Raw genomic sequence first — 144,179 nt, 5'->3', positions numbered from 1 at the left:
TATTACTTTTCCCTCTGTCCTAAATAAAATTTTATTAAATAAAATCTCCAGCAATACATACCACTTAAATGGTCAGTGACTACTACCTATGATTTGACATAAAGAAAGGTCCAACCCTTAACTATAGTCCAGTCCAGTGTGGAAACCTGAATTCCACACAAGTAACTGTTTAACATTTCTTCATCCTCAAACTCAGACTTGTAAGCCTAGGAGCCTATGGTGGGAGGAGAGAGCCCAGTACCTTCCTCTCTCTCCCCTTCCCTTCCCTTCCCCTCTGCTGCTCAGGCTGCTCATAGAGCCTATTGTGGGAGGAGAGAGCCCAGTACCTTCCTCTCTCTCCCCTTCCCTTCCCTTCCCCTCTGCTGCTCAGGCTGCTCATAGAGCCCAGATCACGTGATAATGGAAAAATGAACACAGGCTTATGCGTGAGGTGCAATTGCATCGTGGTGTTGGTATGCTCTGGACTTGGTGAGCGTTGAAAGTAGACTTGTCTTTCGGTGGGATATTCCTAAAGGTTCTTCAGAGATTCTTTCTGGGGTCTTTCAGCTACTGTTCTTTGAAGCAGGCCTTTAGACCTCAGATCCTCTCTCTCTTGACAGAGTTATATTTCCCCTCAGGGTGGTCATCCTGATCAAGATCCTTTGTACAATAACACAAGTAAAGCATGTTTTTAGACCTAGTGCTTGGGAATCCATTCATTTGCTGTGCCACTTTTAAAAAATATAGCTCACTTTGTTCAGTGTGTGATAACATTCACGATGTCTCCTGAAGTCCAAAAGTCAAATCAAGTTCTCAGAGTTTTTTGCATTTTTCCCCTGAAAGTCCCCTTGTCAGTTGACTAAGTTAAAGAAGAAATGTCCTCTTCTGTTCCCCCATGGATGGTGATGGATGAGTTAAGTACCAGTTCCTCAACATAAACACACTCTCTATTGCTCTCGTCCATCCTTTGTTTTCTATAACAGGCAATGCACTAATCTGCAGAATAGATTTTGGGCATTCCACCACAAGTCTTGAATGAATGGTCTAGCAATTGCTTTTAGAATGGTGACAGTGAAGGAATGTTTGAGTTTGGGGAAAAGTTTTATAACCATTGTTTTCTTCTTTAAAAGGGGAGTATAGATATTATATAAAATATGTTTCTGGAACATATTTTGGAAGCTATAAAGTGATCTACATTTATTATCATTATCTATAGACATAAATCCTGTGGGTATAAACTCCTGCAATCTTCTTGTGACGAGCACACATGGGCCCAGGAATTTTATGCATTCTCCTCACCTTCCTGGTTTCTGTAGATAATCATTCTTCAGGCAATGAGATGGAATTACCCATGATTTAAGATCTTTCCAAAGTGATCCCCGATAATGACACTTGCATTCCTTTAGCTTGGAAAGTTCAAAGCAACAGGGATACAGACCCCTACACAACTCTTGCATATGTGGATGGAGAAATTCCACAGGCCAGTAACACATCTTTGCAGGTTGAATTATGGAGAGGAGGTGAGTAAAAGGAAAGAATACTGTCTCAGTATTCAATAGAGGAAAAATATAGTAAATTGCATAAAACAGTGCTAGAGAGTTCTGAGCTTCTTGTATGCAATAGCACTGAAGCAACAGAAGAAGGGAATAGATTTGCTTTGTATGGAAAAATATCTTGATTCTGGGTTTGAAACTAGTAAAATTTGTATAGTTCCCAAAGGCAAAATCCTATATCCTCAAATGCTTTATAGTTAACATCTAATACTGTTAAAATTTTAAATAAAATTGAAAAGTTTAAATAAAAGTGGAAAATAAAATCAATTAAAATATTATGCTTACTGTGCAATCACAATATTTTGAAATTAAAATCTATGATTCTCCCTCCTAAAAAGTTGCTGTACAATGAATTCTTTTTTTCCCCCAAATCTGTGTCACTCAGTAACTGGCTTATGTATGAGACACTAAACACAATGATAAGGAAAGAATAATTGTTCTACATCTGATTTTCTTTGAAAATTAGGATACCTTTCAACACAAGCTATTGTCAAATTGACTGGTATATTGGGGATTTCAAAGTATAACCAATACTTTAATGTGAACGCTTTTACATATCACTCATTGGTACTTATTCAATCACTGCATTTTCTTTTCTCAAATGAAACCATGTCATATGGATTAATTTGAATTGCAGCTCATATGCAATTTTCAGAAACAGTTTATTACTACAAAGCCAATTATTGTATCTGCCTCACATATATAACTAAATATTGAAAGATGAATGCGGAATGAGAACTGACTCGGGGTGATGAACACACAATGGGATTTATAGATGATGTGATACAGAATTGTACACCTCAAATCTATGTAATTTTACTAACAATTGTCACCCCAATAAATTTAAAAAAAAAAGAATAAAGAATTTATCTTTAGAGAATAAGATGGGAATGGGTGCATTCTTTTTTAATAAAATTTAGAATTCAAACAATACCAATGCATATAATGTTTCACCTGTACCTTTGACCCCCATGCTCATCCTTGCAATAAACACTGTTATTAGTATGATATGGACATTTCTAGACTTTTTTGTGTATATAAAAATAAAGATAAGTACATACTCGTAAAAAAAGAAAAGAAGAAAAGAAAGATGAATGCAAAATTACTCATGATGTTTTAATAGACTCTGAATTTCCATCTATATTAATGCTAAAAAAAATTCAAAATACTGATTCCTGGTACAATGCAGAATATTACATATTGTTTTATTTTGCTTTGCATTAATATCACTGAATCCTTGAAAGAATGGTAAATTAGCAGTAGTTGAGAATTTAGTACTTCAGATATTTAACATTGGAAACGGTAGGATAATATTAAACAATGTAAAATATTTTATTATTTTATATTATTTTTAGATCCTTACACATTTTAATACACTAAGTGTATAACTCAGAAAAAGAGTTAAGGAAGGAAAAGTTGTATGGGTAGGGGAAAATGAAATGATCAATGGTTCATGTGGGGCCAGGAAGAGCAAGAAGTCATGACTTACCCATGGGTCTAAGGGGAAAGGGCAGGGTAGTCATTACTGGCATCCATAGAAAATAGCCTCAGGTCACAGCTGCCTGACATGAACTATTAAAATAGCCTTGCATCTTTTTGATATTCAGTAAGACTTCAATATTTTTATTCATAAAGGCTACTTTAGGATTTGTATTATGGGTTTCATTTCCAAATAAGTTATTGTTAATTCATAAGAAAGTTTCATAAAATTTTAACTGTATGGTCAATTGTTTTGTTGATTTCTTTTACTGTTCTAAGGGTTTCTCAGTTTATTTTCTTTAATTTTCTTGAATTTGTAAAATTTATTAAAACATTAAGATTTTTGTATCAGTGGCTGTTTAAACTTTATGACAGAAGAATCTCCCAGAGGGCCTGTTAAATTACAGGTTGTTTGGCTGATACAATAGGTCTCTGATAGATCCCAAGAAGTTGAATTTCTGATAAGTTTCCAGAACAGGTTGATTCTTCTGGTCTGGACACCACAGTTTGAAAATCACTGTTTTATGTGAGTATTTAATCTTCAAGTAATGAGTCTTTACTTGAGAAGTAGCTAAAACCACAATATATTATTGAAAAGTAAATTTATCTGTAAACTAAGAATAGAGGGGAACTTCCTTAACTTGGTAAAGCATATCTACCAAAAATGTACAGCTGACATCATACTTAATTGTGAGAAACTAGAAGCTTCCCTACTAAGATTAGAATAAGGCAAAGGTGTCCTTCTCATCACTCCTTTTCAACATCATACTGAAAGTCCTGACTATAGCAATGATACAAGGATATGAAATAAACGGTATAATGGTTGGGAAGGAGAAATAAAACTGTCTTTGTTCTTGGATGACATCATTATTTATGTAGAAAATCTGAAAGAACTGACAACAACAAAAACCTTACGGAACTATTAAATGATTATAGCAAGGTTGCAGGATACAAAGTTAATATACCAAAGGCATTTGTGTTACTGGGCACCAGCAATAAATAAGTGAAATTTGAAATTAAAAATACAATACCACTTATATTAACACCTCCCCCAAATGAAATACATAAGTATAAATTTCAAAACAGAATATGTACAAAGTCTTTAAGAGGAAAACTACAAAATTACTTTTAATCTAGGAAAATCAAGAACACTTAATCACTGGTAGTTTAATTTACCACATTAACAAGTTAAAGTAGCAAACTCCTACAAAACTCTGATGAATGAAATCAAAACACTAAGTAAAATGGAAAGATATTCCATGTTCATGGATAAGAAGAGCAGTATTTTCAAGATGTCAGTTCTTCCCAACTTGACTTATACATTCAATGCCATCCCTAACAAAATCCCACAAAGCAACGCTGTGGATATTAACAAACCTACGATAAAGTTTATTTGGTGAAGCAAAGGACATAGAATATCCAACGCAATAATGAAGGAAAATAGCAAAGTTGGAGGACTATCTAACATGAATCTTACTATAAAGCTAAAGTAATCAAGAGAGTGTGGTTTAGGCAAAAGAATACACAAATAAATCAATGGAATCTAATGACATCCCAGAAATAGATCCACATAAATAGAGTCAACTGATTTTGACAGAGAAGCAAAGGCAATGCAATGGAGCAAAGATAGATAATCTCGTCAACAAAGAGTATTGGAATACCTGAATATCTCTAGGCAAAAAAATAAATAAATAAATAAAAATAAAAATAATCTAGACACAGACCTTACAACCTTCACAAAATAAATAAATAAATAAATAAATAAATAAATAAATAAATAACTCAAAATGCAACACAGACTTATATGTAATATGTAAAACATAAAAGTATAAAACTCGTAGATCACATAGGAGAAAACCTAGATGACCTTGGATTTAGCAATGATCTTTTAGATACAACACCGAAGGTATAAGCCATGAAAGAAAGAATTGTTCAGCTGAGCTTTATCAAAATTAAACACTTCTGCTTTACAAAAAACATTGTCAAAAGAATGAAAAGACAAATCACAGACTGGGAGAAACATATTTTCAAAATATATATCTGATAAAGGACTAGTATCCAAAACACACTCTTAAAATTCAACAATAAGAAAACAAACAAGTTGACTCGAAAAAGGTCCAAAGACCATAAAAGACACTTCAACAAAAAGGTACTATATACATGGCAAGTAAGCATATGAAACAATGCTCCACATCATATGTCTTTAGAGAAAAGCAAATTAAAATAACAATAAGATACTGCTGCACACCTATTAGAATTGCTAAAATACAGAACACCGACAACATCAAATACTCATGAGAAGGGGAAGCAACAGAAACTTACTCATTGCAGGTGGGAATGCAAAATAGTACAGACAGTTTGGAAGGGCATTTAGCAGTTTCAAAAGTAAACATAGTCTTACCATATAATAGAGTAATAGTGCTCCTTGGAATTTACTCAAAGGAGTTGAAAATTTATATTCACACAAAAACCTGCCATGACGTTTATAGCAGCTTTATTCATAATTCCAAAACTTGGAAGTAACCAAGATGTCATTCAGTAGATAAACTCTGGTACATCCAAACAATGGGATATTATTCAACACTAAAAAGACACAAGCTATCAAGCCGTAAAAAGACATGGAGGAAACTTAATTGTATGTTACTAAGTAAGATAAGCCAATCTTAAAAGTCTACAACTTTTATGATTTCAAATATATGACATTCAGAAAAAGGCAAAACTATGGAGATGATAAAAAGATCAGGAGTTAGGGGGTAGAGAGGATTGAAAAGGCAGAGCACAGATGATGATGAATTTTAAGGCATAAAAATACTCTGTATGATATTGTAATGGTGAGTACACATCTTTACACATTTGTCCACACCCATAGAATGTAAATCACCAATATTAAACCTAATTTAAATTATGGACTTTGGCTGATAATGTTGTGTCAGTGTACAATGTTGTGTACATGACAATTTTGACAATTCATCAATTGTAACAAATGTACTACTTCTGTGGGGATGTAAATAATGAGGGAGGTTATACCTGTGTGGGGTAGGGACATACGGGAAATCTCTGTACCTTCCTCTGTTTTGCTGTGAACCTAAAACTGCTCTAAAAAATATTGTCTTTAAAATAAAAAATTAAATTAAGTGAATGGTCATGATAGCAGTATTCATGTTTTATTATTCACTATAATAGATAATTTTCTACTGTTCTAACATTTTATTATTATGTATGTTTGCAGTAAGATTCCACTGGTTTTAGTTAATCTTCCTTCTCTCTTTAGCGTACTAAAATGTTTGTTTTTGTCTCTATTAAACATAATTTTTGTAGTGGGTTTGTACTAGTGGCTTATATTAAGAGTTAAAATGTCTTATTTTTTAATTTACTAAAAGGTTTATTTTATTAAAAATACATTTATATGTAAAGATATATGTTCTGATGTTCACTGCAGCTTTATTCACAGTGGCCAAGACATGAAAACAACCAAAGTGTCCTTCAATAGATGATTGGATAAAGAAGATGTTGTATATATACACAATGGAATACTATTCTGCCATAAGAAAAGATGAAATAGTACCATTTGCAACAACATGGATGGATCTTGAGATTATTATGCTAACTAAGCAAAATAAATGAGTCTCACACAAAAAAAGTCAAGAACCATATGACTTCATTGATATGTGGGATATAAAACTGAAAGCAACAAAGAAATAAGACAAACAAATAAAGAAACAAATATTCATAGACACAGACAATAGTTTAGTGATTACCAGAGGGTAAAGGTGGAGGGAGGTGGCAGATGAGGGTAAATGGGGTCAAATATATGGTGATGGAAGGAGAACTGACTCTGGATGGTGAACACACAATGTGATAATATAGATGATGTATTACAAAATTGTACATTTGAAACTTATGCAATTTTACTAACCATTGTGACCTCAATACATTTTAGTTAAAAAAAAAAAAGAATAGATACAAATTATTTCAGAGTTTAATAAGATAATTACATTAATAGGTATTATAATGTAGAGCCATCTTTGTATTAATGGAAGCAATCTGAAGCAGCCTAACATTCTTAATATTATTCTGGTATCTGATTTATGCGAGATTCTGTGCAATCCAAAAATGTGAAGAATTTTAAATGTTACCTTACTTTAAGTTAACAAGTTAGACATATGCTACAGTTTTATATACATATGATTTCAAGCCCTGCAGTTTGAAGAAAATATTATCTCACAGAACAGCTGGTGTTTGTTCCCAGTGCCATCACAGGGAAATGTGGTGAAAGCCAGATGTCGCCTGTTCATGCCATGGGGTTTGTACCACATGAGAAGGATCCCCAAAGTAATGAAAATTTGTATTTATATGGAGATATTGTCCGATCAGCCAAGAGAGAGGAAGGAAAGAAGGGAGGAAGCAAGGGAGGAAGGAAAGAGCGAGGGAGAGAAGGAGTAAAGAAGAAGAGAGGGAGGGAGGAAGAAAGGAATAAATAATCTTTGATCTAGAATGTAAACAAATTCTCTCTAGGAGAGGAGAAGAAGTGTACTACTTTACCACCCTGAAATAAAACAAACACTGTCTCTGTATTTCTCCAGAAGTATCTACTTTAACTCCCAAGGCTTTTTGCCATTCAATTATCCTTTAATTTATCCTTCAGTTATCGCCAGTACTCTTTGTTGAGAAAGCTCAGACCATGGAGAAACGTGAAATTATTCAAGATTTATCTCCTAATAGATTCCACTGATTCTTAGGCTGTTGAATCACCATGGTTCTTTAGAGAGAATGATGAAAGATACAAATGTTTACACCAACTGTTTTTATACAATCCCAGGAGGTTCTTGAAATTCTGAAACTCACCCCAAGGTTCTAGTTTTAGAATGTCTACATTTTCCACAGTAGAAATCGAAAACATCAATGTATTGCCTACATTGTACTGAAGACAGAGATCTAAAATCCTCTATTCCTTCTGTTTTCCAAAGGATTTGCTGTTTTCCCCTAGTCTAGTGAATTATGTACCGATTCAGATTACCTGGTTTGGCATCCATGGCCTTCAACAGCATGGCTCAATTCAACTTTCCAATATAATTTCCCAGTAGAGCTGCTTTTCTAGCCATCCTAGTTCACCTTATTCTCTACTTACCTGCTTTTATTCAACTTTTTTTTATTTGTCACTTGTCACTGTTAAAATTATTCGTAATTCACATGCTAACTCACATGAAACCATCTCTAATGGCTGTAATTAAAATAATGTCATAATTTTTTGATATAAATATTGAAATGTTTGCATTCCTTCTATAAAATTTAATATACTGTCCTGAATTGCAGTTCCTTTCATGCCTCTCCCCTCTTATAAATTGAAATCCTCTTGAAGAAATGAGTCTTCTCCTACATGTAGTCATATCTTTTGAAGAGCTTAGAATGGTAATTTGGCCACAGTTAATGATTAATAAAAGTTCCTAAGGTATTATAAAAATTAGTGAGACTATACCAATGGCATGAAAATCATTTTCTCTCAAGATCTACCTTTAAAAAAAAAAAATCAGAATCATGGATCTCTGTTAAAGTCACACATCATGAGATATTGTAGAGGATGAGAACAAACTTGAATGCTAATGTTTCTACCATGTATTTATGGTTTGGGGGCAATGGGAACTATGCTGATACAATAAGCAGTGTTGGTGTAGAAAGACTACCCATTTCCATTTAAAGGCAATCTGCACCATGGTTAGTATATTTCTATACAAATGCTGAGCTTGGGCACTTTAGGAAACATTAGTTTCATTGTTTGTTACATGATGCTACCTGAAAGTTTTCCCATAGATAACCACCTAGTGGCCTAGCAGTGAATGCTAAAGTGAATACAGAACCTTGTGGCTGCTCTAATTACTGCAATCCATGAATTTGCTTTACTTAGAAATTCTAATATTTTCAATAAGTAAATCACATGTTTTGGATTTAAATAAATGCAACTGCAGTTTTATTATTTGCTTTTGTTACCCCTCTACCAGTTTATTGTATTGTTCTTTTTTACAATGTTGTCTTCTACCCATTCTTTTAGTATTTTATCTCCCTTTTTTATTTTTTTAATCTTCCACATCATTATGTCTTTATATTGGAATTTTATATCAAACCTCATTCCTTTCTATCCTAGCTCTAGATGTTTTTTGTAATTTTCCTTTTTTGGTCTCCATACCTTTCTTATTTCTACCATGTTTTCTAATGTTGATTTAGCTCTATATTGAATGCCTGACATATGCCAGAAATTTAGCTAAATGGTAAGGAATCATGAATTAAAAAAAAAAAAAAAAATGAAAGCTGCATTCCTTGTTACAGAGTAGTAGCAGTCTAATAAAGAGATCTGCTTAATAAAGTTCTAATGAAGAGATAAGATTTGGGGAAATGGAAGAAAAAGTGAGAGAGCATGTAGAAACATGCACTAATCTAGAGAAGCAGAGAAAATCTCCATAAGGAAGAAAAGTGGCATAATAATTTTACTGCAATTTTACTGTATAGATTTGGGATAATTTCAGTGTAAGACTTGGGGGAAACATTAGACAAAAATGTTAAAATTGACAGTGAAGTGGAAAATATGATGTATTCATGTTAATCAGGCATATCACCTACCACGCTAACTTGCATGGAAAAGTTCGAGAAAGAATTTCCTTGTCAAAAATACTTCAAGGATTGGTCTAGATCAGGGGTGTCCAAACTGCGCCCCGCGATCCATTTTTTATTAGCCTGCAGCAAATTCCAAAAATATATTTAGTTACTTAAATAAACCAGGTGAGGCAATACGTACTTCACCTCGAGTGAGTGGCCTGGCTGTTTGTATATTTTACCGAATATGGCCCTTGGTGAAAAATGTTGAAAAAAGTTTGGACACCCCTGGTCTAGATAATCATGATAGATCAATGGTATCACTGGCACAAATTAACACCATCTCTGAATCCATCCATTTTTGTTTTAACTTTTGTAGATTCCTCCCATTCTGACTCCAGGCTTTGCCATGAGAGTTTCAATAGGATATTTGTAAATATGATTTAAGCAGAGCCTTGAAAAAGCCCTCTGGGGACTCTGTGCTCTTGCTTGGACTTCTGCTATTGCCAGGAGACCAAGCCCAGGTTAGCTTTTTGGAAGCTGAGCAATCACGAGGCTGAGATCCTGTTCATGCTAGCAGAAGTCCTTCCAGACCAGCCAGCTCAGAGCCCATCTGCCAGCTGACCTCAACGCATGAGCAAACCCAGCAGAGATGCGTTAAGGCTGGCACAGATTAACAATACCACCTAGCCAACTTCCAATTTGTGAAAAAAATGAGAAAGAGATATTTTTTTAACCCCTAAATACTAACTAGTATTGTTTATTACACAGCATTGGGTGTACACAGCATTGGGATGACATTCGTTAGTAAAATTAGATCGGTTTCAGGTGTACATTTCTATAATACATCATCTATGTACTGCATTGTGTTCACCACTCAGAGTCAGTTCTCCTTCCATCACCATATATTTGACCTCCTTTACCCTCTCTACCACCCTTCTCTCCCCTTACTCTCTGGTAAACCACTAAACTTTTGTCTGTGTCTATAAGTTTTGTTTGTTTGTTTGTCTTGTATTTCTTTAGTTTTCTATTCCACATGTAAGTGAAGTTATATGGTTCTCAACCTTTCCTGTCTGACTTATTTTGCTGAGCATGATAACCTAAAGATCCATTCATGTTCATCTTTTCTTAAACTTAGTAATATTCCATTATGTATATATACCACAACACTTTTATTATCTATCGATGGACACTGTCATGCAGGGTGTTAGGCAGGGTCTCTAGTCCTGTTCCCCACCTAAGAATGCAGGATACGGTGAGGCCAAAAAGGAATACCCACAGAACCATAGATAGGGGAGTCATACCATTATATTCTCGCTGGCGTCTGGGTTGGAGACACAGGACGCAGGAGCCACACTATCCGCAACCTGCCGTCCACTTCTCTCTGGCAATCAACCGCACTTGCTAACTGCAATCCGCTCTTGCTAGCTCAGCCACCATCTTCTTGCTAGCCCCCATTTTCTGCTAACGTAGCCACAGCAGTTATATTAGTGGCCAATCGCTCACTGGTTACAGCTGACGGCCAACTAGCCACAGCTGATGGCCATCCAATCCCAGTTTATGGCCATTTACTACCCAAGTGAGCACATTTCCACGTGAGGCTGAGAGCCTGGAAACTGCACTCCTGGCTCTGTCCTCACAGACACTTTGGTTGTTTCCATGTCTTGGCCACCATAAATAATGCTGCAGTGGACATAAGGGTGCACATATCTTTATGGATAAATGTGTCGATACCCAGAAGAAGGATTCTGGGTCATATGATAATTGTATTCTTAAATTTTTAAGGAGCCTCCATACTGTTTTCCATAGTTGCTGTACCAATTTACATTCCCACCAGCAGTGTACAAGCATTCCTTTTTCTCCACAGCCTCTCCAACACTTATTATTACTTGTCTTATTGATGATAGATAGCCATTCTAACTTGGGGGAGATGGCATTGCATTATGGTTTTGATTTGCATTTCTCTAATAACTAGTGAAGTTGAACATTTTTTCATATATCTGTTCATTGTTTGTTTTTCTTCTTGGGAGAAGTGTCTATTCAGGTCCTCTGCCCATTTTTTAATTGTAATTTTGTTAAATTATATAAGTTCTTTATGTATTTTTGGATATTAGCCCCTTTTTGGAGGTGTTGTTTGCTGATATCTTCTCTGATTTGGTTAGTTGCCTCTTTGTTTTGTTGATGGTTTCTTTTGCCATGCAAAAGCTTTTTAGTGTGATATAGTCCCATTCATATCTTTTTTTTTCTTTTACTTCCCTTGTCTTTGATGTCAAATTCATAAAAGCGTCTCTGAACCCAAGGTCCACAAGTTTAGTACCTATGCTTCCTTCTATACAATTTATTGCTTCAGGTCTTATGTTTAGGTCTTTGATCCATTTTAAGTTGATTTTGATATAGGGTGACAGATAGCAGTCTAGTTTAATTCTTTTGCGAATGCTTTCCAATTTTCCCAGCACCATTTATAGAAGAGGCTTTCTTTTCTCCATTCTATGTTTTCAGCTCCTTTGTGGAAAATCCTCTGCCCATATACTATATGTGGGTTTATTTCTGGGTTCTCAATTCTATTCCATGGTCTGTGTGTCTATTTTTCTGCCAATACTTAAGAATAAACTTAACAAAGTATATGAAGGATCTATACACTGAAAACTATAAGACATTACTAAAAGAAATTGAAGAAGACACAAAAAAGATGGAAAGATATTCCATGTTCATAGTTTGGAAGAATCAATATAGTTAAAGTGCCCATATTACCCCAAGCAATATACATATTTAATGCATTCCCCATGAAAACCTCAATGTTACTTTTTAAAGAAATAGAAAAAATCATCTTAAGAGAAAAGAACAAGTCTGTTGCTATTATCCTCCCTTGCTTCAATTTATACTACAGAGCAACAATAATCAAAACAACATGGTACTGGCAGAAAAGCATCCATGTCTTTTTAATAAGCTTCCTTATTGAATGAATGAAATCTGGTAGTATTCTTTAACCAAGTCACCACTTACTTTTAGATGTCAGTGTCACTTAATGAGTTCTACAAAGGGCACTTAATTTAACTTCTTTTCCAATTAGAAGTATGAGTTTTTTCTTTCAGTTCATATGTTAAATATGGCCTTAATAGTCTTTAATTGGATCTCAGAATTAGAGCCTGTTAATTTTCTAAGTTTCTAGTGAATAGTCTAGGATAAGAATCATATTTTTTTCATGTTTTTAAAGGTTGTGTGTAAATGACTTTGTTTTATTATCATTTAATAACTACTTTAGACTATTCAAAATTGAAATGAAAGAACTACCTTGAAAGGCATTTGTAGGATAACGTGAACACTAGGAGTCTTTCGGGATCTCACATATTATGTGGGAATAGTTTCAGCCCTGGATAAATCAGGACATTTGATTATGAGTTAGTTTTCTGTGAGTTTCACTAGCAAGACAGTCTATTCAGATTACTGTGTTAGGTGCTCTCCCATAGCAAGGATGACCCAGGAGAGATACAATTATCTCATGTGCTTTATGTGATTCATATGAAATGCAACTCATTCTTAGTTTGAGGTCCTAGCAAAATACCACTTCCTGTTTTTGAGGGCAAAAAAGGCATAAAGAGTCATATTAAGAGACTCATAAGGTACTTGGACATCAAATAGTTCTCACAAAACAACATTTTAATGAATTAAGTGTAAATGAATGAAAAACATGTGGGTTGAATTTCCCTTGAAATACTCATGGGATTAAAAATCTAAAAAAATAAAATAAAATAAATGCTTGGCAAAGGATCATGTACATTTCCTTGAGCTCAAGACTTTTGGGGAAAAAAATAAAAAAGAAGCAAGCAAGAAAGAAAAGGAAAGCAGCCTTGATTTGGTTGATGGAATAAAAAATCAGTGCTGTACTCTTTATTTATGTATTTATTTAATTCTACAAAAGTCATATTGAAGGTACAATTATGTTTCTTGTCGGGTGCCAGATTCATTTATGTTAGACTATTTTTCAAGTACAGCAACACGTTGATTAACCATTACCTTCAAGTCATGGTTGTCTTTTTTTTTGCAAGGGCAGAAGTTACAGTCAGACGAAGAACTAAAAACTGCAGTTCAAATTAAGTTCATTAGAGCTGAGGTAAAGAAAACACAGTGCTCATTCAGTTCACTGACCAAGAGGAGCCTAAATACAAGGGAGTGAGGGGTCTGGTTAGCTAACCAATAAACAGAAGACTAGAAAAACAGAGTCATTCGAGGACCAGACGCAAGAAGATAAGGAAAGCTTGAATAAGTGGAAAAATTGTGTACTGAGCGGAAGAACTGGGATACAAGGAAATGGCTGACGGAAGAAAAATAAAAATTGCAAGGACTGAAAAATCTTGGGTGGCAGGTACAAGTGGCCAAAATGCCACAGAGGCATAGGCACTGGAAAACTTCTAGGACAGGGAAATAAGAGCAAATAAGAAAACCCAGAGCAGTATTGTGAATACAAATTTTAGTATGAGTATAAACGTGAGATTGTGGCCTTACCAACTTTCTACCAACTACTGAAGTTAGCGTGTATTAAAATACATGAATGCACTCAAGATTATGTAGTGTATGCTTTATTTTCACAGATACATTATATTCAGGTATATTGTACTCAGGATCTTGGTGGAGTAAAGAATATGAATTGAGATAGTCCAGAAGATGGCGACTCCTGACACAGAAAAATCTGTAATTTGATGAAAGAAAAAGTTGTAATTTGAAGATAGATATCACACAGTAAAAAAAGGTTGGTAGGGTCAGAATTTCTCCCACTGAGGGTACAACATGTTCTAGTTACAGGTGTTTTAGGTCAACCAAGGTAAACATTTAGCTTTTTCATACACATTTTCTCCCGACTTTTATATTAAAAAACAACTTCCTTTTGTGAATCAGAGTTAAGTCTGGTGAAACTCTTTATAAAAATGATTTTTCTTCCTGGGAAATGTTACTAATTAAAAACTTCATTGATATTATATAGGTAATATAAGTATTACCTATTGATATCACCTGTAGACCGAGACATTATTCAGATTATATAGAAAAGGTATTTGAGAAAGTTGATCTTACTATTTAACAATAGTTGTGTAAGCGTAGATTTTAGTTAAAATGTAAACATGGAAATCTTAGTAGAAACTGTACTGTAATATTTTGCCTGCCACCAGTAACAACCCTTCCCCATAAAACAATTCTAAATAGGAAAAATTGGTAAAAATCATCATCATCATCGTCATCATAAGTTAGCATATACTGTGAGAAGAATAAACTCTATTTTGCTTTTATACCTTGTTATTGAAAATAAAAGTAACAGAAAAAAAGTCAAAGTTCATACAGAAAAGAAATTTACACATGACACAAACTTGTAGAAAACTTGTTTGCCCAAGACACAATTGAAGATATTAAAAATGACATGACAAATGGAACTCGAATCTAGTCACTGAGTAATAACAGTCTCAAATACAGACTTTTCATTTTTGCTCAGAAATGTAGGATGTTCCCTATTCTTTCTTTTACATGTATTTAAGGAGATAAAAGAGAAAGCACAAGATTATTTCAGGATTTTTTCAAGACTCTACCCAGTTTCTTCAGTAGAGAGTAGTTCAGTCTCATTCATATTAGAGTGGAGTGGTGCACAGCTTCAAGGTAGTGATTTTATTTTATTTTTTTATAATCACTATCTTCAACTCTGCTGTCAATCAATCATCCTTTCTCATCCTTTAGTGATAGCTGAGCAGATTCCAAAATGTTTGACAACTTTTAATTATTGAGATATATACCCTTTAAAGTTTAAAATCAAACGCAATGTAAAAATGAACTCTTAAACCATCTGGGTCTGAACTGAGACCCAGATGTTTGCAGGAAGCTGTGCTGGGTAAGACAAGGTCTGGCTCTGCACTGTCTCTTCTGTGCTCTCTTCAGTGTGCTAGAGTGGGGAGAAACACGAGCCAAAGGATGAGTATCTTTATTTAACTGTCTGCTCTTGGGATTCTCTCTATTATTCTCACTGCTTTTGATACATCATGGGTCACTATAAGATGGCAGTTTTTCACATGTTAATGAAAGAACCCAGCTGCTGTCTGAAGCTTCAGGGCCTGTTCACGCACCTTTTAATAAAAGCTCTGGTAGAATATATAGGTTGCTTGAATTGTGACATTGGCTCCTTATATGAGGAATCACATCCCTGGGATCATGATTGTGCTATAAATTTCATGTATGCTTATATTTGTTTAAGAATATTTTCATGAGGAGATACTTAATAGTTTCTACCTCTCTTTGCCTAAATCTCTCATGCTAATATTTATATCAGCTTTTATAAACTCAGGATAATTTTCTAAATAATGTAATGAGTATTGCAGCCCAGGGAGCTATTTTACAATGTGTTCTTGTGCTCTTTTGAAATCTATTTAATTACAATGGATGACCCTGTACAGCAACAGTTTAGCAAAGTTGTCAGTGATTATGTATGCATGCACATCAATGTGTAGACATGCGTGTCTGTGTGCTGAGGGTGGAGACATGACAAAGAGAGGAAGAGTAACAAACCAAGCCAAAATCAAATGATTCAGTGTAGGCATTCCTTGTTACGACACTTTTCACTCTACCCACAATTGCTTTCTGAACAATTGTTAAATTCATTTCATATACTGGGAACAGAACCAAATCAGCTATTGTATGCAAATTCCTGATGTTTTCATCTATCATCAGGGACGGTTCAGCTGCATAGTGCATCTCACCTGACTACTAGAGTTGTTTTAGAACTTGATCCTTGTTATTTGCATGGCTTGAAGTTCTCTCTGTCACTTCCCCCCCATTTTGGATGCTGTTTTACCCAGCTGCTGATAATTAGGAAAACAAAGCAAATCCATCCCGTGGATGCTGGCCTTTACAGAAAACCAATGGAACAGAAAGCCAAAGAACACCATTCGCCTTTTTGTTTTAAACTGGGAGGCACGCTGGCTGCACTATATTCTCCTGGACTGCAAAACCACAGGAATGGATTAATATCACTAACCACAAGAGACATTTGTGTATGAATGTGGGGGAGGGCATGAGAAGAACACTAATCTATGATGTATGATCTCATATTTTGTGAAAAAATGTAAAAAGCCACATGTAGTTGAATCACTGCATTATAAATGTATCAGCCATATAAGATGAATAATATGGCGAAGGATCGAGACTGAGTCCTACTCCAGAAGTCACTATTTTTAGCTCAGGAGATTCTGTAAGTGGGGTAGAACAAAAATAAGAACTCCAAAGCAAAGCAAAACTCAACTTAATCATTAATTTACCTTACAGTGTAGTACACAGACATATGTGTGTGCTTGTAATATATTTAGAAAAAACATAGGTATATGTGCATATCTACATATATATAATTATGAAATATTTGATATTATTTCAATGATAATTAAGAACATATTAAAATGTATATTATTGTTTAAATATATAAAAATAAACTATAGGAGCAAAATTAAAAAGACATTTCCTGTATCCTAGATACTTTTAAAAGATGTAAATCAATGTTCCTTTTAGTAATTTAATATACTTGTAAAATTTCCCTTTGCTTAATGAAGTAAGGATTTCTTTTTTTGACATTCAATATAATTTTATATTAGTTTCAGGTGTACAACATAGTGGTTAAACATTTATGTAATTTATGAAGTTATCCTCCCATTTAGTCTAGTACCCACCTAGCACTATAAATGATTATTGCAATATTATTGGCTGTATTTCCTATGCTTTACATACCTGTGACTATTTTGTAACTACCAATTTGTACTTCTTATTCCCTTCACCTTTTTCACCCAGCTTCCCCAACCCCCTTTCATCTGGTAACCAGTTTGTTCTCTGTATCTATGAGTCTATTTCTGTTTTTATTTGTTTGTTTACTTTGTTCTTTAGACTTCACATACAAGTGAGATCAGATGGCATTTGTCTCTCTTTGTCTGACTTATTTCATTTAGCATAATACAGTCTGGGTCCATTCATGTTGTCACAGCTGGTAAGATTTCATTCTTCTTTATGTCTGAGTAATATTCCATTGTATATATGTACTGTATCTTCTTTATCCAATCATCTATTTATGGGCACTTAGGTTGCTTCCATGTCTTTATTATTGTAAATAGTGCTGTAGTGAACAAATGGTGCGTAGATCTTTTCAAATTAGTGTTTTGAATTTCTTTGGATAAATACCCAGAAGTGGGATTGCTGGATCATAAGGTAGTTCTATTTTTAATTTTTTGAGAAACCGCCAAACTGTTATCCATAGTGGCTGCACCAATTTGCAATCCCACCAACAGTGCACAAGGGTTCCCTTTTCTCCACATGGTTACCAGTACTTGTTGCCATTCTGACAGTGTGAGATGATTTCTCATTGTGGTTTTAATTTATATTTATTTGATGATTAGTGATACTGAGCATCTTTTCATATGTCTATTAGCCATCTGTGTACCTTGCTTGGAAAACATGTCTATTCAAGTCCTCTGTCCATTTTTGAATTGGGTTATTTGCTTTTTTGGTGCTGAGTTGTATGAGTTTTTTATACATTTTAGATATTAACCTTTTATCGGATGTATCATTGGTGAATGTTTCCTTCCATTCAGTAGGTTATCTTTTCATTTTGTTGATGGTTTCCTTTGCTGTGTAAAAATTTTTGGTTTGATGTACTCCCATATGTTTACTTTTTCTTTGGTTTCCCTTGCCCGAGGAGATATATCAGAAAAAAACACTACTAAGATCAATGTCAGAGAGTTTACTGCCTGTTTTCTTCTATGAATTTTATGGTTTCAAGTCTTACATTTAAATCTTTAATCCATTTTGAGTTTATCCTTATATATGGAGTAAGTAGGTGGTCCAGTTTTATTTATTGTATGTATCTGTTCACTTTTCCCAACACCATTTATTGAATAGACTGTTTTTACCCCATTGTATATTCTTGCCTTCTTTGTTATAGATTAAATGACCATATAAGCATTGGTTGAATTCTGGGCTTTCTATTTTATTCTATTGATCTATCTGTTTATTTTTATGCCAGTACTATGCTATTTTAATTACTATGGCCTTGCTTGATATCAGGTAGTGTGATACCTCCAATTTTGTTCTTCTTGCTCAAGATTGTTTGTCATGGCTATCTAGGTCTTTTATGGTTCCATATAAATTTTAGGATTATTTGTTTTAGTTTTGTGAAAAATCCTTTTGGTATTTTCAAAGGGATTGCATTGAATCTGTAGATTGCTTCAGGTAGTATGGATATTTTAACAAGGTTAATTCTTCCTATCCATGAGCAAGGTATATGCTTCTATTTATTTGTATCTTCCATAATACTTGCTTCTATGTCTTATAATTTTTCACGTACAGATCTTTAATTTCCTTGATAAAATTTATTCCTAGGTATTTTATATATGGTTTGATGCAATTATAAATGGGATTGTTTTCTTAGTTTCTCTTTCTTATAGCTCATTATTGGTGTATAAAAAGGCAACCAATTTCTGAATATGAATTGTTCTTCCTGCTACTTTACTGAATTCATTCAACAGGGATAATCAGTTTTCGGTGGGATCTGTGGTGATCTCTCTATATAATATCATGTCACCTGCAAATAATGATGGTTTTACTTCTTCCTTTCCAATTTGGATGCCTTTTATTTCTTTTACTATTTTTTTTTTTTTTTTTTTTCTGATTGCTGTGGCTAGGACTTCCATTACCAGGTTGAATGAAAAGTGGTGAAAGTGGACAGCCTTGTTTTGTTCCTGATCTTAAGGAAAAAAACACTTTTAGCTTTTCCCCTTTGGTTATGTTAGCAGTGGGTTTGTCATATATGGCCTTTACTATGTTAAGATATGCTTCTTCTATTCGCACTTTGCTGAGAATTTTTATCATAAATGGATGTTGGATTTTGTCAAATGCTTTTGCTGCATCTATTGATATGATCATATAGTTCTTAGCTTTCATTGTAAGTGGTATATCATATTCATTGATTTATGGATATTGAACCAAACTTGCATCCCAGGAATAAATCCCACTTGATTGTAGTGTACAATCTTTTCAATGTATTGCTGAATTCATTTTGCTATTAATTTGTTGAGGATGTTTGCATCTATGTTCATCAGGGATATTGGCCTATAATTTTCTTTTTTGGTAATGTCTTTGTCTGGTTTTGGAATAAGGGTAATGGTGGCATTGTAGAATGAACTTGAGAACCTTCCCTTCTCTTGAAATTTTTGGAATAATTTGAGAAGAATAGGTGTTGATTCTTCTTTTAATATTTGGTAAAATTCACCTTTGAAGCCATTTAGTCTAAGTGTTTTGTTTGTTGGAAGTTTTTGATTAGTGATTCAATTTAGTTAGTAGTAATCTGTGCAGATTTTCTGTTTCTCCTTCATTCAGTCTTAAAGATTTTATGTTTCTAGGAATTTATCCATTTCTTCCAGTTTCTCCAATTTGTTGGTATAATTGCTGATAGTATTTTCTTAAAACTCTTTGTACTTCTATGGTGTCCATTGTAATTTCTCCTTTTTAATTATGATTTTATTTATTTGGCTCCTCTCTCTTTTTTTCTTGATGAGTTTGGTTAAAGGTTTGTCAATTTTGTTTATCTTTTTCAAGAACCAACTCTTGATTTTGTTTATCTTTTATATTGTGTTTTTAGTCTCTATTTCACTTATTTCTGCTCTGATCTTTATTATTTCCTACCTTCTACTCACTTTAGGCTTTGTTTGTTGTTCTTTTTCTAGTTCCTTTAAGTATAAGGTTAGATTGTTTATCTGAATTTTTTTTCTGTTTCTTGAGGTAGACCTGTGTTGCTATGAATTTCCCTCTTAGACTGCTTTCTCTGTGTCCCATAGACTTGGGGTCATTGTGTTTTTGTTTTCATTTGCTTCAAGGTATCTTTTGATTTCTTCTTTGCTCTCATTGTTAACTCATTTGTTGTTTCATAGCACATTATTTATCCTCCATGTGTTTGTATGTTTTTCAGTTTTTTCTTGTAACTACTTTCTAGTTTCATACCACTATGGTCAGAAAAGATGCTTGATATGATTTCAGTCTTCTTAAACTTTTTGAGACTTGTTGTGTGGCCAAACATGTGGTCTATCTTGGAAAATGTTCCATGTGCACTTGAAAAGAATGCATATTCTGCTGCTTTGGGGTGGAATGCTGTAAAAATATCAATTAAATCCATCTGGGTTTTTTCTCATTTAAGCCCACTGTTTTCTTGTTGATTTTCTCTCTGGAAGATATTTCCATTGGTGTTAATGGGGTGTTAAAGTTCCTACTATGACTGTATTACTGTTACCCTCCCCTTTAGTGTCAGTCAATAGCTTTATATATTTAGGTGCTCCTGTTTTGGGTGTTTAGGTATTTGCTAGGGTTATAGCTTCTTGTTGGCTTGATCCCTTTATCATCATGTGATGTCCTTCTTTGTCTCTTATTATAATCTTTGTTTTGAAGGCTATTTTGTCTGATATAAGCATTGCACCTCAGCTTTTTGTTTTTGTTTTCATTCGCATGACATATATTTTTCCATCTCTTTACTTTCAGTCTATGTGTGTCTTTCGATCTTAAGTGGGTCTGTTATAGACTGTATATGTATGAGTCTTGTTTTCTTATCCATTCAGCTACCCTCTGTCTTTTGATTGGAGTATTTAATTCATTTACCTTTAAAGTGATTATTGATAGGTACATAGTTATAGCCAGATTATTATTCAGATTGATGTTGTTTCCCCTCCTCCCTTCTTCTTCTTAAAGAAGCCCCTTTAACTTTTCTTGTAATACTGGATTGGTGATGATGAATTCATTTTGCTTTTTTCTTATCTGGAAAGATCTTTATGTCTCCTTCAATTATAAGTGATAGCCTGGATGTGTAGATTAGTCTTAGTTGTAGGTCCTTGCTTTTCATTGCTTTAAATATTGCATGACAATTCCTTCTGGCCTGCAAAGTTTCTGTTGAGAAATCAGCTGACAGTCTAATGGGAGCTCCCTTGTAAGTAACTAGTTGCCTTTCTCTTGTTGCTTTTAGGATTCTCTCTGTTTTTAACGTTTGCCATTCTAATTACAATGTGTCTTGTTGTGGACCTGTTTGGGTTCATCTTGTTTGGGACTGTCTGCACTTCATGGACTTGTATGTCTGTTTTCTTTGCCAGGTTAGGGAAATTCTTTGTCATTATTTCTTCAAATAGGTTCTTGATCCCTTGGTCTTTCTCTTCTCCTGGTACTCCTATGATGTGAATGCTGTTATGCTTGATGTTGTCCCAGAGTTCCCTTAAATTAGCCTCATTTTTTTGTTTATTTATTATTTTTCTTTTTGTTGTTCCAATTGAGGGTTTCATGATACCTTGCCTTCCAAATGGCTAAATGTGATCCTCTGCTTCATCTAATCTGGTATTGATGCATTCTAGTGCATTCTTCATTTCAGTTATTGTAGTCTTTATTTCTGGCTCATTCTTTTTTATGGTTTTTATGTCTTTTTTGATGCTTGCTAGCTCTTTGATGAAGTTTTCACTAAATTTCTTGAACATCCTTATAACCAGTGTTTTGAACTCTGTATCTGAGTTGATAGGTTGCTTGCCTCCATTTCATTTAATTTTATTGTTGTGGCTTTTTTTTTTTCTCAATGTTCCTCTGTTCTTTCATATGGGACATGTTTCTTTGTTTCTTCATTTGGCTGCCTGTCTGTGTTTCTATGTATTAGATAAATCTCCTACATCTCTCAGTCTTTGCCAGGTCCTTATATAGTAGGTGTCCTGTATGGCCCTGTGACACAGTCTCTCTAATCATCAGTGCCATGTGTTCCAGGAGTGTCTCTTGTGTGTGTCCTCTTGTTGTAGTGGAGTCTTGATTGCTTTTGGCACATCAGAGGATGAGGATTGACTCTCAGATAACTGGCTATGAGGATTGATCACTCCCACAGCATATGAATAAATATATGGGAGCTGACCCCACAAAGGGAGATTTGCCCCAGAGGCTTGTATGCCTGTTGAGACTACTTGTAGGGTGCACTGATTGTGAGTCTAATCAGGTAATGCTCTGTTGTGATCTGAAGCTGGACTCTGGGTGTGTTGACCTGAGGCCTCTTGGAAGGGGCTCCCAAACAGGTCAAGGTCAGCTGCTGCCTGTGACTGGCCCAGGGCTACCTGGTAAGATCTACAAAACTATCCATGGTTAGTCATTTCCTTTGCTGTACCTGAAGGTTTGTGGGAGGGTCCATGCTGTGAACCAAGGCCAGCTGGCACCAGTACTGGGCCTGGGCAGCTTAGCAAAATGCCCAGATCAACCTGAAGCCTGATGCCACCTGCCAGCTACCCATAAGGCTCAGCTGTTGAAAGAGCCTCAGTTGCTATATGAGTTGGATGAGGTGGGGGTCCCAGCAAATTAGGAGGGTGGGGTGAGTCATGTTCAGCATGTTAATGCAGATTCAGGCTTAGTATCAGCACTGAGCCTTGGGCCTTTTGCAAAAGTTCCAGAACACACTGTGGCCAACCACCTCCTGCCTCATGCCCACAGACTGCCAAGAGTTGTCCAGAAAGATTTCAGCATGGGTTAGGGCTGTTTGCCCACCACTGAAAGCAGAGTGTGAACCAAGGTGTACTGTTTGCTGCTGAAAGAACCTCCTGAGGTGTGTCGGGTGGGGCTAGTTGTCTGGGCACCAAAAGTACCTCTGGCTATGAGAAAATTAGGTAGAGCAAGGTCCCAGGGAGTCACTGGAGTAGAGAAAGCCAAGTTCACCAGGCCAATGCAGTTTCAGATTTGGCCACATGGGAGGAGGTCTCAACACAGTAAAGATGATGTCCACCTGTCGGCTTCACAGGAGGAGGGCTCAACCCAAAGATAATGGAGTCTGTCCCTCCAGTCTTCTCCCTGATGCCACACAACTCAGTTCTTCCCTGTATGTCTCTGGCACCTCTCAAGCTTCTGTCTGTCCACTGGAGCCCAGGGTGAATGCCTGCAAGCCAGTGAGTCTGTGCACAGGCCCTTTAAGAGGATGTTGAGGGTTCCAGCAGCCTTTCATCTCACCCAGATGGGTGGAATCTCTGCTGATTTTCACAGCCAACTGTTGTGGGGACTCCTATCCTGGTACTGGTACTCTGGGCTGGGGAGCCCAGGGTGTGGCTGGGACCCCTTATTCCTCAGGGGGCCCCTCTGCTGCCAAGGTATCCCTCCCGATGCTTAAACATTACATGTGGGTATCAAGCCAACCCATTTTGTATCCACACTGCTCCTACCAGTCTCAACGTGGTCTCTTCTTTATATCCATAGTTATAGGAATTCTCTTCAGCTCGTCTTTAGATGGTTCTCCAGGTTGATTGTTCTTTAATTTAGTGGTAATCTTAATGTGGTCATGGGACGTGGCAAGCACAGCATTTACCTACTTTGCCATCTTGCCTGGAACTCCAGAGAAATTTTATAAAAACTTAAATAATTCTTTGTCTTCCCGTGGCATAGGAATAAACTAACAATGGCCACAGACCCTATGTGTTGCCTACCTCTTCGTCTTCATCACCAGCCTTTCCCCTTTTCATCTCACTGTCTAAAATATGCAAATATGCAAAACATTTTGATACTGAATAAAAACATAAACATGGGAGATAAAACATATTCACTAATATTTTTCAATGGTCTAGGATTTCAGATTTTTACTATCAGCTACCTCTCATATCTTGTTATTCTACCTGTATAAACCTAGCTACCACTGTTTATATTTTCCAAAATGAGACTAAATTTTTGAAAAATATATGTCCTTTGTATATAACACCTCCCTTCATCTTTAACCATTAAAGTCTGACCAATCTTCAGATGTGATAAAAGCAGTTTGGATATTATTGTAGTAAGTCAGGACAGTGTTACTGAGACTTGATCTAGGGTAATGGAAATTGAGATAAAAATTAAAGGATAGATTCAACAGATACTAGTATATCTTTAAAAATAAGATGTGAAGATTGATTATTTGTGAGGAAAAAAAGGGGAAATCAGGTGTTTGTGATGATTGAGCTTTCAAACCTGAGTGACTTAGAGAATGATAATGCCATGAATACAAATAGGAATATCAAAATAAGAGGTGGAGTATGGGCTACATTAGATCAGTTTGGTTATTTTAAATTTTAAGATGCCCATGAGACATCCTGGAAACATATAACATCCTGGAAATATATAACAAACTTGAATGAGAACTTTAGAACTAGTTTTAAGGGGTAACCAGCTGGAAAGCAATGGTTACAATTATGAGAAGTGGAGGCCCACTGGAAGAAACAAACCAAGGAAAGAACATTGCTGACACTTATTCTTAGTGAATAAGTGAAAAGAGGTACTTTATTCCTTGGGGACTTGAAGGTGAAACAAAGTAGACAGAGAGTATGATAGGTTAAGGGAGACTAAATGAGGTAGAAAATGCAATCCTTGCTATCTGTCATCCATTCCAAAAATTGTTTAGGATAGTGAATATTCAAGTAGCACAAGCTCAGATTCCATTATTTTATTTGGAAAAAACAAACAAACAAAAAACATCACATTCTAGCCCTGCAATAACTCCAGCCAATGTCTCCAAATGCATACTTCAACAATATAATAATCTAGCAAAAATACTTCCATCCATTATGTAAAGTAATTAAGTTCCTATTAATTAATTATTTACCATGTAATGAACTTATAAGTAGGTATGTTTGAGTACCATACAAAAGTACTGAACAATATTGGATACTGATTATATTGTACTTCTATTATGTAAGTAAGAATTGAAAATATCTAAAATATACGTCTAAATTGGATTTTTATCAAGATACATGTCACAATCATCATTTTTGCAGACAGCTCTGTTATTATTCAACCTGGTTCCCATAGAAAGAGAGAAAGATGATGAAACTCAGAATATTGATGTTAAAAAGATAATAATTGCTAATAATCGTTTGTTGCTTATTTTTCACTAAGTCTTGTCTTATTCTACATTTACTTCTTATATCAACTCCATGTCATAAGTAACACATTAGCCTTATTTTAAAGATGAGGAAACTCAGATGATTTAAGTGACGATGCTGCCCCAAGTCACATAGATCTTACATGGTAAAACCTGGATTTGAACTCTGATTCTGACATGTTCTCACTTAACCCTTCAGAAATCCTAACTATTGGAGGAGGAGAGTCCACTTTTGTTAGAGTAGTCCTGTCCTTTTAGGCCTACTTGCTGTTGTTAAATATAACAACACAAACCTGTCTCTACCTTGTTAGAAGACAATCTCTGATACAGAAGCATTAGCCTCTAAAGAATAGATTTCGTTGGAGAGGATGGTGGGAGATGGTCTTCTCTGAGGAGACTTCCCACTGGTAAGCTGGCAAATTCAGTGCCATGAAGGGGACTATTTGTAGCATTCTTCCCAAGAAGGATGTTTAATGAAGTCTATTTAAAAATATTTTTAAAGCATATGTTTAAATACTAGTTATAGGGAGTAGGTAGAAAGGACTAAAAGATAGTATAACCTGGAACATTTCTAATGTGATGAAGGCTGTGAAGAAACTCAGATTTTATTTTGAGTCCATGTGGTCGGAGAAGACCTTATAATCTGATCTGCTGTCTAATTTGTATGTGCCAACTACCCACAGATGGCAGGGAGGGTGTTTGGATCCTGATAAGTCAGTTGCTGCTGTCTGCAGTGTGGACTACCCAAGTCAAAATCAAATCTCATCTATTTCTAAAGCAAATGTTGGAGCAAGATGAAAGACCTTCTGCACCTATAAAGATCTGGGACATGACAATGTGACCCTCGAATCAGAGATATCATAAAAGAGGCCTTATACAGTAGGAGTAATATAAATAAGAGATTATGTGTTTACAATAGTTCTTTGAGGGAGAGAAATGATCCTCCTCTTGGCACTACATGAAACTGATTTTAATCACCGTAATAGGGAACATAGATAGATGCTTTGTGAAAGGAAAATTCTATAATAGAACAGTTAGGAGGAAAATTATTGTTTTTTTCTCTGTGACTAGAAGGTCTCATAAAGAGAAAAAAATAAAGTAATATAGTGTGTAGACGGTGGGTAATTACTATTTGATGAAAGAAAAGATGGGGGTGGGGAAGAAGATGCTCTAAAGAACTGTAAAATCTAACCAGTTTAACTTCCTGCAAAATTACTTCCCATTATAAAGGACCAAAATTCAAAGAGGATACAGTTTGGTCTTAGGAAACCACACAAAATAAATATCTAAAGTTCTTGAAAATTGGGTTAGCCCTATACCCCAATAAAAGCAAAACATTGAGTCAGTGTGAAAATAAATATATTTCTCACATTATTGCTTTTCTGCTTGAAATCTGGCAAAATACAATGACAGCATGTAATTACCTCAAAATATTTTGTGGGTTTAAAATGGTTTTCTTTCTTAAAAAGTAAACTTCATTGTGTCAAATGAGGATTATATATGAAATATGAAGAGATATAGCTCTAAAAATAATCCAAAATTTATTTTGATACCCAGATTCTAAATTGTTGAAGACTTGTATCATTTTTCTCTAATATGTAAGCAACTAACTTGCTACCTACTAATCTTGCCAAAAATGCAAATTTGCAAAATATTGTCTATGCTTATTAATAGGGCTATCTAGCTGAATGTGGACTTCAAAGTCCCCATAATGATTAAAAAGAGAAAAGGGTAACAAGACAAATAGAAAAGAGTATTAAATCATTGATTTAGACACGTACCCTAAAATCTACCACTTCCATATGTAATCTTGTACCAGGGCACCTGAGTCATACGTACATAGATTCTAGCATTGTCTGGGCTTTGGATATTTGAAATTTGGAGCCCAAAACAAACCTCAGAAGCAAAATTGTATCTTCAAAATATTCAAGAATTTGGTTTTGAATGAGTTAATTTCCACTGGCTTTGGCTAAAGTGGTAGAACAAGTAAAGGTCGGTATATTAAAGAGTGAAGAAATGAAACTCCTTCTGAAAAGCAATGAGCTCTACTAGGGAGGGAGCAGGGAGGGCATGAGGTTCTAATTTAGGCTATCAGAGGACAAAGGGCATTTTCAACCAAGTTTATCAATTAAAAATTTCAATTAATAAAGTCACTTAAACTAGAAGTCTTAATGGCCCATTCTAAGAGGCAAATGTTAAACACTTACTTTGAATCTTGACTGGGTGAAACATGTTTTGCAATTCAAGTAGGTTCCAGTAATCTGTTTTATTGTTTTAGGAAATTAAAAATTAATTTCAAAACATAAATTTAACAATGTTATCAAATGTTTCCAATTAACCAAGGCAGATCCCATTTTAAATATTAACCAGAAAAAAAGGAATAGAAGTATATCCTGGCTTATTGTAGAACCTATGCAATCCTATTTAGAAATGGGCATAGAGATAGATTTGTTTTGTTTTGTTTTGTTTGTTAATCAATGTCTCTTGTTGAGTTACTGTGACTCCCAGTGTGGAATTCACAATCACTGAAAGAATGCAATTTAGCAGTTTCAGTAAGAGACAGAAAATATTTGAAAATTAAAGATGAACCTCGTAGGAAACAAGTACGTAATAGTCAACAGTCTTAAGGGGAAGCTGATGCAGAGAATATCACTCACAAACCAGATCAAGTAGAAAGGAAACTATGTTGGAAGGAGTAATCAAATGAGGATCTGCAGCCATTTATAGTTATGGAACTGTCAAACATTATATTTAAACACAAGGTAGAGTTCTGCTAAGGACTATTTCACAGTTTTTACCCAGTGAAATTCATACATTTAATGCCCCTAAAGCAAAGAGCAGTTTGATAAATCTCCTTTGGGAGTATAAATTTATTGAGAGGAAGACCAAGTCTCATGCATGTTTGAATGTCTGACAACAATGGTAGTGCCTGACTTTCAATAGGGGATTTAGTTCTCTGAGAACTCTGTCTTAGGTTACTGACACTTAGCGAAAACCAGAAAGAGCACTTCAAACACACACTCACACACACACACACACACACACACACAGAGTATTTTATCAAATCAGTATTCTGAACATTTTTTTCTCAAGTTTCTTGGTCATAAACATGATCAAGGCAAATGCTGCTGCCATTTCTATACTTCTATGGTCCCCTTTCAATTTCCCCTTACTTACTTTGCTTAGCTAATTCTATTCATCCTCCGAAGCTCAGCCCAAAGCAACATTTCTTCTGTGAATCCTTGACTCTTCTGTTTAGTGTATGTTCAGTGTGACTCAAACTTTTTCCACCACATAATTGTATGAGAGTTCTTCTCTGCTCATAGAATACTTGCCTATTTTCCTATTTCCTCCATCCACCTCAAAGCCATTTGAGAACAAGACCATATCTGAGGGAACTTTCCATCTTCAGTGCTGTTCCCCATGATAGTAGCCTGTTAGATGTCCAAAACACACTCGTTGAGTAAATAAATTAGTGAAGCAGTAAATAAATACTGTTTCCCTGAAAATAAGACATAAAGAAAGAGAAAAGCTAGCAGTTCCATATATTTTGTCAAATCGAATATACACGATCAGTAGCACTTCGCTTTATACAAATGTAGTAATTTAAAACTTAACGTAGTAATTAAAACTTTTTTTTCTCTTTTAAAAACAGTGAACTATGAAATGTTCAAGACATACAAAAGCTATGGACAGTGATACAGCAAATATCCATCTACCCACTCTGTTTAATTGTTGGAAATATTTTCTTCTAACATAGTTGCATGTTTCCTGTGCTCCTCCCACGTCAGCTTCTCCAATATACACACACTATTCTGAATCTGGCAATTTTCATGTCCATGCGTTTTCTTATAATTTTATATCATGTGGTCATATTTCTCTTCAATATAAGGTAATGTTCCCTGCTGTGGTTCTCAACTTGTGACCTGCAATCCAGCAACATCAGCATCATGTAGGAGTCAGTTAGGAATGCAGATTCTCAAGACCCATCGCAAATGTACCTAACAGCAATGCTGGAACTGGAGCCCAGCACCTGTGTCACTCTGATGCCTGATGAAGTTCAAGAGCCACTGGTTTATACCAATACTTTTGAATCCAGCATCGAAGTCTATGGTCTGGCAGAAATAATACTAATATCTGGACTTATTGATTCATAATTAAAGAAAGAATGGACTACTTTGCAGCTTTTTTTTTTTTTTTTTTAGTTTTTAATTTGGAGGGTTAGTTTGTCATTTTACTATGAACAAAGTTAAACTCTTCTTAGAAAAATATTCAATCTACTCTGACTTCAATTGCAGTATAACGAACAAGCACTTAAAAATGTCTCCAAATTTGGTCATTCTAATCTTCGTTTGTATGATAATGGTAGAAAAAACAAGTCACCTTTGAATCATATCACAGATTTCTTGAAGAGATGAGGAAACAAATTTCTCTAAAGGACCTCTTTGACCAACTCTTCTCACTAGGAAAAAAAGATGAGAATCCATATTTTTATAATTTCATAATTTCGTATGCAAAGGAATGGAGCCAAGCAAGTTGCCCAGGAGTGTCGACATGTTAAATTTTGGACATGGTATAAAAAACAAAAGCACAGAAGTTCCCCAAACCCACCTTTTCTCTTGCTGGTCATGTCCTTTCTCATGTCCCTCCTAAACTAGAAACACAGAGGGATGGAATTCCCCACTTTGTGCTTAGAGGAATTATTTTTTATGACTCTCGCCCTTTGATGCTTTGCATTCTCTCTCTGGGCAGAGAATAATATGAATCAAAAGGAAGGTAACTGCCACAGTTCTCTATAATAAACTATATGTTATATATAATATATACATGTTATATGTAATATACAATATTGCATAGTACAGTATATATATTATATTATATAGTATAGTATACAATATACAATATAGTATATTATATATTATATATATATATATAATTTGTATGTATTCTATGTAGTTTACTTTGGAATGGATAAATCCTTTTTTTAAAAAGTAAGATTTATATCAATGCACATTGATGATATTACTGATACTTTTCTACACTAATGGAAATCTTGATTAAATGCTGCTGAGTCAACCACATTTTTAAGGTTGATGTATACCATTACATAGATTAAATCATTTAAAGGGACTATATCTAGACCCAAATATCTCAATGCACAATTCTATAAGGAAAATGATTGCATTCAGAACAAAACAGAAAAGACATGTATTTATTAGATTTGAGAGAATTCTGAGCAGACGTTGTTAGGCCAAAAACAAGCCTCAGGTACATCTGTCTACTCTTATGAATTCACATGGTCTTCTTTTTGGAGCATGCAGGCTGCCAAACAGCCCACTTGGATGCAAAACCCCTGCACTTTGCATACTGCTCTGAAAGAAAACCCACAGTAAGCTGAAGATCACCTGCTAACGTCTCCATCATGTTTCAAAAGTTTAGTTTGGATTTTCCAGACTGAACACAGGATCAGATAGACAAAACAAACTAGGACAACACAAAACAACATCAACAACATTTTTAGATAGATAAATTGGTAGATAGATGATAGTTGATGATAGATAGATGACGGATGATAGATGATTGATAGATAGATAGATAGATAGATAGATAGATAGATAGATAGATAGATAATGAATCTTTTCCCCAGCTAATGATGACCATATGATTTTGAAGTATTTATACTTTTGATTTTCCTGCCATCAAAAGATCCAATTGATAGTAATTAGATGAGAAAAATATAAATCCCCTTCTGCCTTGACCCATACATTTTTGTATGATTGGTTTGGTTTCCTGCCTAACTCAGGGCCAGGGTGCTAACTCTGACTGATAAATGGACCCTTGAGGAAATATGGCCACCAAGGGGGTCAAAGAGACAAAGGACTCACAGTGTGCTGAAGACCACCGGTACTGGCTTACAAAAGCTATTACATTTCTAGAAATTTTGCAAGTCGGTTGTTAAATGCATTATTAAATTATGTAAACTTAGAACTAAGTAAATTTTACTACAAAAAAGTAACGAATACAAAACATCACTTCCTAGTGTGATGTTTACTAAATATTATGTTTACTAAATATTATTTTCTATGTTCTTGAGGTTACTTGTGTCTATTATAAATATGCCACTGTACAATTCTTTTGACTTTTACATTCAATCTCATGTTGGTAGCTTGAAATTGATCATGTCAGTAATAATTACACCACAAAACTCAGCAAATAGCACTAGTCAGGGATTCTTCCCTAATACCACCTCATTCACCAGCACATCATTGCGAAGAATTAAAGCAAGGATGGATTTTCTATGGCAGCTACCCAGATTATTCCGTTTTTCATTACAATGCTCTGTCCCAGTTTAATAGATGAGGTTTCTCAGTGAGAGGTCAATGCAAGATGTAATTTTTATATTTAACTTTCATTGTTTTAAAATACCATGTAATTAAATTACTATGTAACACATAAATATGTTATCTTTCTTAAAAATAGCAAACAATTACAAATGTCCAGAAAAAAGACGCAGAAATCCCCTTAACTTTTTCTCTTCCATAAAATGTCACTTCTGTCCTCATAGGCAAACAATTAATAGCTGGATATGAATTTTTCCATATTTGTTTCAATACAGATATTTTATGAATGAAAAATAAAGGGTTTACTCAAATTCATTTTTTTAAAACACATATTAAAATTGTATTTACTTTGTGCCCTAAATTGGTGGGTTAGGTCCATTTCAAGATTAAGATAGAAAAAAGTAATAAAATATATTCAAAATGAACTGTTTCATTGTTAATGAACATTGCTTTTCTGTGTATATGTGCTTCCAAACGTTTTTAGTTTCAGCTGAACTAAACTATTCACCATGAGCTAAGTGAAATAAGTGTGGTTTCACTGGTAAATTGCTCTACTTTTGCTTAAGACCAACTATTTCATACTGTTATTTGTATTAAGAATCATGTCGTAAGGTGGGAGCTTGTTTAAACGGTCTGTTTTATATAACTACATTTTTCAAAGTCTTTATTGAAGTTATTGTATAAAAGTTAATTCATACTGACGAGGTTTCTTGGCAAAAATGGAATATGGAATAAGCAGCACAAATGCATGGAGAATGACAGACTTTTGATAACTTGACAACATTTAATAGATTCATCCTGGAGCTAATTAGTTCTCCTTAAATTCTGCTTGGTCTAGTAGCTCCTGTCGGGCAGAACGTTTTTGGCATGATGAATCAGACATCCTAGATTAGTTGATGATGATAAAATGACTTTCTGTCCTGACAGATCACTTACATTATTCCACTTGTGTACATTATGCATAATATATTTAAGAAATAAAATATGCAATGAAACGTATCCTACAGAATAAATATACTGGCAGTGAAATGTACTAACACAGAAATTTAAAGCACATCTTGTAAAATGTGGATTGCTTTGCAGAGACCATAAATTAACAATATGACATTAACACAGCATTCATCATGTGTTGGGTCAAGATTTTTAGGAGTATAGCTAATATTATCTCAAACATTTTTTCTGCAAAGTCATTATTAAATTATAATTAAAGTCATTATTAAAATAATTTCCAAAAGTTCGATCCAATTAAAAATGGTAAAATTATAATTTTGATTATTGTCCCTCTAAATCTTGCAGTTTCAGGAGCTCTGAAGGTATTGCACAATTTTAAAACAAAGAATAAGTATTGACAAGCATATAACCGACAAAAGCCAATGGCTTATCTTTACATTAGTCATAGTACAAAGCATTCAAAAACACTTGAGTAACTCAAGTTCAGTTACTGAATACAGACATACCACAATATTATCATGTATTTTATATGTGAAAATGCAACAGCATAACTTTATAGCAGATAACTTGAGAAAAAATGGTGCTGCCAGTCAGTCTGAAACTGGAAGTTCTTTCGCAAATTAATCAGGAAAAGATATTAAATTGAAAATTACTTTGATTTCTCAATGAACTGCACCAATGTGAGAGGATCCTGAGAGTACAACCTATAGTTTGGTGAAAACAGCAGGAATTTGGGATCGAAAGACTCCATTCTACTTCTCAATAATAATGTTTATGAAACTACAGTTATATCTGCAAAATATTAGCTATAACTCTGTCTAATGTGTACATGTTGTAAATAATGGAGAATAAACTTTATAACTGCATTTGAATAGCATCCTTATCTTCTCATCAAGAAGTCTTCTGATAATGCCAATTGAAATGAGCATTTTAGCCAAAAAACTCAATATGCCACTGTGTTAGACATTCTTATTCATAGTTTGAAACATTTTCACAAATAGCATTTATACACAAAACTGATATCCTTATTAAGACATCCTTTAAATTAAAAGGTTATGGTATGAGTTTATACTTATAAATTTTCTATGAGGATTGCACATATTTTTACTTACATATGAATATCAGCTTATAAAAGTTGTATTAAAGAGAAAAGGCATAGAGCAAATCTGTTTGAAAAGTGTTGCAAGAATTTTTGCTGCCTTTTCTTAGAGAACTAAGAATAAATCTGATATATAGCATCTGGTTTATTCTTAGATTTGGAAACTGGATTTTCATACAAATTGAAGTTGATTTTATTCCAAGTTTTAAACCTAATTAGACTAAATTCATAGTCTGAAATATTTAAAATAGTCCATTCAGTGATCTTAGAAACAGCTTTTGCATGCCAAATAAACACACTTGCATTAGATATCTCTACAAAAATATTAAGGTGTTTTTTTTTTTCTCAGCATAATATGGACCATATAACATTGATCCATGGCTTTTATGAACTCCTGAGTTTACCTTGCTGCAATGGATCTTATACTGGGCTTCACTTTGAAGACCACCCAGAAATTCCATCTGGTCCAAATATAATCCTCATCTCGCTAGTATGTATTCTGTGTTCTACAGCTTATACTAAATATATTCATTCACAAAGCAATACAAAACGTTCCTTTTATTTCAGTAAAAAGTGAAATATTAGTGTATCCGTTAGAAATTCATTATTATGCATGAGCATATCCCAGTCCCAATTTCCAACAAATACTCCTTACAGACAGATCTGGTGTCCTTGCCATAATATCAGTCTCAATGTTTTTATTTCAAGTGAACAGAAGTGTATGCTATTGCCATGCACATAATTTCTCTCTGCAGAATGCGATGACTTTCCTGCTATATAGCAAATGAGGTACATTGTGAAGATAGGTTGATGATGATGATAAGTTAGATAAATGATAGACAGACAGACAGACAGACAGACAGATAGATAGATGATAGAAAGATAGAATATGAATGAATGATAGATCAGCGGTGGCTGAAGATGAAGTCAGGCTTCTAATTGAGAACTTAATCTAGCTTCCTGCTGAAGAATTTCTGTGCTTTTGACTAAACCCTTCAATTGAAATCATATTGCCTCAATATTTCTAGCAACACAACAAAATACTTGAATAAAAACCAAGTCTAAGAACAGACATGAACTACAGACGTCTGAGTATACTGACCAAAATTCGAAAACATTGCAAGTTTCTGTAATCTTCCAATATGTTTTGAATAACTATAAAAGAAATAAAATTTCTCAGTCTTGACTATAAGGATACAAATTCAGAATAGAAGAATATAAATGATTGTCGTGCAGGCAGGCCTGCGAGGTCTCTACTCCCGCTCCCCATACAAGAATGCAGGATATGGTGAGGCCAAAAAGGAACACACAAGGAGCCATAGATAGGGGAGTCATACTTAGTATATTCTCGCCGGTGGCACTATACTCTCACTGGAGGCTGGATCCACACTGTCCGCAACCAGCCATCCTAACTGCAATCCGCACTTGCCAGCCCAGCCACCATCTTCTTGCTAGCCCCCATTTTCTTCTCTCTTTCTGCTAGCGTAGCCACAGCAGTTATATTGTGGCCAATGGCTCACTGGTTACAGCTGACGGCCAACTAGCCACAGCTGATGGCCATGCAATCACAGTTGGCCATTTACTACCTGAGCCAGCACCTGTCTATGTGAGGCCGAGAGCCTGGAAACTACTTTCTGGGGCTCTGCCCCCACACTCCACCCCTACAGGCTCTCGCCTCACAATCTACGCGACAAGCGTCTTCCACGAGGGGCCCTGTGCGAGGAGCCTGGGGGTGAATGCAATATCCTGGACACAGCCAGGCTCTCTGGGCACAGCCAGGGTTTCTCAGGGCACCACCAGTACTTCTGGGCACGGCCAGACTTCCTGGGCTTCTTAGGGTACCACCAGTTTTCCCGGACACAGCCAGGGTTCTCAGGGCACCACCAGTACTTCTGGGCACGGCCAGACTTCCTGGACTTCTTAGGGTACCACCTGTCTTCCCGGACACAGCCAGGGTTTCTCAGGGCGCCACCAGTACTTCTGGGCATGGCCAGACTTCCTGGACTTCTTAGGGTACCACTAGTTTCCCCGGGCACAGCTAGGATTTCTCAGGGCACTGCCACTCTCTCTGTGGGCACAGCCACACTTCCTGGACTCAGCCAGGGCTTTCAGGGCACTGCCACTCTCTGTGGGCACAGGCACACTTCCTGGACACAGCCAGGGCTCTCAGGACACTGCCATTCTCTCTGGGAACAGCCCGACTTCCTGGGCACAGCCAGGGTATCTTCAGGGCTCAGTCAGACTTCCTGGACTCAGCCAGGGCTCTCAGGGCACTGCCACTCTCTCTGTGCCTCTCAGGGTACCCTGCTGGAACAACAGCGACTCACAATCAAGGTGCTTACATATTCTCAATGGTGGCCAGTCAAGAGACAAAAGCAAATATCCCCCAGTTCCACTAACAACAGTTCCCAAACAAACAGTCAAGCAGTCCATCAAATTAGGGATAGAAGGCAATTCCCCATAGTCCATAGTCATTCACCAGGGCTGTCCTAGGGGTGAGAGATGACCTTGACCTCACCCTCATCTCCCACAAAGGACTCAGCAAGCGTTACCTCCTGGGACTACAAGTCCTGCATCCGGGCTGCCTGAGCAGGAACTTCCCCGGCCCACAGGGCTGCAACAACCTTCGCTTTCTCCGGCCTGTGCTAGTTGGGGAACTGTCCACATCTTTCCACCTCTCCACGGGGCTCCATCTCTCCAGCAGCTGCATGGCTTTTCCTGTGCTGGTGGGAGAACCATCCACGTCCTCCCACCCCTCCACGGGGGTCCAGCTCTCCGGCAGCTGCTCCTCCTGGTCTTCCTCAGACTGGGTGTTCACACACACAAACTGCTCCACCGTCCTTTGGAGAGCTTTGGCCAGCACCATACCCTGCTCGCTGCGCCATTTGTCGTGCAGGCAGGCCTGCGAGGTCTCTACTCCCGCTCCCCATACAAGAACGCAGGATATGGTGAGGCCAAAAAGGAACACACAAGGAGCCATAGATAGGGGAGTCATACTTAGTATATTCTCGCCGGTGGCACTATACTCTCACTGGAGGCTGGATCCACACTGTCCGCAACCAGCCATCCTAACTGCAATCCGCACTTGCCAGCCCAGCCACCATCTTCTTGCTAGCCCCCATTTTCTTCTCTCTTTCTGCTAGCGTAGCCACAGCAGTTATATTGTGGCCAATGGCTCACTGGTTACAGCTGACGGCCAACTAGCCACAGCTGATGGCCATGCAATCACAGTTGGCCATTTACTACCTGAGCCAGCACCTGTCTATGTGAGGCCGAGAGCCTGGAAACTACTTTCTGGGGCTCTGCCCCCACAATGATTTTTTGAAAAATTTTAATTTTTTTCTTTTTAAGTTACAGTTGACATACAATGTTTCATTGTATGAAACAGCTTCAGGTGTCCAATGTGATGATTAGACATTCATATATCTTACAAATGATCACTCTAATGAATTTAGTACCCATTTGATGCCATACATAGTTATTACAATATTATTGACATATTCTCTATGCTATACTTTACATCCCCATGACTATTTTGTAACTACCAATTTATACTTCTTAATCCCTTCCCGTTTTTCTCCCATCCTTCCACCCCTCCTCCCATCTGGCCACCATCAAAATGTTTTCTATATCTATGAGCTTGTTTCTGTTTTGTTTCTTCATTGATTTTGTCATTTACATTCCACATATCAGTGAAATCATATGGCATTTGTCTTTCTCTATCTGACGTACACCACTCAGCACAATACCCTCACAGGGGTCATGCATATTGTTGCACATGGCAAGATTTCATTCATTTTTATGGCTGAGTAATACTCCATTTTATATATGTACCACCTCCTATTTATCCATTAATCCATTGATGAACACCCAGTTTGCTGCCATATCTTGGCTAGTGTAAATAAAGCTGTAATGAACATATGGATGCACATGTCCCCTCGAAGTCGTGTTTTGGGTTTCTTTGGATATATCCTGAAGTGGGATCATTAGGTCTTTCTTTGTCTCTTGTTATTGTCTTTGTTTTAAAAACTAAAACTTTTCAAACTTTGCTTGAAATATATTTTTCCATCTCTTTAAATTTAGTCTGTATGTGTCTTTTAATCTGAAGTGAGTCTCTTGTAGGCAGCATATGTAAGGATCTTGTTTTCTTATCCCTTCAGCCACACTATGTCTTTTGATTGGAGTATTTACATTTAAAGTAACTGTTGACAGATGTAATTATTACCATTTTATTATTTATATTTTTTAATTTTTTCTTCTTCTTCAAGAAATCCCTTTAACATTTCTTGTAATAATGGTTTGGTGGTGATGAACTCCTTTAGCTTTTTCTTGTCTGGGAAACTCTTTATCTGTCTTTTGAGTCTGAATGATAGCTTTGCTGGTTTGAGTAGTATTGGTTGTAGGTCCTTGACTTTTCTCACTTTGAATATTCCATGTGCCAATCCTTTCTGGCCAGCAAAATTTCTGTTGAGAAATCAGCTGATAGTCTTATGGGAGTTCCCTGGTAGGTAACTAACTACTTTTCTCTTGCTGCTTTTAAGATTCTCCTTTTGTCTTTAAGCTTTGGCATTTTAATTATGATGTGTCTTGGTGTGGGCCTGTTTGGGTTTATCTTGTTGTGGACTCTGTGCACTTCCTTGGCTTGTATGCTTATTTCCTTCACCAGGTTAGGGAAGTTTTCCATTATTTCTCTGTGTCTTCTCCTTCTGGTACCTCTATGATGTGAATGTTTGTACACTTGATGTTGTCCCAGAGGCCTCCTAAACTATCCTCATTTGGGGATATTATTTTTTCTTTTTTGATGTTCTGATTGGGTATTTCCTGATTCCTTATTTTTAAATTGCTGATTTGATCCTCTGCTTCATTTAATCTACTGTAAATTCCCTCTAAAGTATTCTTTATTTCAGTTATTGTATTCTTTATTTCTGACTAGTTCCTTTTTATGTTTTTTATTTCCATTTTCATGTTTCCTATCTCTTTGCTAAAGTTTTCACTGAGACCACTGAACAGTGTTTTTAACTCTGAGTCGGGTTGATTGCTTGTCTAAATTTTGTTTAGTTCCTTTTATGAAGTTTTGTTTTGTTCTTTCATTTGGGACATATTTGTTTATGCCTCTATTTTGGCTGCTTCCCTGTTTTTTGTTTCAATGTATTAGGGAGAGTTGCTATGTCTCCCAGTCTTAGTAGAGTGGCCTTATGTAGTAGGTGTCTTGTGAGACCCAGTGGTGCAATATCCTTGTCCCTTAGCTGGGCGCTCCAGGTTTTTCCCTTGTGTGGGTTTTGTGTGACCTCCTGTTATAGTTGGGCCTTGTTGCTATTTGTACATCAGTGGAAAAGATTGACCCTCAGGCTAATTGTTTGTCAGGACAGGCCATAACTACAGTGGAGGAGCTGTTCTGTGAAGTTGACCTCACAGAGCAGGATTTGTTTAGGCAGGATTATGGTGACTGCCTGGTCAGCCCTATGGATGTGTCATTTATGGAGATGGTTGGGTAGTACTCTGGTGTGGTACGAAGCTGGCCACTGGGTGTGTTGCTTCTGGGGCCTCTTGGCAGGGGCTCTGTTGCAGGCTAAGGTTAGCCACTGCCTGTGCCCTGCCCCCTGCCTAGGGCCACTTGGTATTAGCTACAAAGTGATCTGCAGATGGCTGCCACTAGTACTTGGCTTGGAGGTTACTGGGAGAGGGTAAGCTGTGAACCAATGCTGGCGGCTGCTAGTGCTGGTCTTGGGGTCACTTAAGAATAGGTACAGGCGAGCACGGCCTGGTGGCTCAGGTGGTTGGAACTCCATGCTCCTAACTCTGAAGGCTGCCAGTTTGATTCCCACATGGTCCAGTGAACTGTCAACCACAAGGTTGCCAGTTTGATTCCTAGACTCCTGCAAGGGATGGTGGGCTCTGGCCCCTGCAACTAAGATTGAACACGGCACCTTGACCTGAGCTGCTGTCTGCCTCACTCAAACACAGTCTCCACTGGTTTTTCAAGCCAAAATTTATGAGGACTACTCTTCCCATCACTGGAGCCCTGGGCTGGGGAGTGTGGTGAGGTGCTGGGACTCCTTGCTCCTTACGGGGGACCTCTTCAGCCAAGACAGTGATTCTGATTTTTAAAAATATCAAAAGGCACAGAGATGAAGAAAGGTATGTATACAAGTCATCCAGAATAAGTCAATTATTGGGCTTTTAGTACTGAGTTAGCTGAGTTAAAAAACCATAAAATAAAGTACATTTTAATACACAATTATTATCTTCAACAATGGTCATAGTTTCATAAAAAGAAGTAGAAACCTCATGTATGCAGACATTTTTTTTCCTAACAAAAAATAATTTATTTTGAGAAATTGTATTGATGTTAAATTGCATAACATTATGGTCAATGACATTAAATTAATTCATTTTAACATCCTTCTGTAAAAACCAAGGACACAGCAAATTAGTGGAAAATTTAAGTCATAAATTCTAACACAGAGATCAAATTATGTATTCTTAGTAATAAGTAATTAATGGAGACCTTCTACTTTTGAAATTGTTTTGCAATTCAGAAAATGAAGTTTTGGAGAATATGACATTTCATTTAACTCCTTGCTAAATTAACTGCATATGGGCCTATGAAGACAATATTTTATATTTCCATTTAAAACAAAATCATTTTCTACAATATTAGTCCCATTAATAACATGATCAACATTGTTAATAAAAAAATGTATTGTAAGAGACTTACACAAAGACTACTTTTATGTAAAAGCCAAGGACAAAATACTCATATTTTTTTCTTAAAAAAGTGTTTTGCTCTCTTCAGACATGGGAATAATTAAGACACAAAGATATTAAAGTAAAATGCATGAAAGAAACCAATGAACATTGAGCAATGTTAAGAAGTAAGGGAAAAAATAGCTTCTTTGACCACAGACAAATCTCAACATGATTGCTGGAGACCATCTCCTTTTTAAATAGCAACCCCCTCCCCCCCGGAGGCATTGAATGTCTGAAAAGCTCCTTGGTGATACCCATGTTGATGGACCACATCACACTCTTAGTAGCAAGGGTACAGGCAACACCTAAAACAGTAATTTATGTAGATGTTACCTATTAAAAAGTCAATAAGTGTTTTTCTGTAGAAAACTTAGGAAAGAAAGGAAACTCTAAAGAAGAAAACTTTTAAAATAAAAATCCTATATTTAAATTATGAAATGATTATTCATATGTGGAGCATTTCCTTCCAGTTATTTTTGTTTGGATATAGTTGCCAAATACATACAGTTTTATATCTTACTTTGTTACTTAACAAACTATGTAAATTTTTCCCATGTAATTAATTTTTTTCCTCAAATATATTAAAGTTAATAGAAGATTCTGCCATGTAGTTATACCATAACTTATTAGTCCAGTTTCCCTACTATGAAATGTTTAGATTCTTTCTAGTATCTTATTAGTATAAGTGTTATGTGGATAAGTAAATTTCCATAATTCTGCTTATTTTCTTATGATAGGTTTCCTAGAAGATAAATTACTTATCAAAGGAAATAAACATTTTAACACTCAATTCAAGTTGCATGCAATGTACCGATCTCAGCATTATTACTTTTAAAATTGTTTACCAATTCATAAATGAAAACTAGTATATTTGATTTAGTTTATTTTATTAACATTCTTCTAAACATTTCTATTACTACTGCTCTTAGAACTCTACTCTGTCCATCAACATTTTTCCATTTATTTCAATGATTTCTTTTTTTCATTAAATTTATTGGGGTAACACTGGTTAATAAAATTATATAGGTCTCAAGTGTACAATTCTATAATACATCATATATATATATATATATATATATATATATATATATATATAAATGTGTAATACATATATATTGCATTGCATATTCACCACTCAAAGTCAAATCTCTTTCCATCACCATATATTTACCTTCTTATGTCTCCACTCTTCCTTTCCCTCTAGTAACCACTAAACTGTTGTCTGTGTCCATGAGTTTTTGTTTGTTTGTTTGTCTTGTTCATTTGTTCCTTTCAGTTTTATATCCCACAAATGAGAGAAATCATGTGGAAACAACCGAAGTATCCTATGAGGGTTAATTGGATAAAGAAGATGTGTTACATGTATACAATGGAATACTATTCGGCCATAAGAAAAGATGCAATACTGTCATTTGGAACAACCAGGATGCATCTTGAGATTATTATGCTAAGCGAAATAAATCAGACAGAAAACTCAATGATTTCTTAGAGCTCCTTTTATACTAAAGATATATTCCTTGCAAATGTTTTTATTTTTCTTTGTTTTTTAATTTTGCTAATGTTTTTGTCATATAGAAAGCTTTGTTTTCTTGCATTATTTTACATATAGAAAGTCATTGCACATTCTATACTTATTTTCTCTTAGATTATTGTGGTTTAAATATTGTGGTTGTAAATATGTAATCCAACTGTAATTTATCTTTGCATAGTTAGGATCTAATTTTTTTTTTCTAAGTAATTTTTCAATCACATTTTTTTTAGTGAAAAATGTCTGTCTCATGGATTTGATTATTTTTAAATCATACATTAAGACTTTAGAAAAATAGAAGTTGTCTATGGGCTTTCTAATGTTTTCCACAATACACCTATAAATTCCTGAGACAATAAAATACATTTAGTTATAGCTACAGGATCTGAAGATGCACTTATATTTTTTTAATTAAAGTTTATTAGGGTGACAGTGGTTAGTAAGCTTACCTGGGTTTCAGGTGTACAATTCTGTAATACATCATCTATATATCACATAGTGTATTCACCAGAGGGTGCACTTATTTTTTATTTGAACATGTTTTTCATGTGTTCATAACTTAAAAAAAACAAAACAACAAAAGTTCATCCTTTCACATTACTAGCCTTATCATGTTAAGATTAAAAATGTTCCCTCAGGATTCTGACTGGAAATATTTAAATGTTGCATTAGTTTTCTATTGCTGTGTAATTTATTACCAGAAACTTAGCGGTTCATAGTTCTGAAGGTCAGAAGTCCAGCACACTGTGGTTGGGCCGTCTGTTCAGGCTGAAGTCAAGGTGATGGCAAGCTGTGTTCTCATCTGAAGCTAGAGATCCTTTTCCAAGCTCATTTCTCTTCTTGGCAGAATCTGTTCTTTGCAGCTGTTGCACTAAAATCCTCATGTCCTAGCTGCTTGTCTACCACAAAGGTATAAATCAATCTAGGGGGAAAATGGGATACAATATTTAAGATTTTCAATTAATTGCTTAAACAAAATATTTCAATTTTCTAAAATAATATATATATACACACACACACACACACACACACACACACACACACATATATATATATATATATATATATATATATTCTACAATTCTTTTTTTTTTTTTTTTTTTTGGTACAGGTCTTATGTGTCCTATAAAGATTTACTTTTTTTATGCATTTGGTGTTTGTGTAGATATTTTCTTCTGAATTATCATTTACACAGGGAACTTCACCATTCTCTGTATTTGTTCTTGTTCTCCTAACTGAACCCATTTCATAAAGGTTTGCTTATTAGCATTATTGATGTGTTATAGTATTAATTAATTCCTTAATATTATAAATCAATTTATGTACGTTAGATACATAGTATACATTATTTACATGTTATAAAATGGACAGTTTAACTATATAGTTTATGTATTTTGACAAATGTATATACTATTTTGCCTAATACACAATAAAACTTTGCATTCATCCCCACTCTGTCACCCGCAGCACCAAAACACCACTAATTTACTATAAAATGTTGTATAAATGGAATCACACTGTACGTCCTCTTTTGTGATGGTCTTCTCCTTCTCAGCACAATGCTTATGAGATTCTTCTATGCTGTTATAAGCATCAGTACTTCATTCCTTTAAATATGGGTCATTATACTACAATCTGTTTAATAACTCTCCTGTTGATAAACATTTGGATTATTACCATTCTGGCTATTTTGCATGATGTTACCATGGACATTCTTCTTCAAATTTTTTGTGGATATATATTTACATTTCTCTTGGGTAAATATCCAGGAGTGGAATTATATGGTTGTAGGATAGGTGTATGTTTATAAGAAATGGATAAATCTTTCAAAGATAGTTACTCCACTTTATGAATTCTGATAATTAAGTTCACGAACTCATCCTAGACAAACTGCTACATAACTCATTGCTGAATATCACTACATTCACCTTCAAAGTACTACCCTTGGGAAGCTATGCACCGATGCCAGTGCCTAGTCCACCCTTCAAAGCAATTTTGGAACTCTTTTCTGGAATGGCCATCAGAGTTGTAATTACCCTTGATGTCCTGAATGTCATCTAAATGTCTTCCTTTCACTATTTCCTTTATCTTCAGGTAAAGAAAGAAGTAATTGTGGTCCAGGTCAGGCGAGTAGGGAGGGTGTCCCAATACAGTTATTTGTTTACTGGCTAAAAACTCCCTCACAGACAGTGCCGTGTGCCTGGTGCATTGTCGTGATGCAAGAGCCATGAATTGTTGGCAAAAAGCTCAGGTAGTTTTTGTCTAACTTTTTCACGCAGCCTTTTCAGCACTTCCAAATAGTAAACCTGGTTAATTGTTTGTCCAATTGGTACAAATTCATAAAGAATAATCCCTCTGATATCAAAAAAATGTTAGCAACATCGTTTTCACTCTTGATTTGGACTGATGGAACTTGTTTGGTAGTAGAACATTGGCTGATTTCCATTGCATACTTTGGTGCTTTGTTTCAGGGTCATACTGGTACACCTACGTTTCATCACCAGTGATAACATGGCCAAAACATCATCTTGCCTCTCCAAGAGATTTTGGTAAACTTTGACTCTCCTTTGCTCCTTCGGGACCATTTTTGCACACACCTTTCTCACGTCAAGATTTTCCATTAAGATTTTCCTAACTGTTTCTCTATCAATGTTTACTTGGTTTGCTATACTTCTCCCAGTCAGCCGATGATTTTGACACACAATTCGATGAATTTTTGCAATGTTTTCATCAGTTCTCCTTGTTTCTGGCCGCCCTGACCTCTCTTCATCAGTAATATGTTCTCTCCTCTCAGAAAACGTTTAATCCATTTGTACACTGTCATTTTCTTCATGGCATTATCCCCATAAACTTGGACTAACATGTCCCTGACTTCACTTCCACTCTTGCCAAGTTTAGTAAGAAATTTAATGTTTGTTCATTGCTCTAATTCAAGTTCAGACATTCTCACAATGGGACACAAAAACATGCAACAACAATAATGAACACCACTCAACAAGACACCACCACACATTGACACAAACACAGCTGTGAGACACTGATATGCGAAGCTTATGAAACCTTACTGAGCTGTTTGTACAATGCTGTCAATGTAAGCACACAGGGGCAAGTTCGTGAACTTAATTGTCAGATCTTTTATAGTCTCAGAAGCAATATATGAAATTTCACGTTGCTCCACATCCTAGATAGCACTTGGAATTGTTAATCTTCAATACATTTTCCCAGAAACATTTGCCTTAATATTATATGTTTATGGAACTTTACATATAAACTGAGGGTTAGATTTTAGTAATAGCTGAGTACGTTAAATCAAGCAGTATAAGAACGTTTCTGGTGGTGGAAGCTACTGGATCATATTCTCTTTCTTTCTTTCTTTCTTTCTTTCTTTCTTTCTTTCTTTTTTTTTTTTTGCTTTGTTTTCTTTTGTTTGTTTGTTTGTTTCTGTGATTTGTGAGATAGTTTAGAAACTTAAAAAAGAATTCTTGACAATATAAAATACAGATGGAACTTTTTAAGACTTAAACTCAAGTAAACTCTGCTGTTATCAGTCCCCAATATTAAAAAAATGCTACTATTTACATTGTTACAGAAGCCATGGCATATTTTATAATATCCCCAAACCTGTATTTATTTCAGGTCCTGATAGCTCAGCTCAGAGCCTCCTAAGGGAATCCCTGTGACCCCCTTTATTCCCATTCCCAAAGGATATTGCTAAAATGAGGGTAATTTAAACTTAATAGCTTTATACTGACATCATCTGAGAACATCTTATGGCTTTATTTTGCTAATTTTGCCAGGATAAACTTTCATTTTTCTTCCCAAACAGTCTTTCGTGATTCAGAATACAGGGTAGACTGTTGTCCAGACATGTGGTAGTCAAGGTTGATTTAAAATTTTAAAAATCCAATTGTATGTAATTATATTAAAGCTTCCCCCTACTCAAAAGACCATTTTAGTAGAATAGGGTATTTCCTTTGGCATCAGCAGATTTATTTATGTAATTGAAGACAGCAAATAACTTCCATAATCTTAACTCTTCCCCCAATTAGGTTAATAATCAAATTTGTGGTATAGGGTATGGAAAGATCACTTTCAACCTGGTCTAAAAAAACTCTGCTCTAAAATGTTTTAACATACGGAAAACAAAATGAGTGTTGATTATCTTTCAATAAAGCTAGTGCTTAATTAATGATGAAGTAACTGAAATTCCCGCTAAGCATATGCTATGTGTCTGTTTAGAATGCTATGTGTTTCTGTTTACATGTTACAATATCAGACATTGATATTTTTTTTTCATCATTTAGGTATCTGCCCCTAGAGAAATAGTCCATAGGGAAGCAATCTCCACAATCCAGATTTCCTATGGATAAAGCTTCAGGGGACTGACTCACTGTCAATCCTGACATTAAACTGTTCGCATCAAATTAGTTTCACTTAGTGGCAGCCATACATGCACAAAGTTCTGAAGACTATTAAAATTGGTTCCAGCTATCTAAGGATGTATATATTATATAGGGGAGAGATAAATATGTTAGACGATCCAGCTCAATGTTACTGGAAAATTGCATTAGCATCAAATAAATCTTAATAAGCATCAGAATGAAGTAAATAGCAAATTTATTACAAGTATCAAGTATCTCACAAACTGCTTCTTTAGCATTAGATCAATTAACTCTGTCCAGACCACCCTTGCATCTTCCAAAAATATTCTGCCAAAAGTCAAATAAGAAATGGGGCTGGTATCTTCAATGTGGAGAACTGCTAATGGGATTAGAGCTCAGAAGGCTTTCGAGGACCTTCACAGTTCAGCAGTAACTGACCACTTATCTTAAATTTCCAGGTTCACTTTTCACATCTTGTAACTCAAATGTATCACACTCGGTGATTTATTATTGTCTGAAAACTTACTTCTCCATTTCTTTGCTGATACTATTGCTTTTTCCTAATATGTAAACAATTATGAATAAATTGTGACGGCCATATGATCAATCAGTAAGTGAAATTAGACATATTAATTTTGAGAGGCTGGAAGTGTTAGACATTTTCATAGTAGAGAAATACTAAAACTAATGTGTGAAAGATGAGTAAATTTTCCTTCTAGGAGCAATCATTGAAAGAAGAGTTGAAAAGAATTTCAGAAAGTTAGATATTCTGGCCAGATAAAGAATGAATAAAGATAACTGAATTGGAAAGTTATAAAGCAAACTTCAGTAAGCGGTGGACATAGAAGCTATATTTTAAAGGTATGATGAAATTATACTGAGTGGAGAAAATTATATTTACATTGACAAGAAATAATTAAATCCAAGGAAGACAACTTTCAAATTAATACTTGATAATATTTGTAGGTTGGGAAAAAAATTGACACAGTGGTGGAGGAAAGCCCTTATAAGGAGTGAATCAAAATAGCCAAGCATTTGTGTGGCAATGACATATATGTGCTGCTTAAGGAGCGAACACTGGAAAGAAGAGAGAACCAAAAGGTAGATGAATAATAAAAAAGCGGAGGAGGGGTATGGTTAGAAAAGAGAGAAAGAAGAACCACAGATGTAACCTTTAACATACTAAATTAAAATCACTGTTTATGTGTTTCTCATTCCAGAAATGAACTTTGTCATAAATGAACCCTGGTTTAATATTCTTCTATCTCTAGCACCTGGCACATAGCAAATTTCTCAATATATGTTTATGGAATGGATCAATGGAGGTAAAATAATTCTTGTCATATGATTTCACTATTCTTAAGGATGAAGGAAATTTGCTTCTCTGGGAATAGGGGAGTTGGCAGTTGAGTGAATTTGGGACACCTGCTGAAAGGAACATAATAATGATTTAAAAAACAAAAAGGTAGTAAGGAATGATGAAAATAACACTAACTTGAACTGGATATGGTCAGCACGGTTTCGTTTATTTGTTGTTGTTGTTGTTGTTTTTTTTTAATTTTTAAATCAACAACTGCAATTTGGAGAGTAGATGTAGAAACACTAAACAGTCCATGCAATAAAGGATTGTCTCCTAAATAGTGTTGTTTCCTAAATACCAGTGCCCTGAAGACAATGTGTGGTGGATAATATGGATGCCTTTGGCTTCCTTTCTGGCAATGAAAGAAAGTTAAATCAGAAGTAGACTTTGAATTTGGAGAATAAAGTAGTAGTAGAAGTTAGAATTAAGATTTAAAAAGAACAGGCTTACTCAGGTTATGGGAGTGGGAGAGATGAAGCATGTTAAGAAGAACTACTTTTCTTGTAATTCTTCATTTTCAAGGAGAAATTTCAACATTCAAAAATTATAGAGTGAGATGAAACAGATATGTGATGATTTCAATCAAGGTTACATTTATGTTTGTAGGTAACAAATAAAACAAAGAGACGTTGGTTTTATAAGGATTGAGGGACTCTGAACCAGAGTTCTAGAAGGGTCATTCTTAGATAATCCTTCTTAAATGATCATCTACTTAGATAATCTTTGAGGTTGAAATCTGATTCTCAGACTAGAGTGGAGAGAAAAATCGTGGAGCAAGTACTCAATAGATGAAAATGTTAGGAGGATATAAGTTGGTGACTGTCATGATGGAGAGACTACCTGTTATGACAAAAATTACAAAAATTGAGAATGGTGAAATAATTGTTGTTGAAATGATGGCCATGAGTTACCGATCTCTGGCACTTCTCCTTTACTTGGGTATAAAAAAAGGGGGGGGGGTTGTCTCCATCAGAAAGGTAGTGAGAATTTTAGCTATCAGAAAAAACTCACTTTCAATTACAAAAAAGATGTGAAAGAAATTCTTGCACAAAATATGGCTAAGAAAAGGAGTCCTCATACCTACACTTTTCTAATTGAATGCATCATGTTAATCAAGATTATGTAAAACATAATCACATTGGGCATGGAATAGGTAATCAAAACATACAGTGTTAACAAATGAATAGAAATGAATATACCTCCCTAAAAATTACAGTATAGGTAATACAGTATAGTAACAGACTATGTGGAAGTTGTCATAGGTGTAAAAACTGGAAATATTTTCTCTTAAACACACTAAAATCATAGGGTTATTTTGGGCTATTAGATTTACTGGATGAAAACAGGATACTGATGAATACACAAACGTGCAAACATATGTTGAAATTTTCATTCTGTATGTCTTCAAGAGAACACATAATATAAAATAGGATACATGTTTCATTTTAACTCAGATTTCTCAATCCAGAAGAAGACACCTATTGGATTAAAAAGAGCTGTTAAAACGGATAAAACCTAATCCTTTGATATAGTGTGTGGTTATTTTTGGTAATTATTATAAACAATTTTTTTAATTCTAAAATTCATACTGATTAAGTCTCAAGTTTTTTGTTTCTTCGATATTCATCATTTACTCATCATCTTATTTCAAAAAAAAATCATGCCTAGTTTTATTGTTTGTCAATCTTTAGCATTAATGAATTGAAATATGTTTGAAAAAGGAACACATATTTCTGATAAAGTGATCCACAGTTTGTAAAAAATTTCCTATTATTAATATTTTAAAGATAGGACAACAGCTCCAGCATTAAAATATGTGGATTAATTGAATCTAGAGTGTTGAAGGAGTTTTGGATGTTAAAGAAAAGTAATATTTATAACATTTGAAGAAACAAGATGAACAAGAATGAGTAAAACTGAAGTATGAAATATAAAGGTAATATTTCTTAGAAATAAAGCAAATACAAAAAAATTGTGATAGCAAACTGATTTTAAAAATAAAAGAATTACTTTTTTTGTTCATTGAGTTCAGCTAGATCAAACATAAACCAACAAAACCCGAAATAAAGCTTTTCCAGTTGCTATGTGTTGTGTAAGCAGGCTGCTTTTGATTTTGTATTTCTGCTGGAATTCTAGCATACTAAATACTATATGATAGCCTTTCTAGCATGATTTCTGGCCAAATAAAACTAATGATTAATAAAATTTCTATTTCAGTTTTCATAGGTTTGGCTATAGTACGTTTGGACATGGAGTTCTTTGAGTTTATCCTTTTTGGAGTTCATTCACTTTCTTTAATCTGTAGAATTTGTCTTTCACCAAGTCTGGGATGTTTTCAGTCATTATTTCTTCAAATAAATTTTCAGCTTCACATTATTTTTCCTCTCATTCTGCAACTCTAGTGATTCAAATGTTAGATAGTCTTTTATTGTCTGAAGTCCCTAAGTTTCAATTTACTTTTTGTTGTCATTTTGTTTTTTTCTGTGTTCAGATTAGATCATTTCTACTAATGTAGCTTCAAAATTACTGATTCGTTTCTCTGCCATTTCCACTGTTCTATTGAGGCTATCATGTTAAATTTTTATTTTGATTATTGTGTATTTTTCAGTTCCAAAATTTTTATTTGCCTTTTTATAGCATCTATTTCTTTATTGAATTGTCTGTGTTTTCATTTTTAACTGTATACAAAATTACTATTTGAAATATTTTATGATTTCTTCTTTAAAATCCTTGTCCAATAATTCTAACATGTGTAGCGTCTTGGTGCTAAGATCCCTTGATTGTCTTTTCTCATTTGAAATGTGTCTAGTATTTGGCATGTTGAGTAACTTTGGACTTTATTTTGGAAAATTTGAGTATTATTTTATAAGACTAAGTTTCCTGGATATATCTTTTATTTAAGCTGGTGATCAACTGTTTAGGTTCAAAATGCATATTCTGGCTCACCTTTGTGGTCTATTGACCAAATATCAATTTACTTTATAAATCCCCTGCAGTGAGCCTGGTCTCCCCAACTTTTATGTTACTCAGGTGATGGGACTCTTCTCCACAGTCCCCTCAGCATGGTTAGGGAGAAGGCGAAACACCCCCTCACTACTACAGGGGAAGGGTGGAATTCAGAGTTCCATCCACATGTCCATGGAGAAAGGGCACCTCCCCACTGGGAAAGGGCAGGGATGAATAGCAGTAACCATCCACAGGTTTCACCATGTAGGTGTGCCTCCTCTTCCAGGGGTAAGGTGGATGTCAGAGTTCTGCCCAAGTCTTGTATGAGAGGAGAACTAGAAAATTTAGTCCAAAATAAAATGAATAGTTCCTGATAACACTGGAAAGGATTATCAGCCAGGACTTGTTTTACACATCCATTTCATGGTGTAATTGAAGAAAGGCAAAAATGATTTCTAATGGAAAACTCTCTGCCACTTGTGTAATATAGTGTCTGAGTTTCTGCTGTTAGCTTTACCATTTGACTTTAAGGAATTTGAAATAATTTTTTTTTAAAAGAGATTAACCTGCTTCCACCTATTATCACCCAACAGAGTACATCATCCTTAGTCAACTAAAGGATAAGTTAAGTGTTGTGTGTGTGTTTTTTTTTTTGTTTTTTTTAATCTGTTTGTTTTAGTTTATCTGAGGATGGGGGCAGGAGGATAGAGCTTAGAATATAATTCAGGTACAATCAATGTGCCATATTTGTGTAACGTGTCAGTAAGTGGAGAAATTTGAGGAAGAAATCACAATGAGGGCACAAAATAATAAGAGAGATGTTTACCAAAAATAAGTGTTACATTAGTATTCAGCTTCACCATTTGACTAGAGTTGACCTTAAAGTTAGAAAATGTCATTTCTCTAAGTAGATAGTCACAAAGGATTGAGTAAGTGATGAAAAATATGACAAAAACTAGCTATCTCTAATTCTCCAACTCCCATTTTTCCATGGGAATAAAAAATTTTAGCTTGAGAAATACTCATACAAGAATATATTTCAAGCCTCCTTCATGTCAGTGTGGCCATGCAACTAACTTAGACATATTGGGACTTAAGGCAAAGTCATGGGTTCACCTTCCTGGTAGTGTCCTTAGAGGAAAGAGAGTGCCATCCACTTCCACCTTTCCTCTTCTCAGTGGTCTCTAATAAATCCTGAAGGTTGATACAGCATCCTAGGAAGTAATAGAGTGCCACCCACTAGAGGGAACTTGGGTTCCTTTTGACTTTGCAGAACGGAGCTGTCAGATAGGTTAAACTAAAGCTATAAAAATGTCATAGCTCACTGTGCTTTCTTTCTTTTTGTATTAGTTTGGATTTGAGTTTGAGAATGAGCCTTAACCCAAACGTGAATGAATTAAATGTGATAAAGCTTTATTGTTCTCTTGTAAAATTCCAAGCAGCTATCTGACAGCTCCATTCTACAAAGTCAAAAGGAACCCAATTTCCTTCTAGTGGGTGGCACTCTATTACTTCCCAGGATGCTGTACTCACCTTCAGGATTTATTAGAGGCCACTGAGAAGAGGAAAGATAAAAGTGGATGGCACTCTCTTTCCTCTAAGGACATTACCAGGAAGGTGAACCAATGACTTTCCCTTAAATCCCAATACGTCGAAGTTAGTTGCATGGCCACACCGACATGAAGGAGGCTTGAAATAGATTCTTTAATTTGAGTATTTCTTGAGCTAAAATTTTCATTGCCATGGGAAAATGGGAATATGGATATTTAGAGATAGCTCGTTCTTGTCACATTTTTCATCACTTACTCAATCCTTCATGACCATCCACTAGAGAACTGACATTTTCTATCTTCGTGGACAATCCTAGCCAAACGGTGAAGCTGAATACTAATGTAACACTTATCTTTGGTAAACATCTCTCTATGTGCCCTCATTCTCACTTCTTCTTCCTCAAATTTCTCCACTAACCCACACACTACACAAATGTGGCACATTAATTGTACCTGAATAACATTTAAAGTTCTATCTATCGATCTAATAAAAAAGAGACACTTTCAATGTAAAATTTCCTTCTGAATATCAAGCAACTAAAAATTTCTCCATGAATAATATGAAATTTCAAAAAGCTGTAGGTATAATTTGAATAGACTGCTGGAAACATATGATTTACATGATATATTTCTCACAAATTGTCTTTAAAAGTGGCTCCAGTGATGAAGCTTATTTATTTCTTTAAAATTGTATTCATTTGTTCCCTGCTTTATTGAGTTATAATTAACATGTAACAGTGTGTCAGTTTAAGGCACATAACATAATGGTATATATTGTAAAATTATTACCACATTAAGGTTAGTTAACACACCCGTCAATTGAAGAAATTTATTGACCTAAGAGGAAAAAAAAACACCTTTCAAGTAGATTGCCGATTTTCCAATTTCTGAATTCATACAATTGTTTCTTTATTCATTTGTCCAACAAATATTTCTTGAGGCTCATCATGAGCCCAGGGATTGTGTTAGGCAAAGAAGCTGCAACAGTGAAGAAACAAATATTGTTTTCTTTCCTTCGTGGTGCTTACAACTTAACATTATAAATTAACTGGAAAGATCATTCAGCTGGAGCTTTGATAACATAAAACAACAACTATATGTGTATAATCTATAAATGAGGAATTTTATGTAAAAAAGATTAATGTAATATAAAACAGTAATACACAAATTCATGGATGCATTCAGTTATTCCAATCAAAGAAGCGTAATTTAAGGGTTTGTTATATTTCCAGGTCATCCTAAATCTTTAGGCCAAGGCATAAACCGTGTTTTAACAAAAACAGATGTCTCCCAGCACACAGGACAGTCACATCTGCTCTGTAGCTCCACATGGGAACATCTTCTCATTGCTAAGCAGCCCATGCCCAGTTCCAAGAACACATGAGCCTCTTAAAACAAAGTTAAAAACGTAGTGACTTTACTCAGCTGGCAGTGTATCTGCATTTTTCAGCAGGCTTGGATATCGGGGAGAGCTTAGTGTTCGCTTTGCAACTGACCTCTCTGAGCCAAGTTCAGAGCGGTGTGAGTTATCAAATCTGACAGTCTTTTGGCAAGTCTTTGAAGGCTCTCGGGCCAGACTCCCTTCCAAGCTCAGCTGGGATCAATTAGGATAAATAATAGTTCTTGCAATAACTAGTTCCTACCATGCTTTAAAAAAGTAATCAGTGTGCAATAATGCAATTTATGGCTTACCTGTACAATGCTATCCATTCAAAAGAAAATAAGATCAAATTGAAAGGTTAAAATGCTCTGAGTTTCAGAACAATACAGTGGGAGGGAGGGGAGAGAAGAACCAAAGAGGCCAACATTTTGAAGACTCCTTACTCTCTGCATTTATCTAAGACATGATTAAACGTATATTTAAAAATATTGTATTCCCCCAAATCTGAATTTCCCCCAAAAACAATATTTTAAAAGTCTGGTTAAAGCATATCATACACACACACATAGACACACACACACACACACACACACACACACACACACACACACACCCTACCACCACATAATCAACAATGTTTGACCACCCTCAGAAACCAAAGAGACTTGTTAGTACACACTGCAGATTTTTCCTTCTAGGACAACACTTAAACTCAGCACAGGTTACTAGTGAATAATAAGTTGTAGGTCCTAATGGAGGTTAGTGGTCAACAGCAAATAATAATTTTCTGTAGTAAGAGGAAAGCCACATTTAATAATGCTAATTTTCTGGCTTCATGTGAACCAAATTTTGTTTTTATTGGGTGTTTCTATTCACGTGGCCCAAACGTAAGGTACTGCAACTATCTCATCACTGAAATTCAAATCATTACTCTTTGCCATCAATTTTCTTTTTTGACCTTCTTAGTTGCTTCTAGAATCATGAAACGATCATGATTGTGTAGGTTTGACATTGCTCTGCCACAAAATGTAACTGCTTGTTATAGCCATAAGTTAAAACGTAGCTGTTTATTTGCCTTATAAGTGTTTTCTGCTTCACTTGGGGTCTTCACATTTTTGGCCTCACCTCCTTATATTTTTCTGAAGAAAAATTTATTGTTAATAAGAATGTTTGTGTTTTAGTAGGGGTGTTTCATTTTTCATTTTTTCACTCAAAGATAAAAGTTAGTTGAAGTCGAAAGAAATTCTTTGCATAAGTGATCAAAATGAAGTCATTTTGTTTGGTTTTTCCAGAAAGATTTTACCGATTTGTTGAGTTATAATGAAAGTCACAATGTATGAAGATTGTGGAGAAAAATGATTTAATAATGTGTACAAATACCCAAACAGGTCCATGAATGCAGCTGATGGTTGGTTCCTGCAGTTTGCTATAGTACTCATTCAGTTTCTGCTAACTGCTAAGGATACAGTCATGCTCAGTCACACTCCCTGCTCTCCCAAAGCAATCGGTTAAGCCTAGGTCAGGTAAGGGCTCTCTCCAGTTCAACCTCTAAATGTATGGACTTTGTAGAATTGAATGATACAGTGATGCCAAGTGGGACAGAGTTTTTAAGAACTATTAGTAAATGTTATTGTTTTGATGATTATTTAAACACAGTACATTTTATAGAAGGTAGTTTAAAATGAACACAGCCTATGGTTCGGGTAAGTGATACACAGAGCATTTCAATGTTGTTCACTGTAAAGATTCTGCGATGTGGCACGTGTGTGCATGTGTTTGTGTGTGTGTGCATGTATATTCTCCAGTATCTGAATCTTTGAAGATCAGAGTATTACATTACATTTTCAAATTATTTTGCAAATTATTTTGTAATTAAATTTATTTTTTATTTATTTTAAAATTATATTATATTAGTTTCCGGTGTACAACATAGTGATTAGACATTTACATAGTTTACAAAGTGATCACCAGGATAAGTCTAGTAACCATCTGTCACTGTACATAGTTATTATGATATCATTAACTATATTCCCTATCCTGTACATGTGATTTTTCCTTTTTTATGTTTTTAAGAATTTTACAAAAAAACATAGCTAACAAAATATATGTTCGTTTCAGGTGTACACCATAGTTATTCAACATTTATATAAAGAGTGGTCACCGTGGTAAGTCAAGCACCATCTGACACTGTACTATGCTAGCACAATATTACTGACTATATTCCCTACGCTGTATGTTACATCCCCATGACTTATTTGTTTCATATCTGGAAATTTGAACCTGTTATTCCCCTTCACCTTTTCCCCCCTTTTTAAAAATTTTCAATTAAAATTGACATTCAGTATTATTTTATATTAATTCCAGGTGTATAGCATAATGGTTAGACATTTATATAATTAAAGAAATGATCCCCCTAACTAGTCTAGTACCCACCTTGCACCAAACATAGTTATTACCATATCATTGACTATATTCCCTATGCTTTACTTTATATACCCATGACTATTTTGTAACTACCAGTTTGTACTACTTAATCCCTTCCCCTTTCCCCTCACTTTAACCTCCTTCCCATCTGGCAACCATCAAAATGTTTTCTGTATCTAAGACTTTGTTTCTGTTTTGTTTGTTTATTTTTTTTCTTTAGATTTCATATATAAGCAAAATTACATTGCATCTGTCTTTCTCTGTCTGACATACTCCACTCAATACAATACACTCCACGCCCATCCATGGCACCACAGATGGCAAGGACCCATTCTCTTCCCTGGCCAAGCAATATTACATTAGGACAGTTTTCAGTCATTATTTCTTCAAATAGGTTCTCAATTCCTTGTTTCTCTCTTCTCCTCCTGAAACCCCTATGACGCAAATGTTGTCATGGTTGATGTTGTCCCAGAAGTCTCTTAAACTATCTTCATTTACTTGTCTTTTATTCTTTTTTTCCTTTTCCCATTCTGCTTGGGTGTTTCCTGTTATCTTGTTTTCCCAATCATTGATTCGATCCTCTGCTTCTAGTCTGCTAGTGATTCCTTCTAGTGAATTCTTCATTTTAGTTATTGTATTATTTATTTTTGACTTGTCTTTTTTTTATGGTTTCTATGTCCTTTTTAATGCTTGCTATCTCTTTGTTGACATTCTAAGTTCCTTGTGCATCCTTATAAACACTGTTTTGAGTTTTGTATCTGGTAGATCACTTGCCTCCATTTCATTTAGTTCTATTTCTAGAGTTTTCTCTTGTTCTTTCATTTGGGCCGTTCTTCTTTATTTCCCCATTTTGGCTACCTCTCTGTTTTTGTTTCTATTACTCTGTAGATCTGCTACTCCTCTGGATGTAGCCCTATGTAATGTTGGCCCAGTGGCCTTAAGTAGTAGGTGTCTTGTGCGGCCCTGGTACATTCTCACTGGTCACCTGTGCCAGATGCTCCAGGGGTGTCCTTTGTGTGGGTTGTGTGTGCCCTGCTCTTATAGTTGAGTCTTGAGTGCTTTCGGAACATCATTTGGTGGGATTGACCCTCAGGCTGACTGCCTATGGAGTTTTGCCATGTCCACAGCTTACAGGCTGCTGTGCATAGGGCTTACCCCACTACTTGGGATTTGCCCCAGCAGACTCATATGGCTGTTGAGACCGCCCTTTGTGAGTGCCATTTGTGAGGCTGATTGGGTCGTGCTCTGCTGTCGTCTGAAGTCAACCCCCAAGTATGTTGGTTCTGGGGCTTCTTAGGAGGGGCTCTGATGCAGGCCCAGGTCACCCAGTGCCTGTGACTGGCAGCTTCTCAGAGAGTTACTAGAGTGGAGCAAGTGGAGCTCACCAGACCAATTCAGATTCATATTTGGCCATGTCTGTGGGGGGAGGGCTCAACACAAGAAAATGGCTCTGACCTGATGGCTGCATAGAAAGAGGACCTCACACAGTGAAAATGGCAACTGTCACTCCTTTCCTCACCCTGAAGCCACACTACTCAGTCACTCCCTGTATATCTTCAATGTTCCCTGAGTCACTGTCCTTCCACCAGAGCCCAGAGTAAGTGCCTGTGAGGGAATGAGTCTGTGCACAGGTCATTTAAGGGGATGTCTGAGTTTCCCGTAGCCTTCCTATCCCACTCGAATGGTCAGAATCTCCATTCAACTCTATTTTTCACAGACACATGTTGGGTTGGGCTCCTCTTCACAGCACTGGTACTCTGGGCTGAAGAGTCTGGTGTAGGGATGGGGTCAGTCATTCCTCTGGAAAAGGGGAAAGTCCATGGACAATATATTTCTCCCAGTTCTCAGCTGCCACTTGCAGGTGGGGGTCTGGCCTGTTCTAACATCCCACAGCTCCTACAAGTCTCTGTGTGGCTTCTTCTTTATATCCTTAGTTACAAAACTTCTGTTCAGCTAGATTTCAGATGGTTCTCCAGGGTGATTGTCCTATAATTTAGTTGTGATTTTAATACATTCACAGAAGGAGACAGGCACAGCGTTTACCTACTCCACCATCTCGGATCTCCTGCAAATGATTTTTTGCATTACTGACTTTTAATTGAGAAGTCAGTAAAAATATATCAAAATTGTAGTAACAGAAATTTTTTAAAGCTTAGATTGGATGCTGTTTAATTTAATGAATATTTAGTCTTAAAATATTTATTTACGTTTGAAGTAGAAGACAATAGATATAAGGCTTGATCTAGTCATACAGGTGTTAAGAATCTCAGTGATAAAATTTCAGTAGTAAAATCACAATGAAAGGACAATACAAGAGGAGTGATAGTCCAAGGTGATTGATACAGCTGACAGTTACTACAGCAGGAAGAAGAGAGAGCTGACTATGGATTGACATACTCAAAAAAGACTTTGTTGGAGAGTTATGACTTGTGCTTGCCAATGTCCGATGTGGATGTCCAGAGAAGGGAAGAGAAAACATAATAAAATGGAGCACTGAGAATCTGAACAGAATAGCAAGGGCTAAAAGATGGAGTGGTGAATATGGGCCCAGGCCAACTAAGTCACAATTAAATAATCATCTTTAAATAATCAAGAGATGACTTTAGTTACAACATTCTGTAGCAAATTTTACTTCTCCAAATATGATATTCATCAATTATATTAGCTTGTTTATCTATCCAATTTTCTTGTATTTATTTCAATAAAATCAGTTATATACTTAGGAATCGTTCCTTTGGTGACACATTGTGTTTGTTTTACACAGATTTCCTAAAAGCAAACACCTGCAGAAAGCTTCTGCAGCACAAGGCTAAGTCCAGAATTTTGCTTTAGAAATTTTACTTGTCTTTTTTGTCAGTTGGTTTGTTCAATTTTTATAAACATCACATTATTTAAAAATTAAACATATTTTTCTATCTTAGTCATGGTATTATCCACTCATATTAACTCTTGAATATTTTTTATTAATTCATCCAGTCTTTTATTTTTGTTTGGAACTTAGTATTTATCTTTCAAATTCATGTAGATTTTTATATAAGTGAATTAATTTTACATTTGTTTCAGATATTTTTTCTAGTGGTTTATCATTATAGTTTTAGTATTTTATGTCAATATATATGTCATGCAGGGCAGCCTGCGGGGTCTCTCGTCCTGCTCCCCACATAAGAACGCAGGATATGGTGAGGCCAAAAAGGAACACCCACGGAGCCATAGATGGGGGAGTCATACCACTATATTCTTGCTGGCGGCATCTGCCTTTCTGCAATCCGCTCTTGCTAGCTCACTATATTCTCGCTGGAGGCATCCGTCTCTCTGCAATCCGCTCTTGCTAGCCCAGCCACTATCTTCTTGTTAGCCCCCATTTTTCCTGCTAGTGTAGCCACGGCAGTTATATTAGTGGCCAATGGCTCACTGGTTACAGCTGATGGCCAACTAGCCACAGCTGATGGCCATCCAATCATAGTTGATGGCCATTTACTACCTGAGCCAACTCCTTTCTATGTGAGGCCGAGAGCCTGGAAACTGCTTTTTGGGGTTCTGTCCCCACAATATAAAACGGAATTTAGTAAGAGCACAGAGCTATGCTGTCATATCTTCCGTAATTTACTTTTAAGTACGTCAGAAAAAGCAGTGGGATGTACACAAGTAGAAAAGTTAACTATGAGCTACAATCTTGAGCTGTTAGATCATATTTGAATAATGGTATCTAAAATTAGCATTACAAAAATATCTAAGAAAAGCACTTAGATGCTATTAACTAAATGTACACTACTAGAAGGTTGGTATCGAACGTGGTCCCCACGAACCAGCCTCCCAGGATTTGAACTGTTGTGTAGTCATTGCCCACAAAGAATGATGAGCCGGTTCTGGAACTATACATTATAAAAGGGCTGTTCATTTCTAAATTTGAGCTCTTGGGAACCCTGAGCCACCATTGCAAGGTATCCCATTACCCACCTGGAGAAACTATGTGGAAATCCCATAAGATCGTGCAATGAGGCAGAGATGCAAAGTTGTTTAGGCATTCCGATTGAGGCTTCCATGACTTCCACCACAGGCACTATCTGACTGCAATTATGTGAGAAACCTCACATGAAACCAATAGAGAAACAAGTTAAAATAGAAACAAATATGAAAAATGCAAGCTGTCTGTGAAGACCAGTAGTATTGATAGTCAACAAGAGAAGATAATTTTGTCAACTTGATAAAGAAGTTAATTTACAAAAGAAAAAAAAAGAACTACAGGTAACATCATACTTAATGATGAAAGACTGACTTCATGCTTAAAATCAGGAAGAAAGCAATGATGTCCATTCTTACCATGTTACTCAGCACTTCCCTAAAAGAACTGGCCAGTGGAATAAGGTAAAATTCACTCAACCAATCAATTAATGAATGCGATACAAATTTATGTGCAAATGATAAGTGTGTACATAAAAGATCCTAAATAATCTACTAATTATCTCCTGCAGCTCATAAGTAAATTTAACAGGATTACAGGATACATAGTTGATATACAAATCTTGTCATTTGCTACAATATGGATGTACCTTGAGGATGTTATACTAAGTAAAATAATCCAGACACAGAAGGATCATTATACAAATACTGCATAATTCCATTTATATTAAGAATCTAGAATAGTCAAACTCATAGATGCAGAGTATAATGATGGTTCTCAGGGGCTGGGGAAAGGGGAAATGGGGAATTGTTTTTCAATCTGTATAAACTTTCTGTTATGCAAGACAAGTTCTAGAGATGTACTGTAAGCATCACTCCTATAGTTAACAATATGGTCTTGTGCATTTTAAAATACTCATAGGTCAAGAGGACAGATCTTGTATTAATTTATGAAGGTGATAGATATGGTTAGTAAGTTGATTGTGGTGTTTGTATCACAGATGTATGCATATGTCCAAACTCATCAATACACACACACACACACACACACACACACACACACACACACACAGGGTACCACAAAACTGTACACACATTTTAAAAAAGAAAAAAACTATTAAAATTGTAATACTCAATATATACCAATAACAAAAGATGAATACAGTTCATGTTTGACTTCTGCAATTACTAGAGGTGCTCAAAGTGGTTACCATCAGCATCCAGACCTTCTGATTATGGAAAACTACTGTTTTAGTATTGTTGACCAATGTGTCCACTTGTATACATTTTTGGCACCCCATTTTATATATATATATATATATATATACATATATGTGTGTATATGTATATAGAGAGACATAGATATAAAAAAAGTATGCAATTTTTTGTATATCAGTTATAACTCAATAAAGCTAAAGAAATCTAAAAATCTTCAATTGTGTTTTCTTTTGAGCAATGTCTTCTTTTTTTTTTTAATTCCACATGGTCATTATTAACAATGGAAAATTTAAAAAAGGAAACGCAGGCACGTTAATCTCACTATTTTATTTTCTATGTATGTTTCATCTTGTTTAGTTTTACTATAAATTATATTATATAGTCTGAAATTTTACTTGTGAAATAAACACAGAAAGATAATGTATAAAGAACTCATAAATTAATAATAAGAAGGCAAATAATGCAGTTTAAAAATTGGGAAAAATATTTGAATAGATATTTCACAAAGAAAATACGCAGAGGTCAATAAATAAATGTAAAGATTCACAATGTCACTGGTCATACAGAAATTAGAACTACAGTGAGATATCACTGCACAAATACCAAAGTGGCTTAAAATAAAAAGACTAACAAAATCAAGTGTTAGGGAGACTATAGAGCAATGGGAACTGTCATACAGTACTAGTGGAAATATAAAATCAACAACTACTTGGAAAAAGAAATTGTACACAATCATGCAATTAATCTTAGTTGGAAATAAAAAGGAATGGATTACTGATGCTCAAAATGACATAGATAAAGCTCAAAAATATTATGTTGAACAAAGGGAGCTAGATACAAAAAAGCAATAAAAAGCATACAAGTATATTAAATGATCCTACTTAGATGACATCTAGAACAGTCAAAACCAATCTTCAGTGGCTGAAGTGAGATAAACAGTTGTCTGGGTTAAAGAATGGGGAATCTTTATTGCAAAAGAAAACAAATGAACATTGGGAAAGATAAAAATATTTTATTTTTGATTGTGGTAATTATACTATACGTACATGTAGTAAAATACATCAAATGACACTCAACATGATGCATGTTGTATGTAAATTATACTGTAGTAAAGTTGAGTTTTTAAAAAAATCACCAAAAGATGCCATACACATACCATAAGCAAATAGAATGCCTAAATTTTTAAAAGATCAACTATAAGTCAGTAGATCATAAGTCCTTTCTGTTGGAGAGGATGTTTAGCAACTGGAAATTTTATGTATTTCTGTTGGAAGTGAAAAATGGAACATTCATTTTGAAAAACAGTTTGACAGTTTTTAATAATTAAAAATACACATACCATCCGACTCAGTAATACCATTCTGAGGCATTTACTTAAGAGAAATAAAATGCATCCAAAGTGTAAGACCTGTACAAAAATATTTATAGCATCTTTACTCATAATATTCCCAAACTGGAAACAACCAAATGTCTATCATCAGCTGAAGAAATAAACAAATTGTATATATTTCATATATTCATACAATGGAATATTACTCAACTATAAAAAGAACAAACTGGTGATACTTGCAACTGATTTGTGGATGAATCTCAAAACACTATGCTGAGAAAGAGTCAGACACAAACAAAAGCACACAAAATTAATGACATATCTAGAACAGAAAAACTAATATTTAGCAATAAAAATAATATCAAGTACACACAAAAACCTGTATACAATGTTTATAGCAGCTTTATTCATAACTGCCAAAACTTGGATGTACCCGAGATGCCCTTCCGTAGGTGGATAAATAAACTATGGTAAATAAACTGTGCAAAAAAGAAATGAGCTATGAAGCCATTAAATGACTTGGGGGAATATTAAATGCATATTACTAAATAAAAGATGCCAATCTGTAAAGTCTACAAATTGTATGATTTGAACTACATGACATTCAGGAAAACGTAAAACTATAGTGACAGTAAAAAACTTCAGTGGTTTCCAGGGGTCTGTGGGGACAGAGGAATGAATAGGTGGGGCACAGAGGATTTTTAGGGCAGTGAAACAACTATGTATGGTACAATGATGACGGGTACATCTCATTATACATTTGTCAAAACCTACAGAATGCCCAATGCCAAGAGTGAACCTAATGTAAAGTCTGGGTGATGATCAAGGTAGGTTCATCAATTTTCATCAATTGCGGCAAAAATAGCACGATGATGGGGATGTTGATAATGGAGATCAGTGCCTGTGTGAGGGCAAGAAGGATATAGCAACTATTTTGACATTATAATTTGAAGAATGGGCTCAAATTTTTAATAATCCAGAATATATATATATATATATATATGTGTATATATATATATATATATAATAAAAATTGAAGGTTAGAAAAGACTTTTTTAAGGCATAAAGTTAATTATATTAAACCAATTAATACAGTGAAATTCAAATTCTTGGTGTATTTTGCTTTAACAGAAGAGGCACTAGATAACTAGATATGAGTGAGGTTAAGTCATTGACAATTCTTAAATTCAGTCTTTTCTTGTTTCTGTGGGACCCCATGACTTTCCAGAGGTCATTCACATTTATCATCTTTATTTCCCCTTATTTCTAAATAATACTATTATTTCTCCTCTCTCTCTCTCTCTCTCTCTCTCTCTCTCCCTCTCTCTCCCTCCGTCCCTCCCTCCCTCTCCCTCCTTATTACTTCTCTGTTGGTCAACCTGGAAATTTCAGTGTAATTCCTGTATACTAGAACTGTAGGGTATCCAGTTTTGCACGTCTACATCATATTTAAATAAATTATTTTACAATGAAATCCATGAGGTTCAGTCATTTTTTAAAAAATTGAACTAGAATCTTGTGTCCTGGCCACTCTTTAACCTGATGAAATACTGACTTGGTCTTGGCAACCTTTTGTGAAGAAAATACTATTTGTGGTAATGATATTTTTCTTCAAGTTTAAATTACTAAGTAGGATGTCCCAGTGTTACTTTATCCCACTGGAATCTATTAGACTAGGAATTAATCGTGTCTTATAAAATAAAAATGCCGCCGGGTTTACAATCAATACTTTTTTACTGAATTTTGAAGAGGTCAAAAAAGGGGCAAAATGTTATTGTTAGCCCTCCTTTATCAGGAAATATGCAAAGCATAAGAGCTGGCACACTGAATAAAAGCTTTGGCAGATGACTATTAAAAGCACACTGAATATGGTAAGAGAATAGATGTTAAAAGTGCTCATCACAAACAAACAAAAATATAACCATGTGTGGTGATGGATATTACCTGAACTATCACGGTAATGATTTTGCAATAGATACAGGTATCAAATAACATGTACCAAATACAGGTGTTGTACACTTGTATCAAACACAGGTGTTGTACACCTAAAACTAGTACATGTTGTATGACAATTATGGCTTCACAATAAAAAAAATAGCACGTGAATTCAAAGGACATGGTAAGTGGAAAAATGACAAGTCAGGCTACATTACTAATACCTTCCAGAAACATTAGCCAGATAGCAATAAATAGATCCATTACTAATTCAGTGAAATGATAAGAGACACAGAGACTTTACAGGATGATTATTTATCTGAAATATCGTGTATAATTGATAATCTCCATATTAACGTGGAATAATTGTTATTAGTGTTTGATAGGTAACGTTTGACTTGCCCAAAACTGAGTCATTTCCATGGTCTGTCAGGAAAAATATATTGCAGTCCCACAAAGCTCCGTGTAAACTAATTTCAGCATTGTATTAGGTTGGTGCAAAAGTAACAGCGGTTTTTGCAATTATTTTTAACCTTTTAAACCGCGATTACTTTTGCATCAACCTAATGATTCGGTCCATCAGTTCTGTCATCTGAAAAGCACGGATCCTAAGCCTGATCGTGCCAGGGGACAGGCTAGGCAAGGTACAAATGGAGCAAAGTTTCTGTCCTGTCAGATGACTATTGGAGAGGGCAGGCTCTTCTGAAATCTGGCAGCTTAGAAGCATCACAGTCGTAAGGTCAGGACTCATCTCCCAGGGACCGACATCGTGCCTTTCCTGCCCTGCCAGACCTTGTCTGTCTGGAATAAATGAGCAACCCATGAGTCTTCCCCAGTGAATACTGCACCAACAGTGAACAGTATGTGTGTGTGGGGGGGGGGGGAGGGGGCTATTTAATTAACTTTTGCCCTGATTTGCATAGCAATGTTATTTTCCTCCATACTTTTAATTTTCAATTTATTTTACAGTGTGAAGCTTACCTTAGGATTTATTCTCCTTCCTTTCATTTCTCTTCACTTTTTCTTCTTTATATTTTTAATCTTATCGTCCATCAATTTGCAAGATTTTTAAAGGGAGAGTTAAGAAGAAATGTGAGCCAAAAAGCAAGAATAAAACAATGAAACTAAAGAGACCATAAATTTCTGTCAACAAATAGGTATTTTATTAGTTCCATGTTAGTGTTGTGTTGTCGTTGTTTTACTCTGATGTGGCCATGTTATTTCAACAGCAACATCCAACAGTGTCTGAATTTTACCAGGACTACAAAGATAGAAAGCACAGAGCATAAATACACCAGGGTGTTGAATAAATGATTTCACACATCCATGTTTGAATCTAAGTTGTTTTATAGGAAGTTACCAGATCATCTGTTTATATGGGATAAATCATTCCTATAGCTTTTATTCCATGGCTAGACCTTCACAGTACAGGGCCATTTTCAATTCTTTTATCTCTTCAGAGAAATGTAAATCCAGTGATTCTTAAAATAGTTACTGAAAGGTCAAAAATGAGTAACTTCCCTGAATAGTACTAAAAAATAATGTATAAACACACAGTGTGTAGAAGTTGTTCTTACAATAAACAAGTAATTTTGAAAAATGAATCTTAAGATCGTCAATGGAAATGCATTTACATGTTCTTTTTAAATAAATCATTTCAGGCATGTGAATCATAACGGGTACACTAATTCAGCTTCTTTTGTTGTTGTTGCCTTTCCATGTTTTTATTGCTTTACTTGTCTTTGGGTGGTGTATGCAGAGAACTTGGATGCTATTTTCCAAGTGGCAGCCATCTAACATCTAGGCCTGCTTTGATGTTGGCACAGGATTTGTCACATGGCCGGTTGCTCTTGAACTATCCGCTACCCTTCAAGTCTTTTGCAACATCGGTTTCAATGAGTAACCCTTGATAAAATAATCTCAAGGCTTTAACTATAATATCAGATAATTAACTTGTAACTATTTTAACATAAAAGGATTTATTTTAATGACAGGAGTGGGTGTTTGAGATGTCTGTGTCTTAATGTAACTGATAGCAGAGACTAATCATAAGGAATGTAACACACAAGCAGCTCCCCTACCCCCCATTATAATCCTTCATGTCACTGTGAAACACATGATCAGGGGAGGGATTGAACAGAAAAGAACAGAGAATCACATGAGAATGTTTTGATTTAATTGTTTTATAATGAAAAAAAGGAAAAAAAATGCAATTTCAGGAGTGCATATTTCTGGATTGCACTAAGGGAAAAAATGATAATTACATATATGCCCACAACAATATTTGTTGTCTAGCCAGAAATTTATGATCAATCCTAAGAATTCTTCTTTCAAACACTGATATTCTGAACTTGGAAAGCCTCAGTTTTATTTGACTTGAAGGTGTATTTTTAGGATTGTGATTATTTACAATTGGAAGGTTATTTGTTTCTTTAAGCTTTTATCTCAGAAGAAAAATCAATCACACCAAACTTTGTCTAATTTGGTGAGAAGGGCAAGAGGCAGGAAAATTATAATAAATAAAACTTTTTAATTCTCTTTTGATTAGAGGAGTTATTATTTTGTAATCAGTGACTACGTAGAGTTCTATCTATCAGTTAGATAAAAATCATGAAATGGTGTATTTAAAATAATTTTGGTGCTAATGTTTCCTATTTTTCAAGATTGGCTAGAGCCTACCTTATATTTCACCATAAAATAATAATTGATTATTATTAACAACAAATATCACAAATATCCTATAGTGAAAATGCCTAAGTCAAAGAAATAGAAGATGCCTATGATCACTTTATGATTGAAAACAAATTCTACTTGTCAATTGTAAGAGAAAAGAACAAGTTTACTTGAATTAATAGTTAATTACTGTTATGACTAATCTACTTCTAACTGTAGTTACAGAGAGGAAACAAAATTTGAATTTCTAAGAGCCAGAATATTAAAATGACTTTAATAAAACATAATTCAACTATATGCTTAATCATGCACCAATTTTAATTATACATCATTTTTTATCAGAAGTCCCAAGAAATCTTTGCATATCACTGAATTGTATTTTGTTTCAAAGTGCTACCGATTGTATGCAAAATTTGTCTTATTCAGATTTTAGATCCCCTGTGTAGTCTTTCTTTCCCTGAAGATTTGGTGTATGTCTGATATACAATATACCGGGGGGTGCCGAAAAAACGTACACATTTTAAGAGAGGTTATCTATGTATGACTTATCGAAGTTGAATTGAATTACAGTAGCAGTGAGTAGTATGACGCTCACTCAAAAGATGGTGTTAATTAAATGAATGCTAGTATCATTAGTTGTATTACAATTTAAATACCGTTTGTTCCTTTCTTAAAACGTGTATACAGTTTTTGGCACCCTCTGTATATATATTGAAATGCCTTGATATTTCAAAATGGGCAATATGAAATTCAACTATTAAAATGTGTTTCATGTTCATTGAAATATGTTACTTGCTCCTCTGATATAAGTACACCAAACTTCTACATGTTGTAGCATTTCTGTTTCCTCTCATAAATGTTAATTTTAATAATTATTCCTTAGTCTGTTTCTAAAAAACAAGCCCTAATACTTCAATGAATAGTCTAATTTTATATACAATGTTAAGACAGTAGAGACTGAGGGAGCCTGTCTTTTTTTATAGACTAATGCCATATGATGAAAAACTCTGGAATTTTATCATTAACTAGCTCTGTAACCTTGACAAAAAGTCATTTAACCCATCTGGCCTTGGTTCCTTTGTAAAATGAGCAAGTTTAACCCACAATTTCTCCAAAGTCCCCTCTTAAATGTCAACTTTTATCATGTAAACTTTAATCAGAATGAATACATATTTTTAAAACAATGACTACAAAAGCAAAGTAATAATTTGGGTGGTTTGTTAATTAATATAAGCTAAAAATGAATCTGAAAAAGCATCACACATCTTAAGAGTCCATCTAACAACAGTCACTATTGCAAATGATTTTATTGTTTAGATTACACTATTCACCTGTGCCAATTCAATCATGCTGGAACTATTTATACTCCCCAATGTAGCACATCCAATAACAGAAAAATGTTACTCACTTATTGATACCCAATCCCCATGTAAATTTTTGCCAAAGTAGCATTTTTAAAAAATGATTGACCTATCCCCATCGATTTTTTTTTTCAAACAGTTCCTTCACTTGGATCATAAGCAACAACCAGCCAGTGGAAATTTTTGCAAAACTTTTGGCTTTCTGTACCAACCTAATAGCAGATGGATATTTCCCCACTACAGATGAAACAAATGTTTCTCTTTGGATAGGTTTTCCCATTAAATAAACTTTTGCCATTGAAATCTATGTTTAGATTTGGGCTGTTGGGACATCACCAAGTTAAATAGATGTTTGCTGAAATATCTGTTTTATTTTGCTGATTCAGAAACATGTTAATTGTTCTGTGAATAAAGTAACAATCATCAAGTATTATTTTTAAATAATTACTTTGTCTAAAGGTGGTACTTCTAATGTTTGATTTTTTTGGCTCATGAAGTAAACTTCAATCTTATGATAATTGCTTCAGCTATCTACAATTCTTTTCCCTGAATACGAATGAATTGTTTCAACTTGTGTGTGTGTGTGTGTGTGTGTGTGTGTGTGTGTGTGTATGCGCGCGAAAACCATACTCTGCTCAAATTTGCCCACAGAGAAGTTCAAGACCAGAAAAACATATAACTGTTGTTTAATGGGGAAGAAAAAACAAAAAGGGATTTTTCAAAAGTTCATACCTATATTTATTTGAGGCAACTTGCCTCTTCCTGATCTCAGTTTCCTGTGTGTAAAATGATGAGTTTGCATTAGATGATTTCCAAAGTCCCTGAAGCCCTAAATTACCAGGACTCCATGACCCCCATTTACAAGCCTTACTGAACTAATTTACCACAGATGTACGCTTGTCCAATAGCAATGCCAATAAACATCCGCATTGAGAAATAGCTAATACGAAGCTAAATGTTTTTGATGGTACAAGCAGATATTGATAAAAATGAAAGCACAGTTTAGTTCTTATTAGATAGAATTAGATTTGTTTTTCTTTTTTTTAACCTATTGGAATTCCCACATAATCAGTGATTATCCTCAATTTTTTTCCGTCCTCACTTGATTCTTCATCTTATATCATATTCTACAGACTCAGGATTGCGTTGAGATAAGCACTAATTTAAGGGGAGTACAATTTGTTCTTCCAGCCTCATCTCCCCACTCTCCTCAGCCAAATGTTTATATAGTCTGTGTATGGCTGCAAAGCACATGCTTCTTAGGGATCTACATGATTACAAATTAAGAATAAAACGGCCTGTGGGAAAATGCTGGGGCCTTTTGTTGTTGTTTACAACACATCCATTTTCTGCTTCTCCTTTATTAGTAGACCTCAAATTCCCAGCCTCACAAAATTAATCTAAGTCGATTAATACACTCACATGTCCTTTAGAGAGCTATTAAACTTGCCAGTGTCCCTTGCCTTCAGACCAATTCTGGACTATAAGAATTGAACAGGTAAGTCTGGGGGAAGGACTTTCACTTTCCTGATAAAGGGAAACATGATTATCAGAACCAACCCCTTCTCCCTTACTCTCAGCTCGATGCCTAGAATTGGAGTGGCCATCTTACAATCGTAAAGAAAGACCAAGAGAAACAGACACGCAGAAGTCCTGATATCATTGAATGGCTAAACCCAAACCTTGGCAGCTGTTAATATCTAGTCTTCTTGTCACATGAGAGACAGTCAGGATGTTTGTTTGTGGGGAGTGCAGTGCTGGGCTGCCTAGCTCTCCTTTCAGGATTGCAGCATTTATTCTCTAAGCTTCTAGAAAGATTATGAGCTGATGGATGCTGTCAAACCCCCTTCCAGAATTATATCAGCTGAAGAATGCCTGATCAACTGAGGATATGGCCCCTTCCTGGGGAAGCCTGTATCTGGTGACTGGTTATCTGAGGTGTAAAGATCTGGGTGTCTCCTCTCAACACAAGGTAACTCGGAAGAGCCATCCATCTTGGAGCTCCCCACAAACTCTGTTGAGGTCTTATTGCAAATAAACCTCAACCCAGCTCTCCCTCTACCCAGAGTCCTGCTTTCGTCACATCCCCTAAGGTGATGTTTTCAGAAACACTGTCCATGAAAACTGATGTTACTCTCTGTCTCAAATTAGCTTCTGACAAAAACCAAATTACAATATGGTTGAATCCACTGTTAGGCTTTTCTGTTACTTGTGGCCAACATTATTCCTAATCTATACATGACTTTATGAGGCAATTTGGAGACTGGTGAAATGCTCCTCAAATAGTAACCACTGTTATAAACTGTTATAGATTTTCAACAAGAGACCTTCTACTGTGACGGAAAACTCATGACTTTTCATGAGGGTAAGGTTCAAATCCAGGCCTGGTCACTTAACCAGGAAGGTAAATTTAAGTAAAATATTTAAAAAACCTCTTTAAGTTCTATTTTCCCCAAATGTTAAGGAAAATAATAATACCTGTTTATATATATATATATATATATATATATATATATATATATATATATATATATATATATATATATAGTAAAATAGTAACACATATAAAGCATCCAACACATATAATCATCCCTGGATCTTTTTTGTGTGTGTGTGAGGATTCAACAAAATAACACATGAATAATAGCTAACATATATAGCCCCACTTTATAAATAGCAGCTATTACTATTACAGTAACTTGAGAATTGTTTTCCTGAAATGACACCAGTCCAAAATTATAATTCCTGAAAGCTTATACTATGTAAGTAACTCTTTAGCATTCATTAAGTTTCCTCTCTCAATGTTAGTTTAAAATGCATATTGGTCCAAGGTCCTCACTGGATTTAAAAAAGTGACATGAAGCGGGAGATTTGAGAATCTGGGAATTACAGGGGTGCACATTCTGGCCTGTCTCTCAAGCACCCTCAAAGGAGATCCAGTGAGGCACAGCTGTGACACTTTGACAGTGGCCTCAGCCCCAGGATGCAACTTCGGAGAGGGCTCACACGCCCTTCCACCCCAGAGGATCGGGTCCTGGGACCTTTATGTGGACATCTCTTGTCAATTTTGACAAACACTCATTCTTTATTCATCACGGCTTTTTGATCAGACACTTGTTCCTCACATCATGAAGGCTTGCTTCTGCATCTTTAGTTTTAGGGCACTTAGTAAATACTCACTAACTATTAACTGATCTTGAAACATCTTATCAATTTATTTCTGTTTTCCACTATGTTACGCCTTTGACAGAAAAGAATTCATTCGTCTCAGAGTTAGTCAGAAGAACTGGTTGGCCAAAAGGCCAAAAATTATCTCTCACTCTTTACGTCAATATAATAATAGTTAATAATAATCATAATAATAATCATAATCATTACAGAGGCTTTCTGTCTTAATTTCTCCTGGGTAAATACCATGAGTGGATTACTGAGTCATAAAGTAATTGTATGTTTAACTTCTTAAGAAAATAGAAAAGTTCCCCATTCTCATCAATTGAAAAAAAAAAAAAGTAAGTAAATGTTATGAGAGGGTCCTTTCTTAGACCATGAGGAAAGAAATGTTGAAGATGCTATTATAGAATTGTTGGTAAAGTGAGGCTTATTCATGGCAATTAACTGAGGCAATTCACAGGCCTCAGTTACCATACACTTTGCTTATGACAAAGACTTTGCCTGCTCTTAAGGAATTCATGGTCTGGTGGGAAAGTTAATAAAGTGATGTGGCGAGAGCCCCTCAGGGAGTCTCATAGGCTCGACCTCCTTTGGAATCTGGATGGATGAGGGCAGTCTGCCAGGGAAGGTGTATCAAGATTCCATTTATGTTAGGAGCCACAGGTCCCCAGGGAACAACAATTACTGAACAGGTTACTATTGGTGTTGGGATCCAGCACCAGGTCTCTAGAATAGAGTTTGCAAACTGCCAACTTGCAAGCTGAACCTGGCCAATAGATATGTTTTATTTGGCTCTTGTGCTGTTTTTTTAAATGTTACCAACATTTAAAACTGGGAAATTTCATGTAAAAAAAAAAAAAAAGATTTCTGGCTTCTCCTGAAAAAAATCAAAAGATCTGGCAACACTAGACTCCTGCATGACAACAATTGGCTCGATCTATGTAATGGCTCTCCAACAAGAAAAAAAAAACAAAAAACAGTACTGTTCTGTTTACCACAGTCCCCAGCATTCCCTAATATCTCCAATCCCAAACCTGAGTATCAATTGCCATTTATCATCACACTTAATAGTTTTATAGTCTAGAGAAATATTTCTCTGTAGAGGACTATGTCTTTATCAAAAGCAGGATAAAACAGATAGAATGACAGGTCCTCTGGTTTCAAAAAATAAGAGTATTTCCTTTTAGAGGTAGAGTAAATGCACAAATTTAATTCTGTTTTATTTACAGTATCTCCCTGCCCCTAAATTAAGAGAAAATCATCATTCCTGTTTGGTATTTGATAAAGAAATTTTAATTTGGTGACAAAATGACCCTATTCCTAACCACAAAATATTGACTTTGGGATAGGATTTAGCATGAATGAATGAATTTGAATAGAAAAAGACCTAGAACCGTGCCATTTCTCATATCAAATAAATCATGCAGATTCTGAGGGAGGTTCTCTGACCACTAGGGTGTGAAAGAAACGTATATATTTTAACTCCTTTCAGGAATACTGAGATCTCTCCACTAGCTGAGAGCACCTGCACAAATATTACGGATCTGGTTTCCAATATGTATCCATCAGATTCTTTCATAATATCATCCGATAGAGATTTTAAAGGATGTCCCCGGATTGTATGCTTAACATAATTATGGATGACAGCATTTGGGCAAAGAATGCCTCCAAGCTGGTTTGCAGGTCCAATAATCATGCCCATTACCCAAGCTGAAAATCTAAATCACAGGTTTAACCCACATTACGGACTAAGATAAAAAACATCATTCCATGAAAGGAGACACAGGACTTCACAAGAGAACATTTTAAAAACAAATGTGGGGGAAAGCTCAATATGAGTGAATAGTGTATATGACCTCCAAAAAGCCTAAGTAATCTCAGCATACTAACATATAGAATGCTAGACCCTCCACACCATGCACTTGCCAGGCCTTATCTAGTTTACATTTTTAATTTCTCAGTATCATACGTGTGTGTGTGTGTGTGTGTGTGTGTGTGTGTGGTAGGTGGTGGTGTGTTTGTGTGGATCGTGGTATGTGTGTGTGAACCTGTGCCTGTGGTAGTGAGTGTGTGTGTGTGTGTGAGTGTGTGTGAGTGCCAAAGGGAAAAGCAGAAGTCAAGACTCTGTCATATGAAGAATTGTTAAGCAAACTTGGACTAATTAAATTGGAAAAATGATAAAAAGTCACACATATATTTAATTTAGAAGAAATGAGTATGTTTAGAATAATTGGATCTATTTCCTCTGTAACGCTAACAGGTAAAAGAAGTACTAAAGGATAAGAACTCAATACCAGAAATATGTTTCTCATAAAGGGATCTGTTAGACAATCACCTCCCAAAAAAAATAAAATAAGATGGCCTATCTCAGGAAAATTCTTTGTCGTTATTACCCTGCTATATTCAATGAAAGCCTGGAGAAGTATCAGACTACATAATATTTAAAGCCTTCCCATCACTGGGAACTAATTGTTTTATGAAAAAAGAAAAAAATGTTGGTCCCCAGACTTTCAGAAAAGTCCAGACACTTGAGAGTTGCCCTCACTCTATAGCAGAAGCTCTACGTTTGTTTCATGGACAATTGTCATTTTTTGGCTGCTTAGCATCCAAACAGACTTCCTACTTTTGAGATACTCTCTTCACCTCCTGACAGGCTTCTGCCTAGATGTTTGACTCTGGAATGAGGAACACAGAGCAGTTAAGAACACCATGAGCAGTTAAGAAATTATTCAGCACAGCAGTGCTGGCAGCATTGAGAGACTTGTGGTGCCAGGAAGAATCTAACAGAAGTATTTGGGAATCCCTTGATCATTTTCTGAATCTGGTTCTCCAGCTCTCACATCACTTCGGTTTGTTTCTGTGTGTGATTGTAAGAAATATCTTAGCTGCAAAAGTTAACCAGAGACAATTCCGGTTCCTTGTGGGCAATAAGTTGACTCAGCAAAAAAATTCACGATAGGTTATTTTATAGAAGTCAGTGTGAATGTATTAATTACCAAGAGGTAAAACTTCAAGAGGTTGGCATTGGTGACTTAGGTCCACCCAGTACATTTCATTAAAAGGGAAGTATATATTGGAACCTACATTTTAATCAGAAGATTTGGGGAATATGGAATCCATGAGAGAGATTTACTACCCACATGGTTACAACTGATCACAGGGCCAAATAATGAGACCCTGATATATATTCAATCTCATTAGCAGGACTCTTCTGTTATTGAGGTTAAAAAAATTGGGAGTTTCTCTAAAGCACATAAAGTATTTGGATGGGTATTATCAATTATTTCCTCTCTGATTCCTAGCTTTCAGCATTTCATGATAATGCATTCTGATTGGTACGCTTTAATGTCAACCTTTTCCCTCTGCCACTTCTCAAGTAATGATGAAGCACATGAACCAAGATGCCTTAGTCACCCATTTAATAACTGATTTTCCCCAATTTAATTTTCAATACCACAACTTCTTTCTAAGTGTTGGGACTACCCTTGCTATCCATTAGGCACATCCTATGGTCGATTTGTCAATTATGTGCTTTTATAAAAACTTCAAAAAATACTCAACCTAAGGCATTGTAATAATAAATTATCACAATGTTCTGAAAGTTTAGAAAAAGGAATTTAAACTGTCAGTGCTGTCGGTTTAGTGATTTAACTGTTAGTGATGTTACCCCTTTTCCAAATAGAATAATTGTTCTCTCTGACAAATACAATATTACCATATTTCCACCTGTAACAGCAAGAATGGGGCTTCTAAAATTAATTATTCCTTCTTGTACCATCTTATTTCTTAAGAAATGCAATGTAATTGTACAAATAGCATGTGAATCAGTTATCAATTTATTCTAAATGCTGCAAGAAAGAAGAATATATAGCCTAGTGGGAAAAACACAGGTTTTAGAATCATATGTCTTGGGTTTGTGCTTCAGTTTGGCTACTAACATCTTCCTTGAACTTACGTAAGTCGGCAAACACATGTGGAATCTAAAGTGACTCTGTTTTGTTCTTTTATGTAGGAGTATTTTTAAGTATGAAGAGCAAATGAGATGATGTATATTAAAAGCATTTATACATGAAAACATTTTATAAATGATAGCTACACTTATAAATTACAGAATAATGATGTTATTGCATGAAACATGCATAGTCTCTCAATGTTACTAAAATATTTTGGCTTTATAAAAGTTTCACTTCCGGAACCAAACTTTCCTTCTTTAACTATCCTGTTATCCATCATGCTTTGCATCATCATTCACAAATGTGATCAAAGTGGCTACCATATAAAAACATTATAATAAATGCTGGAATGCCAGAAGTTCCTGTCTTCAAATAGCTCATTGTAGTCTTAAGATAAGTTGACATTTATTGTGAAGATAAATAATGAAACACTAGAACACACAGTAAGTAGTGTTGAATAATGTGCAGTTGTCATGTGGGGTCTCTGCTCCCGCTCCCCACACAAGAACACAGGATACGGTGAGGCCGAAAAGAAACACCAACAGAGCCATAGATAGGGGCGTCATACCACTATATTCTTGATGGCAGCTGGTCGAGACACAAAAGCAAACATCTGCCAGTACCCCAACAAGGGGTCTTCCTGCACCCCACTCTCGCTGGGGCTGGGCAAGACACAGAAAGTAGGATCCACATGATCCACAATCTGCCATCCATGCTTGCTAACCCCACTTGCTAGCCGTAATCCGCCTTCCACTTCTCTGCCAACCAACAAACCCCTTGCTAACTGCAATCCGCCTTTGCTAGCTCAGCCACGGCAGCTGTATCAGTTGTCAATAGCTAACTGGTTACAGCTGATGGCCATGTACTACCTGAGCCTGCACCTATCCACGTGAGGTCAAGAGCCTGGAAACTGCTCTCTGGGACTCTGTCCCCACAGCAGTCTATGAGCAAAACATAAATTTTGAGGAGAGAAAAATCACAGTTGTGTCTATTCCTTAGAAGAAGGTGGCATCAGCTGAAACTTAAGGGAAAAAGAGAGCCTTCATTCTATATAGGAAGCATTACTACAAAGAGCATGTTGCTGGCTGTCAGAGAGTATGTTTGTATAATATATTTTAAAGCCACTACAAATGTGGGAATTATTTTTGGCAACAACAGAGAGATGGTGCTTTAACAAATATCTAGTAAGACTTCAGAGTGGCTTTGGATTGGCAGTAACTAAGGCCAAACCCATTTTGAGGCACATGTTCCAAAACCCTAGGTTGCTTTGAACATGCTGTTAGTAGAAATGTGAATGTTAGTGGTTCTGCTAGTAAACTCAGAAGGAAGGGAAGAGCATGGTAGAGAAAACATAGCTTGCCTTAGAAAAATACCTAAATCATTGCAAACAAACTGCTAATAGAACTATGGACATAATTGATGTTGTTGGTGAGGGTTCAGAAGGAAACAAGCAACACATTACCAAAAACTAGAGGAAAGGTGTTCCTTATTAAGTAGGGACAGAAATCTTAGCAGAATAGTCTCCTGCAGCTGTGTAAAAAGCCAAACTTGTAAGTGATGAAATTGAATATTTAGCTGAGGAGACTGCCGAGCAAAGGGATGAATAAGCAGCCTTGTTTCTTTTTGCTGCTTTTAGTAAAATGCAAGGAGAAGGAGATAAATTGAAAGAAGAATATTAAACAAAAAGAAACTAAGAGGAGGATTTGGGAAATTCTCAGCGTTTCCAGATTGCAAAAGTTGTTGAAATTAAGAGCTACACTGTCAGGAATGTATGATATAAAGAAAAAGCTGAGGGTGTGGTTGTAACAACCTTTTTCCAATACTTCGAAAGGATCAAAAGGTGAGAATACTCAGTCACACGGAGAGCTCTATGAACTGAGAGTGGGACACTCAGATCCTCTCAATCACTCCAGAGAACATCTAGGAAACTTAAGAGTGTTGTCCCTCAGATATCTCAACAGAAGCCAAAATAGAGAACTAACTATCTAAGAAATATCTCTGGAAGAGTCTCTTACCTAATGGAGTACATGTCTGGGACATATGTGGGAGATCCACAAGTTCCTTGAAAATTTTATACTACAAGAAACACTGCCAGTTCAGAGTAAAAGCGATAAAGTATGAAGCTGTTGGACCCATAAAATTCTACTGGCAGGAAACAAGCAGATAAAACTCTTCAGCTGCAAACACCTGTCATATTTCATGGAAAGGGAAGAATGATTCAGAGGAGGAAGCCAGGAGCCTAGCAGGAGCTGGAAACTGAGAAGGACTATACCTGTTATCCTAGGACTGTCCCACCATTGTATTTCAGGAACAAATGATATGCTTTGGGGATTTTTGGTTTTTTTACTTTCACAACTTCACAAAAGGGAAAAAAATGGGTCCCAGGATAGATTATTCCCAGAGTCTCACCCATAGCTAAATTGGATCATTTAGATGATGATATTTTGGGACTTTTGAGCTGATGAGATTTAGATGAGATTTTTGGACACTTAATATATATGTTAATGAGTGAGACTTTTGAGGAACTTTGGTTCAGTGAATGACGTTTGCATGTAGGACTGATGTGAAGTTTAGAGTACCAGAATGAGGACCGTATTAGATTGAATAATGATTGAATGACCTTCCCCCCACTGATGGCCATGTTCTAGTTCCCAAAATTTATCAATAGATTACCTTACATGACTAAAGGCACTTTGCAGGTGTGATTAAGGATAAGACACCTAAGATAGGCATTTTATTATCTATATGGGCTCAATCTAATCATATGAGCCTTTATAAGCACAAAACCTTTCCTAGTTTTCTTTCATCACAGAACCAGAGAGATAGTAGTATGAAAAGGGCTTGAACCACCACTGATGACTCTGAAGATGGAAGCAGGTGCCATAAGCCAAGGAATGCAGGTGGTCTCTAGAACCTGGAAAAGACAAGGAAAGAGATTCTCCCTCACCCTCCAGGACTTCCAGAGAGTACCGCCAGTACCCAGTGATGGGGTTAGATTTTAGCCCAGTGAGGCCTGTCTCAGAATTCTGACCCATAGAATCATAATGAGCATGCAAAGCAAAGTCTGCATGTCTCTAAAGAGATAGCCATATGTATGTGAATCCTGGGTTACAAACTAAAATGCAATTCTCAATTTTAAAAGTTTGAACAACACTGGCAAATATAGTATTTGAATAACTTTATTATCTAGCTTACATTTCCAGTTACACATCCTTATATTCTAATCACTTAAAAAAAAAAAAAAAAAAAAAGTGCTTTCCTGGGCCTACCTTGGATTCTGTGACATTGTTCAAATTGCTTTTTCCAGCTGGATTTTACTACCCTTATTTATCTGGTCAATCCCCTACTCATCCTTAAACACATCATTCAAGAGTCAGTTCCTTCTTCCCACCCTTGTCATCTATATAAAAAGTTATGTGTCTCTCTCTATTTATCTACTGTAGTCTGAATGGTTGTGTCTCCCCAGAATTCACATACTGGAATCCTAATGCATTTGGCCAAGATGGTGTGAGGAGGTAGACCCTTCAGAAGGTGATTAGGTCACGAGGGTGGAGCCCCCATGAATGAGATTAATGCTCTTATAAAAGGTTCCCACAGAGCTGCTTAGCCCTCACCTAACCATGCTGGCATCATTTTCTCATACTTCCAGCCTCCACAACTAAATTGCTGTTGCTTCTAAGCTACCCAGTTTGTGGTGTTTTGTTATAGCAGCCTGAATGAACTCAGACAGAATCAAACTTTTTTTCTTTTCAATTAGTAGGAATTGCTGTGTGATAGCCGTTGAGCTACAAGAATCTCCATTGAAACTCTAATAAGGAACTAAAATTAAAAAAAGAAAAAGTTAAGCTAATATAAATTATTGTCAGTCATGCAAAACTCAAGCCAGCCTGTATGTATATATATATATATACACGAGGTCTGACAACTAAGTTGTGAACACACCCTAGAAAAAGTGCTACATACCTCATTGCTGAATATCATTTCGGTCACCTTCAAAGTACTCCCCTCGGGAAGCTATGCACTGACACCAGTGCCTAGTCCACGCTTCAAAGCTATTTTGGAACTTTTTCTGGAATGGCCTTTAGAGCTGTCGTCATATTATCCATGATGTCCTGAATGTCATCAAAATGTCTTCCTTTCAATATTTCCTTTATCTTCGGGTAAAGAAAGAAGTCATTGAGGGCCAGATCAGGTGAGTAGGGAGGGTGTTCCAATACAGTTATTTGTTTACTGGCTAAAAACTCCCTCACAGACAGTGCCGTGTGAGCTGGTGCATTGTGATGCAATGTTGGTGAAAGTTCATGTTGTCTAACTTTCAAACAGCTTTTTCAAGCACTTCTAAATAGTAAACTTAGTTAACTCTTTGTCCAGTTGGTACAAATTCATAATGATATCAGAAAAAGTTAGCAACATCGTTGCAACAAGTTCATGAACTTAATTGTCAAAACTCGTGTGTGTCTGTGTGTGTGTGTGTGTGTGTGTGTGCATACATAAGTATTTTTTACAGAAAAATCACAAGGTTATGAAAAATATTTTACATAATTATGTAACTAGCTTAAGAAATTGTAAACTAAAGAGAGAATTCATATTTGGATGAAAGAATATAAACAGGGTTCTCCAGGGATAAGCGATATAGCCAATTTTGTTCCCCATCTTAATTAAAATGTCCTTTGGTGTCATTCAGAAACAAAACATTTGGTTATGCAAGCCATTAACTTGACTCAATATGGCAACTTATGAAATCTTCATAGGGGTTGGGTTGTAAATAGCAACTTGTACAAATTATTAATTATTTTTTAGCTAAAACCAGAAGGAGTAAAGTATTCAGCAGATAATCTATTATTAAGTATATGCTTATATGCAGAAATGAATTTTTAACAATTTAATCATATTGATTTTCTCCTTTTTGGAGAAAAATTATAACAGTTGATATGGATTCAGCAATCTAATCAATTTTATTTTTTAATCATTCTTCATTAGGTACCCGTTACATAGCACTTGTGTTTCAAAGATACTGCTTAAATCTGAGTGATGTCACATTTTTTACAGTCTTGAACACTCCCATCTTTACAAGCAAAATAATTAAATTAATTTCTACTCTTTAGAGGTTCTTATCAGTTTTCAGGATTTCTTCCACTTTAGAGAGCATAAGAGATTCACAAATTCTCAATTATATTGAGCAGAGGAAAATTATTTGCCTGTAAATTTCAGTTATTGAATAGATATTATTAGTGGGAAAGAAGATTGTTTTTGTTCTAGTTATCTCTTCTGATATTAAATACCAAAATAAATGTCTTAAGTAATTGTATGCCTTGAATATTGTAGTTGCCAAGATATATCTGCAAGTTTTGATTCTCACTACAAAGTACTTTTTGCATAGACATAGCCTAATAATGTTTTTGAAGATTTTCCCACAAAATCAGTAGTGTAGGGGAAAAATATTTCAACATAAATATTTATTTTTTTAAAGAAGTTCATATTATTAAGCAGCTGAGAACTATTTGTATAAAAACAATGTATTTAATACAATTATACATTTAGTAATGTAGGCTAAATAGATAATCAGTATAGAAATATTATGAGTTGTTCATCATTTAGTATTCCATGTTTGAGAAAATATTAAAACAACATTTCTTCAAAGTAATATTTTAAATTTTTCTTTAAATTTTCTACAATTGATGTTTATAAAGATATATAGACATATTTTATAATGTTTTTTCAGAAAAATATTTTGCAGACTGTGAATATTAAAGGGTAAATCCAAAGATTAAGAACATATACACAAAATGTATCAAAATTTTGTCAATATCTGTGTTGATTCTTCTACAATAAATTGAGAATATTATTGACATTCAGATCAAGGCCATATACTTTATCAGTGATTAATATGAATAGGACCATATCATATCAAAACTATATTTTGTTACAGTGAATATGTTTCTTTTAAATTCAAGTTCTTTCAACATACAGTGGACTTGAGGGTTTCAACTCTTTTTTTCTTTTCCTGCATATTGCCTACTTCCCATTTTTCAATAATATGTATGAGTTCTGCAAGACTGTGGTTGTGATTAAAAGCCAAAGCATCATTTAGATTGATAGAGGAAATGGAAGTCTATACAAGTGTCTCTAGTGAGTTTTCATACTTGTTAAATTATTTTTATTTTAGGATAATATTTCTTTTTTCTACTAATGCAAATAAAAAGGAAGAAAGCGAACATTTAGGAACCTATTATAAGGCAGGTATCCTTCTTCCATTGTTTATAATTTTTTCCATACCAATGTGAATAGTGATTATAATTCCCATTTTATAAAAGGGAAAACTTGTCAGTAAAATATTAGCTGTCTTGCCCCCAAAATGAGATGCCCCAGAAGATAGTGTGGCTAGAATCCAGTACTCAGATTTCTGTTAATTCTATGCTCATATGTTTTTAATATATTACTTTTAGTAAACTAATTAAATGTTTCGGAGGCAGGCTTAATCTCCTATCTTTAATTTTGTCTTCCCCAAGTATGTAGGTTATGCCTCTTTTATATTTTGTACAATGCAATAAGCTTCCAGATTAAAATGACAAAAGTGATTTCAGAAAATGAAAGTCTAGATGCATTTAAGCTGCTAAACTCAGACTTTTTGAGGGTAACAATGACAAATCCCAGACATAATGATGATACAAATTACGGGATGAAAACACCGTAGGCATAGTGTAGACTTTAACTATGGAGTTAAAACAAAGAGAATTGTAAAACCTTGGTGCAGAAAGGGAAGTTTGGAGCATCCATTTCAATTTGTGTTAGTCTATTGGTAGAACGTACCAGACCTGGATACATGCTTTTCAAATCCTTGACATGGTTCTTCTCTAGGGGCTGTTCTGTGTAAGGAGGGATGACGTGAATATCTGGAAGTAAGATGAACATTGCAACATGCTGTGAGAGCATATCTTTTGGCACCAGAGAATTTATTTCAGCTCCAGAAGGAACTTTGTTCTGAAGAGTATGATTTGGAAAGCCATATTCCAATAATAAATAATAAGTAAAGTCCATGGAAATAATAATATTAAATTAAAAAAAACCCACTACATATTATATTTGAATTATATACTTATTGTAAAGTGGTTAAGTTTCAAGAAAACACACATTGTTAGAGTTCCTTACTAAAAATATAAAAATAAACAAACAAATTAAAAATATGTTCATTAACTAGATAGTGGGAATCCTTTTACAATGTGTACAAATATCAAATTACAATGATGTTTAAATATCTTAGAGTTTTGTCAATTATACCTCAATAAAGCTAAAAAATGATAGAACTTCATAATGAGTGATTTGTTTTAATAGAAAATAGATTCTAAACTCTGTATGTGTGTGTTTTTGAATTATCTCTTAATTGCCTGCTATCCTTTCCTTTTAGAGAAAACAAAGAATCAGCCAGAAGGGAAATGCCTAATAAATGTCTGTTGAGTGATTACAGATTCTTAATCAAATGATGTTATAATTCTAAGTTTGACAAACAGTCATGTATACATTTGGAAAATATTTAATATTTATTTTTTGTACCTCATTTTTTCTCAGTTTTAAGAAGTTATTTGTAAAGCAATTTCAGTATATTTTATGTCATATGATTGCTTAACATACATTAATTACAAAGATTATTTAAATAATAAGTTTCATTTCAGAGACTCAAGCATTCTTTTAATATATATTCAAAACAGCTTTAAAAAATAAAACATAGCAAAGAAAATGGTGGGATTTTATTTAATTCCCAGACCTTCAGCCATTACCTAACCTTTTTGTGCTCAGTTATCTTCCCGGTTAAACGTGGATAATAATAACTACTTCATTATATTGTCTTGAGACGTAAATGTGTTTAAACATCTTAAATATTTAGAATAATGACTATCACACAAAAAAAGTGTTGCAGAAATGTTAGCAAATATGACTGTCATTGTTTACCCCATAAATATCTGTATACTAATCAAGAAGTATTAATGCTATACTATTGAGTAATTTAGTGCTTCAGTGTTGATATATTTCTACTAACAAGACTTTCATGAAATGAAGATGAAATTGATGATTTAATGACTAACAAATATTACTATGATATACCTGCTCAAGCAAAGTAAATACCTCCTGAGTCACTTATAAAATAAAATAGTACTTACAGAAATACTGCTTAACTCTATGAGGCCCAAATGAAAACATAAACAGGATATTTGGATTAAGTATCACTAACAAAGACATTGTTTGCCTCGTTCATTAAATTGGGGTGTAATATCAGCACAAAAGATGAAATTACTGAATATTACGCAAATATAATTTTTAAAATATAACAAAAATATCTGAAAACAATATTTAGATTTCAATTTATTTTTTAATCATCCCTAATTTCTCTCCTTCCATGGAAGCTGTTCTTTTTGAAGTTGTTTAAGAAGCCACAAAGCAAATTGAATGGTTAATATATACCCCGATCTTCCTTTTTTCTCTTCCTTCCTCCTCTCTCTCTCTCTCCCTCCCTCCCTCCCTCCCTCCCTCCCGCCCTCTCTCTCTCTCTCTCTCTCTCTCTCTCTCTCTCCTCCTCCTCCTCCCCTCCTCCTCCTCCTCTTCCTCCTCCTATCTTTCTCTCTCTGTCTCTCTCTCCCTAAATATAGAGTTCATTCCATGGAGATCTTCTTTTCTTTGTGAAACCACATAGAGGATAACTTCTATGACTAGTCTTTCTGTCATCAAAGAAGATACAAAATGACAAATATAATCTCAGAATCGTCAACCAGCCCTGTTTTGATTACAGAAGTGGTGGGGGAAGATAAACACAGCTAATAGACTTTACCACTAACCAGGGCTGTGTCCCAAATCCTATGCAGTCATTTTTCTTTTTTATCTTATTGCGTAGCTGGAGATTCTACCACTCATTTCACAGATGTTAAAGGCTGATCAGATTATTTCCTGGGCTCCTTTCCCCACGTGCTGACCCCATCTGGCTGATCTTGGCTGTGAGAATCTTATCACTCATATTATAAGAATAGTTCAGAAAAGAAATTCATGGAGAGGTTTCTCTTCAAGCCTAAGTAAAACTGGCATCAGTCACCATGTTCGTATCTTCCTTCTTTGATGTCTCTGCCTGTCAGTCCCAGACCTGAATTTTCTGAGGCAGGAGGCTCAGGGCCAAGCTTTCTACTCCAGCCTCACTACAGATTGATGGGGAGAGAAGAGAGAAGAGAATACTAATCAATCTTAAAGGAAAACAAAAAGGATCTAAGAAAATATTCCAACAGTGAAGAGTCCACTTCTTCTAGCCCTGTTTTATTTAAACACTCTAGGACATTTTGAAGGAAAATGCAATTAAGCAGACAAGGAACATGAAATCATTCCTCTTTATCATATTTCAGAAGAACAGCTGATATAGTACAGTGCATTAGGATAGTGAAAAATGCCAACGATGTAGGTAGCACTGGAAGAAAATCAAATACTCCTCCCTGTGAGTCACTGCAGATCTCTGTGCAGTATCCCTTCTCATTTCTTTTGGGATATAAACCCTATTTACTGAGAAACCAATGCCTCCACCCTCAGTCTATCTCGTTTGGATGGTTCTGATCCTGCTCCTTCTTCCAGAGGTGGCTATGATTTCACTGATGACTGAAGCATGTCTGAAGAGATAAACACATCACATGACAGCATTGCACTATCTTAGGCTCTTTGCTAGAACTGTCGCAGAAGAGGTGTTCGTTTTCCTCTGATGATCTTATGATGGGAACCTAAGAGTTGGAGCTTTTCACAGCCATTTTGTGAAATACTGCCTGAGAAAAAGGCCAACACACACAGGGGAAATAAGGCCCAGGAAGTGAGCCCCTGGACACTGCCATGACAAAAATCAGCCCGTGACCTGGGCTGATGTAATCCAACACACTTCTTTTCTTTTAAAAACATTTTTAAATATTTTTCTCTAAGCTAGGTTAAATTGGCTTTCTACAATTAAACCATAAAGTCTTGACTAATAGGATCACCTTATATTTTTATCACTAGTTCCAATCAAGTTAAAATAGAATTTTGTTGAATTTTATAAGACCTAAAGTCAAATTGGGTAATTACTCTTTGAAACCAACAATAAACAATACATTTTATTTTCTTATATTCAGTCAATAAATGCTGATTCACATTACTATGAAATATAATTTTAAATAATTTGAAAGAAAATCTGCCTTTTTTATATTTATGAATAAGCAGCATAGTTTCATGTCTTGGAGTCTTAATATTTTCCTGACTTTTCCAACACGCTTCTAGTTTTCAGAACATGATGTGCTTTCCCTTCAAGGAATTAGATTTGAAATAATCCACGGGGCTATGAAGATTACAACCCTATTTACGTAATTATTTCTGTAGAAGTCACTTTATAATTTCCTTTTTTGTTTGAGTTTGTAAAATAATAAATAGCCTGTGACTTTTTATGCTTGAGAAAAACACTCAAATTGTTTTCAAATACTTTAATATTGGCAAAATAAAAAAACAGTACTTTTGCCAGACAAATTTTGTTGAATTTATAAATGTGTGTGTTTTTGATGGAAACTTAATCCATATGTTCCTCATTCACTTACAATTAGCTGACAAAAACATTGTTTTGCAAGAGTTTGATATCTCCTATTTTCAAAAGTGGGCTTAAATAATTTCCTTTTATCTACAGAATGAATGTTAGAAGGAAATCTCTCTCAATCAGTATAATTCAACCTCTTGAATTTTTTATTCTATTTGTGGACTCACGTGGCATATTGCAAACAGATTAATTAAAGTTGACTATAAGAAATATTTTTCAATGCTAAATATTTTAAATGATAAGAATGATAGCAAAAACCAAGCAATTGAAGGAAGACTGCACAATGAAAATCAGGAAGGAAAAATAATGGGGGAAATAGATAATAAAAAGATAGCAGCCAAATGACTCAGCCTCAGAAATTTTCCTAAATAACTACATCCTGTAAAACTTTGGGTCTGCATCAGTTTCATATTTTAAGATATGGAACATGGAGACTCCCTAATTATACAATAGAGAGCAAGCACTAGATTTCTGAGCACGTCCTCAGCCAACCCGTAGCAGGTCTGTGACCTGCGACTTTGCTGCCTCTAAATAACCCACTCTGTCCTGACACATATCTGAGCCCCACAACTTGAACCAAGTGAGTTGGAGCCCCCAAGTAGTGTCAATGTAAGACAAAATCTCACTTTCTGTCCCAACTATTGAACGTGTATTCTGTTACTTTCTTTTATGCCACTTTCCTTTTTACCATTAAATGTGAAAATGTAGGAAACACGATAGTCAAATGACACATCCTGTGGGGGTCAGACATTAGCAGTAATAAAATAGCAAACTATTTTATTATTTCCATGTATTGAACATATTTGCCACCTCCCAAAGGAGTCAGTTCTATCCAGTCCTATCACAATATTTCATGTATTTAATGACCAGGATCATCAGGAATGTGTAATAGTCTCTCATAGGTCTGGATATGGCCCCTGTAGATGCAATGACTTGTCAACTGAAATGACAAGTTGCCTCTCCCCACATGCCTGATATATGGAAAGAATGTCCACAGTAAACTCTTTCTCACTTCTGATCAGAAGTGAGAAAAATGGTAGACAGGCAGCAGTCATTGGTTGATAGAAATCCTGAAATCTCACTGGTCAGCTGTAATGAAAGTAATCTACTCTGGAGCTGGGAGAGATTCTTGATTAGGCCTTTCCCTCCTTTCTCTGGGGAAACAACTTTTAAACCTGTCTTCCTAGACTCCACATTCTGGGAAGTTACTCCTCGCCCATGAATCTACTTGTCCGTATCTGAAATGGGAATTCCTTAGGAGATGCTTTCCTCTTAATAATGAAAACCGAAGTCTTATTTTTTGGTGTTAAACAGTCGGGTTTTGTTTGTTTGTTTGTTTGTTTGTTTTTTGGCAATGTATTTCTGCCAAAAACTGAGTAGGCTTCTGTTTTGTTTACTTCCAATCAGTTCCCTATGCCAGGAACCATATCCATAGTTCTTTCCTTGATTTAAATCTCAAGACTAATTAATTTCCTGGTTCCTGACACCATGCCTATCTCTTAACTGAATGGTGTTTACTTAAGATTAAGTGCTACAATATGTAGAAAGGTAACACCTCTAAATTCTCTTTTCCTCAGTTCCTCTAGTCAATTGAGAGTTGTGTTAAACACCACAGGTTTCTCTGTGAGTTTATCGAACTGATAATCATAACATGACTTTGTCATTCTGTCTTTTTAACCCCATCCCTCACTGTTTGAAATTTAATGCTGCAAGGGGCAAAATCTCTTATTGTCCTTGTTTTCTTTCCTGTATGCTCAGAAACTTGCCAATTTATCTCTGAGCTTATCTTTCTCTTGTAATAATTTGTCAAGTACAGCCAATAATAACTGTACACACTCATGCTTTCATTTTATCCTTCCACGTTTCCTAGTTTTATAGACTTCCCTTCAAGTAACTAATCATCCGTGTATTACTAAGTATTTTCTTACTGTTTAATGTTGATCATCATCTTTCTAGCCTCCCATACTGGCGTCTTCACTATTTGCCCAGATCTCTTCACTACTGCCACACATTTCAGTTTTTGTTTTATATTTTCTGTATCAATCAGAATAGGGTAGCTATATTGCAATAAAAATATTTTTCAACATCTCACTGGCTTACTGTAATAAAAATGTATTTCTTGTTTATGTCACAGTCCAATATGGGTGTGAGGGTCTCTGAGCTTTATTCAGCAGTTCTCCAAGCAGTGACTCAGGAAACAGGCCACTTCCATTTTATAGTTATAGTACTTGATGCAAGTGGCCTCCAGAGTCCTATGGAGGCCACTTCCTATAGTGTAGGAAAAGAGAATTAAAGCATCACGTGAGGGATTGTTTTAAGGTCTATGCCTGAAAACATCGTCTACATCTCTCATACACCATTGGTCAGAACTTGGTCAGATGATGCTAACATGTATTTAAGGGAACCCGAGAACTGTAATCTTTCTATGTCCAGGAAAAGGAAATGGGATGATAAATACATAGTACTATCTTTGCCATATGACTGAGAATGCCTAATTAAAAAAATATATTCCTTCATCCATCTTTATTTGATATTTGAAGGTTAAAACAAGAAATACTGTTCCACATAAATGTCCCTATGCTGTCTATTTCCCTATTACATTGATTTATTTCCACTTTGAAACAACCACCACCAAAACGTTCTAAGAGAGATTTTTTTTTTCCTTGTAAGAAAAAAAAAAAGTACTCCAGATTTTCCTGGGAAATCTGGAGTCGGAGAAAAATGCACTGGCAGAATGTATTTAACTACCACCACTTTTGCTCCACCTGTGTCTCCTCCTCCTCTCTCATTCATCTTTTAAGGGCTAAAAATACAATATTTCTGGTTTCAGCGATCGCCATGTGGGAAGTATCCAGTGCTTTAAAATTTTTTCCTTACAGGGGAAGAAACTGAGGCATGTAGAGCTTAATTACCAAGTACCAGACAGTAGTAAATAGAAGATCTGGGATTTGAACAGAGGAATTATGGCTCCAGAGTTCATGCTCTTCCCCAGTCAGTAATCTCCTCCTTTGTGTTCAACGTCTGTACTTTTATTTATATTCTTAAAGTTTACACATCTTTGTCATCTGTTCTAGTATACTAAAAACTCTATTGTTACATGGACAATGCAGTTTAACTCAAACTATATTTGATTGTTTTTTTAACTTTTATTAATCATTAGGAACTGATAGATTCAGGGACTAACCAACTTGGACAGTGTCATACAAAATGTTAACACATATGGAAAAAGACAAAGAAGAAATGAGAGAAATACAATGAAGCTGTATAAATTATGTATTTGCTGAAATTTTCTTTAGTAAATTCATCTCCTTTCAAAGTTGTCAACTGCCTCAAATCATTGCTGAAAGATTATATTAATATTCTAGTCCCTTCAAATGGATTACTTGCTTTGTCAGAGGTATTTGTGGGAAGGTAACTAAAATATACCTCAAAATTTAAAATTGTGTTGCTCTTTACAGTATACTTTTACATACATTATTTCTGTATCAGCAATGACCTTTTCCTTTTTCCTGACATGGAGTAATCAAAAGTGATATAAATATGACGATGAATTTCTTAGGAAAATCTTTATTTTTAGCAAGTGAAAGCAGTTCCTCATGATATCTCTACATCTTCCCTGTTCTAAGAACTAAATATGTCTTAACTGATAAAAAGGTTTATGTTTCCATTGCAGAAGCATCATTTTTGTCAGTTTCTACTAAATAGTTATCAAGACAAGAAATGAGAAAGGTTTGAGAGCCAGTGTTCATTCCCCCATGGTGATAAGTCATGTACTTTTCTGCCCTGTTTCCCCAAAAATAAGACCTAGCCAAACCATCAGCTCTAATGCATCTTTTGTAGCAAAAATTAATATAAGACCCCGGTCTTATAGTATATTATATTATATAAGACCGGGTCTTATATTATAGGGGAAACATGGTATCTTAACCATGCTCTAACTTCGTATAAAAAGATATCATGGATAAATTACCACAAATTAAAAAATAAAACTCTCTCTCTCACACACGCACATACACAAACACACACACACATAAATATAAAAGAATCATCATTTTATTAATGTACTAATGTATAAAGTTCTTTTCTTTTATATTTTTAAACAATAACAGCTAATAGAAAATTTTAAAATATAAATTTTTTTTCATGACATGGCACATATGAAAAATTTTAATATTCTATGATACAGTTAATCATATTATACTGCATACTGTCCAGGCCCTATCAGATTTATTTTTTTCAGACGTGCTTTGATGTGCATGCCAGAGTGCACCTCACCTATTGACCAGAGTCGAATGATTCCCAGGTTTCTGCCTTAGATAACTGTAATTTAATTTAAAGAAAGGTGAAACTGAAAGTCCTTGGTGGAACAAGATTTGAATGTTTATAAATTTAAAAATGAGTGAACTAACCAGCCTTGATAATACAAACAGACATAGATGACAGTATGTGTCAACCTATGTGCTTTATAAAATGTGGATATTGACACCTGGAGAACAAGCTATCCTTTTTTGTTTTTTTCATTTACAACAATATATTGTTAATTCTAATTATGAATATAATCTTATTCTCTCTTGATTGCAATCATAAAGATGAAAATGGCATTGACTGCCACTAAGCGGAAGTTATTTTTTGAATAATTTATACTAGAAACTTTATTAATTTCAATCCAACTCAAAGCAAAGCAGTAGATTAATAAGATCTTTAAGATATAAATAATTAAATAAAAACAACTACATAATCAATTTGACATCACAAGGACACATATTTCTGCATTTCAGGCATAGGTAGAGTAGGGATTTAGTCCGAAAAAAGAATTTATGTAAAAAGGAAATTATGATGTAGTCAAAGGAATAAAATTAAATTAAACTGTCATGTGGAAGATTTAGGTTACATACTACTGTTTAATATTATTTTAGTTCAATGCTTTAAGACAAGGGGTGTTCAAACTGTGGCCCGCGGGCCAACTGCGGCCCGCAATCCATTGTTAATTGGCCTGCAGCAAATTCCAAAAATATATTTAGTTTACTTAAAAAAACCAGGTGAGGCAATACGTACTTCACCTTGAGTGAGTGGCCCAGCTGTTTGTGTGTTTTACCGCATATGGCGCTTGGTAAAAAACATTAAAAAAAGTTTGGACACCCCTGCTTTAAGAAAATAAGAAACAGAAAACTGTTCTTTTGAATTAATTTGTTTAATCTTTCTTTCTCCATTCTTTCATCATTGACCTTTTATTAGGGATATGCTTCTATTGTTATAAACACACCCTAACAACAGTTTCTTTTATAACTTACAGTGAATTTGTTACATAGGAATTCAAGCCTCTATAATTTACCCTCTTCGTAAGACTTATGATTGTTCAATAAAAATTTATATAAAGAAAACTAGTCATTTAGATTTCCTAGCAAATGTTTTATTTCAAGGGCCATTTTAAACATTGGTAAAGGCTATATACTACACAGGGAATATCGTACTTTTAATAGGGGCGTGTGTGTGTGTGTGTGTGTGTGTGTGTGTTTTAGGGGAGAAACTGCATACTGAGCATTTTACTTGTCTTCCCGAGGCTGGACTTGGACTACTACTGGGCCCCTGAAAAAAGTACTAAAGCATATACGTAGTCAAAAAGGGAATTTAAATTAGAAAGGTGTAGACTACCAGAATTATTGGTAAAGAAAGAAATCAGTGAAGCATTTGGATGAATCTAAATAAGTATTAATTATAAAAACACAGTAAATAAGGCATATCTAAAATAAATAATTAATTGTTTTAACTGTCGTATTATTCAAGAGTAGAATACAGAATTTGTGTTTGTCTTGGAGTTTATTAATAATGCATGTGTTTTTAAAGTAACCTCTGAAAGAATGGATATAGAAGGTATAACTTGCAAATCAGTAAAGAAAAAATGTATGCTACAATAAAACGCAACCATATCAATAGATTGCCAGAAAGATTAGTTAAAACAAAGAAAATCAAGGCATGTTAAAACACACACAAATAGAAGAATGGCAAAGAGGTTCAAAATATATCCATAAGCATGATAAAAGTAAATGAATTAAACACAATAGTAGGTGGGGAAAAAAAGAAAGTTGTACAATCCAGTGGATAATATATTCTTCATATAAAACTTTGAATGCAACAAAATACTAATTTTTGGACTCATGCATTTGCAGTACACTTCAAAAACACAAATGGGAAAGATATACACTAAATTAAAAACAACAGTTATTTCTAAGAGATGAAGTACGTATTGCCTCACCGGTTTATTTAAGTAAACTAAATATATTTTTGGAATTTGCTGTGGGCCAAGAAGGGAAGAAAGAAATTATTTATAGTGTACTATTTTATTTAATAGTGACTTAATTTTGTTAATTCTGTGTGGTACATACATGGATATTTATTATATTTTGTATGCTTCGAGTTTGAAATTTTTCATAATTGAAAAGGTTGACTATGTAAGTTAGAATATATGCTAACTTAACGTACCTCAGACACCCATCGGTGTTCCTAGGTCATCCAAGGATCATAGTTTCTTTATTTTGGTTGTTCTGTCACTCCCTTAGTGCATGGTATTTGTTGACCTCTTCAAAGATGGCCTGCCACCAGGAGGAAGGAGTAAAGAAAACATTAGAGAGTAAGAAGCTATCTTTAAAGACATGACACTTCAATTTCACACATCATTTCTATTTATAAGCCTCCAGCTAGAACTTGGTCATGTGGTCATACCTATATGATGAGAGGTGGGTAAATATAACCTTAAGCTGGGCGAACGTGTATCCTGGTTAATACTTTGGGGTTCTATTACTATGTGGAAATAGAGAATCATGAAGTTTGCCAGACCGTAAGCACACATTTCTATAGAGCCAGTAATAACACAGTGTTTCTAAAAGTGTGGGCAATGGATCATTGATTGTTCAGAATTTTTTTTTTATTTTTTCCTGGAGGGAGTATAGTTTTATGCTGCTAAGTCAGTATATTTTAGCAACACAGGAGTTTAACAGGAGGACTTTATACTTATGTAAATTTTACCTACAAAATAGAGAGAGAGAGAGAGAGTTTTAGTTTTAATGACGAAAAAAATAAAGAGCCTTTGAAGGGCTTGAGGGTCAGGCACGATTATTTCTATCAAGATATTTCATGAATTAAGACAGGAATTTTATTCCTGAGCACTAAACTACCCGAGGAGGAGGGGGACTAAGGCAAGTGGGTGAAACTCTTCTCCTAAGTAAATATCCTTAGTTTAAATAAAGCAGTGCTCCTTAGCATAAATATGCATCTGGGAGGCATTGAAATAGAAAGACCTCTTAATATCATTAGGAGGAATGATATCGACGGTGTCAAGATCAGATTACCTTAGTTCATGGTTAAACTGAAAAACCTCCCTTCGAAAGTATCTCAGCTGGACAGGGTATTAGAGCCTGTTACGTTGCTTGCATTATTTAGAAATCCTGTGCCTTGATCTTCTGGACCTGTGGTGGTGATAGCAGCTACTCTGATTTCAGGCATTTAAATGCGACGGCGGGGGGGGAATTCTTATAGTTTGCTCCTCTAATATCCTTTACTTACAAGAAATCAGATGTGATTTTAAATTCTTTTGCGGCCCTTGTAACCATAATTTGATAGTAAGATATGACAATCTCCTGAAAGTTATGAATACCATACTAAATATTTGCTAATATGGTTTTGAAATGTAATTATTTATAGCTGTGTTCTGTCTTCAAGAAAAATGTCAAAAGCAGAAAATCCACAGAAGACACTGGAGAGCACTGACGTCTTTCAAAGCAGCCAAGTTCTGCAATTTCTTGTTAAAGTTTTGCGAGGTGAGGTTGGCCTAGCACAGATATTTTCCAGAGATGGGGAGTTGGCAGATATGATGTACACTGGCATTTTACTAATGAAAAAATAAACGGGTTCAAGTGCTTGGAAAGTACGCAGTGTGTTTGTGTATTTTTATCTGTTAATGATGCGAGTGGTATAATTGGAAGCTATGAATGACTTTCACAACTTAAGGAGTAAACGATTTTTTTAATTTGCACGCATTATATCATAGCTAGCTGCTGAGTCATTAAAAGCATATGGAATTTAATGAATACAGTGGAAAATCAATGGATGTTAAAAATTGTAAACATTAAACTTTACGTAATAATGACACAAAATTTCTTTCCAATTATCCTGTGAGAGGATATAAAAAGAAACTTTTTCATTGTTTTTATTCAATGTGTTTCCTTAGGTACAAGTTAAAGTTTCTATGCAGTTATTCAACACTGGAGTCCTTTACAGTTCTTTAAATACAATTATGCAAAACTGTTATAATGGCTTTGGAAGATATGTAGGTGAGAATGCAGAAAAAACAACTAAAACAAAAAGACATATGTTGTAAAACTGAGGACAAATTCAGGCACATTTTATAATGTTCTGGAAATGCTAGTAAGACACGTTTCTATTTACTAACAGCAGCAGGACACATGTAATGCATTTCTTTAATTTCAGACAATTTTAATGCCATACATATGATAAATATATATACATATATGATATTACATATACATATACCTATATAATACCATTGATATTTTGGAATTTTGATTTCCATTCATTTTCAGAATTAGCTATGACTGAATATATAAACATTATTTTGTTTTTGAAAGCATGGAGAATAAAGCCATCCTTTATCCAATGGATTGGTACTGATTCTATGAAGCATGCAAACTATCCTTAAATAATATGTTTGTAAGTTTAAATAAATTACAGGACAATAAGCCTTAGTTAACCATGATTCTACTTTCTAAAAATCACAAATCTCCATGGACAGTGAATAGCTTAACATTACTCTACAACCATCTTCCAATATTAGGAGAAAACAGATAAGTACACATTAATTGTGTACCTCATTCCAGTCTTTCCAACAACGAGGGAGAAAATATGATCATGGACTTAACTGGCCAGTGCTACAAATCCACAGGATTGAAAATGTACTGTCCAAGAATGTTACAAAGCCAGGATGCTTAGGAAATCCAGTGGGTACAATGACTCCTCAAGTATTTCCAAAGAGTTTATCACCTAAGCTCATTATACTGATATGTAAAACACAAGGAAACTCTTTGGCCCTTCTTCCTGGAGTCCATTCAGAAGTCTGGAAGAGAATGATCTAGAAGTTATCACAGTTGGAAAGTTTCAAGTTTCTTTGTCTCCCAGGTTAAGCAGAGCTGAGAGGATTAACTAAACATATTTCCATTTCAAAATTAGTATTCTCAGAATGCAAACATTCAGGATATATTGATTACTTCTATGAGATGAAATGTAGAGAAAGACAAAACATATGGAAAAGTTACAATCAAACTCTGCTATAGGCAATTAAAAAAATGAAGGAGTCTCATCATAGGGAGTAAATTATTCATGATTAAAGCTCCAAGGGAGCAAAACAGTTTCCTATTATGATATGAACACATAAGAATGTTCTAATATAATTTTATTAATTTACCATGTTTCTGCCCTTTACTTTGTACTTACTGTGTAAGTTTATGTGGAAAGAGGAAAAAAAAGAAAGAGAGAGAGAGAAACATAAACCTGCCACAGCTTACCCTGGCATAGTTACTATTTCCATGAGTTGTGATTTCCCGATATATAAATTCAAACCCAGTTTTCAAACTAATTTAATGGTGATGGCCTGGTTGTGTTTCTGTAGCTGTTTAGTAAAGATATTGTATTTCTTATGTTTAAGTCTCATTTAAAATGAAACCCAAGCTCTTAAATCTAACTTTATTTTTAGTAATAAGCACACACAAAAACTTTCATAAAGCCAAAAATAATTTGCAATTTTATTTCTGAGAAGTTATAGAAATGTTAGTTTTGATGACAGGCTTTAAGATCTAATTTACCAAGTGGTTTTAGTGCCCATGCAAAGATATTTGACTTCAAAATTTGCATTTGGGATTCTAAGATTAATTTCTTTCCCTTAAAATATGGGGCTATCACTGCTGCTGTAACATGAATGTAATAACAAAGGAAGAAGGTCAGTGATTATGGCAAGAACCAAACCAGCTCAGTTTGAGTTGCAGAAAATGCTATCACCTTTGGTTTCATCATGATAAACATTTTATTCAATATCAAATTTTCAAAATTCTAATTCATTAAATAAAAGAATAAATTGATTCTTACTGACTTCATGGAGGATATAAATATAGAACATATTCAAAAGACACCACTAGATTCAGGTAATTCACTTTCAACAATTTATTATTATTATTATTAAATTCATGAACAAATGTATATATATGTTCTTATGAAAATTAGAACTTTTATACAAGAATATTTTGCCCTTCAAAATTTTACCTCTAGGGTAAAATATCAGTAATAGAAAATTTCCTGTATACTTGTGTGTATTTTTGCTGTTAGGGCAACAATGCAACATATAATTCTAAAAGGGTTTGGTATCTGAACAAATGGTGTTCACATTGAGAAATCTGCAATATTTTTTGGAAAATGATGGCAAACATGATAAATACAATCATAAGAGCAATACTAAGAGATGAGGTAGTGACATTGAGCCAGGGAAGGTAATTACCTAAAGGTTGACAGTACCTTCGTGTGATCAGCATGTTCTAAGATGATGTAACACCCTGTGAATGACTCTTTGGGGGGATTCTACAAGTTTATATTATATTGCTTTATCCTCTCAGATTTCTCTGTCTTCTTTACGGATGACTATTCATGTAAGTGTCATTTGGATGTTGGACATTATTTCTTTTCTGAGCCCAACTCACATTTTAGGTTTCTTTCCTGGTGTTCAGACCCATCTAGTCAGCTCCCTAGGAGACAATTTCACTTTCTGAAAACAAACAAATGCATAATTCAAAAATATAAAAGTTAACAGATTATAGAGCAATGGATTGATTGGGGTGGGGAGGAGACTTTTTAAGATAAGGTGATAAAGAAATGCCTCCTTGAGAGGGGCCACGAGATCCAAGGGTCAAAGCTGGTAAGTTCCTTATATGGCTCAGGCTCATAGGAGGGTTAAAGGCAGAAAAAAGAGAGTGAGCAAAATCCCTGTGGTGCATGTGAGCTGTGAGTGAAAAAGGAAATTATTGAAAGTGAAAATTTAGAGCAGAATTTTAAAAGCTGCTTTTTGTCTGTGGGTTCTTGATTCTGGACAGGAAAGGAAGAACATTCTTCATCAGTGTGAATGCCCTGGGATACAATCAGGCTCCATGACAAAAAGTACATCCTGATTTCATTTGGCAATAGCAACAACAACAACAACAACAAAAAAGGGAAACAATAAGGCAACACAGGAATCAGAATGGATCCACTACTGACCACCTTTTATTATGCAAACAAATGTTGTACTTCGAGTATATGGCCTTAACACTTCATATAGAAAGTGTCTTCCTCTTCCAGCAATCTAAATCCAGGTGAGTTGTTGGCTAAGCCAGAATAATCATTAGATACTTCAATGAAATTCCTGCTTCAAGTCCTCCCATAATCCATGGTTGATCCAAAAATTTATAGAAAATTATTTGTAAAAAACAGGCCAAACTTTAACATCAGTTTGATGTGATAATCTATGGCCACCCAAAAATACTATTATTGTGAAATTCCTATACCCCTAGGAAATGCCAGTTTCTAATACATTTCATACTAACCATCCAATATGGTTCCACATATAAAATTTCTACCCATCACTTGGAGGTAAGAGGGACCTTAACTTTCTATGCATTGCCTCTCTGATGCACGGAAGAGGACAAAACCAGTAAGAATAAATTCCCTTAGCAAACTCATTTCCCTTTGACTTATAGAAATGTGGTTAAACATTATTTTCAGTTTTATAAATATTTCCCATATTGGTAGTCCAACTATTCTCTACAAAAACAAATAAACAGAAAAACAAAAGTGCTCTGGGAGGAGTCAGCATAACTGAAGAAATGTTATTTTTAATTATTTCAGAGGGAGTTGTATTCATTGTACCACTCCTCAGCAGGAAAGAATTGGAGTTGGTCTCACTTCAGAAAAACACTCACATATCTGAAATGTAGCCAAGTGTCTGGAGATTTGGACAAGATAGATACCACGGAAGCACAATTTTATTGCTGGATATGGATGACTACCATCCTTTTCTAATGAAGAATGAAAATCTTGAAGCATTTACAACTGAGTATCCTGCTCAGTAGCCATCAGAGGCATCTGTATGTGCACAGTCGTGAAGCATGTTGTCTTCCTGGCATTATTCTGACTTGGATGTGGCTGTCTACTGACTGTCACATTCCCTTTGGAAGACTAGCTTGCATGCACACAGCAGACAGTACAATGTCTGAGTCTGAACTGATTTAAAAATCACCAATATGTTTTCACCATTCAAGAAATCTTCAAGTTCTTCATAGCACATATGAAAAGAGGGAAAAGTTCACTTTACTGGAAAAATAAACACTCCCCATATAAATAAACATTAGGCCTTTATAGTAATACAAATTATATGAAAACATTTTTACTTGAGCAGAAACAAGGAAAGGATGAATTTATTGTCTAATTAAATTGTTGCTACTTTACATGTCTTGTTTTCTTTTAATCTATACAAATAAATCAGGTTCAAGTATTTGGCAATTTAAGTGTTTGATAATATTTGCAGGTTTTTCTTTTTTGTCAAATCATTTAAGGCATGGATTGTTTAGGGAAGACATAAAAAGTACAAACCGTAAAAGAAGTCAACAAAAATGATAAATCAGACTTAATCAAAAATAAAGAGCTTTTCTCTCTGTTATATGCTATTACAAATGAAAAGTCAAGTCACAGCCTGGGATAAAATATTTTCAATATTAGCCAAATATATTTAAGATTTGATCTGTATTGTATAAAGTCTTTAAAATTCAATGATAGGAAAGCAAACCCAGTTTCTAAAAACTGGGCAAAAGGTTTTAAGACAAATCACAAAAGGTAAAATACAAGGAACAACTGAGCACCTGAAAAGATGCTTAACATTATTACTCATCTGGGAAATGCAAATTGAAACTTAAATAAGATAACACTAAAAACCTACTAAAATGGCTAAAATTTCAGATTGACAGTACCAAGTCTGAGTAAGATGGTGAAACAACTGGATTTCTCATACACTGCTGATATGAATGTAAAAGAATATAACCACGTAGAAAAAACAGTTTGGTAGTTTCTTATAAAGTTAAATATACAGGTACCTAAAACATTTAATTCAATCTGAGCTAATTTGAACCTCTTGCTGTTGTATATAAATATTGGTTATGAGGAGATCAGTTGAAAGATGATTCCGTCTTAAAACGAGGAAGTAACAATAATATCAGAATGATTAAATACATTGAGAATATTGTTCGGTGATAACCATGGTAGAACTGACATGTGCTTAGAAAATTACTTTATGTGTTTTTATATATTTCTCTATGTATATTTCTGCCAAAGACTAATGAGATTTATTTTATTTATTGTAATAAACAAAAGTGCTTCTACTCCCACATGTATAACTAACTCGTTTATGATATTTGCTAGGTTGCTTAACTCTTGCCAAGATTTTGCTGTTGTGTAAAATAGAAATATGAACACCTTTTTTTGTTTCTTCATAAAGATAATTGTAAAGATAAAATGATTTTATTGATATATGTAAGTGCTTGAAAAAATGTAAAACACAGATCAAATTTAAACTATTGTGCTCAACTATTAATTTAATCAATTTTATTGGATTTGGGGCTATTAAAAGTTCTAAGATGATTAAACCTGATTAAACCTGTGTTCTGCCATTTATTATCACAAATCATTACGTAATAGATAGCATAATGACTAAATAATTCAATCCGTACGAATAAAAAGAGAATAGATGTTACTCACAAGATTATGAAAATGTTTGCTTTGACTGTGTCATCCTGAAAAATAATTCTTTTTATGGTAAAGTTGCAACGATTATTAAAACTTTGCTTTATTTGCTTCAGAACTTTTTTCTTTAAAACCCTGATGTTTTTATTATATAAATAGCCCCTTTAATTATGAGAGGTAATAAGTATTAATAATACCAGTTCCAAGTTCTGTAATATATACCATATGGAAAAAAAAACAGGATGTGTCAAAAATAAAATTCTTCTCAGTAAGTGATTGTTAGATGACTCTGTTTTGAAACCATGCTTCAATGTTTATTCACATGCTTCAGAGAAAAATTTGAGACATTCATTAAAATTAGTGGGAGAAGGTCACCTAATTTTAGATATGCTGATCAAGACTTTTTATAATTTGCCAATTGTATTAAATCATAATTAGAAAAAATAACAAGCAATGTGCTTTCATGTTTTAAGACATCCAAAGACCCACAAATGTCGTAATAAAACTGGAGATTGAACAAGGTTCTCAAATTGTAACAATGAATTTTAAATTGGGTTCTGTTCATACTCAAATGGGAACTCTTCAGCTGCTATTGGAGACTGATTTTCATAAAGGTTCCAGGCCAAAGAGCTTTGAAAAACACAGGGTACATTTGTCATATTTCTATAAATTCAACACTAATACATTGATTATTGAGGTAATGAATATATGTAGGGGGAAAAAAACAAAAAACTCTATGTCCTGTAACTATTTCTTTAAATGGCCATTTCTTCTCACACAACTATGTAGTCCAAAACATGGCTAAGATTGATTGACAAAAGGTGATATAAAAGGTAAGGGAACAGAGATTGATTTTAAGAAATGTAAGTGATCCTGATTTAGAAAGAAAAACAAAGAAAAAGGAGGTAATAATCTGAATAACTAAATAATTTTTTCTGGATTAAAAACTATAAATTGATTTAAATATACATACCATATCAATAGCAATACAATTCAATTTAAAGAATTTACTGTGTTCTATGCAAATATCTATAAAATATACCCTTTCTGCAATAATTCTTTGATAAAAGTAAAAGGAAAGTGTAAAAAGTGTCCTGTGAAAACCTAGGGAGGAAATACCAATTTTGTCCAAAGGAACAATGTTCTTATTGGCATCAGCTATCAAATTTAAAAATATATGTAACAAACCACAAGACTGACACAGGGATGCAAAAGACAGTTTGGAGAATGTAATCAATAATATTGTAAAGATTTTGTTGGGTGTTAAATGGTCACGTTTTATTAGGGAAACCACTTCATGGACGGTGTAGATGCCTGACCACTGCAGTGTTCACCTGAAGCTGAAGCTGAATAACAATGAATGTCAACTATAATTTAAAGTATATATATATATATATATATATGTATGTATGTATGTATGTATATATATATATATATATATATATAGTCACAGGATGTGGAGTACAGCATAGGGAATAGAGTCAATGGAATTGTAACAGCTTTATACGATGTCAGAGGGGTAGTAGATTGGGGGCTAGGGGTTATCACTTTGTGAGAGGTGTAAATGTCTATTACATTGTTTTGTATACCTGAAAAATTTTTTTAAAAAGTATATCAAAAGACAATTTTATATATATATATATATATATATATATATATATATATATATATATACATACATGACTATCATTGAAGGATTTTGAGAAGAAAGTGTCTTGTACATGACTCTGGTAGAAAAATTCTATGTATTCATTGATTAGTTTCCACTTTCTGTGTACCTACTTGTTTCCTAGACTCTCTTACAATTAGTTTGGTGCCATTTGACTAAATTCTGGCCAGTGAGAGGTGGAAGAAACTTACATAAGGCAATTTTGACTCATAAATACGTCCTATGGAGTCTATCAGTCCTTTCCTGCTTTCTGCTGCAAACTAGGGATCTGTTCATTTGGCTTAGATACTGACTGGAAGTGACTCAGAATTCCTGAATCACTGCTAGGAAAAAAAAAAACAGACCTGCATTTGTGTTGTATATTAATACAAATAAATTTGCTGTGTTAGTTTCCTATTGCTGCCAAAACAAATTGCCATGAATTTAGTTCTTTAAAACAAAACAAAACACAAATTTGTTATCTAACAGTTCTGGAGGGCTAAAGTCTCAATGGTTCTCAGAGAATTAAAATTAAAATGTTGGCCCACCTGCATTCTTTCTGAAGACTTTAAGGGAGAATCTGCCCCTTGCCTTTTACAGCTTCTAGAGCCCATCATAGTTTTTATCTCATGGCTACATCATTCCAGCTTCTGCTTCCATCATCACATCTCTTCCTGACTCTGACCCTCCTGTGACCCTCTTATAAGAACCCCCCTGGTTATATTGGGCCTATTCAGAGAGACCGGGATAATCTCCCATCTTAAGGTCATAAGTCAATCAAATCTGCAAATTCCCTTGTGCCATAGTGACATATTCCACAGGTTTTGGGAATTAGGACATAGACATCTCGGAATATCATTAGTCTGTCTATCAAACTTGGCTTTCTACAACCATTAAGACATGGGGGCATATGTGTTACTGCAGTATAGCCAAGCCTATCAAGACTAATAAACAAAATGAGTTTTTCTCTAACAAAATGTTAACATGAAAACTTCCACAGAAATGTAATGGCTCAAATATGGCATGTATAGTCCCTCTCTTTGAAACAAACTATTGAAACCATATTCTTTTACTTGAGAAACAAAGCAAAATTTCCAACTCAAGACTGCAGCTATGGTTTAAATGGACTTTCCTTATCAGGCATGAACCTCAAATTTAAGAATTTATGTGCTCTGCCTCAGCTCATTGTTTCTCTTCTGATTTTGTTTTATTCCCCAGAAATATTCTTGCTAGGATACGTCCTTCTGTTAATAGTTTACTCTGATTTTTTTTTTTGTTTTGACAGCTATTAAAAAACACACAAAGCTGGCACTTTTCTGTACCCATAATTGCTAAATCTGGTTCAGCTTCTCACATGGTGGAGACAATCTTCTTGAGGAATTTATATGTTAAAATATTTTTTTTTCCTCAAAGAGTTACGTGAAGTAACATGACTATCTCTGTTGTCAGAGAACTGACTGATAATATTCTGCGTGTTTAAGTCCTGTGGTAAATCTGTTGCTTCTTAGGGTTCTTGGCAGTGATCATGTGTCCTTTTATTATTATTATATTTTCACATATTTTCATCTGTTACCATATTAGTCAGAGCAGTCTGACTGCTTTAGCAAACAACTCCAATTCTTACTTAAAACAATATAATTTTTTGGCTGTTCGTGTAATGATCCAAGGCAGGTTAGAACCACGGAAGGATGTCTTAGTCAGCTTAGGTTACCTTAATAGGAACCATAGATTGGATGGCTTAAAAAAACAAAAATTTCTTTTTTCAAAGCTCTAGAACTCAGAAATCCAAAGTTAAGAGTCTGACTAATTCAGTTTCTTGTGAGCATTCTTTTCCTAGGTTTCAGATTGGTGACTTCTTGCCTTCTTGCTGTGTCCTCACATGGTGAAAAGAGAAAGATCTTTGTCTCTTCCTCTTCTTATAAGACCATCAATCCTATTAGATTAGAGCTCCCACTCATGAGCTCATTTAATGTGAATTACAATTACATTGTGAACTCAGGTTTTAACAAATGAATTTGAGGGGAAACAAATCATGCCATAGCATTCTACCTCTGACCCTCAAACTTCATTGCCTTCTAACAAGCAAAATACATTCATTCCACTTTAACAGTGCTAAAAGTCTTAACTCATTCCAGTATCAATTCTAAAGTCTAAAGTCCAAAATCCCGTCTAAATCAAGTGTAGGTTAGACTCAAGGTATGATACCATATACCATCCTGAGGCAAAATCCATCTCCAGCTATGAACCTGCGAAATCTGACAACATTCCTTCATTATTTATTTATTTGTTTGTTTGTTTGTTTGTTTATTTATCCACTTTAGTTCCAGGTGGCAGTGGCTCTTTGGGTATAACACATCTTTGTTCCTGGCTTCTACTGAGTTGATTAAGCCCATCAGTCACACACATGATCAAATGGTTATTCAGCCACACTCTGATTGTGCTCTTCAGAGCAAGCTTTCCATTTTTGAATATGGATAGACTGAGAATTTTTCCTATCTCCACGTTCTGATTCTTTTTTGCTTATCAAGTTCCTCCTCAATTTACCTCTCTCCTCTCACATTTTACTACAGGCAATAAGGAAGATCCAAGCTGCACCTTAAACACTGTGCTGGGAAATCTCCTCTGCTAAATATCCAATTTCATTGCTTGCGAATTCTACCTTCTACAAAACACTAGAACACAATTCAGCCATGTTACTTGCCAATTTATAACAAGAATCACCCTTCCTGTAATTTCTAACAAACCGTTCCTCCTTGTCTGAGACCTCATAAGAATGGCCTTTAACATCCACACTTCTACCAACATTCTGTTCACAGCCATCCAGGCTTTTTCTAGTATGTGCTTCAAAACTTCTCCAGCTACCCATTACCAGGTTCCAAACACTTTCATGTTTCTAGGCATTTCTTATAGCAGCAAACCCACTTCTCAGTATCAAATCAGTATTACTGTATCTCCCCAAAATAAGACCGGGTCTTGTATTAATTTTTGCTCCAAAAGATGCCTTAGGGCTTATGTTCAGGGGATGTCATCCTGAAAAATCATGCTAGGGCTTATTTTCTGGTTAGGTCGTATTTTCAGGGACACACGGTAGTCATCTTGGGCTGCCATAACAAGTATAATACACTGTGCAATGGACAGAATGCTTGTGTCATCTCAAAATGCATGTGTTGAAATTCTAACCCTCGATGTATTGGTATAGGAGGTAGGGTGTTTGGGAAGTAAATAGGTCATGAAAGTAGAGTCCTCATGAATGAAATTAGTATTCTCAGACAAGGAACCCCACAGTGCTCTCTCTCCCTCTTTCTACCATGAAGGATACAAGAAACTTGCAACCCAGAAGAGGGCTCTCACCAGAACCTGGTGATGCTAACACCCTTATCTCAGATTCTCCAGAACTGTGAGAAAAAAGCAAAAAAAAAAAACTTGTTGTTTATAATTCACCCAGTGTGTGGTCCTCAGTTATTGCAGTCCAAACTGACCAAGACAGACTGAATGACTTAAGCCACAGAAATTTATTTTCTCATAGTTCTGGAGGTTACAAGTCTAATACCAAGTTTCTGGCTGATTTGGGTTCTGGTGAGAGCTGGCTTTCTGGCTTATGGATTGCCCCCTTTTCTCTGTGTCCTCTCCTAGCAGAGGGGAGAAAGGGGTCTCCCTCCCTTCTACTTCCCGTAAGGCCACTAATCCTATCTGATTAGAATCCAATCCTGATGACCTCATTTAACCTTAATTACTTCCTATCTCCAGATACTGTCACCCTGAGGGTTAGGGCTTCAACATCCAATTTGGAGGGGTTACAATTCAGTCCATAACAAAATGCAAGGGATTACGTGATATAGTTAGTCTAGAGTTTGGTGTCTTCCTACCATCTGCCATTTTTTTCAGACCTCAGTGTTTTAATGCATCTTAATCATTTGTTGTAGACAAGGGAAGGAGGGGTATTATGGGATGAGTCGGAAACATTTATATCTTAACTGAAAATAGCATATATCAATTCTACTCACATCCTATTGGCCACACTTAGTTTAAAGAAGTGGAAAATCCAGTTTAAGCATGTAGCCAGACACAGAAAAGAAAATAGATATTGGTATATGCTAGCAGTTTCTGCCTGCATGATCCTTCCTTCCCTAAAAATTTATGTTTAAGAATCCACTGAAAACAAGCAAACAAACAACAAACAAAAACTATTAGAACTAAGAAATGAATTCAGCAAGGTTACATAAGATAAACAAAAATCAGTTGTATTTCTATACACTAGCAATGAACAACAAAACAATGAAATTAACAAAGTTCTATCTAAAATCGCATAAATAATAAAATATTTAGGAATGAACTTAATAAAATAACTTAAAGATCAATGTACAAAAATCAATTATATTTATATACACCAGAAATGCATAATTAAAAAAGAAATTGCAAAAATACTTTTATTTCTAATGACATCAAAAAGAATAAAATAATTAGAAATAAATGTAACAGAAAAAATGAAAAATGTATATTTTGAAAACTACTAAACATTGTTGAAGAAACTAAGAAAAATCTAAATAACTGGAAAGACAACTTATGTTTATGGATCAGAAGACAATACTTTTAAAATGGTAATACTCTCCAAATTGGCCTACAAATGCAACACAATCTCTATCAAAATCCCAAATGGCTTCTTTGTAGAAATTGACAAGCTCATCCTAAAATTCATACGGAAAGTCAAGAAGCCAAAACAGTCTTGAAAAACTAGAACAAAATTCAAGGACGTTCACTTTTCAGTTTTAAAACTCACTGCAAAGCTATAGTAATCAAGACAGTGTGGTACTGGCATAAGAATAAACAAATAGATTAATAGAAACGAATTGAGAATCCAGATATACATTCTTATACAACAACTTGTGTACTAAGGTACATAGTAGCATTATACATAATAGTCAAAAAGTGGAAATGACCCAAATATTCATCAACTGATGAGTGGGTAAAGAAAATGTGATATGTCCACAAGATTATTCAGCAATACGAAGGAATAAAGTACTGATAGATGGATACGTGCTACAACATGGATGAACTTTGAAAACATACCAAGTGGAAGTAGCCAGTCAGAGAAGACCACATTATTTTATCATTTCATTTATATGAAATGCCTAGAATAGACATTATAGAGATAGAAATGGGATTAATGGTTGCCTATGATTCAGGAGATGTAGTGTGTGGTGAATGGGGAGTGACTACTCATAGGAAAAGGGGCTAATTTCTGAGTAATGAGAATTTTTTAAACTTACATTTTATATATGCATATAAAAAGAGAGATAATTAGTCTGAGAAAAGCCTACTCTTCTACGTGGTAATAATGCAGCAACCTTCATGACTAAAGAAGGCGTGTTCTACTATTCAGAAAAACCTACTTCTTAGAGTAAGGATTTTAATCTTTCATTGTGTATTAGTGACTCGGTGAAAATACTTGGTCAATTTTAATATGCTGATATACCTTTATTTGAATTGCACCCCATTCTTTTACAAACCTGTAATGCTTTTGGTTGGCTTTGGAGAAAATAAATGTTTTAAACATTATTTAAAAAGCTTAAAAGAAGAAAATTCACCCAACATTAGCGATAACTATGATGGATGCTTTGTTCTACTTGATGCCATTTTTAGTGCATATGTAACTTTAAATTACACTATATTATACACGTATATTATATATGTATATATGTATATATATATATATAATATATTAACTTCAAAATTTGTAAATGTTTCTCACCTTAGTTAAGTAATGTTTATTCATTATAAAAAAGTTTTCAAATAAACTTTGAACTATGAACTATAAACTATGAAGAAGGACATAAAAATTACCACCAAATTCCCCTGTCTGAAGATAAACCCTACAAATAAGTCTATTTTAGGTACAAAGGTGGTTGCATGCAAACGTTTGCTTATTTTAAGTTCCTTTGAAGAAACTTTCCTCATCATTCATTTCTCCTTCCTTTACGTCAATTGTTTTCCTCCCAGTCACCACTATAATAAATGCTTCTGCCATCAGGAAGATTCCACCCTATCCTTAATCTTCCTTGGTTCTTTCCCCGCTTGTCAATCTTTCAATGAGCTATCTAATTCCTTCTCATTGTTTTTGTCTAAGAATGCTTTACCTTGCTCTCATTTTTTCCTCTGATGTTATAGGTAGTATCCCTGAACGTCTCGTATTTCCTCCTTTTGTTTTGGTCTCCTTACCTGGCTTTCCCATCTCTGCAATTTCTCTCCCCAACATACTTGTTCTGCCAACACAACTCTTGTATGTACTGTAGTATCTCTTTGGCTACTGCTGGAGTCAGCTACAAAACCTGACATTTCAGCTATTCTACAAGAGTCAGGGTTTTGGTGCTAGATCAGTCATTATAAGGGCACTCTGAGCTGAGTTTTGCTCAAAGTGCTTAAAGGTGTTTTTTCTGTTTAAATATACTTAACTATGTTTAAAAGAGAAAAGTTACTTCATGACATTTGATTTCAAATAAGGACAAATAATATTTGTAATTCATTGTGGATAAATTTTGTTATTACTAGGAAGTCTTGTGACTCTGTAAAAAATGCATTTCCTCAAATTGTCTTTTGTATCCCCATGGCAATTTTGTGGTTACCGATTATGCTTTTTAATCCCCTCACATTTTGTAGGGTATCCAATGGACACTTGTCTTATTAGGGAGACCACCTCAGGGATGGTGTAGATGCCTGATCACTGCACTGTACACCTGAAGCAGAAGCTAAATAATAATGACTGTCAACTATAATTGCATATATATATATGCAATTATAGTTGACAGTCATTATTATTTAGCATATGCATATATATATATATATATATATATATATATATATATATATATACATATATATACACACACACATATATTCACAAGAAGTAGAGTACAGATAAGGCATAGAGACAGTGGAAATATAACGGCTGTATGCAATGTCAGAGGGGTAGTAGATTGGGGGAGGGAGGTTATCACTTTGTGAGGGGCATAAATGATAAATATCTAGCTATTAAAGTGTTTTGTACACATGAAACTAATAAAAAAAATTTAAATGCATTTCAAGCTCTCATTACATCCTAAATTGGCATTATCAATTTTTTACACATTTAGGAGTGTTGCCTGCATAGTATCGGTATAAATTACTCAAAAAGTTTTACAGTTATTCAGATGTTATCAAAGATGGTTTAACTTAATCAAGTTGGGACATCAAAATTCACCTGTCATTACAATTTCTCCCCCAAAACATTAATATCAAATTAGTGTATTATATCAAATAAAACCATCATATCATGTTAGATCTCAAAGTAAAAAAATGTATATTACATATTTTACTTTATCTTTTATCATATATATTCCTTTACATATATGATATAAGATAAACTGAGGCACATTAAGAAGTTTAGAGTTTGAGTATATATCGATCTGAACCAGGCAGCACCAAACCAAAGGTAGCTGAGTGCTCTACTAACAGGAGTTAAGGGCAAGTCTTTTACAGAGAAGAAGCTGAAGCAAAGCAAGGGAATTATTTGATTGGCTGTAGCTTAAGCATTTACCTTATTTGGGAAATCCTATTTGGCTCTTTGTGACTGGTGTAATGCAGGGTCTCTGGTCCCGCTCCCCACATAAGAACACAGGATATGCTGAGGCCAAAAAGGAACACCAATGAAACTGTGGATCAGGGGTTCATACCACTATAGTCTCGCTGGAGGCTGGGTTGGAGATACAGGAAGAAGTTTCCACATGATGAGCAATCCGCCGTCCGCTTCTCTGCCAACAAACCAACCCCTTGCTAACTGCAATCCGTGCTTGCTGAGCGCGGCCATGGCAGTTTTATCAGGGACCAATGGCTAACTGGTTACAGCTGATGGCCAACTAGTTACAGCTGATGACGATCTACTACCCGAGCCAGCACCTTTCCACATGAGGCAGAGAGCCTGGAAACTGCCCTCTGGGACTCTGTCCCCACAATTAATTTTTCTAAGTTTCAATTTCGTAGATTCCAGTGCATTGGCTCTGTCTTAGGTTTTTGTTTGCTACCAAAGCGTTACAATAACTTCAGTCTAATCACCTCCTTGTTTAATTACTTTAACATACATGCGATTACATGTCCATAAACTTAAATGAATATATCAAACAAATTCCAACACTAATCAGAGATAATTGTATCTTTCCACAATTCCTACAAAATCAGCAATAAAAGCTTTTCCCAGTCACATGGATTAGTAAGTTACCTCTAGTATATATTTACCTTTGCATTAGAAATTGTTGCTACAGCTCATTTATGAATACAGCAAAAATATTTATGCTTTGTTGCATATAAATGTAGTAAATATTTATATTTTCATTGGGCCTTATTATATAAATGGAGAATTTATACTCACCATCGCATTTACTTCTCTCAATCATCCTATGAGGCAGGAATACCATGTCATATTTTTATTTTCTACATAAGGAAACTATTTCACAGTAGTTAAATGATTTATCCAAAACCATCTGGTTAATTTTGGTGGGTTGACAAGGAGGAAAGATAGCTGAATTGTCTTCTCTGCGACATGTTGCCTACCCTTCTTCGGTTTTGCTGCATTGGAAACCCCATTTTTTGAAGGCGCTCTTGCCCTCTAGCTTCGAGGCGGAATCTGCATTGGAAGGCTGAAACCAATGATCGTGATCAGAATGCTACAGGAGGGAGAGACCACGGTATTTCTTCATCTATCTGTTTCTTTGGTGGCTCTGGTTGTAGTTGGTTTCTCTGTAGCTCCAACCCCTGACCACAGCCCATTCGTCATGATTCCAGCAGCTGTGAGTCAGCCATGATTTCTGGACTCCTGTAACACCACCTGTTCTCACTGCCCTTCCAATCCTATTATAGCTTCCTGCTCTTCCTAATTTCTGGGTGGTCTCACCCTCAGTTCCTCTAACCATGTCCTTGTGTCAGTTAACCTAACGAGGTTTGATTTTTCTGCCTAGATCCTAATTGCTACTTGAGAGATACAAATAATGATTCCATCTGTAAAATCATTAATCCCAATCCAATTTTTCTGTTTCATGAAATAATATTATTCTACCATTTGCTTAAAATGAGGAAGTTATATTTTACTACACATTATGTATTATTGATGTAAACAATATGGGCTTATTGCTCATCTGTTTGAGTTCCTAAAAGTGTTTTCTATTGCATCCATTTGATTCACGTAAGACAGTTAATGTAATTTTTAAAAGGCCAGTGTAGTGGTTAAGATCAAGGAATTAATGTAATCCTTATTCTGCCTTTCAAGAGCTGTATAACCCTGGCTACTTTGTTCCTGAGCCTGGGTTTAGTAGTAGGGATAATAATTCATTGAACTTAGGACTCTTGTGAGGAATGAATGAGTTAATATGTGGGAAGGACAGAGGACACAGGACACAGTGTATTGCCTAATTCATAAGCACTCATAAAAAGTAGCCATTTTTAAAATATGATGTGAGAATTCAGAGTAAAGCTAAGATTATTGAGGTTGATATAATTGCAGATTTAAGACTATTTACTTTGAATTGTGAGAATATCTAAATCATTTCTATGTATGTGTATATATAAGTAGCCATATATAATATATATATATATATATACACACACACACACACACATACCCTTATATAATGCAATGTAAATACTGTATACTTTTCTAAGATCTTTATATTTTAAACTTTAATAACATAAAAACAAACATTAATTTATAATATGATCAATGCTTTAAAATGGTACATTTTTTATTATAACAAAATTAATTTCAAAATGTTTTCAAAGAAGCATTTTGCAAATGCAAAATCTATTCCCCAAAAATATGTTTTTTAAAAAGTTCCAGCAAAAGATTTTGTTACCTTGGATCTACATAAAAGAATGCTAGGGTCTTCAGATATGCAGAAAACTCTTTGAAAAATGCAAAATAAACTAGGTAATTTTCTTTTTATGTAATTAGTTTTAGAGATCAGCTAATTTACTGTATAATGCTCCTAGTTTGGTTATCTCTAAAGTTTTAATTTTTTTATCTGTTCCAGTATTGTATCCTTAAGGAATATTTTACAACCTCAGCAGAAGTCTCTTAAAAACAAACAAATTAACAGGCAAGCAAACAATAACAATGCTAGAGATAGCACCTAAGAAGGGATCCTTTTGTCTAAGGCTGGAGAGAAAGAAAAGTCCAAAGCAAAAACCAGAATAAAACAGAAGCTTAAGGGGGCGAGAGAACTGGACAGAAACAAATTCAATTCTTCCTGCATCAAACAAAAAAGAAAGTAAAAATGATGAAGACATGGATCTCCTTAAGTACGAAAATTTATAGTACTTTCAGGGATTATTACAAAAAGCAAAATTTGAGTTCTGAATGACAAAACATTAACCAATCAATTGGGATCCTAAATTAATGAAAGATTCGTTTAGTCTAACTACTGCTGACTTCCATGTTGTAGAAACATACTGTTCTGACTCAATCCAAGTATACATTATTCTAAATCAGATTTCAAAATGTCGCCAAAATGGTATTCAAAAGAATGTTATGTAAATATCACTTCTTGTTTCAATTCCCTCAAAATCCCTAGGCTCCCTATCAGTACAGTCTACTTATGCCGACTAAAGTTTTGAGTATATACAAAACACAAGCATTCACTGTAACAATAGCCAGCCTTGATTTGTCCTTTTATAATGTACCCACTACATTTATACAGAGCTATAATGGGGTTCTGTAAATCATCCAAAAGCTCCACGGGTAGGAGTCTCAGTGTGGAATTCAAGATGTTAATAGTCCCTTACTAACCAAATTAACTCCACATGTTTTCTGCTGCAACTAATCTGTTTCCTGTGGAATTAGGCATGGTCTGACTCATTCTGTATTTTTTGAACATGACAATTTACTCCAGAGTAGCCCTCATTTCACAGAGCCTCAGACTCCTTGGTCATTGCTGTGCACCCAGCATCCTTGCTGAAGTCTGTAGCAAAGGTGTGAAATTATTAGAGAAAATCCTAGTGCCTTTGGTATACAGGCTAAGGAGGCTTCGCCAGTTATCTCATAAATGGCAGGCTTCAAATAGCATGTGTCTGAGAAAAATAATTCCTTAGGTGTCTACAGAAGTTTGGGGTGAATAATTGATATTGTCTTCAGTGTCAGACCTTTATCCCTATTTAACAATAGTGCTAATCCTAACAGAGACCAGGTGGATAATATAAGCCCCTATGAACATGACAAGATATGACCACACAGCTAAAGTAATAGAGCAGAGAGTCAAACCCTTCTCTCCTGCCTCTCAAGCCAATGACCTTGAAATGCAGTATGCCTGTCATTTGCTTCTCAAAGGAGCTTGTGGACAGGCAGAGTAGAGAGAGACCACTATTGCCAGTTAGATCTATGAACCAAAGCTCAAGAAGGTGAAATGTCCAGTGAGGCCTCAGAGCTTAGAGGCAGCGTCTGAAAGCATGCCCAAGCCCTGTGCTTGTTTCCCTCCACCACTCAGAGCACCTAGCGGAAGGCGCATTTGACAGCGCCTCCTTATGGACAGAGGAGGGATAAACAGAAGGGAGACAGAGAAGAGCTGAAGCATGAATACTTGAAGGGCAGAGTCCATATACTGTTTGTTTTTGTTTCTATAGCACCTAGTGTTGTGTCTTGAACATAACGATAGTAGGAATTTAATAGTATTTATAAATAAACAAATAAATGAATAAAGTGAATAAAAATAAATACCATTTGTGGGTGTTTTTTCTTTGTTTGCATACTATATATCTCATTATATATATATATATATATATATATATATATATATATATATATATATATATATAATTATTATTATTATTATAAAGATGACCTGATTGGGTCTCTGGATAGCTTGGTTTAGTTCTGTCCCAACTTTCATTTCTTCTGTTATTCTTGGAAGCTTTTATCATCTCTCTGGGCTTCATTTCTCTCTGAGCTTGATGTATCTAGTAAAGGGGTTAGATTACTTTTTAAAATGTTTTCAAACTAAACTGCACCAACCATAGATAACCTGTTCTTCAGAAAACTTCCTATTGTAGGACAATGATCTGGTGCTAGAACTTCTGGCCATATGAGGACATTAATTATGTGTGTGATTGCTAAGGTTTCTAGTAGCTTGGTGGAGGACAGCAATAAAAGATGTCATGTTCCTCTGATGTTTGCTAAGAAGTTATTTGTTTCTCATTCATTCTTTTTTAAACAAGTGATTATTAAAGATGTCTTTGAGAAAGTGGGTTTTTTTTTTTTAACAAAAAGTTCAAAACAATAATTACTGGTGTTCTAATAGTTACATATAAGATTCCAGAGAAGAAAAAACAGAGTGCTTAATGGCATTTCTCATTAAATTAGGAAATTTAACATTTGAACTTGAAGGGAGAGTAGGAGTGCACTGAATAGCAAGGGGAAAGAACTGTCCTAGCCAAGAAAGCATGACACGGTGACTTTGGGAGGTGCCAACTCTGTCAGCACAGCTAATGCAGAGAGAATCAAGACAGTGCAATGGAGGCAGACGAGTATGGGTCGTAGCCAAAAGAGCCCTGTATGACAATCTAAGTTTTTTATTATCTTTTGGATTACAAACAATCACTTAAAATCTTTTTGAAGGAAAGGGACATAATTATATTTACATTTCAAAAGTAAATCAATATGGCAGCCGGTGGATGGTGGCTGGGGAATGGCTTGATGGAAAATGCTCCATTATTATAATGGAAAAGACATGAAAGACATACGACCAGAACTGAGATTGTTGCTTTAGGGATGGATTGCTGCATGGGTCTGTGCCACACTCAACACGATTCAAGTTTTTTGCCAAATGCCATTCAAAGAATAACTTGGCATGTTTTATATTAAAATAAATTTTCTGAAACTAAATCAAATGTGAGAAAAGCCAAAAGGGTGAGTAAATAACAACAAATACACTTACACCAATGAGTTGAGAAAATATTTATATTTCTATACTCTCTTCTTAATAACATGGAGCATGTGGTTGTAAATGTCTTAAACTAGAAGGAAATGTAATAGAACCCTGGAAGGGTCAAGATACAAATTCAGTGGAAATACACTTCTCTGAGTGTATCACTCCTTATTTCTTGTCCCTTTAAGGCACTACTAGATTTGCTTGACTGAAGAAAACAAACGGGTTTCAACATATCATTACAGAATATTTTAATGTAAATATTCTAGTTAAAAATAGCAAATTATTAGATTGATTTTGCTCAAATTACATGAATGAATTTTTACTTCAAATTCAAAATTTGTTGTTTTCTAATTTGTCCTTGAATCATTATTCATGAGCGCTTTTTCTCTGTTTCTGTCCTTTCTTCCCTCTCTGTTTCTCCATCAGGACCAACGTTTGCATTTCACTGCCTTTCTGCCCATGAATTATAATCTCTAAAACATGTACCTAAGTCATAAGTCTAGAGCCTGCCTTACTCATGATTTTCCCCACCTCATCTATACCCTTAGTGGTTTTTCCAGAAGCTGCCATTAGCACCTCAAAAATCCATTGTAACTTCCCTTTTATGAGATTCTTTGTAATCAGCCATATCTCTGCTATGAATCAGAACAGTCAGGTATAATAATAATCCAATAATTTAAAAGGAGAATGTAATTTCATCAGAAATACAAGAAAGAATAATTCAGTGAGACAAAAAGCAGGGGAATAAGAAAGAAGACATCATTGCACCTATCATGAAGTAGTTATATCAGAAAAAATAATAATAATACTATTGTACTTCTCTATTTTACAACAATGTGAACACTTCTGTAAATTTGTGATTTGATATATTTAGTTCGAATACATATAATGAATTAGAAGAAAAAAGTAGTTATGATACTTCTAAACAGTGAGTAAATCTGGAAAAAAAAGTTCTAATACTAAAAAAAGTGATGTGATATATAATTAATATTTTGTGAAGTTTCTCATATTCTAAAATATTTCCAGTTTTAAGAAATTTCTGACAGAACATGATTTAAAATAGATTATACCTTTAAAATTTATTTTATCAATAAATATTATCTAGTTAATTTTTCCCTCCCTTCTTCACAACCAAATTTCTTAATTAATTTTATTCATTTCTCTTTTTGATTGAGGTTAACATTTCAGAGGCTTTTGATCAATATTTTCCCAAATATCCATATGTATCTATCAGTTTTTCAAGCCACATCCCAGCTTTTTCAATCTTCCATAAATGCCCTTCAGTCTACTTACATCCTTCCACTAATGAAATTCACAGACTTTGAAAAACAGTTTGGTTGGTATTAAAACAAACCTAAATAAAGGGATATCCATTCCATTATGTCATTATATGATGACTCTAAAATTATATTTATCTTTTACTATCATTTTACTTGGCAGCGCCTAGATGATTTGATTTTCATTTCTTGTCACAGGTAGACCTTTGATGGCATAACCATATTTCAGATTCTTCTCACTTGAAGTTGGTTATTTTCTTCAGGTAGTATCAATTTAACAACTCTGAAGTCAAAGTAATGGATGAATTTACTGAAAACACAACTTTTTCTCCTATTTTGCTAGCCAAAATATACTTCATGATAATAAACACAAAACTCCAGACCTTAACCTGCTTCTGACAAGGAAAAATGAATGTGCCTTTGGGAGCAGGACACTAAGAAACGTGGTAAATTACCTTGTCCAGGAACTGGCCAAGTGGTACTATGGGAAAGTCCCAGGAGGACATGAGCTGCATGAGGTAATTTGTCTCCCATGGGTTCATCTCTCAGTGGCTTGGCTGTGGGCCTACTAAAGGGAAAAAGCAATTATGTTTCTTACCTTCTCTCAAAATTGCACACCATTTGCACTTGTAAAATCTTACTTTACTTCCTTTCAGTGTTCATCAAAATTATTAACAAAAGCCAGATGACTATATTACTTATTTTAAAGCCTGTATTTAACAAATATTTACAATGCACATATAATGCTATAATTTGGAAAGCATTACACAGGCAACCTACCAATAATTAAATATTTCAATAAAATTTTCTTTGTGAACTGCAATAGTCAGCCATGTTCCATACAAGATATATTTTGTCATATAATATAAGTTGTTATTAAAGGAGACAGAAAAAAATATGGAGGCCTATCTTTATTTTGAGTTCATAGGAAAGGACTATGTAAGACATGTAAATGTCGAATCACTATATTGTACATGTGAAACGAATATAGTATTGTACACTAACTGTAATTAAATTTTTAAAAAATGTTAATTGACTTCCCTGGGGTTATACTGCCAGTAAGTGGAATTTAAACCCAAATCTTTCAGATCATCATCCTTCACACAAGCCTTTCCCACTTCTCTAGATCACAGGTCAGCAAACCATGCTCCCTGGGCCCTACCTGTTTTTATAAATAAACTTTTATTGAAACACACACACACACACACACACACACACACAAAGGATCTACTATGTGTAACTCACTATACTTGCTAGATGTTCCTGACCAGAAAGCTAGACTGAGCGATTTTTAAATCAAATAAAATTAATGTAATATAACACTAGTTTTTTGTTTGTTTGTTTGTTTGTTTTTAGGAAAGAATTGTGTTTTCTCTACATCTAGTTAATTTTTTTGTTTTTAAATAGTTTTTATAAGGACATCTAGAAATGTTTAGGCATGGCCCAAAACTTCCAAATCTGTTTACAACTCAGGCCTTACAAGCGATATGAAGTAATTCCAGCAGTTTTCATTATTCATGCATCTGACATTGAATCAGATACTAATCATACCCCTGGCAGAACTGTCCTGTAATAAAGGGTCCAAACATCAGGCACTAAACTGAATTCTAAACTCTCTTTTTCTAACTTCTTCAAATCCGAAGTATATTTAATTTGTCATTTGTCCCTGATTATACCCAAGATATTTTCTGAGAAAATTCTCTGGCAGGAGAGAATATAGTCACACTACGGTGTTAGTGATTAGAACACCAGTGAGATATCAGGTAAATAAAAAGAACTAAACCCTTCCTTAGCTACTGAGCAGAAGTATTCAAAAATTAAAAGGATTTGGGGGCACTTCCTGGTGCCCTAGAATTCCGATAATCTAACTACCTACCTGTAAATCAAAATAGCTTTCTTTGGTCTGTGACAAGGACAATGGAGTTTTGCTTTGGCCAATATTTTCCTCTCCTCTTCTTGCTCCCCTGGGAGAATGTAGTATATTCCAGGACCAGATTGGTTTTTGCTATGTTTTCTAGCTCTAGAGAGATTTTAGATATAAAATGTTCCCTAAAAGGAACAGAAATACTATCAATTCACAAGGACATGCATTTGAAGATGGAAAGCAATAGGCAGGATTTGTAATTTCAGCAGGATGGGGCAGGTTATAACTCATAACCCATTTCCATGATACCCAGAGATGTGAACACTGGGTGCAGGGAAATCTTCATAAAAGAGGGGAATAAAACCCAGGGGAGAACACAAGTATAACTGGCTTCAGATTGCACCTCAAAAGCATTCGTTGAGAAAACTTTAAGTGAACAAACAATAGCGCTTAGATATGGTTGTCACACGGACAACTAAATGGCTGCTCTGCCTGTACAATGTGAAATTAAAACTAATCTTTTATCTCATTTTTCTCTGCCTGCCAGAAAGCTTGGAGCTAAATCTGTAGACCTAATTTCAATAACTGGGAAATTATAACATGCTAATCCTTATACAAACTTTTTCTCATACCTTCTTTGTATTTCTAACTCTATTTTCCATTCTTTTGACCTCTCCCATGCAGAAAAGATCAGCCCAACAATACAAAGATTTCTTTAAGTCATATGTTATAACAATATTTTATTATATATTATTATATTCCATGCCCTTTATATAATGTATTTAATATAATATATATTTGAAAGCATATTCTTAATTGAAAGCTTGAATTCCGTTTCTCCCTCACAAGTGCTTCTTCTTTGCCTCCTTTAGACTTCTTGATTGCCTGATTCCCATTCCCTCTCTCACCTTACTCTAAATATTTTGTAAATAAACAACATGATGGAGGAGACACTTATTATTTATAAGCATATGTTTTAGTTAACTATGCCCTCATGACAGTCACCAGACCAACATATCTCATCACCAAGAATAGCCAAGTAGCTGCCCAAAACTAGGAGAATCAATATTGAGTTATATGAGATAATGTAATCTAACCAAGGACAAGAACTGAAATTGCCCTCTACTCTTGAGCTAGCTTAGTGACAGTGTTGCTAGGCCAAGACCTCTGTTTGAATCTCAATCCTTGGCTTTGGTTTTAAGTCTGAAAGAAACCCCCTAAATACCTGTCTCACCCCAAGACCTCTAAATTCTAAATATTAAGATCAGTAGGCTCTGGTGAACCTACCTGCATGAGAGAGAAAGATATGGCTGTATTACTCTCCCAGACACAGCATGAGAGTCAGAGAAAGGCCACCAAAATTTAAGAGGCATCCTTGACTTTGCCTACCAATTTGCAATGTGATAAAAAAAAAGGAAACAACTGAGAAATCTTGGAGCCTGGGCTCCTCTCTTTGAAGTCATACCAGTGGTTGCACACCCAGTGGCAATGCCCATTAATAAGTGTGTGTAATCAGAATCTGTGGGTTTAAATAATCAGATTAATTTCTTTCCTTGGGTGGGAGGTTGCAATAGGGAGAGAGGGCTGCTAATAAGTCAGTGAGTATAGGTAGACCATGCATGAGGGAAAGTGGCTAAAAGTCTTTCCTACACTAGGATTCAATGCTGGAATCATTAGTTGTCTTCCTGCATTATTGCCTTAGAATATTAAAATGTCATCAGGAAGATGCCTACTGAACTAGAAACACTTTATTGGGGTTCACTATATGACAGTACTTCATTCTTCAAATGAATAGCTACTAAGACTAGATTAAACATTTATTCTAGTCCAGTGCTGACTTTAATCTAGGAAGTCCTAGATGGTTTCAGGAGTAGTGGGGAAACTGATGGAACCAATCTTGGCTATTACAAAAATTAAAATCAGTCCAATATAATTGGAAAATTTGTTCACAAAAAATTATAAAAACACTAAGTTGTAATGTTGAAGATTGTGACAAAAATATCAGAAGAGAGCTCATCAAATGTTTTACTGAAATGAAGATGCAATATGTCTGTGACATTATACTACCAAACAGGAAAGGATATCCGTTCCATATAATTTGGCAGAATCTGATGCTACTGGAGTAGCCATGTGTCGTGCTACTTTCAATGAGATTTGAAAGGAAGTTACTGAGTGTGAGAAAGGCAGTTACTAAGTGTGAGAAAGGCAGTCAGTTGGCAGTTACCCTTCAGCCTTTGCCCTTTTGCCTTTCACTAGTCCCTGGGGACAAAATCAAACTACACTGAGGTAGAGAAGGTTGAGATTATAGGCCATGTGCTAAGCTGGGCTGACCAGAAAACTAGAAGGAGCAGAGGTATCTGACAGCATCGCTTCGAGCGTTGCCATGCTAGCCCTGATGCCCCACCTCCAGGTTTTTGTATCTACGACAAATACATTGCTTTCCAGTTCAGTACCTGCAAATCAAGTATCTATTACCACATGACAAATGTAATCTGGACAGAAAATTTTATAACGGTTTGTTCAAAATAATTGTCTCATTTTATGATTTATCAGTATTTATATAAACTATGAAACAAAATCTCTTACTTTCTTTAATTCAATATTTTAACATGTAAATTTTGCAGACATTATATTACTATAATAGTCACAATGGAATTCATTCAAGCTCATATTATCTTTTCTTAAAACTTGAATTTGAAAAATGATTGTGGGGCGGCCGGATGGCTCAGTTGGTCAGAGCATGAGCTCTTAAGAACAAGATTGTTGGTTCAGCTCCCTCATGGGATGGTGGGCTGTGCCCCCTGCAGCTAAAGATTGAAATTGGCAACAGGACTTAGAGCTGAGCTGCGCCCTCCATAACTAGATTGAAGGACAATGACTTGAAGCTGATGGGCCCTGGAGAAACACACTGTTCCCCAATATTCCCCAATAAAGTCTTAAGAAAAACAAAAAAGATTGTGTGCTGTTCAATATGTAACAATGACTATAAATCTACATAGAACTTCTGCTTTTCTAAAGCAATTTATTAATATTGGCATTAGTATCTGAGGATGTTTCCTTTGGGGGGCAGGATGGGATGGGAGGGGATGGCATAAAACTTCCTCATTGAGAAAGTGATCATTCACTGATGACTACCACCTTGTGACAGGGCTGAGTGATAAGCAAAAAATTCAGTGAGGCACCATGGAAATATGAAGCGTGTCATTTTGTAATCTTAAAACTCTCTCTTCATAATGATGGCCTTTGTGACTCAAATGCTTAAAAACATAACATGTTCAGTGCCAACAGACAGCATGAGAAATGTTAGTTATTCAGTAATAACAGTGACTTGCATATTCTCACTGCCTTAAATCCTGGACAGAATTTAATACTGTCCTGCTCTACTTATCCTTTCCCATGAAATTCTCCATAATATTATAAGAACTTAATAATAAGGCTTAGTGTATGTGAAACTGTGCCTTCGTAATATGGATTATTTTTTTTAAAAGTAGCAGTTAAATTCTGCACTACGGTAACCTAGGAAATACCTTAAAAGCATGGCCATGAGTGTGATGGGGGTGGCATGACTCCATCAGGGTGAAATGTATTTTCACCTGGCCTTTAAGGATGAAAATACTCTTCCCATGGCCAGATTACAGCAAAGAACCTGTGCAAAATAGTGCAGGTATTTGTAGGGTCACAGATCCTCCGATGAATGAGAGATATTGAGCAACAGGAGAGCCTCAGCAAAGCGAGGATCTGATGCTTTCTCAGGTTAATTGTAAATGTGTGTCAGAGTAGAAGCAAAGCGAATTTTCCCATCACAATATAATTAATATAGACTTTGTTACCTTAAAATCAAACTGAGCAATTGCAGACAGAGAACAAGAAATAGTTCTGTAATTTTTAATATCTCTGGCGGGAGAACATGACAGTTCGGTGTAGACTGGTGTAATCCCTGAGAAATACAACACAGATGGGGAAGTAACAAAATCATCCAGGCTCAACCAGAAGAGAGCTCATGCATTTTTCCTAGCGATTCCTTGTTTAAGGGTTTCACCCAAGGACAGAAAGAAGAAATTTACTCAAAACTCCATTGAATATTAGATTTATGTTATTCTATACAACCATAATTCATTTATTTTGAATTCAGTAAAAACTAAATGAGGCTCTCATTCTGTGGAGTATGTTCAGTTATTCCAAAAAAAAGTATTTCCATTGTTTTCTTCAAGTTTTATAGAAAGATCCCTTTCAGATATTAGATGGATCCTGACTGACCTTAAAATCAAGATTCTGATGTCCTCAATGGGGAAAACAAAGTAGAGTTACTTTCAGTGATTTCCATCAACTAATCTTCTTTAGCTAATCTTCTTATGAATGCTCTTTCCATCCACATTCTTTGTTCTCATGATCCACATAAGAACTCTGTGAAATACATAGTATCAACACAGCTTTCACTTTACAACCAAGACCCTGAGGCACAGAAACCATAATAGTCTAAGGCCTATATATTCCGTCACTGGAATTAGAAGAGGACTTAATGCTTATAATGCCAGAAGGTTTTAGCAAATTGAGATGGGGAGGAAATGTGGACACCACTTTTGAAAAGAAAACCTGATTTTCTGAGTCCTTCAACTATCGCCATATTTTCCACTTGCCATAGCCAATGTCAAGAATTTATCCCTGAAAGCAACTTTTGAAGGCATATTTTTTGCAAAATCACAGATTTCACTCAGTCTGTTCCACCCTGAGTATCTCCACTGAAAGACTTTAGAAAGGACGTTGATAGATGGCAGACGATGACGCAGACAGATCATCAAACACACTTATTGCAAGTGCATTTTACTCAACTTCCGAAGGCAGTGATGCATATTGATATATTTGGAAATATGCCAACTGGAGATTGAAAGAGAAGGGAATTTTCATTTTTCACTTGGTTGACCATTAAGTCAAATTAATCAAAACACTATGTCTCATGCATTCCAGTTAATACAACTTTCCTGTACCAAGCACAGTTTTTATGAAGATTTTATTTTTCAGAGCAGTTTAAGGTTCACAGCAAAATTGAGGGGAAAATACAGAGATTTCCTGTATTCCCCCTGCCCCCTACATATGCATAGCTTTCCTCATTATCAACCACCGCCACCACAGTGGTACATTTGTTATAACTGATGAACCTTTATTGACATGTCATCATCACCCAAAGTCCATAGTTTACATTAGGGTTCATTCTTCTATGGGTTTGATAAATGCATAATGATATGTATGCATCACTATTGCATCATACAGAGTATTTTTACTGTCCTAAGTCCTCTGTGCTCCACCTATCCGAGGACTTTTTAACAACCATCATAACAATCAATATTTAAAGCATTTTAATATACATTTTATAAAATACACTTTTTAATTTTGAAGCAATCACAAAGCTACAGAAAACTTGCTAGTACAGTAGAAGTCACTTTTTTCCCCAGAAATATTTTGAAGTATGTTACCCATCTGATGTTTCATTACCTTCAAATACTTAAATCACATTTGTGTGAATTTTCTACAAAAAGAAAAGAAGGAAAAAAAGAAAAAAGAAAGAAAGAGAGAGAGAGAGAGAGAGGGAGGGAGGGAGGGAGGGAGGGAGGGAGGGAGGGAGTCAAAGAGGAAGGAAAGAAAGAAGGAAGGGAAAAAAGAGAGAGAGAAAAGAAAGAAAGCAAAGCAAAGAAGGAAGAAAAATAGTAGAAAAAAAGTAAAAACAGGAAAGGAAAGAAAGGGAAAGAAAGTGGAAAGATAAAGAAATGAGATGAAGGGAGGGCTCCATAGTACACTAAATATCTAAACTATATAAAATGCTTTAAAATGCTATAACTTCAATTTTAATAACTTGAATTTAAAATCTATATTATCTGGTGAATATGATTCATGTGGTGGATAATTTTGCCATATATAGTTTTTTTTTTTTTTTTCTTTTTCTTTTTTCACAAATCCTTATTTGATTCAGGCTAGCAAAGTGCTTGGGGCCTAGGTGATAGATGACAATTTATGTACTCTAGTGAGTTTCATATGGCACAGTTCCACACTCCTAGGGAGTGGGTAGAATACTGTGGAGGTATTTTTGGTTTTCAAAATGACTGGGAAGAGCTACTAACTTTTGGTGAGCAGGACATGGAACAACCTAACACACTGAAGAATTGTCCTATGCCAAACAACAGAAACACTTCCACTGAGAAACACTGGTGTGAGTCACATTGCAATCTATACCCCATTTTCCCAGCCTCTCTTGTTGCTACAGTACCCAGTTCTGACCAATGAAACCTCAACAGAAATATGTGGAGACGTTGTGGGAAAACTTTTTATTTCTATTGGGACGACAGTCATTGAAGTCACCATTACTTCTCCCTTGTTTTTCCTTGAAAGCAGCCATCTGTGTCCAAGAGAACGAGAGAGGCACTGGCTGTGGCATTGTTGAAGAACCGAACCAAATCCATAGCTCCTTCCCTCCAGTTATATGAGGAAAATAAATCTTTGTTTGTTTAAGCCATGACAGTCAGTTTTTCCATTACTTTTGGCACAACACGTTCCTCACAAAAACTACAGTATTATTATTTCAAAAGGTTGAATTCAATGAAATAGCTCAAGGAAATTTTGGCTTTGAGGGAATCTCCTGCTTAGAAGACACGACAATTTTCTCTTCCAAATTATTCTTATGTTTCATGGAGGATGGGGGTGACAAAGGGAAGAAAGGAAAAGGAGGAGGAGGAGGGTCTCCTAGTTTGGTGCATAATACACAATTGCATGCCATCTCTTAGTGTCCAATTGGTTGTGGTCTAGCCCATTTCATGAGAAAATAGCAAACACAGAGGTAAGTCTCTGGGGTCAAAAAGACCTATGTGTTGACACACTTCCTAATGCTTGACACTGATCATAAGGATAGTACTTAGCCTCAGATTTCTCATTTAAATAAAAAAATAATGTGCTAAGATGCTGGGCTTATTTGTATGTATTTAGAGCTGGAAAACAGCTGTCTCTGAGGAAGACAGGAATACACTGATGAAATAAAAAAATCACACAGTGATTCAAGAATTTAAATAGAGATATGTAAATTGTCATTTTCTCCCATACATTTATTCCATCCACTCTCTTGCATACAACTTTTCACATGTGTTAAGTTACTGGATTTATTTGTATTTAAAGTTGGAAAACAGCTCTCTCCTAGGAAGATGGGAATACACTGATGAAATCACTACCAATCACACAGTGATTCAAGAATTTAAACAGTTATTCAAATTGTCATTTTCTTCCATGCATTGTTAAATATTTGACCCATTACGTTATGACTTGCATGTATTCTTTCGGTAAATCAATATTTTATATTTGAGGAAAAATTGTGAAAACAGATTTTATCATAGTATTTTGTCTTTGTCTTTTGATTCAGAACATGCATTCTCATTCAAAGAATTGATCATTTTTTATATTAGTTTTTGTTGAATTTTAATAATTAATTCTTGAATCAATCTGGAATTCATTTTTATTATGTAAGGGGTGATCTAAATTATTATTGCTTTTTTGTTTGAAATAGACAACCAGTTTCCCCAGTGATGCTTAATGAAAAAATCTTTCCTTTTCTCCAATGATTTCCAATACCACTCTTATTCCAAATAAAATTCTCATATGTAACAAAGTTAGTTTTTGAATTATTTATTTGGTTTCATTGCTCTATGCTGAGTGATGGCCGTTTTACTAACTAGCCAGAGAATTCTCTCTTTATTAATTTTTTAAAAATGTGTCCTTGCTTTTATTTTCCAGATAATTTAGAAAGAGCGTCTTAATATATTTTGGTTTGAAAATCTGTTTATTTTAAAGGAATCTTCAATAACTTTTATTAATAATTAGAAACTAAGGAACATTTTTTCTGCAATAAATTCGAAGGAAAAGAGTATGATCAATTAATTCACATAATCATTAATAAATATTTGAAAAATATTTTCACACTACTAATAAAAATGGAAATTAAAACAATGATATACCATTTCCATGTAAAACTAGAAAAAAGTTAATTAATACACAATATTTCTATAAGAATGTGTTGAAATAGCTTTCTCAAATAATACTGGTGGAAGACAAATTGGATGCAATTGTTTAGAAGAGCAATTTGGAAATTCATGTCAAGAACATTAAAAGGAGTTGACAAGGATTTTTATGTGTGTTTCTCAACTTGATCCTAAGAGGGCAGATACTGTATCTTCCTTGTCCATTTAGCCTTAAACTCCAAGCTCAGTGCCTGGAATGTAATAGAGGATCAATAACAGCGTGTTGAACTGAATTCAATTGATCCTAATTGTGCTCTCTAGAGACAAACAAGAAAAATGAAATCAGCCTTCAAGTACATAAAAATTGTACGATTCCCTAAGAATCTTCTTTTCTTGACAGGAAGTTGGCCCAGTGTTTTCAGACTCTATGTCACTGGGAGCTCATCTACAGATGTGCTGCTGTGTGCCAGGGCATGCATGGAACAAGACTCTGCTATCATTTTTCTTGCCTTCAGCATAATACTACAATTAATGATCACATTAGCTTTATGATATGATATCAGATAGAAAAAGCAACATTTTAACAATGATGTGTATATTATTAAACTATTTGAATTACGTATATATGTGCTCGAGGCCTGGAAGAGAATATGCAACTATTAAAATTAAAATTGTATACAAATGTACTAATTTTATACTTACGTTTGTTGTTGCTGAAACATTACAATGTAAAAACGATTTCACCATTTTTGGCAACTAACAATATTGATTTATATGCAATTTGCATTCAACTAAAAAGCCATCTGCCTTTTGCAAATAAACTGTCCTCAATCTAGCTCTTTACACTTCCTGGATTTATATAATGGATGGTGTTATCCTAGGATGGGATTTTATATTTTAAGTTTAATTGTGATATATTCAATCATATTTTAGTCAGTGTATATCCTTTTGAATCTTGATTTTTAAAAATTACCTCTCCCACCCAGCTTTGGTCACATGAAAATATTATGTCATTCATTAAAAAAAATCAAACACACACCTATTAAGTTAGATAGGGCCAAGTATATATCATGTGAGCATGCATTTCAAGATGATAATGTTCAAATAATCATCTCTCTGTCCTTTCGGAAGTTATTTAATCATTGTACATGTTACCAGTTGTCTGTTTTGCTATAAAAAAAGACCACAGACTGGGTAGGTTATAAACAATACAGTTTATCTCACAGTTCTTGAGGCTGGAAGTCTGAGATCAGGGTGCCTGAATGGTTGGGTGAGGGGCCCTCTTGTAGGACAGACCTCTAGTTGTATCCTCACTTGACAGAAAGGCCAAGGGAGTTCTTTGGAGTCTCTTTTATAAGAGCACTAATCCCATTCATGATGGTTTTGTCCTCGTGACCTACTCACCCCCAAAGGCCCTACCTCCTAATACTATCACATTAGGCATTAGGGCTTCCACATATGAATTATGGGGTAACACACATTCAGACTCTAACACTAGCTTATTCTCCAATGCTTTATGAGATTATTTTTCTGATTAATATAGAAGAAATCAAGATACTCTATCATAGACGTTGTTTTACCAGTCAAGTAATACTTATAGAAATGATACACTGAGATGGTTCAGCTCTAGTCACTTCAGCTGAAAAGAATTGCATACACATTTTGAAGAGGCTTTGTAACTTGAATTCACATAAGAATCTCCTAAATAATATATATATTTTTAAATGCAAGTTCCAAGAACATTTTGATTCAGTAAATCTGGGTTACGGCTCAGGAATCTGCAATTGTAATAAAGACTTCCCCCTCCCTAGATTTTTCTCCTACATAGTTGGTCCTCTGACCATACTTTTGAAAAATACTGGCAGTTATTTGTTCTCAAGGGGGAGAAACTGTACTAATTTCAACCAAGAGAAATATGATGCAGGCACATACAAATTGCAATATCATCAATATTTATAGAATACATATCCCACATATAAGATAAAAACTAACAATCCAACAGGGAATATATAATTTTACATTGTGTGGTAAGGCAACATATGAATGGAATCAATAAGATGTGACAATAAGTATAAAATTAATGTGATTTGCACATAAACATTGATTCAGCAAACAATTATTGAATGCAATCACATATATAACAAGTAACAGGAAACAACCATCTAAGTACATAAAAATCACAAATGTTACAATACTGAATTTAAGTGTAATCAAAATTTCTGACCATCTGCTAAGCATGTGATACTTATTTGTCTGCACATGTGGATACGTCAACAACTGGAATGCCCATACATTTTTTCTAAGAATTATGAACCTGTTGTGTAATGGTTTTTTGATCCAGAGACATTCTCTGTGTATAGGTGGTTCTCTATTTGGCTGCCAGGATTTTTCTACACATAAGAAAAAAATATATAAGGTGTATATTTCTAAAGAGTATTGGGTCTTATTCCTGCCACTATTCACATATTTCTTTTTATTCAGTCTTGCCTTCATAATACCTTACAAAATAAATTATTTTTCACTTTTATAGTACTGCATCCCACTATTAATATTTTTCAAAATGCAAATTTGATGGTGTAACTTCTTATTTTAATGCCCTTCAGATTTTCCCCATTATTCTTTGGACAAAGCCCAGATTCTGCACAAGGCCGACTCTGCCACTCTAGGCTGAATCCTCCAGCCTCCCCTCTCGTGGTGCTTCCCACCAGCTCTTTACAGACTAACCACAGTGAACTTGAGAGCACTCATGAAGAGCTTCTTACGTACTGAATACTGTCCTTAATGCTTTACATACCAAATCACCTTTAATCCTCCCTGAAGATTTTCAAGATAGGACTAATTTCTTTTTAGTTTCAAAAGCTGAGAATTTGAAAGGTGAAGTCACATAATGTCATATCAGTTTGAAAATGACGAAGTTCTGATTTGAACTCAGAAAAGTCTAAATCCAAAGCCCTAATTCCCTACCATTGCACTGTGGGGCTTGCCCTTTAATTTCTTTAGATTTTCAGATACACCCTGGTTCTCTATTCTTCGGGGCATTTTCAAAGCTGCAGGGAAAACCATCCATACCCCTGGAGTCCCCCTCACATGCTAGTCTGATCCAGCCTTCCTCTGAGCCAGTTTAAGGTCTGTCTGTATGTTCCATTTCCCCCAGCCCAATGAATCACATCGTAATTGTACAGTTAGTTGTTTGCCTCCCTCAAAAAATGTAGGTTTTATGAGAGCAGGGACCTCAGCAGTCCTATCCACTAGCAATTATTTATTTTTCTGTCAAAACAAAATGTGAATTAAGTTTTGGTTGGTGACTGGAGTAGAGTTTAAAAGAATGAACATTAGTAGACAAGGGCATTTCGAACCCTTGATGTTGTGTTTTAACAACTTTTAAAGTCAAAAATAAATATACTCAACTAACTACACTAGTATAGAGTTACGAATTAGACCGTTTTAGTCATTCATCAACCAATATGTAAAAAACACATAATTTACTTCTACCTTTTAAAACGTTATCAGCCAGCTTTTTCAAATAGCAGCCTAATATTTCCCGATGGGTTTTGCTTTCTAAATTTATGTTCCTATATATTTAGTGATGCTTGGCTAATGTTGCCTGTATATTTAGAGCATCAGAATAAATCTTGAGTGTGTACTCTTTTTTTACATAACTATTAAATTATTCCAAGGCCAAATTTAGACAAAACCAATATTAATGTGTTTTGCTTTGTTTTACCAGGGACTTGCATTGAATTGTCTGCTTTCTGTTAACCTTCACCCTGTAGTGAGACATTGTAGCCCTCATTAAGCAATACTGGTGCCAGACAACCTGGGCTGGAACTGCAGCTCTGCAGCTCATTAGCTGTGTAACTTGGGAAATTTACATAATATTTCGAAGCCTCAGCTACTCCTGTGTAAACTATAGATAGATAAACAATCATGCCTTCCTCATATGATCGCTGTGAAGATTAACTAACTTAGTATATATGTTAAATCATCTCAGAAAAAAACCAACACATAGTAAATTCTATGCATTGTTTGCTCTTATTAGTTTTCTTATTTGTATATTTAATGCCATATTTAGACATAGCAAAACATTAGTTAATCTGCTACTTATTCATTATCAAAATTTTAAAATATAAAATATATAAAATGTATAAGATGTAAAAAATATAACTGAAGATAACTGGGATAATTTCATGTACAGAATGGTATTCTTCCAAACTTAAATCAATTGCTACTGAAATTGTAAAGGAAAATAACTTTGACTAGTCTTTTAAATAAATTACATTATGTGAAACATGTAAAATGTATGAAAACAACACATATGATCTTCAAATCACACTTTGGTCACAATAGCGACTTTTTAGTGACCATGACCTTGACTTCTATTTGATCTTTGTAGTTGCTGTAAAAGTTGATCCTTTAAAAATAAATACTCAGATTATTTCTTAGGGAGCTAGGCTCCAGGTCCAATTTATATCAGAATAAGTAAAGGTTTATCCCAGGTGCTGTGGTAGGGGTATATGTATTCCTTTTGCCCGCCTATGAGACAGAATCTCTTATATCCTGAGACTGAATGTGGATGAACACCGCTCAATGCACTATGGCATGGTTTCATACAATTCACAGGGCAGAATTAGCAGCCAAGTGTTGTGTGACTACTAAAGCTTGCACGCACAATAAATGACAATAAACTCAATTAAAATGTTTTGCTTAACAGAGAAAAAAAAAATGTTACATAAGTTTTTCAAAGGCCTGCCAGATATCACTGAAAGCCCTTGCTTCACTCTTGGAAACTGCGAGCACTGAGGCTGAACGTTCCAGAAGTCACTGGAACACGTCCAGTTTTTCTTCTCATTGCTGCCAGTCTTCCTATGATTCCATAAGGCAGCAACATAGGAGTGGGAAGAGCAGTTCTCCTTTTACTATCTTATCTTTCTCTAAAATAGAGCATATACAATGAGAAAATATAATGCACACACACAATCATACATACACACTCCCTCTCACCCATCTGGTCAAGCCTCTCTTTACAAGAGTCTATAAAACTAAGATTGAACTTGCAAATTACACACGAGCAGCAAACGGACAGGCCTGAGAATGAGTAGAAATTCAAAGGGTCTCAGCAAGAATATGAGAAGGTCATTTCTTAGGTCTCTTTTTTTCACCAGTCATTGCAAATATTACATTAAATTACCATTAATTACATTGATATTACTTATACTCTATTATTACATTATAGTACTATTAAAGATATTGAAATATATTCAGGTTTTAACTTGACATTATTGCAGTATCCAGAATGTCAAAAGAATTTTAAATGGAAATGTCTTAATTTGATTTTAGCTATATTTCTCTCACCAGTGTTCTGAGTATTTCCCAGCTAATGTGTATGGTTATTTAATTAATATTATTTGGGGTTTCATGAAACTGATATATTTCATAATAATTTCTAATTAGGGAAGAAATAGACCAAAGACTTGTAATTTTAACCATAAAACAAACGCATTCATGAACTTAATTTAAAATGATCCATTATTATAAATTTTAGGGGTATGTTATTTGCATATTAATAGGACATACAAACATTTGTAGATAAAACTTATCAATAGAGAATGAATACTCTGCTAACTGTAATACTATGTTGCTATATATTAGAAGAGGATATTTAAACTATATAATACATTTTTCCAAGATAAAAATTATAGTTAAATATTTTCTGGAGAAACCTTCTTTCTACTTTTCTTTTTCTTTTTAAAGTAAACATCTCAACTTGTTCCAGAAAGGATTCTGGATTGGGTTACACACATAGTATAGAGTGAAAGGAACAGTATAGACAACCTCATAAAAACAAGCTAATGTCATATCCGCTTCCCTGTTAATTTCACTAAAGAAAGCAACCACCAGACATTAGCAGAAATAGAACAGAAATTTCTTACATAAATTATATATCCAGATTCTGAAGGTGCTGAATGGACAACTGGTTAAAAAAACATCATTCTTTTTCTTGTGAATTAGTCCTGATGTTCATTTCATAGTTATGCTGTTTTCTCCGCCTTTGTTTTTGCTCAGCCATTGAAAGTGAAGTTAATGAACTAAGCATACAAATCTGTGGGAGAGTGTGTATGTGTGTGTGTGAATACGCACACAAGTGCTGTGTATTAAAATGTTGCTGAGCTCTATCCGTTCAGGCTCTAGCATGCCAAGCAGAGAACAGAAAACTCAAGCAGCAGGGTCTTCTTCCTTCCTTCCTTCCTTCCTTCCTTCCTTCCTTCCTTCCTTCCTTCCTTCCTTCCTTCCTTCCTTCCTTCCTTCCTTCCTTCCTTCCTTCCTTCCTTCCTTCCTTCCTTCCTTCCTTCCTTCCTTCCTTCCTTCCTTCCTTCCTTCCTTCCTTCCTTCCTTCCTTCCTTCCTTCCTTCCATTAAAGCTTGCCCTCTGTATAATACATACTTTCACACGTAAAAAAATCAAAACAGGAAAGAAGCAACAACCAGGTAGGCATATATTTGCCACCAGTGGTGCTAGAAAAAAATAAAAATGAAGTCATATGTCAGTGGCTAAAAACATTTCTGCAACCTTGCCAAGAGACATCTAGGAATATGTCATCTGTGTTCTTGAACTGTTTGTTCTTGAGCTTACTTTAAGAATGTAAGTATGGCTAAGTGTCCCATCTTCAATCCCTAGAGACTAATCACTTTCTTTTGTAATGAAAATGTGAAAAACTGAGGACAATATTCACATATCCCTCCAAAAATGACACATTTTTGTCTTCAGTGATCATAAATGTTTGAGATACAAAATAGCTAAGAGTGAGTGGATGTTTTGAAATAATCTTGCAGAATTCTTTAAAACTTAATAAAGTGTTTCATGTAGATTGGCAAGTGTTCAACTTTTCTATATAATATGATTTTACATATAGAAGCCAGAAAGTATCATTAAACTTAATAATTTATTAATTAAAACTAAAATTTATAATAGGTAAGTTATATATGTGATGAATAAGTTAGGTATGCCAGAGATACATTGATAGAAATATTAAGAACTTCAAATACTATTTAATTTTAACTACTTAGTTGATTTTGTCTTAGCCAATTATTTTCTAATCACAAAAGCGTGTTTCTCTCTTTTTAAAAGTTAGGTGGAAAATTAATTATGCCAAGAAATTAGTTAAAATTTACTTACATGAGTAACTCTAGTTGAAAAGTTAAAAACAAGTGTATTAAAAATAACCATAAGTACAATAATTTGTGATTGAACACATAGTATAAAATATGTAAATTGTAACATCAATAGTATTAGACATTTCTAATACTAAAACTGCCCCCATGATTTCATGCCCACACCAATATATCATTAAGGATTTTGATAAAGAAATCAATAAGAAAGAGATTCAAACTCTTATACAGAGTTCTCAACTTTCTCTTCCTCAAATACAGTGTTCCAAATTTTCTTTTCCACAAATCTTTGTTATTGTACATGTTAGTTCAGGTGTCCTGATTAACAAAGAATAACTCAATCTAATATTAGTACTTCAGTATTTTCTGTATATTTGTAATAGTTTTAAATTCATTTGAGAAATAATAACTTATTTAATCAGCAAGCAATTAATATGCAACACATCTATTTATATTATTTAGAAATATAATCCCATTAAACTTGTAGCAAACTTAATGATTCATTTATCACAATTTTTAGGGCTCCAAAGATGCGAATGGTTCTCAGTAGCAGATCTCTGATGATACACATAACAACTATTGCAACATGCAGAATTTTGTTGCTTATTAAAACAGGTAATGAGAGAGAAACTCTACTGTGGCTTGTCTTATTCTCATGCATAGAGAGTTTAAAAATGTTTAGGTACTAGTCATTTTATAGAATAATGAAAGAGGAAATACAAACAATTTACATCAGTTTCCTGTCTCTTCCCTCCTCTGCACCCTTGTTCCCTGCTTCTTTACTTCTCACATAGCCTATATGGGCCATACTGAAATACTGGCCTCTATATTTCATACCTCACAATAATTGCACTTGCTTTCATCTACGCCTATAATATCTTTCTCCCTCTATTGTTTATTGGGATAATACCTCCCCCACCCACCACTCAAGAGTCAAATAGTTTGTGAAACTTTCTCTGAACTCACCCTGACCCCTCTCCCTTCCCATCCTGGCACTCTGAGCCAACTTTTTATTTTGTCACATTAGAAGATATACATAGCAAATTTCATTTTGTATTATATATGTTGGTTTGCATATCTCTTTACCCACTAAGACTGCAGGCTTCTTCAGGTCATGAGTTTTTCATTCCCATATACCTGGTGCTTTGGGTGGTATATGGCACATGGTAGGTACTCAGTTGACTGAATGTGACAGATATTTTTGCTAGTTGAGCAAAACTTCTTGGACTACTTTCTTTAATCACAACAATCTAAGAGAACAACTGATTACAAAGACTCTATTACTATTGCATTAAATTTGAGTTACCACCATGATATTCTAGTTCAGAAGAGTTCACCTAGTATTAGTTTTCCTCCATTAAGACTAATTTTTTAACTGGAATCCATATTGTCCTTTTTTCGCCTGATAAGTTTAAGAGAACAAAGTCAAAAGAAAGAATTGGTCTTCCTGGTAACCTATCTGCTTTTCCCCCTAGTAAATTATTTTTTTTCAGACATTCTTTAATCCAGTATCCTACCCCATTTTCCATTCATATCTCCATTCCTCTTCCTTTCTTCTCTTCCTCATCCTCCTCCTTCCTCTCCCTCTTCGTCTCCCTCTCCCTCTTCTTCTCTGTCTCCTTCTCTTTCTTCTTTCCAACCAGTAATTTTTACTTATGTTCCATATTTTCCTATAGATCCACTCTTTTTTCTACTTTGCTCTTCCCCAAAAGGGTCTTCATTATTAACTTTCTCCATCACCATGAAATACCAAACAATATCATCTCCCAAAAAGAGAACTATTTTTAAGTGAAAGAGATGGAACAATGGACTCATAGCCACAAATTTTACTGATCTACCATGTGCCCATAACCCAAGAGCTTCTGGCTTATTGCAACAATGTCATGGCCAACTAAGGACTCAGTTCACGCATCAAACAGAAAACAACAATCCATAGGTTGGAGTTCTGTCCTACAAGACAAGTTACATGACTTAAATCAGTGACTACTATATGGAGCCATCATTTTCACAACCAAAATATGGGATCTAAGGGAACTAAACTATAGAGGTAAAAGTAATTTTCTTCTTCTTCTATTCCCAAAATAACTCACTTAAAGAATTTTATTTCCAGTCTCCACAACTTTAAGTTATGTGGGTTTGGAGTTGTATTCCTTAAGGAAGAAATGCTTCCAGCGGGGAACACAGTCACGGTCTATTTATTTAGAACTTGACACTTTTCTCTTGGCCATTCAGGGCTCCTCACACCATTGAGCCCATTAATAGAGAAGGAGCTCACATTGACTGAAGTCCTTGATCCCAATAACAATGGTAAATTTGAGTTCCTGCTACACAGTTGGGACACGGAGGTCTACCTGTAGAGCTCAGGGGATTTACTGGGTCGCTTGTTGGCACTTCCTTTCCCAAGAAATCTGGTCAATAGAAACTATAGTGACACAGTAAAGACAGGACTACCGTGGACTGAGATCATGCCAGATTATCTCACCAGGTAAAGAACTGCATACAGCTGAGGTGCTGGTAGTGGTAAAATAAACACGTATTGAGTAGTGAAGAAAGGTGGCTGTACATACCAAATTAGGGCTTGATTAGTATCAGAAAGGAGGACCGCAGCAGTAAAATATTATGTTAATTACTTGTTTATTTTCACCTCCCCTCCTCCCTCACTTTCTTACCTTATGTGAGCACACTGGTGATACCTGCTGTTTTAAGTTTCAGGTGGATAAATCATTGAATTGCCACCAACATGGCTAATGGGAATATGTGTGACCCCTGTGATAGGCACATAACATTTAATCTGAACAAAGTGCAAGATCGGATGCAGAAGGGTGAGCCCTGCTGGATATTTCCCACTTGTTTGTCCAGATCTACTCTCCATCTTTCTCCACGCTGCTCTGCCTCCTTGGGAGCTGACCTGTATAAAAGGCATCGGTGAACTCTCTCACCTTCTGCCTACCATATGGGATCAGTTACTAGGACTCCACAACAGATTGGAAGAAGGGAGAAGAGTGAGATGAAGCGTCTATGTCCTAATTTCTTTCCTGTGGGTTGAATCTCTCCTTTGATCAAAGGCCACAGCTCCTGTAAGGCAACTCTTTCATCAGTTTTTCTTCTTCATCCTAGTAACCACTCTTTCCTCTTGTCACTTTAGTGACCTTTGAAGCTAGGGGTGTAAGCCTTCCCCCCATTTTTACCAGCCCCAGGGTGTTATTCTACCTTAAGTTGATTTCCCTGAACTTGGTCCACACTGTTGGAATCACCCCTAGCTTTTATTAAAATGCCTTTGACTAACAATTCTTTATGCCAAAAGAATTGACTTATATACAGTTTTTAACATTCAGAAATCATGTCTATAGCTAAATCATATTTATCAAATACTCCATTTTCTTTTATAATACAGTATGCTGAACAATCTTTTTTCAATATACAATTCAAATAAGAGTAAAGATATATTATGAAAATAAGTAAATAAACCCATAAGAATGCTAAAAGTGAAACTGTCTGCCATGAGCAGACAACAAATGTTAATAAAATTTTAGAAGACAGTAAGGAAATCAGGTTATATAGAAGTATAATTTAAATCGAAGAAATCACATCTTAGTATATGCATGGGTGAAGGCTATACGTGATGGGAAGTGTTCTCAGTGGTGAAAAAATAAAATCAAGTGACTCAAAATCTATAGTTATGGATTACAGAGAACAGAAGAGAGCGCTAGGTGGCCTGGAGTGAATTTAAGTAAAGGCTCATTTACAGAACTGCTGAGTTATTCTGCTGACAACCCCTCCTCAGTATGTGCAGAGCAGTTGTCTATAGTGTTTTGCCCAGTTGAGGATCTCACCTGAAATTTGAGCAGATTTTCCTGAATGTTCCCACAATGGCGATTGCAGTATCTGAGAATAGAGGCAGAAAACGGCAGTGGATGGCTCTGGAACAGTTCAATGGAGCTGGGTGCTGGGAATAGAGAAGAAGCAGTTCTGCCTAGAATAAAAGAAGTCAAATACCCCACCCTTATGGTCACTGCCAGCCCAGCCTGCCTTTAATCTAAAGAGAGGCTGCCTGGCAACAGGACTGACTCAATCAGGCCTCTTCCAGCATGAGAAAGGGCCTTAGGGCAACAGACCTACAAAACTGCAGAGTAAACCCTGCTGGCAAAGGGATTCACCAGCTGAGCAGCAATTTCCTAAGTATTAGTGATACACTGAGATTCACCAGTTATAAAATCTCCTCAAAGAAAATCAAGTAGTTAGAGAAGAAATGGAGATAATGTAAAAAATGTAAGCAGTTTTTAGAAATCCCTGTCAATAACCTCAGAGAGATCAGGGGATGCTGCATGACTAAAACAAGAATGGGTTACCATAAAAAACAACAATAGAAGAACAAAAAGGAATTTTTGGAAATTAAAATTATGTTTTCCAAAATTAATTGAAAAGTAAGAATACTTAACAAAATGGGCAATTCTGGATTAGCAATCTGAAAGATAAACACAAAGGTATCTTCCAGAATACAAAATTTAAAACACTAAGAAATGGAAAATATTAGAAAATTTAAATGCCAATCAGTTATGCCCACAAGGGCCGACATATACCTATTGGAGGACCAGAAAGAAAGAAGACATTGATGGATATAAAAAGTCACAGAGATAATAGAAAACAAATCTGAAAAAAAAAAAACCAAACAAACGAAAAACTCAAATTGAAGGACTCCTCATTTACAGGAAAAATGAAGAGGTACATGCTCAAAGAGAGAATTGTGAAATTTTTCAATTCCAAACACAAAACGAAAACCATAAAATTTCTTCCCATGGAGACAAAAAGTAATCTACAGAGGAAAGAGGATTAGATTAGCACCAGACTTTCCATTAGAACCATTATATGTCAGAGAGAAAAAAAATCAAATATCTTAGAAAATATATTTAATATAGCATTCTACGTACAGGGAATTTTTCATTTAAATATGAAAAGGACTTTAAAAAGAAAACATTTTAGACTCCTGTCCATGAGTTGCTTCTTAAAAATAAAAACATATATATTTTTAAATTTACTGCTATAATCCAGAAAAACAAAAAAGGAAACAAGAAATAAGTCATGTATCTAAGAGAATAAATGAAACTGAAAAGTGTACGAAAGAAAATCACACGGTGATTTGAACAAGAACTAATATGGCACCAAAAATTTCTTCAGAAAGATAATAAATCTCATTACCCAAATTGTATGATTAAGAATCACCTGTTAGTTCTAGAAAGTTGAAGATTATGCATATATATAAAATCTTTTTTTAAGATCCATGGGAAAAATAAATTGTACAAGAGTTTTATGATCCAAATACAAAAAACATTTGTTTTAGGCAATTGATTGAGTGAAAGAAAAGATAATCCATTTGACACTGAATTACAATATACTGAGCAAAAACTGTGAGCCCAACACTTTGCTAGATTTTTTCAATATATTAAATAATTTAATTCTCTTAACAGTCTTGTAATAAGCATTATGCCCATATAATAAATGAACAGAAAATCCAATTGACTCTTTATTTTATTAGTTTCAGGTGCACAAAACAATGAAATAGTTAGACATTTCACCCCTCACAAAGTGATAAGCCCCTACCCCCAATCTATAGTTGACATACAATATTATTCATCTTCAGCTTCAGGTGTACAGTGCAGTGGTCAAGCATCTACATCGTCCATGAAGTGGTCTCCCTAATAAGACACGTGCCCATCTGACACCCAACGAAATCTTTACAACATTATTGATCATATTCCCCAAACTGTCTTTCGTATCCCCGTGGCAATATTGTAGTTACCAGTTTATGCTGTGTAATCCTTTCCCCTTCTCCCTCATCCCCACCCCACCCCCTTCTAGCAACCATCAGTTTTTCCTCTATATCTCTGAGACTATGTCTGTTTACTTTGTTCATTTATTCAGTTCTTTAGATTCCACATATAAATGAGATCATATGGTATTTGTCTTTCTCCGACTGACTTATTTCACTAAGCATAATATTCTCTAGGTCCATCTATATCGTTGCAAATGGTAAGATTTCGTTCTTCTTTATAGCCGAGTAATACTCCATTGTATAAATGTGCCACAGCTTCTTAATCCAGTCATCTACCAGTGGGCATTTCGGTTGTTTCCAAGTTTTGGATATTGTAAATAGCACTGCAATAAACATAGGGGGTGCGTATATTGTTTTCAAATTAGCATCTTGGATTTCTCTGGATAGATACCTAAGAGTGGAAATTGCTGAGTCATAAGCTAGTTGACTCTTGAAGCATTTGAATCCTTTGACCAAGATCTTCCAGATAATAAAGAAGGAAGTAGGATCTAGTATCTGGAGGCAGAATAGACAAATTGTGGAATGGTGATTTTCATGACATTAATTTAAATATAATCTGGATGCTATTTTTTAAAGATATCAAAAGGACTCTTTATTCAAGGGGAAAATTGGAGCAGAAAATGAATTTATTTTCTTATTCATCTTATTCAACAAATATTTATCAAGCTAATATTAAGGGTCAGGTAACATATTGGAATACAAAGAAAAATAAAATATCTCAGCTTTCAAGAGACATACAATTTAGTATATGATTAATCAAAGATAGAGGCATGCTGGTAATCAACTTCTTGGTTTCTGAGATCCCATCTCTGCCCATTACTACTTTTGAGAGTCTCAAAATTTTTGATCTGGTAATCCCACATCAGCCTTCCAAAACAAAAATTTTATAAACAAATGAAAGACTATTGTTTGGACCCTTGACTCTAAATCAGCATGATTGAAATTGAAGTTTTCAATATTTTATAATGGGGCTTCCAGATCTTATTCTATAAAATGCTTGAGAAAAGGGACACTTGAAAGAAGCAATGGGCCCACAGGATGGAAGAAATTCAGAAGGATATGAAAATGGAAAGAGAAAGATGCCTCTGGAAACTACATGTTCAATTACAATCATATAGAGGGAGAAGAAATTGAAAAAGCATCATTTTTTGTGATGCTGGCAAACTCAGTCTATAACCCAGCAAGGGGATTTCATGGTGATCTTTGAGAAAAACTGAAGTTCCTGGTTCTATAATACATTATTCTGACAGTTAAAATTTAATGGGTTTTGTATGACTCAACTTTGTGCAGTAATACTAACTACTCAGTGTTAAAAAAGGCATAAATTTTATTGTAGACATATTAATTCCCAGAAGTGACATGTTTACAAATAGGAACTCTTTCAGTTAATTAATTTCTTTGAATCGTGGGATTTAGGGGACTCAATAAGCGTGAACGGGAAAAACATGTAAGTCAGTAAAATATTAACCACTGTGTTAAACCAGGAATGACAATTTTAAACAATATTTTATGCCCCATTAACTTGTTAAATTTTTTATCGACACAAGTTTAGTAACCAGTGGAAAATGTTGATCACATTCTGGACATTCCAATTACATATACTTAAGATATAATCTCTTGTCACAGTAAGCATCATATATTCTTTTAAAAAGAATAAATGCAACATAGAAGAAAGTAAGATCACGTAATGGAGGATTTATAGTTTAATCGTTTTCATAAACCATTTTCATAAACCATTTTCATATTTCAGTTGTTACATTTGTTTTATGTTTTCTGTGAAGATCCTCATTTCATGATTTAATTACCTTATGTAAACGACTATAACAAAAGATGAATAATCACGGTCTTTTGAAAATTAGAGTATCAACATGTATATGTTCTGCCCTATCATATAAAATCATTTTCTGTGAAACAACAGTGTCTTTGTTTAAATAGAGCATGTAAAAATGATGGCTCACTAAGTTGCCATTAAAAAATAAAATATTTCTTAAATCGAATACAGGGATTATCCCATTTAAATCTATAAACTAGATACTACTATTATTCTATTATTCTCATGTTGGCAATGAGGAGTCTAAGGCTCAGGAGATCCTGTGACATGCCAAGGACACACAGCTAGTGAGAGATGGAACCAGAACTTCATCCATCAGGCAGTCAGATTCCAGAGCTTGAGCCGTTAAATAGCATGCAGTCCTGCCACACTAAACAGTGGTAACTGTGATGTAACAAAACTGTCTACATGGGATAATCATCTTTTGTAAATACGCACACACACACACACACACACACACACTCAGGAAAATGACTAAGATACTATACACCAAAATAGTAATGATTATTATTACTGAATAGTGAGATTATGGGTATCCCTTTTTCTTCATTATGCTTTTTTATGTTTCCAACTTTCTACATTAATATTTACTCTTTCTAATAAGAATTTTATTAATTAGCTCAGACATCTTGAAATCATTATCTTTCCTTATACTGTTAATATTAATAAATTTCAGATGTAATCTTATGATGATGTAAATATATCCTTGCAATATAAACAAAAATATTTTTTACTTGATCTAGTAAAGTCTAAGTTTAATGACCGTTTTAGAGATACGAGGATTACTAAGAAGTATTCTGGTCTGCAAACATTTTTCATACCTGTCAATTGTGTACTTGCTCTAGGGAATAAATATTATTCAACAACAAGTTCAACTATTTTTGGAATGGTTTACAACTACTACTGAATTACACTATTCCTGAACAGTATCTAGTTGTCTTGAGATTTAAGTAAGATAAATTATTTGTCTACTGCATGGCAGAATAAACCCAATAAATATTAGCTATACAATATATAAATATTAGCTGTCTATATCTGAAAAAGACTATCCAAAACATTAATTATTTATTCTTGGAAAATAACATTTTAATTTTGTCCTTTATATATATTTTTTTCAATTTCATGGAGGCTCTCTTCATATTTTTTCAATTCAAGGGAACTCAACTTAACTAATTTGCTTAATTCTTTTTTTTTTACTCTATAACACATTCTGTGCTAGATTGCTCACACTCTGCTACCCTCTCCATTTAAGTTTTAGCTCCCAAATCAATTATGTTTTCCTTAAATCTGCTTATTCTATTCATTCCTATTATTCTAATCTTATACATAACAGATTAAATATATTTAGAAAAAGGTCATTTCACTGAAAACAATTGAATAATTTGGGAAAACTAAATAAAAATGAGTTTGTAAAAGAATTGCTGTTGAGTTTAGGTGTGAACAAGTAAAAAGGCTTGGAGAAAAATTAAAACCTAGGAGGTTTCCATATTTAAATTGCGTGGCAATATTCATATATCCTAATTTACTTCAAAAAATGTGAAACACTGTCTTCTACAAACAAACATGAATATCTGTTCAAATAAACACAATGTATTTTAAATGTATGTTAAACACGGGACTTAAAATAACTGGTATTATATGAAAATACTTGGTACTCTATGTTTTATCTACAAAAATATTTTACAATGTGTAATCAGTTTCCTTAAGTTATTTTTTGCAGGCAGCATGCTCATTTTAAAGTAATAATTTGGATTTTATCACTAGAGTTAACACCATATAACGTACATAAAAATAAATTACAGTAAATATAGATATAGAATTATTATGATGTGATGAAATATCAACATAATTGAAAGAATAAAATTTAAGATTACCAAATATAAGACTGAATTACTTATGTGATATTACTTACATCTGTGATTTTCATAAATTTGATTTCATATTTTACTTCCAAAGAGGTCATGAATTTTACGGCTTAATAAATATGGTAAAATATTTCCCAATGCAATTTTTATTAGAAATATAACTTTGAGAAATCATAAAATGTCATACAAGGAGCCCTTGTGAACCCACACATCAAAGAGGTTTTCCAAACTATCATGTTGATGTGTTAAATTTAAATGAATGCTGACCATCTGAATTTAAGAGATAGCCAATCCAATCCACATGAGTTCAACATATTATGGATAGCTTCAAGGAAAACGACCTTGAATTCAATATGATTTTAATCATTTTAAAAACAGTTAGAACTTTCAAAAACATTTAGATACATACATCATCGAAATAATTGGCTTTCCTGCCTTAATGACATTTTTAACACCTAAAATATTTAATAGAGATTGGCATGTAGTATTATTGGTTGCCACATCAAAATATAAACAGATTCAACTCATTGAAACTCCAGTGCAATATTGAAATAATCTCTAGAGTTTTAATCATTTGGTATTTGAAAGTGTCATTGAACTGAAATAGGTATCACACATTTGGTAGTTATCAAAAGTTATTATTAATAATTATGCGATCCAATTTTGATTCTTCTTGAAGCAATATTTTCCTTAGAAAAAATTACTACACAGTAAGTGTAATCCAATACGTAAGAAAAAAACTTCACATAACTGTTTCCCCACATTCCTAACCCACTCTCCCTTGAAAATAAACTTAAGAGTGAGTAGTTACACTCAGTGTTAAGTGGGACAATATCACGTGTAAGAATCACTATGATGAGTAGTGAAAAGGGTGGAAATACCTTTTATGTTCTATTTCAAATAGATATTGGAAGATTAGAATGAGAAGAAAATAGACTAAAACTTTTTGAGGAAAAAAAATGTGGTCTACAAATAGTTAAGAAAGGAATGATCAAAACAAAAGAGCAGGTCTGTACAAATGCGGGGGAAAAGTGCTAAATAAGAAAGAGCTGTGGCCCATATGGTAGGCTGCTTTCACACCATAAATCTAAAAGTCCTTCATATAGAGTATATGTGCTCCGAGATGCCAAAGAGTGCATTAAGATATCTTGGCTCTAATTGAGGCGTCTGTAAATGGCAGCACATTTATCATGCTGTTTAGGCGCCACACTACTTAAAGCCACAGCAAAGGATTTATCTCCTTCTGGGTTGTGTTTGGGGTCAAAAGCGTCCCTGAAAATGTTTCTTCAACTTTCAAGTCACTCTCTATTTTGCTCAACCTTAATCAACACATGTGGCTTTTTGGCCCATCATACAAAAATGAATTTAAATTAAATTAATTAATGATTTATGAAACATAAAGTCTCTTAGTTTATTGATGATTCTTTAGTTTATTGATGATTCTATCATTGAAGAGTTATTTGAGTAAAACAACAATGAATAGAATGAAATTTGCCTTCAAGAAAGCATAAAAAGTGAGCTACTTTTTAAAGAAATTTTAATATTTTATTAGAAGCATAACAAAATAAATAAGTAAAAGTACAGTGATAAAGGCCAAATAAAAATTT

At 34.8% G+C, this 144,179-nt stretch overlaps 2 long non-coding RNA genes across 4 annotated transcripts; both read right to left on the bottom strand.

Annotated features, from left to right (window-relative positions):
• Nucleotides 1–25,136: 25,136 nt before the first annotated feature.
• On the bottom strand, nt 25,137–79,960 carry LOC109446497 (uncharacterized). 3 transcript variants are annotated; one of them, XR_012494119.1, is made up of 6 exons: nt 79,717–79,960; nt 60,170–60,299; nt 42,868–43,091; nt 41,813–41,966; nt 29,884–29,962; nt 25,137–28,934 (listed from the first exon to the last, which is right to left on the bottom strand). It is a non-coding gene; the product is annotated as an uncharacterized LOC109446497 (long non-coding RNA). The 3 variants fall into 3 exon arrangements; XR_012494121.1 differs by having other exon boundaries at nt 60,170–60,280; XR_012494120.1 differs by lacking the exons at nt 25,137–28,934; nt 29,884–29,962 and adding an exon at nt 40,202–40,946.
• Nucleotides 79,961–81,572: 1,612 nt separating this feature from the next.
• On the bottom strand, nt 81,573–137,069 carry LOC141572066 (uncharacterized). Its single transcript, XR_012497113.1, has 5 exons — nt 136,880–137,069; nt 116,478–116,590; nt 109,375–109,530; nt 92,813–92,922; nt 81,573–82,646 (listed from the first exon to the last, which is right to left on the bottom strand). It is a non-coding gene; the product is annotated as an uncharacterized LOC141572066 (long non-coding RNA).
• Between the last annotated feature and the right edge of the window lie 7,110 nt (nt 137,070–144,179).

Source organism: Rhinolophus sinicus, linkage group LG01, assembly GCF_036562045.2.
Source record: "Rhinolophus sinicus isolate RSC01 linkage group LG01, ASM3656204v1, whole genome shotgun sequence".
NCBI lineage: Eukaryota > Metazoa > Chordata > Mammalia > Chiroptera > Rhinolophidae > Rhinolophus > Rhinolophus sinicus.
Note: the sequence above shows the minus strand (reverse complement) of the source record. Positions and strands in the feature narration are given on the sequence as shown.